Source organism: Impatiens glandulifera, chromosome 4 (assembly GCF_907164915.1).
Source record: "Impatiens glandulifera chromosome 4, dImpGla2.1, whole genome shotgun sequence".
NCBI classification, from domain to species: domain Eukaryota; kingdom Viridiplantae; phylum Streptophyta; class Magnoliopsida; order Ericales; family Balsaminaceae; genus Impatiens; species Impatiens glandulifera.
The window spans coordinates 8,476,901-8,581,957 of record NC_061865.1 but is presented as its reverse complement, the minus strand read 5'-3'; the positions used below and the strand labels follow the sequence as shown (position 1 = coordinate 8,581,957).

Here is a 105,057-nt window from a genome sequence, read left to right as displayed (position 1 = left end):
CGATGATTTTACTATTTTTGCATGTTAAGTATGAAGGTTTTAGGGTTTTAGGGTTTTAGTTTAGGGTTTAGGCTTTAGTTGGTTATATTCTTTTGGTTTGAAATGCTTTGATCTGAGAAATGTATAATCTTTCCTTAATCTGAATGGTTTGTGAACATTTTCACGTAGGCAATTGAATTGCGTGGGGTATGCAATTGCGTGGGGTACGCAATTGCGTGGGTCGTGGGGGTGGTGCGTGGGGCGTGGTGTGTGGTGTGTGGTGCGTGGAGGTGGGGCGTGGGGGTTGTGCGTGGATTCATTTGCAATTCAATTGCGTACCACGCAAATGTAAATGCGTACCACACAAATGTAAATGCATTGCGTCTGACATTGTGTATATGATTTTACTGTTTTTGCAGATGGCACCAACCGAAACCATTATTAATGATTTTACTGGCCGTGTTTCATGGAAATCCACCGACACCAGCCTGGCAAAGATAAAGGAGAGTTTTACTCACCGTGATCTATTAGATAGGCTTTGCAGACCCAATTCCAATATCTATTCAAAACTTCGACATTATTTTTTTCAGGAACCATACTCCATCAGATGTTTATCAGAAAAATCAGCTCAAATTCGAAGGAGATAAGGTTTTTGGTCAATGGTGAGGAGGTTTGCTGGGACATGAATGATTATGCCTTGGTGACAGGCCTCAACTTTGGCAAATTTCCTTTGGTGGAAAACATGGAGGTTGAAGAATTTTCACCCCTTGTCCGCAAATATTTTAAGGGTAAAATGGATGTTAGACTGAAAGAGCTTGAAGCCATTTTCGTCGAATGCTCTGATAAGGAGGATTCATGGAAGATGGGGCTCATATTCCTCATTTACCAGTATCTATTCGCATCTGATAATAGGAGGAAGGTAAGTTTCAGAATATTTCAAATTATGGAGGACATGGAGATGTTCCTCCAATTTCCATGGGGAAAGGTGTCCTTCAGAGCAATCCCGCAGGTTATTGACAAAGATATGAAACACCTCCGTGGGTTATATCTCGTCGAGAAGAAAACCTGAGATAAAAAACATTTGTGATGTCGCATATACTTTACATGGGTTCGCCCTAACCTTCCAAGTGTAAACCTATGAGTTTATCAATACATTCGTCCCCAAATTTGTTGAAATGATACATGAAGATCCTACAAGTCCAAGGATAGTGCTCTATATATTTTACAAGAGTTATTCCCTACAGGTGGTATTCACAGCCCTCTAGAAGTGCATTATTCTAAGCAAAATTGATGAGTCTGAGGAGGAGAAGCGGAAGTACTCTGGGGACGACTTTGAAGATATGAGAGGCAACATTTATGATTATTCTTTTAATTGGATGGGAGGAAGAGAAAGATTGAAGGTTGTGAAAAGATGAAAAAGATGAAACTATGAAGAGGAGACTTATTAGTCCCCAGCTTCCTGAAGTTAACGATGAAACTAGCCAAGACAACTCTCAGCAAGTCCCTTCTGCGACGACTCCTCAAACTAATGAAGACAATTCTACATCTTGTGCACCAAATCGAATGTCTCAAGCCCATACTAATGCCAAACTTGATGAGCTGACAAAAAATGTAAATGAGATTAAAACTGAAATCAAGCTCATCAAGGAGAAACAACATCTTATAATCACATTATTGGGGGAAATAAATGAACAAAATAATGGTGGAGGAGAAGAAAAAAGAAGAGACATGTATTGCACTTGATACTAAGAAGAAGACGAAGAGTAAGAATGATGAGGTTGCACTTGATACTGAGAAGAGGACGAAGAGGAAGAATGATGAGGTGATGAACAAGAGAAAGAATGATGAGAAGATGAAGAAGAGGAAGCAGGATGGGGAGATGAAGAAGAGGAAGCAAGATGAGGTGATGAAGAAGAAGAAGCAGGATGAGATAGAGAAGAGGAAGGAGGATGATGAGATTAAGAGAAAGAAAGATGAGAGGAAGGAGAGGCTGATGAAGTTAGCCAAAAAGAGGAAGGCTCGGGAGTTGGCCAAGAAGGAGTTGTCCATGAAGAAGAGGAAGGATGAAATGGCCAAGAAGGTAGATTTGCACGCCCCATGCCCAAGCCCATGCACCACCCTTGCGCCCCACGCACCACACCCATCCACACACTATTCCCATGCACTGCCCTTGCGCCCCACGAACACTCCCCACGCACAACACACCACCCTTGCTCTTGCTTAATCAATAAATTTTTTCGTAGGAGATAGATGCAATCTGTTACCTAATGAAACAAAGGGTTGCGGAGTTCCCTAAGACATATCTAAAGAATTTCTCAATTGTTGACTCTCATCTCTCTCAGAAGTTCGCGAATCGCTATCATATGTTTGCCCCGAATCCTGGAGGCTTCAAGTTTGACGATTTCATGGAATATGTAATTGGTGATGATGAAAGACATTTGTATCCTTGGAATCTTGTTGATATGATATATGTACCTATGAACCTGAAACAGAAGCATTGGGTCCTGTGCCAGATTCATCTATAAGATTGGTGCATATACGTATATGACTACGAACAGAAAATCTTCCCAAATGATGTATATGACGACTTCATGAAACCAATGTGTGAAATGATTCCATACTTGCTTGAATATGGATTCACCTTGGTGGAAAAGGCCAGGATTCCGCAGTTCAACTTGGAGAAGATGCCATATTCTATAATACCACACCCAACAATCCTAAAGACAACCAAAAGTGGGGACTGTGGTGTTTTTACTATTATGCAGTTGGAATACCTTACTGCCTCATTGGATGTATCAAATGTCGTCACCAAAGAAATGAATTTTTGGAGAAAGAAATGGGCAGTAAGGTTATTCCACCAAATTGTAGACCCCTAATTTAAATTGAATAGATACAAATTTTGTTATGAATAGATACAATCAACTTTTGTTATGAATAGATATACAACAATATTTGTTATGAATAGATATACAATCAATATTTGTTATCTTTATACTTGCACCCCACGCACCAACCTTGCGTCCCACGCCCAAGCCCACGCCTCACGCACAAGACCACGCACAACACACAAGACCACGCCCACGCCTCACGCCCCACACCCCACGCACAAGCCCATGCACAAGACCACGCCCATGCCCCACACACAAGCCCACGCCCCATCCACGCCCACGCTCAAGCCCACACCCAAGCCCAAGCTCACGTCCCATGCACAAAACCACGCCCAAGCCCACGCCCACGCCCCATGCCAACTCCTGCATATACATGAAGATAATACCTGACAGATATTAAACCAACACCTACACATACATGAAGCCAAGACCTGATAGATATTAAACCAACACTTGAAAATGCATTACAAAACATCATTGTTCATGAAAATCTCACAAAAGAGAACGACTATAGGTGCCAAAGGTTGTGCCAAAACATACAATTTAACCAAAAGATACAAATTAACCAAAAGAATTGTTGTCTAGAGAATGTGACAAAGATGAAGATGGTGAAGGTTGGGCCAATTGTGAAGGTTGTAAAGGTTGTGAAGGTTGTGACACTTGTTGTTTTGCAGTAGATGATGTAAGCATCACTACTTTGCATGTTGCCCTGTTATGGCCTCGACCACCACATGAGTTGCACTATCTCTGTTCCTTACGAGGCTCACCTTGTGATGGCTTACGCTTTGTTGTTGTCCGACCCTTCTTAACATTGACGGGGGTTTTAGGCAAACTTGTTCTTTGATATTTTCTAGAATATTCCAAGAACCTTCATTGCAAACTAGATAACATGTATCTATATATGTCATGCACCACAGTTCATTTGTGAAAAACCTGAAAAATGATATTTAAGTCATATAAATTCAATCTTAGAATTAAACATGCAATCATTCTCTAACCTTGAGCAGTACTCATAGGGAATAGTTTTCCGGGAACGGGCAACAGCAAGTGCATGTTTACAAGGAAGACCAGATATATCAAATACCTTACAAGTTTGAGTTTGGAAGTCAACTTAAAAATCATGTTCACCGTCGTTCACATGTAACTCAAATTTGTTAAGCGGATTAACGTTGTAGAATTTGGCATTTTTGGCTTGTTCACGTAAGAACTTTTCATAATATGAAGATAAATGTTCTGTGTGGTTGGAAGCTTTTTCTCTTCTATTATGAAACCAATCTTGTAGTGTTAATTGTAAATACTGAGCTAATGTTGATATGAGATATTTCCTAGCATTCCTACACTGACTATTAAAGCTCTCAACGTAATTGTTTGTCATTTGACTGTATCGCAAACTAGTGAAAAATGCACGACTCCATCTCTCCACTCATATTTGTTCCAGATAGGCAGCAATCTGAGGGTCCTTAGTCTTGATCTTGTCAAAATGGTGATGGAACTGTGGCACTGTGTATGCGCGTGAGCCATATCAAACTCAACGTGGCAGTTATCGGTTTTAAATTTGGTCATAATATTAATTTTGATGTGGTATGTGCATGCAGCGTGATGTGCTTCTGGAAAAACAATGGATAAGGCATTGACAATACTTGGGTGTCTATTAGATACGAAGACGAGATTCGAGACTACTCCAATTGCCACTCTTAGTTGTTGCATAAAATATGTCCAAGAGTTATTATTCTCCGAATCAACGACGCCAAAAGCAACGAGATATAGTTGTTCATTCGCATCCAATGCAATCGCAACCAATAGTTGACCTCCAATCTTGTGCTTAAGAAAACTGATATCGACACATAATACTGGACGACAATACCTGAAACCTCTAATTGAGCAGCCTAGGAATATGAACATATACCTGAAGTGGCCATGCTCATCCGTCTGAATGTCAGTTATGGTACTTGGGTTATTCTTCGCCAACATGAATAGGTATGATGACAATTTTCCATAGGATTCCTCCACAGTTCCTCGCACCGCCATTAAGGTTTTTTCCTTAGACCTCCAAGCTTATTATAGGTCAGCTTAAACCCATAATTTGTCTACATGTCTTCCATTATTTTTTTAGGCATGTGGTCATGGTGATGGTCCATGTACTTACGTTTGATGCACTCCACAATTACTCATGATGGTGCTTGCCTCACATTCTCTCGTCTTGTCAAAATTGAGCATTCGTTCATTTACTAATTTTCAAATCTCAAAAATCTCCTGGGATTTTCCTTTCATAGCACACAATCTTCATTTGCAGTTCTCATTCATACATTTCACAAACCAAAGATCTTTTTTTGACTTTTCGACTTTGAATTCAAAATGATTAGTCATCGCATATTTATGCCCCCTCAATTGAACTTCTTTTTTGTCCTCAAAAAACGTACTCACTTCCAATCCGTTTTCAAGGGTTAATTGAGCATGTGTTTCAACTTGGATTGGTTCAAATGAATCATGCAACTCAATATGGCTGGATGTTTTCCTCATAGGGAAAGTGATGGGTGGCCGGGTGGCAAAAAGAGAGGTACTAGCAATCAATTCACTCGGACGCAAACATGGGACTTGTTGTTCTTCATCTGCATGGTGTATGTCATTTTGACTTTGTAAGACATCCTGCTCAAATATAGGGAATTCAGGAACCTCCTATCTTTGAATTTTATCAGTTAGGTGTAATAGTGACTTCTCTACTAAAAAGACACACAGAGGAGTGCGAAGCTCGTGTGGTGAAGTCGAAATTTCTTTTACATTGAACATCACATCTCTATCATATCGGATATAAGTAGGAGGAGTAGTTTTCAAAATCAAATTATACTTAACTTTGAACACTAAATCATATCTCAATTTGTTCACACCAATAGCATCATAGACAATGTCAGTTAATTCGTCATATATAGTATTTAGGGATAGAGACACACATACTAATGAACTTGAGTCAAAAAAACTAACACCATCGTCATTTTCCTCCACTCTCCATCATATAGAAAAAAACATTTAACAAATAAAGTGGGATCTATAATTGATACAAATTGAAATGTTAGTGTAGTAAACAAAACCATATTATCATGGTGTGGTGCGTGGTAATATCGAGGGACGCAAAGGCAAATTGCGTGGGTCGTGGGATTCAATAGTGCATGGGTCGTGGCCGTGGTGCGTAGGATGCCACTTAGATTGTGTGGGACGCAATCGTGCATCGGTCGTCGTGCGTGGGTCGTGGGACGCAAATGTTCGTGCGTGGGTCGTGGGACACAAATGTTTGTGGGTGGCGTGGGTTGTGGTCGTAGTGCGTGGGATGTCACTCATATTGCGTGGAACATAATCGTGCGTGGGTCGTTGTGCGTGGGTCGTGGTGCGTGGGTCGTGGATCGTTCAGTAAACATACTCATTTTGACAGCATTTCAAACGTACATTTTGACACAGCATTTCAAACGTACCAAACATATAGAGTGTTCTTCAGCTAAATGAGAATGAAAGAAATGAACATACCCATTTTAAAGGCGATGCTGCTGGTCGGGTCTACACGGCGATGCTGCTGGGTCTCGTCGTCCTCCAGCATTGCAGGTGACCGGCGTTGCTTGGTGAGTCGAGGAGATGAGAATGGGTGCGGGGGTGGTGGCAGGTGATGCCGGTGGCAGTTGGGTCGCGGGGAAGGAATAGAGAGAAAGTGGGTTGGTGGGATTGGGAAATGTGAAATGAGGGAGGGAAAATATTAAAAAAAAATAATGAAAAGATAAAACTATCCAAATTTTAAAAAAAATGTTAAATATAAAAATTGAAAATTTTGAGATTATTTTTGGGAATGACCTTCAAAATTTAAGGGTCATTTAATCAAATTTCCCGTTCTGAAAGCATTTTTATGATACAAAAATGTTTAAAATATCATAGTTCAAAAAAATTAATAATTTATGCCCAAAAAAAAGTTAAAGTCACAGGAAAAAATAAATGAAACTATAATTATCATTTTAAAAAATAAAACTATTCCATCAAAGACAAAAATCATAACTATTTAATTTTAACAAATTATAGACTTTATCTATTAAATTTTATAAAATCGATAACTAAAATCATAATTTCGATAAAGAGCAAACAAGATGTCTGAAATCTTAACTCATATTAAATCTTGAATCGTTTTAAAAACAAAGAAGTCCGAATCTTAACTCATATTAAATCGATTCAAATTGACGTGGGAGAAAAGGTTATTTTACCAAACTAAAATAACAAAAATCACTTTCAATTTTTTGCGATAAAATAACCTTTTCCAAACAGTCTCATAACTATTAAAAGATTTTGTCAAAAGCTTCCAATTTGTTACCCATATATATATTCTTCATTCAGAATGCCTCAATTTGGTAAAATAAAGAATCCAAAAAATAAAATAAAAAATCCTGATATAACAATATTAGAAACTCAAGATCACAGGACCAAAAATCTGGAGTTCCAGAGCAATGAAAACTGCACATCACTATGGCTACTAATAGAAAACAACACAAGAATTTACTAATCCTACATATTCAGGTTACAAAGAAGACAAACCAAACAAGGCATAAAGATATACCAAATTCCCACAATGAATTACTTTGTTCCTTTCATGTCATCCTCTGTTTTCCATACCACATCTTCAAGGCTGGTTGAAAGATTCTTATAAAACTGCAAAATCGCCAAAAAAAAAAGAAACGCAGTTAGACTATTTCTTCAATTTCTTGGTTAGATTACGCTAGCAAACCAAAACAGGGATAAATCTGCGCAATCTGTGATCAAACGAGCCCAAATTCCAAAACCAACATACCATTTTTTAAAGAAAGGCTAGTTTGGAAACTATGTTGTAAAACCGGTTTATCAACAAGACATGTTGCTTATCTTATATATATTCATCATTTGTTTGATCTTGGGCTATTTGATTATTTCAAAAACTCTCTTTGATCAATCCAAATATCAAAAATATCCTTACTTATTTTTTTATAGAATTACAAAAGGACCATCTAGTAATTTAACCTAAATAATCCACTTTTTTTTATCAAACAAGATTTTTTTTTCAAATAACCCATGACAAAGAAATTGCTTCTACTTCAAACTCAACAGCAAAAACACAAACATAAATATGGCTCCATTTGAAAACACTTATAGTTTATGTTTTCAGATCCAGATGAGAAACAACTAAATTAATGAATATGTCTCTGACTAAGTTTAGTTTTCAAACGTATTTGTATCAGGATGCACTTGCAAATAAAAACTACAAATAAAATGTGTTTTTAAATGGGGCCAATCCAAAACAAGCTAAATATAAGTTTTTAGAAGGACAGACACGAATAACCAACCATATAGGAAATAATTAAATTTAACTTTTAGGACACAAAATCAATCAATCAATCAATTAAAGTATAGAACATTTGGGATTTTACCTTATGGAACTCTAATGTGTCTCCTTTCGATTTTCTCACCTCAACCATATGCAAAGAAGGTGCTACTTGAAATACCTAGTGGATAGATAGATAGATAGATACATACATTACTTATAATTCAAAATAAGAGCACTTTTGATAGCACTTTCCAACTATTCTGACATACCTCAGTGGAAATGTTGAGATTTCCTTTTCGCCCAGCTTTCACATTTTCAAGCCTCATCTGCACCAAAAGGAACATATCTTCACAAATTGTTTCTACGTATTAAGTAAATGTCAAGAAGGATCCTTACTTCCAAAGGTGCGTGATCTTGTATGTATTTTTTTATTTGAAAAAAGGTCAACTATCCAAGAGTAGAAAGTCAAACAAAAAAAACAAAGAATTGAACAGATATAATTACATAAGATTAAATCCCTCATTTCTCAAGGGAGGTGAAGGTAATAAGGAATAATCTCTTTAATCTTTATCCACTCACTCCTAAATTTCTTTCCTTAGAACGTTCTTCTGTTGCCAAAAATGTCCACCGCAGAATAAGATCTTCTATTTATGAGTTCTAAAGTGAACTTTCCGTCTAAAATTCATTTTTCAATATGCACACAAATATTAGTTTGAGTTTAATTATAATAACATTTTATACCAATTATATTTGCTTTATTTTATAGCATTGTAGTTTTCTCAAGATTGGCTAAGATATAAATTGAGCTCAACTCGAATGAACTCTTATAAAACTGCATGAACAGTCTAGCTCATTTACTGTGTTATTTCACCAACACTGTCATGCAAGTTAAGAAAGATAATCTAACCAAAAACCGTTTTATTTCAGCTTCCATACCTTGTAATTTTTCTTGTGAACGTCAAAGCCAAGAGGCTTTGCAGCTTCTTCAATCTTGTTAATTATCTCACTAGCTGGACACTTGGATGTGAACCTGGTTTCCCTCTTAAATCCCTGAAACAGTTGAAACACCAAAATTATGAATAAGGAAAGAAAATACTGAAAACCAATATTCACCAAGTAGCACAAAGATTTAAAAACCTGTTCCACGCCGAAGAAATTCCCCAAGTTTAGCCCTCTTGACATAGATATCAATTCAAATGCATTCATGGGAGCAGGTTGTTGTTCTTCCTTATTTTCTCTTACATGGAACTCCTGTTGCATATTTTAATTTATCAATAAAATCAAATGCTTTATTAACAAATAATTGTGTAACTGATGAAAACATGCATTTCCACTTTTTCCTAGAACTCCCAGAAATACATTTTTTGTTTGATTTTGCCAAGCCATATTAGGCATTGTTTGATGTGGGTCATTTGGATTAAATCCAAATATCCAACATCCTATCACCCATCACTTCTTCCATCAAATCATTATCTAAAATACCGTTACTTTATTCTTTATAACATTTTTAAATATTAAATACTAAGGATGTTTTGGTCATCTGACCCAAATAGTTCACCTTTTCATACCCAGTTTATTTCAAAATAACCCCACATCAAACAAGGCCTAAGATGGAAAATTATAAAGCCTAATATGACTGTATCCATAAGGAAACATGCAAAGATAAAGGATAAAATGCTCTAAGAGTACAACTCACTTCTGACTCCTTGAAAGCAGCTTCGACGTCATCAAGATTAGTCTCTTCCTTCTCATCAAACACTGGTGGTTTGTAATTTACCTTGAACCACTCGTCTTTTAAAATTTCGGGAACCCTGATGCGCTGCCATAGGACAAATCAAAAGGAAGGGATCTCATTTTCAAGATAATGACAATTATAACAAGTAAAAAACACATACTAACTATAGCTAGATCCAAAACTTTTGAAGACCTTATAAAGGAGTTGAAAATCGGTTCACTGCCAACGTTTCATTTATTATATACTATTTTTATAAGCAATTAAGATTGGTAAATAGGACCACCTTCCATTAAGCAGTCTTTGTAATGTCAAATTTTTATTCATATCCCTTGGGGAACTGTCATATATGTGAATTGACAAAGCAAGCCTGAGTTTCTTGTTTTCCGCTCTCTTTTTTGTACTTCTTAGATATTATGAAGTGAAATAGTGATTCCAATTTTTAGAAAGAACTCGGTAATGTCAAGAAAACATAGATTCAAAATCTTACGGTCACAGGATTTGGATCCAAAATTCGTGCTATGAATTTCATAGCAGAGAATGACAACCAAGGAGGGCAGGTATATTCAGCTGATGAGATCTGCATAAACAATGACCTAAGAATTAAGCCCAAGAACATATTCAGAACAACTAAAGCTGTGCGGATAATTTAGTATAATGCTCACTTTTTTGTAAAGGTTCATAAGATTAGAGTCATCGAAAGGCAAGTAACCTGCAAGCAGAACAAAGAGTATTACTCCGCAGGACCATATGTCGGCTGTTGCACCATCATAGCCTTGATCATCAAGGACCTAATGAAAAGAAAGCACATTACAACTTGTCTCTAAGTCAAAAACACACACACAAAAAAAACATAACAGCTTGTCCTAACACAAATTAGTCTGAGAATTTATTAGTAGTGCAGTATATTGTTTGTTTGACAGCCACACACCTCAGGAGCAACGTAGTTAGGAGTCCCACATGCAGTATGAAACAAGCCATCGTCCTGATAAATCAGAATAATAACCGAATTAATGAAAGTTATAAGAATCAAGATAAATTGTCATAATTTGGTAGATGCTCTTTCTTAAAATTTTAGTTGTCTAAATATAGGAGCTCAACACCATATAATCATCATCACAATCCCTTAATGAGTTGGTTCTTTAACTTTATTAAAAGCATGAATATATTTAGGACTTGTTTGATTTGGGTTAAATCCAACATCTCATCACCAATCACTTTATTTTATAAAATCATCAACTAAAGTATCAAAATATTCAAATACCCAAATTTTCATTAAACATGATTTATTCTTTACAGCATTATAAAATATTCAATGCTAAAGATATTTGAGAAATTTTACCCAAATAACCCACTTTTTCATTAACCAAGATTTATTTATTTTCTTATAAAAATAAAAAAAAAAACTCAGATTATATGTAAATAACCCAACATCAAACAGTCCCTTAGTATTACTGGTTAAGATACACATGCCTTGCATCAGGTAGGTGAGTTTCGGTCAATTTAGGATACCCATTCAATGTGACATGATGGTAGAGTTCTAAAATGAACAACGTTAATTAACGTGTTCAAGTGTCTTTCTCTAGTTTAGACTAAAATAGAGAAATGTGTGTACATATAAGACTTTTTTTTAGAAAGCTAGTACTACCTACCACTTCAACTTAAGGTGTGGGAATCGAACTGAGACCTTTGATCTCTTAGGCAAGATTTTTTTGCTACTGGAGCTACCCTAGTGGATTAAGACTCTTTTTGTATTGTTAAAGACACGTTTCTTCAATCATTCTTCTTTCTTACGTGTTTAAGATATAATACCTTATTTGAGTTTGTTAAAACAGAGAAGTTTATTTTTATAAGTTAAGTTTGATCCCATTAATTATTCCTTGTCTTTTCTCAAGTTTACACTAAATATTGATTATATCCCCCAATCAATGGGACTCTTGTTAATAAGGAATATGGATTTTTCCATTTAGACTCGACAGATGTTTAATCGTGGTCATTTTAGTTGTTTTATAAAAGAATGTCGTGTGCTGCCATTTCTTCACATAATCTAAACTTGGACAGCATGAAAAGAAAAACAATTGTTAAAATAAAAGTGCATATGGTCTTTAAAAAGTTACCCTGACTTGCTGGGACAGAGCGCTTAATCCAAAATCGGAAACTTTAAGGGAGCCATGAATGTCCAGTAGCAGATTTTCTGGCTGCACCAGAAGCGAAATGAATGCAATCAATCTAACCGGTTTTTTTTCATTTACTATAAAAATTGAGTAAATACCTTCAGATCTCTGTGATAAACGCCCCTACTATGGCAATAATCAACTGCATGAATCAGCTGCTGGAAATACCTTCTTGCTTCATCTTCACGCATTCGACCATCATTTACCTATTATGAAACAAGAACAAACCAAACACTATAAGGACAAAATAGACCACGTCTCAGTGTTATAAGTTTTATGATTCAAAGGGAGTGCAACCAAATATTCTATGACAACTTCCATGCAAAAGCAAAAAACTTACAATTTTATCGAAGAGCTCTCCTCCAGTGATAAACTCCAAAACAATATATATCTTACTCTTGCTCCCCATTACCTGCCCCATAGATATTGAACACGCGAAAATTCAAAAGACTAGCATGAATTGATCTTTGTTTATCAAAAAGGAACATTCAATCTTTTCTCTATGTTCTTCGTTTATACTGTTGAAATCGCGATGTCTTTACTACAATCCATTCATTTAATACAAGCATTAACTTTTCAAAAGAAAGTAAAGAAAAGATATACCTCATACAAGCGAACAACATTAGGATGTTTGATCAGCTTCATTGTTGCAATTTCTCTCTTTATCTACATCACCAACAATGAGACAAAGAAGAAGAAAATTTAAACTTATCAAATATCATCCTAGAATTCCATTCAGTATGTTCAATAAAAAGCAATAAAAAAGAACCTGTTCAGCCATCTTGTGTTTAAGAATCTTGTCTTTGTCAAGAATCTTAATTGCCACAGGTTGCCCTGTCTCAGAATCCTTGGCGAATTTCACTTTAGCAAAAGTACCTTCGCCAATCGTCCTCCCCACCTCATATTTACCGATTCTTCGTTTAATCTTAGGGTTACTCATCCTCGATTCGATCCCTAAATGCTTCTTACTTTTGAGAGATTTCTCCTGAAATTTGATCATAACACATTTAAGCCTCCAATACTTTTTGAAAAAGGTAAACTTTTTATTGAAAGTAAAACGCAAGATGCATTTAGTGAATCTAAGAGAAACAGAAACAAAAACAAAAGGAGAAGAAAAAGACTAAATGCCAATAAGATAAAAAAAAATCTCAACCCATACAAAATCCCCTTTTTCAAATAGAAGCAAATCGCGTGAAGCATAAATCCTTTGATTCATTCAGCTCCAAAACAGCAAGATTTCAAGTTGATTTTGCCAATACATTACTATAGAAAAAAAGCAAATTAGGGCAAACATTAACTCAGAAAGAGATCAATCAATCAACATATGGTTGGTTTATTTGAAATCTCTCAAACAAAACAGTAAGCATTTTAGATCTATGGTTGTAAAAGAAAGATTACTTACAATTTACAGCCATGCAGTCTTGCAGAGCAAAATTGGTACTCAAATCCAACTATAGTGAGTAAAGAAAGTGAAGAATAAAGCGAAATTTTGGATGAGAAATGGACTTAAACCTTATTTAAATACATGCAAAGAAGAAATAGAATTTATAGAAAGCAAAAAGTACATGGAAAAAACCTTTGTAAGCTGTGAAAGAGACTGGATAATGGATAAACTTCAATTGATTCAGAGATGGATAAGAGTTATGACTCTCTCCTTCTCTAAAAGCGGCTCTTCAGGATACCTTGGGGTCAAGAACTGTGTACAGAGAAATAGAAAGAGAAAAACAGTTCCTTCTTCTTCTTGTTCTTCTAGTGGCTTTGTTACTTAACTACTGTCTTTCCAAATTGAGATGAAATTGGAATGGTTTGAATGATGAAATCAGTATAAAATATGATGATGATTCAAGACAGTGATAGAGAGATTGGAATATAGATTGAATTATTGAAGTAGGCGAATCTGGTCCACGTGTTCTTCGGCTCTTTGTACGATTGCTGGATTTGTCTACCTCCTCCCACCTGCCGCAGCGCCCCCACTTTCACCTTTTCTCTCTCTAATCTCTCTTCCTCTTCTTTCTTTATATAAAATTGATACGTTCTAGAATATATCCATTTAGTTCATCCAAATTATCAGATTTGGAGTTATCATTTATCATGTTTCAAATCTTATAAATTATAAAGTTATCTATAGTTTTTGACTACCAATTTTTTACTAAAATTAATAAACTGATCGGTTATTGAAGATAAATGTTTACATATAATTTATGACACTAAGATCATCCTATCCTTGTACTCATACATATATATGCCACATCAGCAGCAATATCAGCAGCACATTACAAATAAATTATATCTCTCAATTTATACATAATTGTGGTCCCATCATTCTAATTCATACAATATTTTTTAATTCAATAATTCAAGTAATCTTGTTTTATTTTTAATTATATTAATTTGTTTAAATTAATAAAACTAATTAAAAAAACGGTTATTTTTTTAAATAAATAATTTAAAAAAAAGCACATGTTAATTTTTTAGAAAAAACGGTCATATTTATTTTTAAATGTTTATTTTTTTTACATAAAAAAGTAGGATGGGGACCATTTTTTTTTGGCTTTTTCTCATTTGTACCCGATAGCAAAACTTTGCTACTCATCTTTCTCTCTCTAGATTTGTACCCATCTCCCATTAGTGTACCCAGGTACAAATTCTGTCCACATCAGATTTGTACCTACAGATGGGGATGCTCTAATATTAGGATGTTTTTTTAAATTTAAAAAGGGAATAGAGTCTATGGAAAGAATTAATCATTTTCTCTAGTGAATTTACGAGCTCGATAATTTATTAAGTTACATTTTTTTTACGTAATATTTTATCATTATTATTAAACATTTTTTTTACTTTTTAATAGACTTTTTGTAACAAAATTAATAAAATTGATGTTTAATTTATTTGTAAATGACACATAAATAAACTTGGAATTTGATAAAAGAGTGGAGGAGATAATGATGTGTCAAATTACCAATTACCGATGAAAAATAATAACAAAAAATGTGAGAAAAAAGAGAAGAGGAAAAATTATTTTATTTTTTCAGCATTGTTTTCACACTTCAATTAGTTTTATTAAATTTAAATTTTAAATATAAAAAAATATTTTGATAAATAATCTTATATAAAAAAAAAATCATTTTTTTTTTCAAAAACAAATCCAAGATCAAACATAGTTATGTTTTTGTGACAATGAATGTTTTGGCTTCTTTCTAGCAAAAATGTTCACAAAATAATTAATGCATTTGAGATGTGATGATAAATCAATTGGTTATAAACAAATAAAAATGTTCAATTTAGAAACTCTACTTTTTTTTCTTCTTTTATTGTTTTTCTTATCATAAATGTGAATAATAGGTCAAAAGTAAATAGAAATTTTATTTTGTTGAGAAATTTCTATTTCAAAATTGTTACTTAATAAGGTTTTATCCATTTAATAACATTTCCTAAATCAAACATTAGAAAATAACTTTACTTCTTACTTTAACTATTTATTTAATTATGTTGATTTCATTAAATATTAAAAAAATATTTTTACTTTAAACTTGTATTATGTACTTACCTAATAAAGTTTATCTATTTAATATATTTTGTATATTAAATATTAAAAAAATACTGACATTTTACTTTAAACTTTAATGATGTAATTATCTAATAAATTTTATATTTTCAGTCATATTTTATATAATATAAAAAATTAATATCACTTTTACTTTAACAACTTCTAAACATATGTACAATAGTATGGCCCATATAATTCCTTAAAAAGTCAAAAAACACTCTGCTTTATTTTTATTTTTTTTGGTTCAAAAACCTTGTTCAATAAAAAGGAAAAGATAAAAAAAAAAAGTAGGTCATTTAAATTTTTAATTAGTTTAATTATGATTTTTTATTTTTTAATATTTTAATTAATAAAATAAGTAATTTGATTGTTATAATGACAATTATGTGATTTATTTATTTTTAAATAAGATAAAATTTTAACAAAAACTCACACTAAATGAGTTCTTAGAGTTAGTTTGATCTTAGGTTTTAAAAAAAATTATAATATTTTAAAATAGTATTTGAAAATTTTATTAGATTCATTTTTAAAATATAAAGTAAAAATTAAATTAATATAAATAAAAATTATTTTAATATTTTAATTAATTAAGTGATTTTATTGGTATAATGTTAATGATATTGTAATTTTTTTCTTACTTTAAATTTAAATTGAACTAGAAACACAAAATCATAATCATATTATATCTATAAGGGAATGATGTGATATTTAATAAGTGAATAAAAATTTAATAAGAGAAATAATTTTTAAATTATCATTTTCTATTAAAATTTCTTACAAAAAATTTCATTGTCTATCCTTATTCTTCTACTTAATTGAGTAAACAATGACTTCTTAAAGTATAACATCGTTTTGGTTTGAATTATAAAAAAAAATGTTATTTAAGTAAAAAAGAGGATTTGAACTATATAAATATATAACTAAAAATGAAAATAAATTATGAATATTTAACATTTCATTGATAATTAAATTATATGATTAAATACAATTTTGTGTTATATTACATTATTTTTTAAAAATAAAAAATTAAACAAAGATTAATTATGAAACTTAAAACTTTGGTGGAAAATGTCGTCATCTTTAATTATGTTTTTTTATGGTAAATAATTTTTGTTTTGATTAGAATAAGGGGTGTAATCGGTTGATTTCACAAAATAATTTATCTCAATTGTTGGTGTCAATTTTTTACATCATTTGGTTAATCATTTGGTTAACGGTTGAATGTCGGTTCGATTTGATTTGATCGATTATAAAATTGGTTTGTTATATTCATTATTTTAATATTTGAATAATTAATAACAAATAATACAATAAATTAAAGAACGAAAAATGAATGGATTAACAATTTTATAAAGAAAATTATAATAAATTATGTAAGTTTACTTTTAAATCTAGGTGTAAAACAACTATTTAATTTTTAAAAATAAGTTATAATATTAAATAAATCAAAATAATTAAAAAAATAAAATGTATCAATATTTCAAATAAAAAAAAAAGACAATATGTATCTTTAGAAGACAATGGCTTAAAAACGCCTAAAAAAAATAGGTAAATATATCGGTTAAAAACTCGTTTCGGTTAGTTTTTTATTGGTTCGGTTTTTCTTACCCCTAATTAGAATAAATGAGAGTAATATTACAACCAAATTCAATATAATATTTATGGTGACCCTATTTAAAAATAATCTATGTAAATCGTATTTAGGTCTATCTTTGCATCTATATTTAGATTATTATAAACAAAGTGAGATTAAATATGTTAAACCAGAAATAATGTAAATATAACACAAACTGCTTTCAAATAAGCTAATATTGTTACATATATAGACATTTCTTAGATTTGCTGGTTTGTTTTCCTCACTTTAAATACTCTATGTTCTTCCCAAATCTTTTTTCTTTTCGGGACAGAAAATCGTCAAATAATTTCGATTTGATCATCAAACAACTACATCTCGTCTTTTCTTAGGATTTTGCGCCGCTTCTGGGTTTCCCTTTCTCATCATAGCCGCGAATTCATCATAATTGATATTTCCATCCTAATCGAAGAATAAGATTATGTTACATTTAATTTTCAGAACCATACAAAAGAATAAATTATGTACTTACATGATCTGCGTCGACATCGGAGATGATTTCATTTATAAGCTTCGCATCACTCATACCGAACTCTCGAAGAGCTTGCTCTAACTCTTCTATTGTAATATAGCTGTCAAAAACGAAAAATAAAAATTTAATTTCTTGTGTAAAAATGAAAATTACCTGTTAATATAATAAGAATGAAATTTCAAGACAATGTTTCGATTTTGTTTACACCTATATTTGTTCTAACCTCGATCATAAAACTAAGTTCTAGTAATTTTGATGATTAAATCATGAATTATGTAAATATATAAATAATCATAATTAATCCGCTTTGTATTGAAACACCTGAGCTGAATCTAAGATTGAAAAAAAATAATAATAAAACAAGATTTCGGTTTTGTAATCTGGATTTGTTCAAAATAACTCTAATAATTTATATGATTAAACCATTAATTATGTAAATAAATAAATAATCATAATTGACCGCTTTGTTTAGAAATATTAAATCTGAGTTTGAACAAAATAAAATAAAATTATAGATTCATGAAACACGATGTTGATTTTGTAACCTAGATTTGTTTGAAATAACCCCTCAGTCAAACAAGCTTTAATAATTTAGATGATTCAACCATTAATTATGTAAATATATAAATAATTAAATATAGAGCTAAATCTGAGTTTGAAAAAAAATTATGAAAGATGATTTTGATTTGGTAACCTAAATTTGTTCAAAATAACTCTAATAATTTAGATGATTAAACTATTAATTATGTAAATAAATAAATAATCATAATTCATCCTCTTTAGTTAGAAACACCTAAATTTCAAGAGCTAAATAGTTTTTTTATTCATTAAACAAGATTTTCATTTTGTAATCTAAACCTTGTTCGATTTTAAAAAATAAATAAAATCAAACATTTTTTTATCTTTTTCTCATTAATTTCATTACTTTATTAACTAAAATATTAAAATACTCTCAATTTTTTAAAATATATATATATATATATATATATATATATATATATATATATATATATATATATATATATATATATATATATATATATATATATATATATATATATATATATATATATATATATATCAAAAACCCATCTCCTTAAAATCAAAAACACTGAATATTTTTTAAATAAACTAAAGTTAATTTAAATCCCAAACCAAACAAGTAAATTTGTTCAAAATAACCTAGTAGTCAAACAAGCTCTAATAATTTAGATGATTAAACCATAAATTATGTAAATAAATAATCATAATTCTTTGTTTGAATAGAAGCATCTCTAAAAGCTAGATTTGAGTTTGAGAAAGAAAAAAAATTATAAACTTTTTCTAAATTTTTATTCTTACAAATTATTTCATTCGAATTTTAATTTAGATGAAATAATGTTCTGAAATATATATTAACAGTCGTTTTTCATTTAAACTCAAATTTCAAATAAAATAACAAATAAATGGAGAATAAGAAATAATTACCCGCTGTTATCTTTGTCAAAGTATTGGAATGCAGTGTAAAGATGTTCTTCTCTGTCCATTCTATTGATTTGCATTGTTGCTGCAATAAACTCATCATAGTCTATGGTCCCATTTCCATCAGCATCAGCCTTTATTACAAAAAAAAAATAAAATAAAAATATTATTCAAAATAAATAAACACAAGTCAAAATTAGCCAGCAGCCAACTGTCAAATTATTTTAATATTGACTCAAATAGTATATCAATTCAAGTGTGTAACACATGCATTTTATTAATAAAAAAAACTTTAACATATCAATTTTATTCAAATATCATATATTACCTGCTGCTTGTATTTATAGTCAAATATTTTCAATCCTTATTCTAAAAAGAATTAATCCCATACTGTATATGTCTTCAAATAAATAGTCTTATTTTGAATTCCCTTTTTTGTTCTTTTTAAATGGTCCCATTTCAACCCATAGTTATTTAATGTTTTTGTTTTCTTCTGATTATTTAATATATTTTACAATTAGAAAGATATCATACATACATACAGACTATATTATCTTTATTTTGTCCAACCACTTATTTCCCTTAAAAATCTAAAATAACACAACATCATATGATTCATTATGCATTCTTTTCAAATAATTCACAATCCCATCAAACATGAATTATTCAATTAAATTATGTATATCATGTATAAATATATTTACACTATACTTCACCATTCATATATTAAAACTTTTATTTGGAAATGAGTTAACTTTTAATAATATATATTAAACAAATCAGACTATCTGAGAAATAATAGGGAACGAGAATAATATGACATGATGGATGTATCATTCTTTGAGTGAATTAAAAAATTAATAATTTTTCAGTCTACTTTCTTATCATATTATTCTCGTCCTTTCTCATTTTTCAACTTATATCTCTCATTTTTCAACTTATATATGTTTGTTTATATGGTCATTAAAATGTTTTTTAATTTTAATAAAATAATTTTATATAACCTATTAGAAGAAAAAAAAAAACATAATAAGTTGATCTAAAACTTACAGCTTCCATTAACTGTTGAACTTCATATTCAGATAACTTTGTGCCTTCTTGTTGAGAAAGTCCTTTCTTTAGCTCTTCAAGTGTTATTGTACCACTGTTATCCGTATCCATTCCTTTGAACATTTGTTTCAGTCCCATTATTTCTTCCTCTGATAAACAACCAGCAATAACCTACAAAATTATATTAAAATAATTATTTACATTTCACAAAATATCTGTTAATTATAATAATATTAATAACATACTTTAAGGGCAACTTTCTTGAACTTGTTCATGGCTCTAAACTGCTTGATCCTATCCAATACAGCATTATCAAGTGGTGTCTCTGGTGCTTCACCATCCTCCTTAATCCATGGATGATCTGTTATAATGAGAAAAAACAGGTTTTTATTATATTATGATTATAAATAGGGATGTAAATGAATAGAGCTACGAGCGAGTTATTCGAATCTCGGCTCAGTAAAAAGCTCGTTCGTTCAATCTCGTTTAAAAGTTTAAAAGTCGACTCGTGAGCTCGTGAACATGTTTGTTTAGAGTCTTGTTTACGGGTCATGTTCATTTAGAGACTCATTTAATATTTATTAATAAATTAATATTGAATAACCTAAAAATAGATGAAGCTCTTCATCTTCACCTAACGTTAAGTTTTCTTTTATTTGGTAAACGAGCTCTTAACAAGCTCTAAACGAGTCGAACACGAGCAACTCGTGAGCTCAATAAAATAAAATAAAATACATAGGTAGAAAAGAAAATTATTCTTATTTTTTTTTAACTTTTATATTATATTAAGAATATATAATATTATATAATAATTTTGTATCTATATTAACAAAAAAAAAAACTAGTAACCTCGGATGATCTGTTACAATGAGAAAAAATGGGTTTTTATTATATTATGATTATAAATAGGGATGTAAATGAACAGTGCTACTAACGAGTTATTCGAATCTTGGCTCGGTAAAAAGCTCGTTTAAAAGCTTGAAAGTCGGCTCATGAACATGTTTGTTTAGAGCCTCGTTTATGGGTCGACAACATGTTTATTTAAAGACTCGTTTAATATTGAATAACCCAAAAAATAGAGGAAGCTCTTCACCAAACGCATGAAGTTTTCTTTTATTTGGTAAACAAGCTCTAAACGAGTCGAACACGAGCAACTCATGAGCTCAATTAAATACATAGATATAGGTAGAAAAGAAAATTACTCTTATTTTTTATTTAACTTGTATATTATATTAAAAATTTATAATATTATATAATAATTTTGTATCTATATTAACAAAAATAACCTAGTTTACTTGGTTAAATACTATAGTGACATTATTAAGGTCACAGGTTCCAAACACTATATAAATGGGTTGATTATAAATGTTAACAAAAATGAAAATTTTGTTTATATTAAGAAGTTAGTGAATTGTGTGATATATAAACCTAAATAAGAAGTGTTTCTAAATATGGAAAAACTATTATTGAATGACAAAAAATGAGTTTTTTTTTTCAAAATTTATTTTTTATGTAACATTATATTACTTACTCAAAACTTGGAATGCTGTAAGTCTCTGTTTGGGATCTGTATTTAACATCTTCTTAACAATATCCTTTGCTCCGGGAGAAAGTGAAGGCCATGGATCACAAGAGAAATCGATAGTTCCACGAAGTATGGCGTTAAAGATTCCATTCTCGGATTCTGAAATTTATTGGGTGATTTTTCAAAACTGTAGGACTTATTTATAGATGTTAAAATAATTTTAATAAGAGAAGATTAATAATTAATTTACCTGCCCAAAAAGGAGGAACACCACATAGAAGGATATATAGCATAACACCAATACTCCATATATCAACTTCTGGTCCATAGTTCCTTTTCAATACTTCAGGTGCAATGTAATATGCACTGCCCACAATATCTTTGAACACATCACCTGTTAAAAAACGATAATAAATTATTTGTGATTTTTTCTTACTCGGGTTTATTGCCCCCAACAATCATGACCCCCTTAAATCTGATCATTCTTATATTTGTGAATTTATCTGAATAAAATCTAAGATCTTGGAATATTAGAATAAGTTCATAACGTAATTAAAAATCAAATAAAGCTTAAAATTAAGAAAATACATATTTTAACTAAATTCCAATGTTATAAATTTTTTACAATATATTTTTTGAAAATGGTCGTGAGAACTTGAATCAGGCCACAAAACTTGTACTCTACTATTCACTTATTGAGCCCATTTAGATACACTTTCTCAAGTTGAATATCCATCTATGTCTAGGTTTAGATGATAAACATCAACAATTTTATCAACAGAATGTAAGTTCCATAATATTATCTCACCTATCAATATCAATATAAAATATCTAGATAAGATACATGACAAAAAAATATATATTTCTAATGGCCCAATTGTGTTAATTGATGAATAAAATTGTTTAAAATGTCCCAATTGTATTAATTATGATTACGTGTTAGTTTATTCGAGTATCGTGATTACGTGTTAACTGATGATTAAATGTTAATTAGTTTATTCAAGTATCATGATTACGTGTTAATTGATGATGAATGTTAGTTTATTAGAGTATCATGATCATGTGTTAATTGATGATGAATGTTAGTTTATTAGAGTATCATGATCATGTGTTAATTGATGATGAAATGTTAGTTTAGTCAAGTATTATGAGGATGAAATGTCAAAGCTGGTTCAATAGGGTTTATTAAAAAAATCTAAATTCACACTAACATAGTTTATCCCCTCTAATCAATCATATCATTTAATACATTAACTAAAATACTAAAATATCTTTTATTTAAAAAATAAATAAATAAATAATTTTATCATTATATATTAATACCATCCTAAAAAAAAATAACTACCTCGTCAAAATTAACACCTATCAATGAATCAAAGTTTATTTTAAAAAAAAAACTAATAAATAAACTCTTAGTTTATTGTAGAGTTAATTGACGATGAAACTTTAATATATTTGAGTATGAGTTAGTTGAGGATAAAATGTTAGGCCTTGTTAGTTTGTGGCTATTTGATTAACTATAACCTAAATATATCATGTCACTTTCCATTTTTTTTCATCATATCACTCAATTAATTAATTAAAATACTGTTTATTTTAAATTATTATTATTTTATTTATCATTATATATTAATACTCTTTAAATCTTTTTATTTAAAAATAAATAAAAAATATCCATCTCAAAATCATAACCAATTATTTAAATAATCGGGTTATTTAAATAACCCAAATATTAACAGAGCCTTAGTTTATTCGATAATAATGATGTCATGTTAGTTGACGATGAAATATATTAGTTTATTCAAGTATCATGTCGAATTAATTGACATGAAATGTTGTTTATTCAATTATCATGATGTCGAATTAGATGTTTTCTTGTCACTTGTCAACCTAACCTAATATTGTTCTACCATCCCCTTCAATTCACAACCAATTACCTAACTATTGTCACTACACCACAATCTTTCCTCTTTCTCTCATACCTCATATAGCTAATAATGGAGTCTTCACTCCAACTTAGATACTAATCCCTCCTTAAATTTCTCTCCGTAAATCTAATTTCTAACATATTCGAGTACATGTCGTGTTAATTGATGATGAAATGTTAGTTTACCCGACTATCATGATATCAAATTTGGTGTTTTCTTGTCATTTGTCAACCTAACCTAACCTAACCTAGTATTATTCTACCATCCCCTTCAATTCACAACCAATATTACCTACCTATGCCTCATACACCTAATTAATAATGGAGTCTTCACTCCATCTTAGATAGTTATCAGTCCAATCCTACTATATATCTAATATTCAATAGTCAATTGTTCTACTATATATCTATAGAACTTCCATATTCAATAGTCAATTGTTCTTCTAATACAGAGAACAGTTATCTTCCACCTTCATACATACATTCATAAGCCCAAAAAGTTGCAGGGGAAATTGTTAAACTATGGCGTTTTCAGCAAATCAACACATGTCTATAGCTAGGTTTAGGATTCTAACCTTGTTTATAGAAGACGGATAGACCAAAATCGGTAGCCTTAAGTGGAGAAGTCTCATCATGATTCAAAAGAAGAAAGTTCTCCGGCTTCAAATCTCTATGAATAACTCCCATAGTATGACAAGTATGAACAATCTGAACAATCGTTCTCAACAACGAAGCAGCAGCACGTTCAGTATAATGACCTTTCGATATAATCCGATCAAACAATTCACCACCAGCACACAATTCCATAACCAAATGAACCGAATGTTTATCTTCATAAGCACCTTTCAATTCAACAACATTCGCTTGTCCAGCTAAATGATGCATAATCTGAACTTCACGACGAACATCTTCAACATCTTCCTTATTCGCAAGTTTTCTCTTCGCAATCGTCTTACAAGCAAATTTCTCACCAGATTGTTTATTCGTACATAAATGAGTCACACCAAATTGACCTCTCCCGAGTTCTTTACCAATATTATACGTGTTCCGTATATCTTCCATTGGACGACCTAATACTGGACCAATAGCTACCGGTTTATTAGGTTTTTCTGATGAAGTTGATGGAGGTGGATTTGCTTTTGGTGGAGAAGATGAAGTTGATGGACCGTTACCGTCATCGTTGGCGTGATTACTGTTTTCGCCGTGGTTTGATTTGGCGACTTCTGTTCCGTTAACGTTTGGGGATTCGCTGTCCGATGAACAGCAGTTCCCCATTGTTGATGATGATGATGAAGATGATGAGGTGCCCTAGGGAAGAAGAAGAAGGATGATGGTGATTGAGAAATGTTTTGAAATTTAGGGCGCCTAAAGAAAGGCTGATTACAGATGGAAGAATACATGTAGATAGAGAGAGAAAGAGAAAGATTTTATTGGTTTTGAGATATGGACATTAATGGAGAAGATTGATGGTTAGGTTTTTCTCTGTAATCTATTACATCCTGCTGGAGAAGAAACAAAGGTATGGAGGGTTTTTCGGATGGAAATTATTTATACTGAATTTTTTCAAAATTTTTTATGTAAGTACTTGGATTGTAAAATATTTGAAAGTATTTTAAGTTATTTGGATATATTATTAAATTTTAAAAGATATATTGAAAAGGATTTTTGTGATTAATCTCGAGACTCTCGATGAAGAGGGATTATTAACCATGAATGAAAGTTCATTATAGGGATCGAATAAAGAGATACATGATAACCTCTATACAAAATGTCTACTATGCGGGGAAGAAGAACAAATTATGGATCATTTCTTCTTTTCTTTTTTTGTTGTTGCCCTTTTACTTCCATGTTATGGAGGAATTTTGCATTCGCTATAATTGACACGAAATCAAGGAAGTAAAACTATAAAGGCAAAATGAAATTGCTTATTCTTTAGCTTGTTTAGTTGTTTTTCTACTATTGTCAATCATATTTGGGCAAATCGAAGTGTAAAAGTCTTCACTGGAGCTAGAAGTGATGTAGTTTATGAGCAAGTTTGGAGAAACATTATGTTTGATGACACTCACTAAGGCATACACCAAGGCAAATCCCCATGTGAGAGCAAAATTAGATTCTATGTCAAAATTGGAGTATACAATTTGAAAAAGTCAAGCCGCTTTAAGAAGTTATAGGTTTGAGTAATAATTGATTGTATTCATTTGTTTGTAATTCGTTGAGTTTAATGTCATGAACTTGTAGTTGTTTTATTCTGTTTCTTTTTTTAAATTCAAGTATAGGGTTTGTCTAGCTTTATACAAATAACTCATTTCAGTTTTTTTCCTTTTAAAATTTTTAATAAAATGACGTTAAATCGTTTAAAAAAAATGCATCCACTTATTATGAGGTGAATATTATGGAAAAAAATAAAATATGATAAATTTTCAAAGAAATAGTTTTAAAATAGGATAAGACTATCTCGAACTTTTCGAAATCTAATTTTTGTATTTTTTGTTTTTTCTTCTTCACTTTTTTTTTTGCAAACGGAATGTTTTGTGCTCCAATCTCGATTTCAATAAAAAAAAATGACCTTTAAAAAAAATATATATTTGGATATTTATGTGATTATTTTTAATTTGTTTTTGGTTTAGATTATTAAAATCAAGTTATTTGAGTATGAAAAAAATTATTAATGTGTTGGTTTGAAAATATTAATAAATTTGTTAATATATATAATTAAGATATATTTTAAATATTTTTTAATTTACAAGAATTTTTGGGAACAATAGTTCACATGATACTTGAGAGGGATTATTAGCAATAAATATGGATGGTAAAAGAAGTGAATCCAGACGGATAATGCTTTTATCATTCCGCCTCATTCTATTTGGGGATTTATTTTTACTATTATTTCCGTCCTATTCAGTTTTGAAGAATCCCTACGAGATACTGTTATATAATATTATCTAAAAATATATAATAAAAAATAAAAATTCATAAAATTATATAAACTGATATTTTAATATTATATATATATATTGTAATATATTGAAAATTTATATTATTATAAAAAACAAAATTTAAAACTCTTATAAAATATAAATAATAAATAAATATATTGGCAATGTTATATATTTGTTTATTAGTTTCGGGATGAAATCAGAGCAAAGTCGGAGCGAGGGACACAAATACCATCCTCATTTCATCCCGTTCAGTATCGAGAAAAATCGCCCCTAATAGGATAATTTGGGTCAAATACCATAAGACGAGGCATAATTGTCATCTTTAATGAATAGGAGTGCATCCCATTTATTAACCAGTGAATATTAAGAAAATAACAAAATTAGATAAAATAATTTTTAGTCTAATAAATTTAAAGTTTTTTTTTCAAATTTTAAGATAAAAATGTGGACAGACGAGATTATGACTAATTTTTCGGAATCTAATTTTTGTATTTTTTTCTCCTTTTTATCCACTTTCTTTTTTCTACAAATAGAATATTACTTTTCTTTTCATCTCGATTTTAATAAAAGATTAATATTTAAAATAAAAATAAAATATTACTTAATTTAAATTAATATATTTTTTAAATCATAACTTTGTTTTTCAAAATTAGTGAAATCTATGTTCATACAAAAACATGATTTAATGTAAAAGATTTAGTTTTGTGATTGAATTTAAAGTTTTAAGAATTTAAGTGATAACAAGATGTGAATCATGGTAAAAAATATATGAAATTTGATAATAAAACAAAAAATCACACTAAAATAGTGATAAAATACATATAATTTAGATTATCATAAAAAAATGAAGAAAATAATTTTATGCAAAATTAATAAAAATTAAAATAACTTTTAATATTAGTTTGACATGTTTAATATGAATATGATTTGATCTTTGACATGTTTAATTTAAAAACTTTTTATATTTTGTGAAGTACTTTTCTTTTTCATATAAATTAAGTAATTTTTTTCGATAATATTTAAATTTATTAATTTTTTATTAAATAATAGAATTAGTTTAGACTCATAATTTAATAGTAGAGTGCAAAATTACTGTTTTAAAATTCACAAGTTCAATTACTCACATTTAAATCAGTTAAAAAAATAGAAGATAAAGGAATTAATAAAATTATTTCTTATAATATAAGCCTTGATATATAATATTAGTAAAATAAATGACATTTTTAGAACAATATTAGATAAAGGAGTGATAGAGGGAGGGAATTTGGTGAGAGAATGACGTGTCATCACCTTCATTGGTTGGAAAATGTAAAAGTGGGAGGAAAGAGAGAAAACAGAGAAATTATTTGATTTTTTCAGCGAAGATTATGCCACGTGATTCCCTCACCAAATTCCCTTACCAAATTCCTTCACCTAATCATTTCTCTATTAGATATATACATATGTTTATATTAATATTTAAAAACTAAATAATCATAAAAAAATGTTTATTGTTATTTGTAATAAATTAAACAATTCATCATTACAAAAAATATGTTAATTTAAATTACTATTTAAAAATAAATAAAATGTTTTTTTAAAAATATTTAATAATAATAAAAACAAAAAATAATTTGTAAATTTTCCATAAATATTATAATATTCATTAAATTATAATATTTAATTGTGCTCGTTCAACTAATAAATTACAATAATAAATATTTATCAATATTTAAAAATATCAAAATATCATGAATTATTTTATAAATCTATTTTATAATATACTAAGTTTTTAAAAAATAATTATGTAACTAACATTTTTTATTAAACTATTATTAATTATTTTATGATAAAATATTTTATGATAAAATTCAATATAAATATAAAATGATATTTTAAATTAATTATTTAATAAATATTATAAATATTAATATATTTAACATGTTTTTTTTTTAAATTGTCAATTATTTTTATAAATTCATAAAATTAAATAAATACTTAATAAATATATATATATATATATATATATATATATATATATATATATATATATATATATATATTCAAACATCAAAACATAAATTATTAATTTATATTATGTTTTAAATAATTAATAAATATTTATTATTTTAATTTATAATATTATTATAATTATATTTTTTTATACAAATATTATATTATTAAATGACTCAAATTACTGAGATTTTTGATATATTTTTCAAACATTACAATTTGGGCAAACTAAAAAAATTACAATTATTTTTGTAAATTACTCGTTTTCCTATTTAGGAAGATTGATAAATTGCTTAAGGAGTCATTGATCATATTGTTCACCTGCAATAAAAGTCTCAATTTCCTCTCTTTGATCATTTTTTACAAGAGATAATTAAGAAATTTTATCTAAACTCAGAAAACTTGTTCTCTAAAATCTATTTTATTTTTTAAAGTTCGGTCAAAAATTTCTATTTTGAATTTTACTTTAATTGTTTTAGAGGTAATTTTCTATTTTGAACTTTACTTTAATTGTTTTAGATGCAATTTAACTTATTATTCACGTAACATTTATAAATAATTAAATAATAGATAATGTCATTAATTTAACTAGTTAATATAATAAAATAATTAAGGTTACGATTTAAAAAGATTTAAATTATATTATTGAATAAAAATATTAAAATAATTTACTTGTGGGGTATTTTTACAAGTTGTTTGCTAAGACGATTTTATATAATTTTTGTTGGGAAAATTTTTGGCAGTCAAAGATTTTATCTAATTTCTCGTTCTTTGGATAAAGTATTATTCATGGTGGAATTATAACTGATAATATGTGCATGAAAAAAGTTGTATTATAGCTAGTCGTATGTGTCAAGAAGAGGTTGAATCGACAACTCACTTACTTTTGCATTACCGATGGGTGACTAGTATTTGGAGTCTTTTGTGGTGTATTACTGAGATTCATTGCGTGATGCCCGAGTTTTTAGGTATTTGCTGTAAAACGTTGGATTGATACGACTGATATGACAGATCTACATATTTGTGTTAGCATCCCAATTATTCTTTGGTGGACTATCTGGTTGGAGAGAAATTATCGAACTTTCAATGATCATAGTCGTCCGATGCGTATTATTCATTATACTATTATTTGATGTTTTTTGAGATTCGTTTAGGAAAGCCAGTAGAGTATGTCGAGGTTCTTCTCAAAGATTTATGAGCTCGATAACTTATTAAATACTGTTTTTTTTTTTTTTATTTCTTATTTTGATGTCATCTTCTGTCGTTATACTTAAACAATTTGTTTTTTTTTTCATTTTTAATATACATCAACCTTTTTATAAAAGAAAAAATTAAAATAATTTGTTTAATAAAAAGTTAAAATTAAAATATTAAAAATTATTTAAAGTATAAAATACAACCTTTAAAATTTGTGAGTCAAACTTATGTTTTAGTAATATGAGAAAATGAGTCAATATTAAGTAAAAAAAAAATAATTATCCATAAAAGAAGGGAGCTAGCTATAAAATTAATAGAAACAAATAATTACTTAAGATTGAAAAAACAAGATGGATTGGAGCCAATAAAGAGTAGGTAAAAAGTAGAGAGCTTCCTAAACACTTCAAAGATCGGAGCTTTACCATTCAGCACAATCACAGCCACTATTGCTCTTCTATCCAATCTTAACATCATCGCAAAACTACAATGCATATACTATGAAAGAGAGAGAAACATCGAACGAGAAGAAGAAGAAGAGATAGTGATGTGTGTACGGTAGCTTTGGTTGCTCCATTTCTAAACCCTAGCCACCAAAATCAACTTTCCCAAGCTTGTTACTGTCAGATCTCCTTAGATTGATTCATTTATACTGCATTTTGTAATCAGTATCTGTTTCGTGACTTGCTTTGGCTATAATACTTCTTACTAGAGGTCAATGCACTACAATACTTCATAATGTCGGCTTCGTTGGCTGCATTCGAACGGCCTAAAATCGGTGCTTCAAATACGGTATGTGATGGAACTATTGAATATTCAAGCTTGAGTTTTGGGTAATTTCCCAGGATTGATTTTGAGTTTGTAAAGGTTGATTGGGAGATCCTGTGTGTGTAATTGAATGCAGTTGTATCTATTAGTAGATTATTGGTAGTTATTGTGGTCAATTTGGTTTAGGCTTCATGTATTGGACTTTGAATCCGATTTACAGATTTGGGTGTGGGTTAGAGCCTGCTACCACAACTCAGTGGGATTTGGCAATGTGTGCCTAGCCCCAAGAATGGTGGAATGATATAACCCACATACCCAATTGGTTAAGAAACAAGGTTTGAATCCCATGTCATTTAATGGCATTTGGGCTCTCCTGAGGATTGTTACAATATAGTGGAATGAGTTCCTTCTAATCATGAAAACATTTCCCTTTCCTTGGCTAGAACTCCCAACACTCTTTTGAACTCTGATTCAATTAGTTATTTGCTAGTTGTAGTATGTGGTAATAGTCCCCGAAGCTTAAATTGTCAATTGCTTATTGGAAGAATTATCCTCTGGTTATTGCACCTAAGATTCTAAAATTAAGGATCGTTAGTTAGGTTATCACTTGCTGAAGTTTGTGAGAATTGGGTCTTGATTGAATGTTTACTATTGCTGTAACTGGTTAGTTTACCCCGATTAATAAAAGTGGGTAACATGGAATTATAAAAACTACTCATATAAAAATAAAATTTGACATCATGAGTGAATTTGTTTTTAATATTTTTGAAGCATTCCTTTTGCCTTTATGAATGGTTTATGAAATTTCATTGGATTGCCTCAGAATTTTCCTGCTAAAAATTGCTGGTGCTTTATCACCTATTTAAATTTCTTAAATGGGTTTATTTACTACTTTGTGTTTCCATTGTTAAGACTTGTGGTTAAGATATTTCTACTGGTTCTTTTTTCGTGGAAAATATTATTTTTGAAGTAGCCTAATGTATTTAATGTCGTTCTCACTTTGAGCGCAAATTGGCAGGTGTTCAAGAGTGGGCCACTTTTTATATCTTCAAAAGGTCAAATCTAAACTCATGCATCCCTTTATTTTGTATCTGTAGCTTAGCATTGTTGATTCCTTTTCTGATTAGGAACACCCAAATACTGAAAGTTCCTTTAATTTGTTAATAATTATTTGAATTTTGTTAAAAGAGTTAACAATGAGTTCTAGATAAGTGTTTTACATATAGTGTTCCACTTGGAACATATCTCCTAATCTCCTCTTGCTTTATAAGACTCACGGACACTGCATCTAAACAGCTCTTGTTATGTTAGCAAAAAGAGCTATTATTTTTTATAAAAACCCGCTTTGACAACTGATTTCTCTTGCATTGCCAAACTATAGATTTATAATGGATCACATTGCCAGATACAATAGCCACACTTTTTATTCATTCTGATTGGATTTTGACAATAATAAGGTTTAAACCCTCGATCTCCAATGTGAGAATGAGGTCTCTATCAATCAGACACTGTTTATGTTTTAAATTTTTTTCATATATTTCCAGTAAGGAAAATGATTAAATACATAGACAAACTTTTCTAAAGGAGCAATGCTTAACTGAATTCATGTAAGAATACTTTTGCCCTAAAATTTTTCATAGATGGAGCAAAATATCCCCAAACTTGATACCTGATTACCTGTAGTGTAAATCTTAAACTTATATTAAACATGCGATGTGATGTGGTAACTTTGCATGATGAGATTTATGCTTGAGAAGCATCAGGATGGAAGGTGATCAGTTTACTTTGTTGCTTCCTTATGTTAATCTAACAGAAGTAAGTTGCTCATGTACTTTGCAGGTCTTGGTTGGAAGTCTTGGAAAAAGCGTTGGTTCATTCTCACACGAACCTCACTAGTTTTCTTCAAAAATGATCCTGTCAGTGGGAATCTTTTCTCCTTTGTTGTTTTCTTATTTCAAATCCAAAGATATCTTCATCATAGTAATTTAATGCATTCTCAACATGCAAAAATTAACTGTAAAAGGAAACAATAAATTTCAAGAAGACGCCTGGTTATACAGAATGATCTGATTTTCTGTTGGTGGGTGTAAGTAGCTATGTATTTGAATTTGACGCTGTAGAGCCATTCTTGGTATTTAAATAAAAAATTGGGCTATGATAATAGAGCAATTTATATATGTTGAGATATGATAACTGGGTGATTTTTCAAGATACCAAAACACCCAATAGTGTTATATAAACTTAACATAGGAATGAAGAACTTTTACCTGATCTATCTAGAGTTCCCTACATTATATTTTTTTTAATGGTTAAATACGGCGGTGGCTGCTTTTCAGAGTGCACTTCCTCAGAGGGCTGGTGAAGTAAACCTTACTTTGGGGGGTATTGACCTAAACAATTCAGGAAGGTAATATTTTCCTTCTATATCTACCCATTCTCGTGATTATCATTGGAAATGGCTTATTGTGATTTAATTTTTCAGTGTAGTTGTAAGGGAAGATAAAAAGCTTCTCACTGTACTCTTTCCTGATGGACGGGATGGACGGGCCTTTACACTTAAGGTGCATATGTTTCCTAGTTGCCCATTTATTCCCTTTTTTATGATGTCCATGCCTTTTGCTGTGCATGCATTCCTGGTTATGATCCATGCTTTAGTTCCATCTTCTCCCACTACTATATAACTTTAACTACATTTCCATATATTTATTTTGTTCTCATTATGTTATGCTATTCAGGCAGAGACATTGGAGGAACTGTACGAGTGGAAGACTGCCCTGGAAAATGCTCTGGCACAAGCACCAAGTGCTGCTCTTGTAATGGGACACAATGGGATATTTCGTAATGACACAAATGATACAATTGAAGGACCTTTTCATCAATGTGGGTGCATTGATATCTGTACATTTAATTTTATCTATATTCTTTCAAAATTTTCAAGGCTTTATGAGGTCTATGTTAGAATATTTTTAGAAAATCAGTCTTAATTATCAATTATTTACTGACGCTGTGCATCTTGAACAGGGAGGGATAAGCGCCCAGTTAAGTCAATGGTGGTGGGACGGCCAATTTTGCTTGCACTGGAAGATATTGACGGAGCTCCATCATTTCTTGAGAAAGCTCTTCGATTTCTTGAGAATTATGGTAATCTTTATTCAACTCTACTGGTCTAATCTTTCATGGATGTAATTGGAGATCCTGAAACTGTTTGTGTAATTGTTTTCTACTGTACTCAAATGAAAACGTTTTAGTGTTCTTTTTCTTCTTATGTGTTCAAGTAAAACTGTATTGGTGTTCTGTTCTTTTGTCCTTCTGAACGAACTGTTATAGTTTGGCATACAAAGTTGTGATTCCAAGAGAATATGATGGATTTCTGTGTGGGAGTTATTTCTTGGTATTATATACATTGAATTCTTGATATCTTATTGCAGTTTTGAACACTGAATATGTGAAGCATGCTTAGCCATTGACCTCAGCTTGTATGCTACTTTTATTAACTACCTATCCTGAAATAACTACTTGTCTACATCAGTTATATTTTAAATTATTATATTATAATAAATCCATATTGTACACACTATTGCTTACTCTTCTATTGTGAATAATATGTTTGATCTTTGGATTCTTACAGGAATTAAAGTAGAAGGAATCTTGAGACAGTCTGCAGATGTTGAGGAGGTAGATCACAGAGTTAAAGAATATGAACAAGGTTATTCTCATTAGTTGTTTCTTTCAGTTAATATAAGTATATATAATGAATGTCCTTTAGCTATCTGTTCTTCCTGTCATGTTGTAGAAATATGTGTTATTGGTCGTTGGTCTTTATATTCTATTCTTAATGTTTTTAGAGGAGTTGTTATAACATCTCCGCATGAAATTAAATCATCATCTGTTTGCAGGTAAGGTTGAATTTGTCCCTAACGAGGATGCTCATGTAGTTGGTGATTGTGTCAAGGTACTTATTATCTCATGATGATTCAAATAGTTATTTTTCTGCAGTATAAATATTAAGTGGCTTACAATATCTGCAGCATGTTCTTCGGGAGTTACCTTCCTCTCCTGTTCCTGCTTCGTGCTGCACTGCTTTGCTAGAGGCATATAGTAAGTTCAGTTATGATTTATGAGTCCTCCTACATTAGTTGGTCATTTGATTATGTATATACTCGTCTTCAAAGCGCTAATTCTAAGGTTTCGAATGTATGCTGTGTTTTCCATTCACAGATTGTAACTAATATATTTTTCGTTGATTAAGTTTTGCACATTTGATTTTAATTAATTAAGGAATTAGGTCAGTTCTTGCCTTTTCAATTAGCTATGTCTTAATCAATGATTCAATATAGATTTGTACTAACACTGATTCTTTGCTGGGGTGTACGCTTATAAAGCACACCAGGTTTTTCTTTATGTGAGCTTATTAAGGAACTTACTTGTTGTTGGTGACAATAGTATGATATTATTTGAAGCTAAAGCATGGTAATGTACCATGTGGAAATTACAAATTTCTTTTAAGATCCAAATATACATCATTTTACAAGCTACAATTGATTTAAAAGATCCCCTGCTTCTGCATGCTATTCATTTTCAAACAAATGAAATGATCTTTGTAATCATGTAGATATCTGATTTCTTTATGAACTTGATGCATTTTCCATTTCAATGACTAGGAGTTGATCCAAAAGATGCTCGCGTGAGTGCCTTGCGATCTGCAATATTGGAGACATTTCCGGAACCAAATAGGCGGTTACTACAAAGGTAAATCTGCTATCAAGGTTAGGTTTGAGTATGGATGTGGCACAAATTGACACAAAAAAGAATGAGATTACACTGTAACATAGTTGTCAATAGCGTATAGCGCTAAATAGCGTCAAAGCTGCTCATAGCTATAGCGTAAAGCGAATAGCGTAGCGAGGGCTATTTGAAAATAATGCGTTAAAAACATGTAAATATCAAAAATAAAAAACATCACAAAAATAAAAGTTCAAAACAAAAAACCATCAATTCTTAAACTAGAAAAAGTTCAAAACATAATCTAAAATTCATTGTCATCATTTTCTTCATCAAGATCGAGATCATCTTCTTCATTTGAAATTGCATAATGTTTGGCATCATTCTCTTCTTCACTTTTTTCATTGTAATCAAATTCATCTAAAATATCAGATGTGTTAGATGTTTCTATTGGTCTTTTCCCTCTTGATTTAGATGTGATTGCCTTCGAGCTTCTTAAATGTGTTGATGAAGAGAAAATAAGAGAATGAAGGATAAGAAAAGACTAGAGAAGAGAAAGAGGGATAAGAAAAGGCTAGAGAAGAAATGTAGAAATAAGATTAGAGGAAAGAAGAGAAAATAATTGGAAAAACTAGAGAGGAAAAAATAATAAGAGAATAAAAGAAGAGTGCAAAGAAGAGGAAGAGTCAAAAAAAATTTGAAATTTAAAAATTTTGGGGAAATGAAAAGTCATAATTAATATTAATTTTGTAAAAGCGTCGCTACAAGGGGCAATAGCTTTTGGCGCTATAGGCGCTATAGCTACAAAAGCGGGGCTATTTGAAAGTGCGTAGCCTATAGCCCCTTATAGCTACAAGGGGGCGCTACGCTACGCCATTCGCTATAGCTAGCGCTACGGGCGCTATTGACAACTATGCACTGTAAATGACTGGATGGGAATGAATCACTTTGTAGTTTATTAAAGTTGGTTATCTAGCAAATTTTCAGTGACAAAGTCAAAGCACACCCTTACTTGAGATGAGAATAGAAGTCACCGATGATTTCTTCATTTTTGCACAAGCTTGTACTAAACAGTAATTTTGGAAGTTTTTACTTGCAATAGAAACTTTAGACCTAGTCTGATGATTTCCATGTCTAGAAAACACTCTTCTTTTGATTCACCAACTGAACTATCCTGTCCAATAAAATTTCACATATTACACCTAGATTTGTACAGATAGCTAGGATGATATTGTGGTGAGAATGGGATCTTGTGTCTAAGGTAGTTTGGTCCATAATGATCCACTCTATCACAAAATGTAATTACTAGTGTCTGGCTTCTTATCTGTACTTCTTTGAATCATTCATTTGCAGGATCCTCAAGATGATGTTCACTATTTCTTTGCACGAGTCAGAGAATAGAATGACTGCATCTGCTGTAGCTGCGTGCATGGCACCCTTGCTCCTACGTCCTCTCTTGGCTGGTGATTGTGATCTGGAGGATGATTTGGATGTCAACGGTGATAGTTCTGCCCAGCTTCTTGCTGCTGCAAATGCTGCTAATAATGCTCAGGCAATTATTACAACGCTATTGGAGGATTACGGGAATATCTTCGATGTGAGTTATGCTATTCTATCTTCCCTCTTTTTTTGTCTTGTATTTGATTTGAATTTTTCTTCCTTTTTAGTTAAAAAATTACCCTCATGATTATGAGAACAAAATAGGAGTTTTACTAATTTATCTTCCAAGAGATTGTATACAAATAAATGCTGTTTTGGATGATACACTGGATATTTAACACATTATCCAAAGAAAACAAAATTTATGGCAGAATTGTTAATATACTAGACAAGTCAAGCACATTTTCCAATGATTAATTAAATCTGATTGAAATATCACTTGATAAATTAGCTATCCGATTGATTTTTAACTTATTTCATTTGGATATTTATGAGTTTTCCATGTGGGACCAAACCTCACTTCTCGTTGTATTGTTTTTGTTTTGTTTTGAAAAAGATCGTTTTATTGTTAGATGGTCATATAAATGAAATGAACTTTGTTAAAGAATAATGGTGATCTGTGGTGATTTTTTTTAATGTAGTCAAGCTAATCACTTTTTTTTTTTCTTTCCAGGATGACAATCTGCATAGATGCTCAATTTCAGCTGATTCTCGAATTGAAAACAGCGGGACTGAAGATTCATCAGATGAAGTTTCAGATATCAAAGACAATGGTTACCACGATGCAGAGAATGAGGTTGATCCAGAGAGTGATGATGATCATCGTGTACTTAGTGGGAAGCTGAGTGAAAGCAGTGGATATGCTGGTAGTGATCTCTATGATGACAAGGTTCTTTCCCTCTCTTTGTCTTTCACACATATATGCACAATAAGAACCTTATTGTATCATTGCACCCTTTTGTGTTCTTTTATGACAGTAGTCGAAAGGTTGGATAGTTTGATATCATGAGATTTTCCTCCCCAAATCTCACGAGTTTGTCAAATTATGCTTCACTTTTGCGTTGGTTATTTGGAATGGAGTTTTGAGTTAGGCTGCTTTTGACAATTTCAAATCCTGAAAATAACCGACTATTACATCAGAACCATGTTTTCTTGTGAAGATTTTTGGGGGTGACTGCAAGGCTTTAATATTAAGATAACAAGAATGGGATGAGAACTTAGAGAAATGGGGTGAGACCTAGATGAATCAGGGATGGGAATACAAACTTTTTTCATCATTCATTTCATAATCCTAACCCTAATCTTTACCCCTAATATATATACTTTATAATATCTTAGCGGGCCTTACAAATGGGATGAGAACTTAGAGAAATGGGGTGAGACCTAGATGAATCAGGGATGGGAATACAAACTTTTTTCATGATTCATTTCATAATCCTAACCCTAATCTTTACCCCTAATATATATACTTTATAATATCTTAGTGGGCCTTACAAAATACAACCATTATAGGTCACATCGGCTTTATAGAATATAATTAACACATGACAATGACTTAGACTAGTTCTCTGGTCTTCTTTCTGTTCTAACTTAATTTTTCTTGGTAGAATCAGCTTCAAGACATTTGTTTGATGACTAATCTTGGAGAGCAGACTAAACAGCAGGTTTTAGTTTCTAAGATCTTGAAGCCTTAGGTTCTTCATGAGGATATGTCAAGAGAGATTGAGTAACTTAGTTGTTTGTCATTTTGAATCAATCATAGTAATCTACATTAAGGTATTATTGATGGAGAACTTTAGTCATGGAGATTCTATCTGCTCTGGTTATGTTAAACGAATTATGGAAGGATAATTTAATGTGTAAAACAGCGCAAAATCATAGATTCTAAGAAATCAGGAGTTGTGTACTCTTTTTGTCTTGTATTTTATTTCTTATCTTGTTTCTTGTATTATGTATGTTCACACAAAAAATGATCTACACAGAAAGTTTTGTCTACTGTCTCTATCAGAGTTATTGACGCCGAGAACTAAGTTTGAATTTTATGAGGAGGTTTTGTAAAACGTTTGTATGGAGAATGTTTTCTTCTTGTTGTTGTTATTACTAATCCGTTCCATCTCCTCTGTTTTGGTTTCTTACTTTAGCATTTTGTTTGTGTAAATTCAAACTAGGCTTATAGATAATATTAGATCCTAATTATTGTATTGATATATATACTTTCATATCCTTAGATAGACCGATCTTCTATATATGAGTCAGTACTTTCAATAATAATATTCATCTATTTTCTCAATAAATTTCAACAGTTTGCTATAACTGACGTATTCTTCCATTCACATTTTCAGGCTTTTGTAACTGATGAATTAGATGTTGACTTTCCCAAGGACAAACTCACGTCAATAATGAAATTGAAACCATCTACAGATTCTCAGTCTAGAGATTCTAATGGTATGTCCAGAAAAGCTAATGGAGATGTGATAGCTGGCTCTAGTAACTTATCTATTAGTGAGGCACACCGATCAATGGGGGAGATACTCTCTTCCATGGATCAAGGACTTCCACAGGCTCTACTGGGACCTGAATTAAGTAAGCCGTCCAGCAAACTTTCTAGCCCCAGTCTAAACTTGAAGAAGTCCACATTTTGGGGAAGAACCAATGTATGTCAATTATCTTAATTTGATATTCCCTTAATATATCTAATTCGAGGTAACCACAGCAGTTATGTGATTTGTCTATTGTTATAATTGTATTTTGACTAAAGAGTGCCTTTACTGACCAGTATATGGACATCTAACAGTCAGTTTCTGTCATTGATTATACTGCAAGTGTTATAAGAGCATGTATACATAGGAAACTTTTCTATGCTATGTTTGTGCTGTTATTTGTATTGAATTGGTGACTGCTGAATCTAAGATTTTAGGTCAAATTTGTACTTCTTACATCTTGGATTACCTTGGAGTATCCAAGTTTTATGCATTTTATTACATATTTTGGGAAATCTGAAGCTTCTGTCTTTCTTTTATTGAACAGGCTCGAAAAACTCCTTCAATGGAATCAGTGGATTCTTCTGGAGAGGAAGAGTAAGATACTGATATTAGTACTTCGTGATTATCTTGGAAAATATATATTTGTATGGATTTTAGAACATATTTGATCATTTTTACTGCTATTTTACTAGTGAACCAGTTAACAAACTTCTTGTAAACTGCTATCTGAGACCCTAGGGTGAGGGGAAGGTGCTCTTAGTGATTACTTACAATCGTCGATCAACTTTTCTTTTAACCTTGTCAATAAGAGAACTTAAAGATATAAACTGAGTGCCATTTGATGAGTAACTGAGAACAAAGGAGAGGGATATGAAAAGAATAAAGTAATGACAGAGGAAGTCATTGCTAGTAGAAGGTTCGTTTAGCTCAGTGGTAGAGCGCAATACTCATGGCGACTAGGTCGTGAGTTCGAACCTTCGTGACAATTTTAAAAAAAGGAAGTCATTGCTAGTAGTAACGACTTATCACGATCCATTGGTTCATATAGAATCTATATTTACTTATAATTCCTTTACCATACTTCTTTTTATTTTATGTGGAATAAATGACCTCTTTTGTCAAAAACATTACACTAAATTAATTATGTAGAGAAAGGCCTAATCAACAAACAATCTGTATCCATAAGATTCGTAAACAGATTTTTATTAGATCCCATGAGAAGATTGCCTGCTCTGAAGTTAATACTGCAAGTAATTTACAGAGCATCTTTTGGTTTTGCTTTATTATCCAAGAAAATATAATAAAATATATTAATCTCTTTTCTTGCTTTTAAACCTGATGGATTTGCTTGTAGACTGGCGATTCAAAGACTTGAGATTACAAAAAGCGACTTGCAACATAGGATAGCGAAGGAGGTAAATATTTGTTGGAATTGCTATATTGTTTTTTGAGTAGTTCATCTCATAAAGCATTTTAGCTGATAAGATTTTGTTGTCATGAATTTAGGCTAGAGGAAATGCTATTCTACAAGCTAGCTTGGAAAGAAGGAAGCAAGCTTTGCATGAGCGCCGCTTGGCACTTGAGCAAGATGTATGCTATCTTATCCCATATGTTACATATTTCCTTTTTCTTCTTTCTATATGCTTTGATCATAACTCTTTACTTCCAATTTATCATCAAACGTTCCTGTGCATATGTGCATGCATTTTTTTATATAATTTTGAAGATCAATATTGCCAGTGAATTTTTGCTTATTGGAACAAATTTCTTCAGCAATATTCTGTAACAGTTAGTTTCCCAAATCTTGATGAAGCACCGGTAGAAATCTTTCTTAACTGTGGTTGTCAACATTGACAAAGGAGGCTGTTGGAGCAATTTTCTTTAATGCACAAAAGTACAAGGCATTTCTGGTCTTGCATATGACTTATTTTCTTTTGTTTGTAAGATCATTTTAAAACGAATAAGTGCCACTATTTATTATGATCACTATGATGGATCATTTATGTGATTTGCAAATTTATATTCTCTAAATTATCCTTGTATATATATATATATTCACCCGTTCCAATGATAAAAATATTCCTTTATTCAATACTTATGTAGTTATAATGCCATAAAAATGAAAGAAAGAAATGTACTTAGATCCTGGAACGCATTTGCTGACTTCTGTGTGAGTGTTTTGAAGGTGGCACGTTTGCAAGAACAACTGCAAGCTGAAAGAGACTTACGAGCTGCTTTGGAAGTTGGGTTAAGCATGTCTTCTGGACAATTCTCCAGCTCACGATGCATGGATTCCAAGGTTTGTACTCTCCCAAGCCACTTCACTCTTGCCATTTCTCTTTTCTTGTGTGCATCCAATACTTGGGCAGTATGTTCTTATGCGTTTTTGTCATTTGAAAAAAAGACGAGGGCTGAGCTTGAGGAGATTGCTCTTGCTGAAGCGGATGTTGCCAGATTGAAGCAGAAAGTTGCAGAACTCCATCATCAATTGAGTCAGCAGCGCCAGCATCAATACGGCTCTTTTCCTGATCCATGTGATCGATATCTCCCAGCCCATAATTCTCAACAGTGAGTTTGCACTCCCCACATTGCCCCATTTGGAAACACTTTTGTTTTTGATTCTGTGTTTGAAAACGTTTCTATATACAGAAACAAAAATCTCAGACTAAATTTTGTTTCCAAACTATGATTTCAAAAAATATATAATTTCATTAAATTAATTAATTTTCAAAATTTCAGACAAAATTTCTATGGAAATATGGTGTATATAGAAATTTGTAGATGTCTTGTTTGCTCATATCATAATATTTCATCTTACAAATATAATTTTTGCAGGAAGTTTTTTCAGCAGGATTTTGATACATCCCTTGCCTTTTGTAACCATGAGAGGAAACAAAGAGTTGAGGTACCTAAACCATATTTATAGTTATTTCAAGGAACTTCAGTTCAGTGTGTGATTTTCCTTCATTATGATTAGGAGTTCATATGAGAATTGACAAAACATACTTTAGGGTTTGGAAGGACCAATCACATGAAGGCATGTGGCCGGAAGATTAGCTTAATTATATTTGGATAATTTTTAGTTAGATAAATATATTATTATTTAATTTAGTTAGTCTCGATTAGGATAATTATGTTAGCATTATTGTAGTTGACCTAACCCATCTAGCATAACTCAAGTGGTAAGAATGTTGAACTAAGAAGCTGAGATTCGAATCCGACACTGAAAGCATACCTTGATTGAAGTTGGGGAATCATGGCGGCGGGATGCTCTGCTAGCCTCCTACGAAAAAGAACCTGGTGTAAAAATAAAATAAATGATAGTTGATCTATTTATTAGTATTATGATCATAGTAGGAGGATTGATGTTATTTTTTAATTTTTGCTACAATAAAAAACTAATTATTGGATTAGCTTAATTAAATTAGGATAATTATTAGTTTGATAAATATGTTTAATAGATTATTATTGTTATTTAATTTAGTTCGCCAGATAGGATAATTATGTTAGCATGATCATTTTAATTGTGCTAAGCAATTATGAAAATGATTCTAGGTTTCTCTCTCGATTTCTCATGGCTTCTCACCATTTTTTCTTAGATGGTTTAAATCCTAGAGTTTGAACTCTCTCAGATTATGCATTTCTTATCCTCTAAAATTTACCTTTTACTCAAGCCGGTCTCCCGTTTCTGATCTAAATAAGAAGATTCTTGATTGAAGTATTCATTTTCTATCTATTTATGGTTGATAAGAAAACTGTATTTCATCAATTATATTATTGTAGGAGAACATACTGGGGGCAGATCTGAGGAATAATAACAAAGGGCAAATGACACCATCTGTCAACAGCAGCAATAGACATCCGGGCAGGAAACAATTCTTGGACTCGCCCAGTTTCAATGATTCGAAAAGCACAGAGGCATCCACTAGTATGTCTATGGATGAGCTGAGTGCTGTTGATTCGGGATTACCTTCCACTTCTAGGGCAGCCGAGGTATGAATCTCTTTCTTTACCATTTCTTAATATGCGATGGAAACAAAATGCTTATTTTTTTATATCTCCAGAACCAGTTAATATGTTTTTCTTCTAATCATGTGTTCTTTCTGCTATATTATCTTATTGTTAATAAAATTAAATTTTGTGATATGGAGCCCATTTGGAAATTAGTACTGATTATTTGGGACCATGATCAAATTATGTTTGGGATCATGATTCAAATTCTAGATTAATTTCATTTGGTATACAAATTATTTCTTGATCATGATTTATAGTGCAAGCTTTTGCTTCAAATATAACTTTTTTCTCGATCATGATCAAATTAGATTTTGGATAATGATTTTGTCAAACATAAAAGATGTAAATTTTTCAGATCATACACTATCAACATGAAAAAAATAGTTGGTAAGGAAAGAAGCCAATTTTGGCTTTGAACTTGTATCAAAAACTCGTTTTGCTTCCTGAACTTACGATTATGAATTTTGGTCAAACTCTGTAATGTCTTGATATGCCCTCTAGAAAGAAAGAAATATTTTAGTGAAGAATTGATTATGTTCTTCCAAAAGAGATGCAAAATTTGTGTAAGAATTTGAGCCATTTTAAAGTAGAGTAAGCAAAACCGCATGAGATACAAGTTTGATGAAACAAAATAAGCCCCTACTACAAGCTGATTTCTTCTTTATAATGTCATATTTGATGTACTTTAATTTATTTATTTTGAAAAAAAGGTTTTGAATTTATTTATCTGAATGGGTGCAGGTGATAGATTATCATAGGCTTCCTTCTTCCACGCTAGTAGAGTTAACAACTCGTCTGGACTTCTTTAAGGAACGACGCTCTCAGCTGATGGAACAGCTTCACAACCTCGATCTGAACTACGGGGCAACACCAGCTTCTCAAGATTTTGCATACAAACCGTCTTCACCTGCTTGGGGCTGATACCCTTTTCAAAAGTGAGTGGATCCAAACTTCTTTTGCCCATTTGTATATCCTTTGTACCATTCCATATTTTAGCGAAAACCCTAGCCCCCATTTGTTCTGTTCTGGTTTTTCCATGTTTGTTATTATTATTATTATCATCATTGTTTCTTCATCAATCTATCTATTATTATAATTATTGTATGGTCTTGTTTCAACTAATACTAATACTATTGTCTTTTGTAAAATATTAGTTATCTTATCTGTGTTCTTGTAAAATAATAGGGCAACTTTGTGAGAAATTTGCATGGAGAAAAACATGCATCACTTATTTTCTTTCATGGTGTGATGGGTTTTTTCTTCTTATTTACTTTTGCTTTCTAACTCATTTTTACTTGTTATTTGACTTAATCTAAATGTAGCAATTTGTCAATAAATTATAAAATATTACATACCCTCTACCCCACGCATGTAACCAGCTTGCGCGGTTCACCGATTCCACCGACTAGACTTTAGAGTGATTCAGTCTCGGGATTTTTTCCCCATCAATAGGGAATCCAGTTCCGAGATCAATTTCCAAGCCCTTGCTTGATAAATGCTGACTATCAATTGAGTGAGTCACTTCATCGAAGAGCCTCTAGATAACTCAGTTTTTATGCCAGTCTTTTATCCTGTAAGGATAATGCTGTTCCATTTTCATTTTGGTAAGGTATGACTTATGGGTTATACTAGATTCTTAAATAAAAAATATTATTTGGAAACACGTCATTAGAAAATGTTAGATTATTTAAAAAAATATATATATTTAAATATGAACTTTAAGAAGCCCATTTTATGAACTTTATTTTAAAAATAGTAGTTGAGCCTCAAATATATTAGCTATATATGCCCGATTACTATTTGAGATTCGAACTTTAGAAGTTTCTATCGAACTTTGATTTGAGCCATATGACTTCAACTATTTTTTTTTTTTTTTTAACTGACGTTTGATCCGTATATTTGGGACAATTTTATTTTCAAATTATATGCCACTTTGACATTTTTTATTAGAAAAGAGTGAAATAAAATAAAATTAAAAACCCTTCCCTCTCTTTCTCCCTACGACTACACAAATTATGTTCTATAATAAATTTTAATGATATGGTATCGTACAAACATGCTGTCGACTTTAGGGATAGACTCTAAAAAGTGTTCAATTAAATATTTGCTCAAAATGTTCCAGAGTGTTAGGGATAAGCTCCAAAGAGTTATAGAAAAATATGTGCTCGAGATTACTAATGTTATATGAAATGAAGTTTTCTCATTTCATTACTTTCAAAGTCAAGTATTATCTTTATGCATAATTAAACTCTTTACTAATATAACTTATAATTTTGATTCAAAAATGTCTATTTGTTCAATCTTTATACTCACTATAAATAAACTAAATGGTTTTTAGGAAATATTTTTGGGAAGTAATAAGTAATTGAATTTGGAGAAACATTTTGTCGTTCTCCGTACTCGGGATGTCAGTGACATCCCCGATCCTGTATCTCGAGATCTCGAGTACGGAGAACGTTAACTTATATCCATACTAAAAATCATTTTTAAACTAATATATACATATAATTTATATAACAAAATGTTTCTCCAAATTCAATTACTTATTACTTCCCAAAAACATATATGTCATACAAAAAAATATTTCCCACAATCATTTAGTCTATTTTTCACACTCACGTCTTCTTGCATTGCGCATTGCTTCCTCTTGTTTTTCTACAGCCTCGTCTTCGTTTTTATTGTAGACTTACTTTTGGTTATCTACACATCACACAATTATAGCAAGTCTAATGACTCATTAAATAAACATTTTATATCAAAACTATAAGTTATAATAGTAAATCAAAACTATAAATTATAATAGTAAAGAGTTTAATTATGCATAAAGATAATGTTTAAGGATAATGTTTGACTTTGAAAATAATAGAATGAGTAAAATGAGTAAACTTCATTTTCATATATAATAAATAGGATCGCGTGGTAATGGTACAATAATAATCTCGAGTACATAACTCTTCGGATTTTATCCATAAAGCTGTGGTAATGATACAATAATCCATAACTCTTCGGATTTTATCCATAAAGCCCAGGAATGTTTTGAGCACATATTTGGTTGAACACTTTTGGAAGTCCATCACTAAAGTTCATAACTAGTGTCCAGTTTGGACACATAATTCATTGGTCCATAACTAGTTGGTCCATCACTAGTTTGGACACATAATTCATTGGACGGTAGTTCCGAAGCTCATCTTGGAAAATCTAATCCCATAATCTAATCAAACACATATTTTGGCCCTACGCCCTCTTCTCTTCCTCCGCCAATTCTTTTTGTAACAATTATTTATTACCAAAAATTCATATCATTATTTTAAAAAATATATAGCTTTGTGTGAGTTTAAAAATAAGATTTCAAAAATACTTGCATTAGTATACTCTTAATGGATGAGAGGTAGTTGAACTTCTTAATTTGGAGATAGAGATGTTCTTGGATGTCTGATATGAAGAATATGTAATGAAGAATTAAATGAATCAAATGTTAGTATTTATAGGGAGAGGTAGAAGGCTTGGAGATTGATTAGTGTCATGGTGTGGTGGCAATATAGAATCTTGATTAGTGTCCTAATGTGGTGGCAGTGTAATATACTTATCTCCTAGAAGAGTATAAGAATGTGTTACGACTTGTTTCGTAAGATGTGTTTTGGGTTCAAGAATCAAGTTCTTGATCTATAAGACCGGTGGAAATTCTACAATCAAAGGGCAGCGTAAGGTTTTCGATAGAGAATTTGGGGGGAAGGGATAGAAGAATCAAGGGTGCGAAGAGAATTACTGTTGGTCTATACCAAACAGTCCATAATAATAATAGACGAATAGGGGCGAAGTCACATCTTCATCATTCTATTCATGGGTCATTGGGGAAGAAAGATCAGCCTTATATAGGTGATGTCTTGCCCCATAATATTCGGTTACAACAATAACTAGAAAATAACAGAATTCGGTTTGTAAAGTAGAAAAGGAAAGCAAAACAAAATAATAAAACAACAAAACAGAAATCTGGCCCATGTGCACCATAGGACCGAGACCGGGTGTCGAGAAAGGTTGCTGGAATTTATTCTAGGACCGAAGCCTTGATTTTAGACCCTAACAGAATGTTTATCTACTTTAAATAATTTAGTGGGCTATATTTATTAAAAATAACTATTTTGTGTTAATATGTATTTAGTGCATGGTTTTGAATGTCACAAGGTTAACTAAATAAGTAAATGAAATCAAGTGAAAAAGAAGAAAAATAATAATAATGAAATCTATTAACTTATATTATGATTTAGGTTTTTCTAAGGGAATATATATATTTAAGATCTTACAATTATACCTATCTCTTTGAAAATTTCGTCCTCGAAATTTGATGTACCAAATAGTTCTGGATGATCCTTGTACATGTCTTGTTTGATTTTTTATGTCGTTTTATCAATTGATTAATTGAACCACAAAACTTTAACCATCCATCTTAATCTCCTTGCTCCTTAATTTTTGGGTTTGTTTATCAATGATTTGACCCGGTGTTTCTTCATATGATAGATTTGGTGTCCACTCGACTGGTTCATGATGAAAAATGTGAGCCTGATTTATGATATTTTCGTAACATTGATAAATGAAAGACTGGACTGCAGAGAGATTTGGTGGTAATGTCACTCTATAAGCACTATCTCCGTTTTGTTCTAAGATTTTGAACGATCAAATATATATAGGCTTAATTTGTTTTTTTTCCAAATTGCATTATGCCTCTCCGGTGACACTTTGAGGAGTTCGTCACTTCTTTCAAACACTAGCTCTCTACGTCTTTTATCGACATAGCTTTTATGTATGCTCTGAAGTCGTTAGTAATCTTTTTTTTTTTTTTTTGCGATGATATCTACTGTCTTTTTCACTAATTCTGGCACAATGATAACTCTCGCTGTACGACTCAAATCAAAATTCGAGCCCCCATAAGATAAATACATCAAAAATTCGAGCCCAAATAGTAATTTGGCCATATACTATATATATAAAGAATGCGAAATTATTAAGTTTGGGCTCTTTATTAATGTCAATTAAAATTTTGAATTTCTTCTTTTAAATCTCACAATTTTGAGTTATTTATGATCAGGGTTATACAAAAAAACGAGAATTTTGTCTTAATGGTTTCAAACTATTAAATTTTAAAGAATCGGTAGTCAAAATTCTTATTTCGTTAAAATTCGATAGTTAAATTAGTGATATTAATATTTTAGTTATTTATAAATGTCACGTAAATAATAAATTAATCCCGTTTAAAATCGTCTAGACAATTTTTTTTTTATAACTTTAAAAATAAAAAAAACCTATAATGGTAAGTAAAAAAAAAAAATCCAAAATCTCAATTAACTTCTAATAAGAACCTTTCAACTATACAAAGAAAGATTTTATTGTTAATTATTTTATTTTTAAGTAACTTCTTCTTAAGTTAATGATTGAGATCTATCCTTATTTAAATAAATTTGTATTTTATTATATTTTGAAAAAATCAAATTGATCACAAAAAATAATATATATATATATATATATAATATAGTTTTTTAAATTTAAATAATAGAAGTTTCAGGTTAATTGTTTTCTTAGTCCGATAACTATCGTCAGTTCGCTTAGCCAGCAAGTTTCTTCTTCAAAATCAGTTATTTAAATTTGGGTTTTTTATTTTTATTAATTATTTCCATCAGCTAAAACCCCATCTTCTTCCACCAAACAAACCAGAGAAAATGGACGCGAAGATTACCAGTTTCTTCGATTCCGTCGGAAATTTCTTCACCGGAGGCGACCAGATTCCGTGGTGCGATTCCGATATCGTTGCTGTAAGTTTTCTTCCTATACTCTTACCGCCGCCGACCGCTTGATTTTTCATTCGACGTGGAGTCCGATCTTACTTTCCTTCTTAATTTGCTCTTTGACTTGATTAAATTACATTATCAACTGTTTGAATTGGATGTATTGACTCAGATTGATCTCGTTTACCGTCACGTGTATGTATGAGACTTTATTTGTTCATCCTTTGTTGAATAGTTTATAGCTTCTTATTCTGATGGATCAAACATTGAAACTGCAGTACTTTTGTTTAGGTTAAGCTGTATTATCTGATATTATGGTTTATGATCATGATTAGGTCATAAAGTAGTGGTAAATTTACTAGGCACAAAGAAGACTGATTAAAGCATTTGTGTATATTCTGATGGATAATCTTTCTTTACTGGTGATTATTAAATTGAAATCTTAGGTTTCGATGAAATTCACAAAGAAGACTGATTAAAGCATGTATGTATAATCTGATGGATAATCCTTCTTTACTGGTGATTATTAAATTGAAATCTTAGGTTTCGATGAAATTCACAAAGAAGACTGATTAAAGCATGTATGTATATTCTGATGGATAATCCTTCTTTACTGGTGATTATTAAATTGAAATCTTAGGTTTTGATAAAATAGTGGTAAATTTACTAGGCACAAAGAAGACTGATTAAAGCATTTATGTATATTCTGATGGATAATCTTTCTTTACTGGAGATTATTAAAATGAAATCTTAGGTTTCGACATTGTTTCTCTAGAAATGAAGTTTTCTTATTAAAGCATGTATGTATATTCTGATGGATAATCCTTCTTTACTGGAGATTATTAAATTGAAATCTTAGGTTTCAATAAAATAGTGGCAAATTTACTAGGCACAAAGACAAAGAAGACTGATTAAAGCATTTATGTATATTCTGATGGATAATCTTTCTTTACTTACTGGAGATTATTAAAATGAAATTTTAGGTTTTGACATTGTTTCTCTAGAAATGAAGTTTTCTAATTAAAGCATGTATGTATATTCTGATGGATAATCCTTCTTTACTGGAGATTATTAAAATGAGATCTTAGATTTCGACATTGTTTCTCTGGAAATGAAGCTTTCTTATTAAAGCATGTATGTATTCTCTGATGGATAATCCTTCTTTATTGGAGATTATTAAAATGAAATCTTAGGTTTCGATATTGTTTCTATAGAAATGAAGCTTTATTTGAAATCTAGGGAGTATGACAAACCTTTTGAGAATGAAGAAATATGAAACCTATCTTATTAGGATTTAGGGTTTAGGGCGTGTTTCATAAATCTGAAAAGTTAAGTGTTGATTGCTTAATTTGAAGTGCTGAATTAGATAAGTGTAACAAATAAAAGTGAATAAACCAATCGAAAATATCTGAATTTGAAGTATTTGATAAGATGTGAAACTAATATCGGAAAATTGCAATTTAATTCATTTTCATGGGTTAATGTTGTCTTTTGAATGCTCATACTGTACTAACCGAATTAAGATTTTTTAAGTAACATTTATCAAATCGGCTTATACAAAATAAACAATTATTTTTTCAGATTAAGTTATAAGCTGAGTTACCTGTAACCTCATAAGAATATGAAAATCATCTTATTTTTAATTTTTGTAAACGACAATTTATCTTACCGACAATAGTCAAATACCATTGTCACATAATCTTGATAGATTGATATGTAACATTCTATTACATACCAAGAATCAAAATCCTTAATGTTAGCCTATATAATTGCAAAGAGGTGAAGCTTAATTTCAAGTAAAGTTTTAGTTTAATCTTGTAATGCTTGTAGGGTTGTGAAAGAGAGGTAGGAGAAGCAAACAAAGGATCATCAGATGAGCTTAAGAGTGAGTGTATCATGCGACTATCCTGGGCTCTCGTTCATTCTAGACGCCCAGAAGATGTCCAACGTGGTATTGCCATGCTTGAAGGTACACAAATTTTATTTATTATTTATGCAACCAGTACAAAAGCTTAGTTTAGTCATCTGTGTGTGTTTCTTTTACTTTTGATTTGGAAGAATTATGTATCCAAATTGATACTTGAACAGTTGAACTTGCTTGAGATATTATCCATTTTGGAAATGAATCCCAAATTTGTTTGAGTTCTCCACCGAATGAACTTTTTTTGACAATTAGATTGAACGATTATCATCAACTCCCATTATATGTTTATGATCCATCACTTGGAGAGTCTAATCTTATATAAGAGAGACATTTGAGTGAATCTTACATGTAGGGTTGTAAACGAGCCGAGTCAAGCAGAACAGTTCCAGGCTCGAGCTAGGCTCGTTTAGCATATATTTGAGCTAGGTTCATTTAGCATATATTCGAGCTTGGTTTGAGCTTTTATATTAGAACTCGAGCTTCACTCGTATGTATTTAGTTGGGTTCACGAGCTGCTCGAGTTCGGCTCGTTTAGGGCTCGTTTAATATTTATTAATAAATTAATATTTAATAACCAAAAAAAATGTGAAGCTCCCTTCTTATAGGTTACAAACGAGCTCTTAACGAGCTGATGAACCGTTAGTTTGACTCGTTTAAATTTTCAAGCTTTTAAATTAGCTCGAGCTCGACTCGTTAGAGCTTTTTACCTAGCCGAGATCCGAATAGCTCGCGAGCAGCTTAGTTTATTTACATCCCTACTTACATGATACAGAATTGAATATCAAATTTGTTTGAGTTCTCCACCAAATGAACTTTTTTGAACGATTAGAATGAACTTTCTAAATGTTTTTATTAGAGTCTAATCTTATATAAGAGAGGACATTTGAGTGAATCTTACATGATGCAAAATTCATTTTTTTTAATTTTTTTGGTTTTGCAGCTTCTCTCGATGGCGTGAACAGCAGTCCTCTGCAATTGAGAGAGAAGATTTATCTTCTAGCTGTTGGCTATTATAGGAGCCAGGATTTCTCGAGAAGTAGGCAGCTCGTTGAACGTTGTTTAGAGGTATGTTTGGATGAACCTATAAATGGATTAAATATGATTTGTATAATAGAAAACCACCAATTTAGTCTATATATTATTATTGGTTCCATCCAAATTGCAAAAGCTAAATCTAAACCTCTTTTATCTTCTGTATGTGCGTTAGATTGCGCCCGATTGGAGGCAAGCACTGAGTCTTAAGAAAGCAATTGAAGAACGAATTAAGAAAGGTAAGTAATTAACGCATTTGTAGTTATAGAGTATAAATCAACAAGGTTTTTGCTATTTCCCCATCATTTTATGAGCCTTTTTTGTATCAAATTTTGTCAAATTTTCCAATTTTAAAAAATAACACATTTTCCATACACATTTTCCGCCTTTCTTTTTTGTTTGAATTTTAGGAACCCCGACCCCTACTTCAACTTAGGGCGTTTTTTAAGTTTCATATAAATCAACCATACTTTTCTTGTCAATGTGCGAAATATGACATTTTTTCTTTTGAAATCTTAAACGGGGCAGATGGCGTGATAGGGATAGGCATTGCAACAGCTGCTGTAGGTCTGGTTGCCGGAGTGTTTGCAGCTGCATTGACTCGTAAGAAATGAAGTTATCGGAATTTTTTGTTTGTTTGTATTATTATTAGTTAACCAAATTTTATTATTAAATATATACTGTTGTTAAATCTAAATTTTATTATTAAATATATACTGTTGTTAAATCTTTGTAGACCAACCAACCAACATATATTTGCTTAATCTAATGTTCAGAATTTTTACGATATATTGGTTGCTTGTAGAAGAACTTTTATGATATATTATGTCTTTTGAATACAACGAAAGTTAATAATTAGACTATAATTTAATCATTATTCATAAATATATGAAATCTTACTGATATGGAGTTAATTTTTTTTCATATGTTAAGAGTAAAAAGGTTACTGTAAATATATAAAATCATCAGCAAATTAACTTATTTTATTTTATAAAATTTAAATGACTTTGTATTATAATTTAGTGATTCATAAAATATATCAAATCATAATAGATTTAGAGTTATTTTTTAACCATAAATAAGTTTATATTTTTCCGGCTGTGTTGGTTTTTTACGATGTTACCTAATATCTTATGAAATTTATACTTTTCTAAATCATAATATAATTTAAAATTAAAATTTGAATTATTTTTAATTTTGTAAATATTATTCCATATTATTTACAAATGAATTTCATATATATATACAACTCTGTATGAAAAAATAATAATAATATCAATCCAAAAGAAGCATTCTATAAGGCTAATACCAAGGTAAAAAAAAATCAATATTTAACTTTTGACAAATTTCTGGATGGGGGTAGATAACATTTAAGGGTAAAACCTATTTATATTCTTTGTAAACAAGGTTTTATTGACAGTAAAAATATAGAACTTTTTTTCTCTCTTTGTTGATAGTTGTTAGTAAGAGCATTGTTTTTGATTTTAATCCAAAGCTAAAGAAATATACATGTAATCAAATCACAAATTTCTCTCCAATCATGTTCATCAGTAAGGCTTCAGTAGAGAACTGCATTTCTTCTCCAAATGTTATCTCTCCCCGCCTTCTTCGTCTTCTTCTTCGGGAGAGTCTTGCTGGTGCATAAACTTGACCTTGGTCTCTCAAATCTCTGAAAATGGAGAAAAATGAATTCATTCTGACGAAGTTCCGCCCATGAGCCATAATAACAGTGAACTGAAGGATGAGGAGTTTGAGTTCATAGATGATCCTGGATTCGCAGCAACAACAGCTTCCTGAAGATCATGTGGCAATACATCTTCATTTTGATTACCTATTATATTCGTATTGTTGTTATTGTTGCTGCTTCTTTCTGGTGGTGGTGGTGGGCCTTGGATTCCTGAAAGTAGTTCTGGAAGGGTGGTGGTGGTGGTTGGAACAGGTGCAGCAGTGGCAGTGGAGGCGGCTCGTGGTGGTAAAATGGGGTGGAGGTGGTGGTCCATATTGGTTGTTGGAGGATTTAAGGTCCTTGTGTTTAATCTAGTGATGTGTAATGTTGAAGCCAGGATTGTTGATGAAGTGATGTGAAAATCTGGGTGCTGTTGGAACTGTGATCGTCGGTTCTGCATAAATCTCTGTAGAGCTGGAACCTGACACATATCGTTTTATCTTAAAAACAAAAATTAAATATGCCTTCCAGATTCGGGTACATTAACAAAAATAATAACTGTTTTCAAATAAGATCTATATTCTCATTCCTGCTCTTTCGACATGTTTTAACATCATAATGACCCAATTTGTTTCTCAATCTGGATCGGGATCTAACAGAGAAATAGCCAATGAATTTTCGATATAGTGGTATGATTCTTATTTTGTGATTTATTTTCCTCAAAAAAATAAAGGATTGGTGTGCCCTCTAGGTCACACTAAGTTTAAATACACCTAAATGTGATACCTAATGAATAGAAAATCTGACATAATTAGATAATTATGTTAGTCAATTAGATAGGATTATAATTTTGTTCCATATTTCATTATTAGATTGAAAGTGAGTACAAAGGATTTAACAGAAATAGAAAAGAAAGATGAGACATAAGGATTCAATGTGTCACCTCAAACCGGTTCCAAAAGTAGAGGATGAGGTGCTGCATAAATGCAGCGGTTGTAGAGAGGGCCAGATACGAAAAACCTGAAAACACAATATGTATATATATATATAAAGTTATGAGTTATGTAGAATGTATATTCATTCCCTTGTATAGTAATATTTTGAAATTTTTGGGAATAAGGTCATACCACTTGTATAAGAAAAGAAATATATATGGAAGGCAAGGAAATACAATAAAAAGAAACGCGGGAAGAACTTCATTGATATGGGTGTGCGAACACTGCATCAACAAAGAAAAATACAATGATGTCAATACTCGAGAAGAACATTTACACGTAAATGTATGTAACGATCAGAGTTTATTCTATGGAGGAAGCTAGCACAAATCCCCATTTTAACTTAGAACATTCTTAGTGAGAATCTTTCCACTTGAGCTATTCTAGTGGGTTTGAAAAAAAAAATGTTTTTTAAAAAACATTATTATTTGTCTGGAATAATCTGTTTATTCACAAGGTCACACATGTCCACAAGGTCATGAGTTCAAGTCTTCATTTTCCCTTAATCGAACTCCTAACGCATTCCCACAAAGTAAAAAAGGATACAACCTTATAATACAAGTCCTAGGTTGTTTTGTCATATATTTTTTTTAGTGTGGATTGTTGAGTGACCGGAGATCAGTAAGAAGATGCGGACGAGCGGTGACTGATATGGAAAAATCAACATTTGTTATCTTTGTCAAAAATAAAGAATGAAATTAATAATTTGGATTAGCTGGAGGAAAAGATCTCTATATCAAATCAAGAAAAAAACTACATTATAATCTGGATCATGATTTAGAAAACAATTGTATATAAATGAAGTAGAAAAAAATCAATTCCAATTTTAACTTTGTCAATTAGATTAGTGTGATTTTTAAATTTACACTAGTCCATGTAAATTTAAACTAGTCTATGTAAATTTGGATCATGATTAGAAAATAATCTTTAAACCAAATAAAAGCAAAAGATCATACTTTCAATTTAATTTTGACGATTTGCCATTGGGATTTTGTGATTGTAACAAAATAACAGTTTCCAAATAGGAAACTAGGCTCATTACGTTTTATTTATTTATGTTAGCCTCAACATGATGGTTCCATGCAAAAGAGAGAAAGGCCAACCTGATCAATGTAAAAAGCTCGCACAACCAGACAAGAATCAAGACCATGAAGGCCAATAACTGGTCATCATAAAACTCGAACAGAAAGAACAATATTCCGATCATGATCTGCATATGCAAAAAGACAGTCAGACAAGAGAACTTACACACAGTATGTGCATTAGCAACAATGGATTAATCACAGAGTTTTGTCAAAGAACATTTCCTATCAAGGAAGGAAAGGGAAACTTACTGGTACAAAGACAAGAGATTCAATCACATGCACAAAAATTAGCTGGAAAGTAGGAAGCCTGTGTCGAGCATGGTGCTGAAGCTGCACTGCAAGCATGTTGAAGAAGGTAAGGCATCATTAGCATTACAAATACATTTTAAAAGATCATACAATTCAAAAACTTTAGTATTAATCAGTAGACGAAATCTTAAATCAGCACAAACCAGTAAATTTCAGCATCCGAGTTTGCGTCTCCCTCAAAGTGAAAGACACGGACATTGTGGTTGTGAAGAATACAAATAATGACATCATAAGCACAGCACACTTGGTCACAAGATAATCTGCATATGAATTATGAAATGGAAAAATAAAATATCAGCGACAATTTGATCATTGTGATCTACTTATATTTTTAGCATTTAAAGGAGACGTAGCATCCTCTGTTGTCTAAACCAGAAGTGTAGTTTGCTCTCCAAGAAAGGTCTATTTTTTCTGAGCATATGCCACTAAGACATGATATTATGTGTTCTTGAAAAATATTCCAGATATTATGGGTTTTCTTAGTCCCTCTTGGATTTAACATTCAGGGTTTTCATCATTGATAAATTTATTTAGTACTTTGCAATTTGTATGCAGTTATTGCAAAATTTTCACAAAAGAATAAACAGACAATCAGAACTCAGAAGAATAGGAATAAAGCAAGAAGAGCCACATGTATCAATACCTCCAAACTGTGCAGATCCTTCGGGTTGTTCATGAGCATATGTAAGATTGTAATACTCGTTGGATTGATAATTAAAAATATACCCTGTTGGCAAATGCAGAATGTACTTAGTCGGTAAATGAAATAAATATTCGAATATGCACCAGCTTAAACATTCTTACTTATGAAAGATTATAATGGCACATGAACCAAATGCAACAATCTCAAACATCGTGAAATTCTAATTGATGATTGCTTTACAAAGATACACTTGCTAATGGTACCCATCAACATCAAGTGACACCACCTAGCAATTCGAGCTCACATACATCCACATTTCCAGACAAATACTACCTCATCAACATTTAACTGGCATATCACAAATATTAATTTGTGATGCACCAGTCAACTAACTCTATTATCCTGTGTGCTACTCATTTGAATATTTCAATATATCATAGCCATTGAGTTGAGAAATTGGAAACAAGTCAAAACAATAAAATTTTCCTTCATTAGGCAACACAAACACTTATTTAACTCACTTGTGGGTTTCAATCTCCTAATTAAAAAAATTTCCTCTCCAGTCGAAGAAGGGTATAATTGTTGAAAAAAAGTCTATTAGATATGTTGGTTGTCCTCCTGGAAGAATCTGGATGATTGGGAGGCTATGAACCTAATGAAAAAAAAAATGAAGCCTTGCATCTTGTTTGGCTCGTCTTTTATTAATGATCATCTCTAACAGCCTCTGAACAATGTTTAGATCTTTAGATCAAGAAATGAACAAGACCCAGTTGTCTTACAAAAAGTATGAAAAATAAAATATATTAGTTGGTTCCTTATAAAATGCAAGGATTTACATATTCATTGGACACAATTACTTAGCATCTAAGAAACATTTGAAATACAGCACCAGTCTATTTAATTCATGACAAGAGATCAAAATTTAGAAGAATTTGGCTAGTTACACAAGAGTGACTACTTGATAAGGTTACAAAGGTGAGAATTACTGGGAAGATGCTTGAAAAGATTCAATGTGATTTTAGAGTGGGAAAATGCAATCATAAATTATAAAAGAGGACTGATAAAGGAATTAGTTAAATAAGTTGAGAAGAAAATCATTACGCAATACAAACTTATAGAGCTATTCTCATTCTGGATATTTGTTTTCCTCATTCAAATTGGGTATGTGAGCACATTCAATATTTGGTAAAGAATAAGTTAGGTTGAGACTAGGCTTTTTGCACTTGATTGTCTCGCCTTTCCCCAGAAACACGAAGAGAATTACCTTCACCACAAACCATCTCTACTTAACTAGTTGACTGAAAAATGACATGACTGTGAAACTTATTTACATAAGACAGTGTCAGGAAGTCCAAAGATCAGATGATACCTTGACCGGGAGAACTCAACAGGCTGTTCATCAATATTGTGTCATAGCCAACAAGTCTGTTTATCAAAAGTTGCTGCCATCTAAACAAACAATGAATAAATGGGATGCAAGTATATCAGATAACATATTTATATAAGGCTGTAAAAAGACATGACTAAGATCAAATTTTATGCAACTTATTATAAAATACTAACAGACATCAACATTCACCTTATGAATTATATTTGTAATGGTTCTAAAGCAATTCAAAGTTCAGGATTTCTTAAAAACATATACATTATAGAATGAGCTACATGGTAAACACCTTTTTCACAAGGAACAAAAACCATTTTATACAACTAGCTTTATAAAGTTGAAAGCACCTGTTCCCAAAGCAGGAATGCCAAGCTGATATGCTAATGTTAACTGTTTGTATGTTGTGCGAAATCCTCACTTCTTCAGGCAACATGTGATAACCCTACATATACACAGTAAAAACTCAGGAGTGAACAAAAAGAGTTTCACATGCATTAGAAAGGGGAAACAACAGATAAGAGCACCTTTTCCATTGTAAACAAGTAGGATGGTTCAGATGTTTTGCTTCTCTTTTCAAGCCACTGTACTGCATGAGTAGATACAGCTTAAGACTTACCCCGGAAAGAAGTTTTAACATTCATTACCAAACATTATCTATGGATTGTAGGCTATACATAACTATTTTCTCGGCCCAAAATTAAGAGGATAAAGAAAAAGTGTTTTTCCATCGACGCACTAATAAAAGCAGATGGTGCTATAAAACAGTAGGACCAACATTGTCAAACGTGATTGGAACCTGGAATTCATTAGCTAATTTCATCAAATACTAAATGAATCAAAATAACAAAGATAAAACTGATCTGACAGGTGCAGTTTTCCCACAAGAGGAAAGAGTTGTTTATAATATTTGATCAGACAGGTAAAGTAGGAAACCTATCATTAACCAGAAGAATACTGTAAAAGATTTTGGAATTGGAAAAAAAGTTACCTGCATATGAATTAAAGTTTTCCAGGTGCAGTATATGTAACCATTTTGGGACGTCAATGTTCAAATGTATACCAGCAATATCCTGTGATAGATATGAAAATAGTTTTATCCTTTCAAAAAAGTTCCTGTGACAAAAAATTTGAGTGAACAGTGTGCGACTCTGAAAAACTTTCTTACTCTACGACACCAATTCTAGCTGGAGAAAATTTATGGCAATCATCATTTTCTACACAAATGACCAGGATAGAAAACAATACGGCATAAGAACAAATAAAGTTATTCGTCCTATTTTGTCTAAATTAATATAAAAAGATATTCTTTCACTTCCAGAATCTAAACTCTGAGAGTATAGATATATTAGAGGTTAGATTCTGGAAGTGAAAGAATATCTTCACTATCATACTCAGTTATCTCTCATTGAAAGTTTGAGCAAGTACTAACCAATTGGCGAAGAATGCGGCAAAAAGAAGATTATTTGGAGTACTGGTTGAAAAGCATAGAAGACACATATATTAGCCAACATAAATGCAGGATCTAGTCCAGAGGAACAATTTCAGGTTAATACATGTTCAGAAGTAGGAAAAGAAAATTTTGTAGAAGAATATATCACAGATAATTTGTATTTTGATAAGATGGAAAGGCCCTAACCACTTATAAATCTAGGTATCAAAAATACATCCTAGATATACTTCTCCTTAAATAGTTCTGATAATAAAACTGATGGTTAATCTTCTCTATAACAAAGTTATGGATGTTGAGGCAAATGTTTGTTTTGCCCAACAAAAACGATTATATCGTTTCTTTACTTTGGGACATTTTTAATGAAAGGACTATAAGTCACTTTTCTCAAAAAAAAATAAAGTTATGGATGTTGATCTATTTTTATTGTTTAGGCATTGACCTAATTTACATGAGATATTTACAGCTAGACTAAAATATATATATGCACCCTAGTTAAACTCAGAATCATGTCTGGCATTTCCAAGATACAGAAGGCTAATGCATCTGTGCCCGTAAAAGCATCATCACCAATCAGCATTGCCAAGGAGTTAGTCACAGGATGAGCCTTAAACCACCTTGATCAATCCAAGGTTATGTCATGGACAACTAAGAAATTGCTACATGGTTTGGTTATAGTTGTTATTCACAAAAGCATGGAAAATGTTAACACATCAAACCCAATAAATAATAAATGCTGAAAAAGGCGATGACTTGGGTTAAATATCCAATAATCTAGTTAAGAAAGTGAACCACAGGAATATGTTATGACAGTAAAATTGAAGAAAATGATGCAGGTCAGAGAAGATAATGAAATTCCACCAGGAAATAGTGTTTACTGTTGTAACCAATAAATACTTTTTTGAAATGTTAAAGTTTGTATTAAAAGAGTTGTCGCAAGAGCAACTTTAATAATACAAGCAGTGCCCATACAAAGTCTTGAAGATGTGACTTGAACGTTGACAACTCAACCATCAAGTCGAGTTGAATTGGTTTGTAACTAACAAATACTTAAGGAAACAAATATCTAAAAAAATCTCCAAACTATCTATAAAATGGTATAATAATAGGGAAACACATAGAACAGAATCTAAGAAAGGATTATAGGCACAAGAAAAGTCTGAACATCACTCACCCATAGACCTCCAAGAATCCTCCTAGCATGTCTCCAAAGAATAGAGAAGCGTCCATGCCATTTTCTCCATATGTGAACCATTGCTGTCTTAAGTGACACCTTCACGGAAATTGAGAACTTGATAACTGACTCCCAATTGTTGCTTTTAATAGCATCAGCATTTGTCTCGGAGTTTACATTAACAGAAGAAACTTCTTGTTGAATCTCAAGCAACGGATTATCAATTTGCCAGAATTTAAATAACAGGTTAATTCTCATCGCGACATTGTTAACCAAACTCCACCAGACGTTTGCATCTGAAATTCCAAATCCATCTCCTACAATTTCGAATTCTACAATTTTGTCGCTAGCTCCCTTTCTTGAAACATCCAGGTCATCAGACTCTGGTTCATTGTGAGACCACAAGCCAGCACTAGTAATCTACATAAAAAAAATAGAAACAGATGTCTTATATGTGACGATTGGTGAGTAGACACATGATTGGTGCTTTCAAATTGAAGTATGAACTAATTTTCCAGTTAAAGTCTACTAGATCTTTTATAGCAAAAAAAGGGTTCATTTGTTTAGAGAGTACTATCCAATACATCAACATCTAATAACTGTTTATGCAATGCCCTGGCAGAAAAATATATAAATATAAATCATTTATAGTTTCATCATTACATTTTACTTTTACACAAAAAGTGTACTGGCATGAAGTAAGGTGTTAAAGAATCAACCTATTTGAGCTCAAACTAAATAGACCTAGTCTTAATCCCATTTTTTTCAAACTCAAATAGAATTTGAATACATAATCAAGCTCAAATTCAAATATATCATTAAATGCTCAGAGATTGAAAATTCCGTTTCCTCATATTTAATTATTCATCTCTTCCTTCTAATCCACATGAACATTTTGCGTTTTGAACTGCTTTCAATGAAAGGATGAATAACCCATAAAAAGAAATATAATGACTAAAAACGATATTAATTGACGTGTGTAAGTAATAAAATTACCCATAGTGATCAAATAAATTAAGACACCATTAGTTGAAATCTTTCACATAAAACGCAAAGAATTGAGCATAGTTATAACATATTCAGCTCATTCCAATCCTTAACCATCCCTAACATGAAGTGAATGCGTATACCTTGTTTCCTAACATGATGGAATATTTAGGTATGAAAGAGAAGAATTGATTGAGATTAACAACAGCTTTATTTACCTTGATATGAAAAAGTTGTGCTTCAGCTCTCTCAATTTCTGAAAGCTCACTCGAACAACCCGGCTACATTAAGAAATTCAAGAGCAGTTAAATACACAATATGCAGCATTTTGTAACCCTAATTACAAAAGAATTATAACTGCTGAATTGTTTGAAACCAAACAAGAAATTTAGAAATTTCCACACTTTGATTCTACATATTATCATTCTCGAACAGTACAAACTCTGTAAATTTGAACCAATCATACAGAATGAGACAAGATTTAGAAAACAAACGGAAGAGTTAACGATTCACCTGTTGAACGTAATTAGCGTGCATAACAACGAGAATACAGAACAAAGTGATGGCTAAGAATAAGAAAATATATTCCAAGGAAGCTCGAATCCTTGGCGTTAACATCTGCGAGAATCTTTCTTGCACACGAATAAACGTTTGCTCCGGATCCATCTGCAGGGGTCTGAAAAGGAAACCTACGGGTTCATTTGAGCTCGAATCTTTTGGAGGAAGTGATTGATGAAGAAATACATGTAGAATTCGTCGTCTTTTCACTCAATTGAATCGTGTTTTTGGTCGTCTTTTAGGGTTTAGAAATCTAAACTTGATGAATACAGAAATGATCAGAATTCAAAGTCGACGACTACAAAGTATACTACTGTTCTAGATCATTGCCCTTTCTCTTTCTACTTTGGCTATGCTTCCGTCATCGTGACGACTGCATTTCATCTTATTACATATTGGTCCATGAACTTGACTGAGACTTCAATATTACTCTTATATTTCTAACTTATTCGATAAAGGACTAAACTTATTTTCTTCTTTATAAAAAAACATTTGGACATAATTACAAATTGGTTCGGAGTCAATTTCAATTTGGAACCTCATATTTTGAAATCTCACCGTTTGAGGCTCCGCATTGTCATTTTGTACAAAAATAAGTTTTTTTAAACGATATGAAAGTCCGTCAAAGGATATATTAGGTACTCTTTCTCATTCTTCCTATTTTATTTCTCTATTTCTAGTCGCGCCGACTCTTCCTCACTTACATTCTTCTCTTCACTTCTAGCATCTGCAAAGTAAGTAATCTTAACATATTTTCATGTCCAAGATCAAGATTTGATTCATTAATTAACATTTATGGTTTCATATATTAACAGTATCGCGCCGACGAACTCTTCTTCCTTATTGATTGGATTTGTCTTGATCAGATTCTCCTCCAGCTTGAAATCTATGGTTAGATAAAATATTTTAGATTTTTTTTAATTGATTAGATAAAGTATTTTAGAGTTTTTTTTAAGTGAGCTCTTTTTGCGGCAACCTGGATTGAAGATCAAACATTTTTGTAGAAACACTTTTTAAAATGTTTATACCTTATTTTGAAATTCAACAATGGAACTCTCATTTATGTTTACTAGTAGAATTACATTAAGAGTTTATGTCCTAAATCGAGAGATGTTAGTCAATCAATCTTTATTTTTTTTCATTAAACATTTTATAACGTATTTGTTTGATCTTCTACACGATTGGCGACTATTAATTCATTAAATTGTCTTTATCTCTCTTCATGAACATTTTTTATTATTGAAGTTAGTGTTTTATACATTCTTCTTATTCTTATTGTTAATTCTGAAATTAATATTTGATTAGGTCCTAATGAAAAATTAAGGAAAACATCCGATTGAAAAAAACAAAGTCCTTTAAACCCTTCACTAAGTCAAGAAACTTACCAAAAATCTCGTACGATAAATAATAAATTATAATTTTGTATTCTCTTTTAAAAATTTCTCTTAGTGTAATTTCTAATTTCTTTGACATTTTTTTCTTCCAAATATGTGAGATTAATACATTATGGGAACGAAAATTTGATGTCCATTACAGATGTTGATGAATTATGTATTTGATAGAGCTTACTAAATCATTGGGATATAACAATCAATCTCTTTTTAAGTTTTTTTGTAGGATGGGGTGGTGGTGACTTAAGTCCTTCAACACTGATTGACATGTGTTGGAGGTTATACAACTATTTAAGAGTTGTCTAGATGTTATAATTCATCTTGACCATGATGATAGTCTAAACCAAACCAAGCTAGATCTGCTTTGAACCCAATACTCTTACAAATCTTACACGTTTCAAATCTTCCAGGACCATTAACTAATCGTCAATTTGTTTGATGAGATAAGATGTTGAACGTCTAAGACTTGTAAAGGTATTGCGTTCAAAATAAACCTAGTTTGGTTTAGACCATCATCATGGTAAAGATGAATTCTAACATTTAGACAACTCTTAAATAATTGTATAACCTTCAATCCATGTTGATCAGTGTTGAAAGTACTTAAAACACCATCACCCAACATACAAAAATTGAAACTTATTGTTATATCTCAACGAGATTTTTGGAAAGTTTTTCTTAGTTTAGTGAAGGGTTTAAAGTGGGGTGGACAAACTCACTGATCTGATTGCGATCCGGTATCCGACCACTATTCGATCCAAAAATACTAGATCGGATCGTCCAAACGGTTACCCGTCGATTCGATTTTTTTTATATTTCTATTTTTTTTGATAATTAATTATTTAATAATATTTTTGTTTAGGTAAACATAGAATTATTTTAATTGACGAACGTTGTTTATTGAAAATTACCAAATTACTATTTCAGACAAATAATAAAAATAGACTAATTATTGTTTAGGCTCTTAATTTTTGTAATTTTTATAAATATGTCTGATTTTTTTTTCCCGATTGGTATTCGATCCGGAAATCCAGTAAAAATATCGGATCGGATCGGATCGATATCCGAATCCAATTCATCGAATTCGGATTTTTTTGGATCGGATCGGCCGGATCAACGGATCAAATCTTTTAAATCGGATTTTTTGGCCACCCCTAATTTAAAGGACTTCGTTTTTCTCGACCGCATGTTTTTCTTAATTGTTTCATTATGACATAATCAAACATAAATTTTGGATTTAATAATAATAAAACACATTTCCAATAATAATAAAAAGATAAAAAGGTTTATGAAGAGAGACAAGACAATTTAATGCATTAATAGTCGCCAATATGCATCGTGTAGAGAATCAAATGCAGAAATATCAAGATCAATAGGTATGTTATTATCAAATGTTTGATGGAAAAAAAAATACAGATGTTTATGTGGAAAGTGATAGATATGGAGGAAAATAGGTTAAGATTACTTACTCTGCTGATGCTAGAACTGAAAAATAGAATGTAGGTGCGGAAGAGTCATCCAAGGCTGGATGTTGAGAAAGAAAAGAGGAAGAATGAAGAAGAGTCATGGAGGGTTTTACTTTTGGTTGTCAAAATTTAATGTTTTTAAATGGTGGCCACACCTTATATATATATTTTGACTGATGTCTATGTCTTTTAAGAAAAACCTCATTTTGACTGATGCCTAACTCCCTACAAGACAAATCAAACCCTAACCAACTCGAATACTCGAATCCCATTCTCAATGCCTTGTTGACTTACAACAAACACTTTTTTCGACAAAAGCAACAGCAAAAGAAAAATGTAAGCCGACATTCTTTAAATAGCTAATAACTTGGCATTTAAAACAATCAACAGCATATTAATCCATGTTGCTAAAGTTACAACAGATAAATGCAGTACTCGATCTAGAAAGTTTATACAGATCCCAGTCATGGCAATCCACATGTAGGCGTATAGAAAGTCAAAGCCACAAAAACATAATTGAGTAAAACTGCATGGTTCCAAAACTGTACAGGACCTGCCGTTTCCAATTCTCCATCAGCAACTGATTTTTTCATTCTCATGATGAACTCGTCAATGCAGTTTCATCCTCGCTGAAACTAGATGGCACCTGATCAGCTGCAGATCTAGTGAAAACGCAGAGAATAGACAAAAGTCAGTAAAAGGAAAGGTATCAGATAAACAAGTAGTATCTACTAAATACTCGCAAAATATGTTTTAAAAAGCCTTTCTACATGCAAAAGCTATTGTTTACTGATTAGTCATCTTCTGTCTCATGTCTAGACTCGCACCAGCAAGTGAATGGGAAACAAATTTCAAATGGAAATCAAATTTGTAGTTGAAATTATTGGGAAGATTTGGAAAAAAATCATCTTATGTAGAACTTAATGTCAAACCACACATGTTATGATCCAATAATTTGTTGAAACTTTTACTTTTAAAAATAAAAAGGAGGGATTAGAATGGATGTTCTTAAAACCAACCTTTTTTGGATGGGAAATTCTTATGGGTCAAGCATTTTAGTTCAATCTTTTCTTTATAATTTAACATTCTAGGTTTGTTTAATGGCTAATATCTCTTAAATTGCTAGTCATCTTTATCGGTCATAAATTGGTTGTTTCATATTAATGAAATAAAACATTGCCAAATAAAACAACCTTTTTGGCATACTAATCCAAGCTGGTGTCTTTGATGATGATGATGCTTTCCTCTGATGCTGCGGATGGTCATCATGGTCTCGTTTGATTGCCTAAAATAATGATTTTCACAAGAAAAATTAAACCAAGTTAGAGATTTTGTGTCATATATAGAAATAGAAACAAGTCAATGTTAGTTCGAACCTTATTCATCTTTCTAGAAGCCTTTCTATCCTCCATGCCAAGTGGAACACCATTTGTTGGGATAAAAGGTCGTTTAGGGTTTGGACCATCCTTTTGACTGAATGAAGGTTCAGTCTTTGCATACACCATTTTCTCGTTATAAGGATGAACATAGTTGTCTGGTAAAGAATTCATTCTCCTTTCTTTATGAATTTGGATCCTCATTCTGTCTGGATTTCTATCTTCATAAGGAGATATGTCTCCAGAATAATAAGCTTCAACCCCCTGTGAAGATGAGCTCTTGCCAGAGAAGGAACTGATGTTATGAGAAAGATTTTTTGGCTTGGCTGATTTGGAGGAATTATAACAATCCTCATAATCAGACCCCTGTATGAATTTGGGTCTCGTCCTGTCTAATTCCATGTTCTGAAAGTTCATCTTGCAATTGTACGTTTCATGCCTCTGTAAGGAAGAAGGAAAGGTCAAAATCTTTTCTGAAGGAATGTCGTTATCATATAAGACACTAATTTCAATTTACAAAAATCTATTCAACAAAAAACTGTGACCCAAAGTATGTAAGCTGCATCCGTGGATCATTAACAATGACCTTAATTTTGCCTATGATTTATCCGGATGATGGAGACGAGAAACTCGAATTGGACAAAATGGATCCGTCAAATTAAAGAAATCACATTGGGAACTCGCCATAGTTAGTAAACCATAATTTGTCAAAAGAACAATAAAGGCCATTAACAATTTCATACTGATATCTCACAATGTCTCCATTTGGCAACATATTTTTTCATTTAATGTATCGGCATCTAAATACAAAACTTTTGGAACCTCAATTTTCAGAACATCCCCGATTTTCACTGGATTATGCTGTTCAAAAAGTCTCTGATTTCTGAAAACAATGGATTGGCTTGGGATCCAGACAAAGCATCATCACTGACGACTGGAAAGACCATTCCACTCATCATGTGGTGGATTATTTGGAAAGAAGGAATAGAAGAACATTCGAAGGGAAAAGTTAAGATTTTGATAGAATCAAATGTTTCATGCTACATGCATTTGTATAGATTTGGAAAAGAGGGGTTTGTGCGGGATGATAATTTTTTTTATCTTATTGGCATCTAGATTTGTAGTTGTGCGGGATGATAATCCTATTTATGAACAGAAATAAAATATTGATTGATGAAAAAGAGGATTATTTGGGTTAAATGACTAAAGTATCATTTGTATTTGATATTTTAAAAAGTTATTAAGAAAATAAACATGCAATCGTTTCTCTATAGTTGACAAAAATACTTGATTACCACACATAAAAGATTAAGAATGGATGAGAGAATACATACCATGCCAGACTCAGGTTGTTTGTTAGTTTCAAGATATTCAGTTTTGGGCGTCAACTGATCTTCGGGTTCATCATATTCTGCCAAAAACAAAAATCACAGCTAAACATCAAGACTGCTGTAGATTAAATATTCAGAAATCATAATTCATAAAAGCAAGTTTCTTCTTATACCCACCAAGCAACCCAATACTAAATAGTCGCTTTATTTTACACAAACAAGCAGGAGAAAAGAAAGGATTTACTGAACAATTAGATGAATTTGCAAATTAAGAATATTATCATTCTCTACCAGAAATACATCCAAAGTTCATTCACAATAATTAAGGCTTCCATTACAGTTCTTGACAAGTCAATACTCACAATTTCACCAATAGAATATTAGTTCACTTCATTACTCTTTTATAATAAACAAGTCTTATCAGCTGCTAGAATCACAAATCAAACAGACAAACTTACAAAAGAAACAGAAGATTTGGAGTAATAAATCAAACAGCCAAAAAGCATGTCATCATAATAAAAAGTACTCGGGAAGCAACGACATCAAAAATATCAAAATTTTGGAATTGCTTTTACAAAATCACGTTGTTTTGACATAATTTGATTCATTACGAAACCAAATGGTCTAAAAAATGTGTTATTACCAAAATATCTTGTTTATTTAAGCACAATGATGGAAGCAACATTCACTAACCATTAGCAGTATTCAAAGTTGAGGACTCAAATGCACCAGGAGGAAGTGAGTCAAAGTCAACTCCAAGCGGTGGACCATCTGCACGATATTGTCTATCCAGTTGCCTCTTAACAGCAGTAATAGCAGGATTCTCAACAGGAACCTTCATTTTAAGGTATCCAGATGGCCTGTTCACTTTCATCTTCATCGAATCTCCAGGAACAACATTCTTACTATGTCTTATATATCTCGAAGCTTCCATACTAGACAATGGTTTCGGATTGTTAGGTAAATATCTATGCTGTAGAGGCATGCTGCCTCCAGAAGATGTGTCATCATCCATGTCAGTATCGTCTTCTTCATTGTCAATCATATGTTTCGGAATGCAGTCAGCAACTGAAAATCTTTTGCTTTCAACCTCCTTCAAATCAAAATGCCTATTATTATCCCCTTCTTGTCTACTTCCGCATGAATCCTGCCTATGACCACTGCCACGATCCTGTATGACACCACTTGAACGATCTTGTCTCAAGTTATCATATGTTTCACCAACAGATAATCTCTTGTCTTTCAATCTTCTGTGGCAGAACCACCCAGAAACTTGCTTTTCAGTCAACCCGATTGTCTCCGCCATTTGAGCTTTCATTTGTTCAGTTGGGTATTTATGCTCTGTGGAAGAAAAGGAAAAAAAATAAAGTGAATAGTTTTTCAGTTATTTTGTCGTTATCACCAAAACCTAGATCATGAGTAACGAATAAGTACTTGTAGCATTCATATTTCATACCACTATAGAATTTCTCTAATGACTCGACTTGGTATGGAGTCTTCAGTTTTCTCTTGTTTTTGTCTTTGTCTGGAAGAGATTTGTTGTCTTCCGAATGAATTTCGCATGGCTCTGAAAAGAATTCATGAAAGGGGTGAGAACTGAAGTTATAGCATATACTTGCGATACGAAAAACGAAAGAAGAGAACAAACAATGGCAGAAAGTTATCAATTGCTAACTCAACTACATACATGTTCTAAGAAACTGAAAAATCAGTCAAACCCTAAATTCCAATCAGTCACACCAGAACAATTGCAAGAGGAATAATCAGCAATCTTGAAGAACGAACATGCTTCTAGCTTAAGTTAAAAGCCACACAGAAAACATGAACAAAAAACTGATGAAATCGGAACATTACCCACAAGACAATGCATAACCAATCGATGATTCATCATCAACCCACAACATAAAACCAAAGAATCGGGGCCAAACCCATCATCATTCAACAAAAGATCGACAAAAAAATCAAATTTAGACGGTGAAGAACGCAATACATGACGATCGATTAAAGAATTCGCCGAATGAAACTTTCTAGGTTACGAAGAATTGAGAGTGGTAGTACCTTCCATAGTCGAATTTCCACAAAACTGTAGCACCTTTGTGGGTTTCTGTGTTGGAAACTCAAAACCCAAATCCAGTAAATGGAGAGCGCGATGATCCTATGTAGATACTAATAAAGAAAGGAAGATGATTTCATGAATTCGCATTGAATGAAGGATTCAGAAGAGAGAGATGGAGAGAATTTTGGACGGGAAGAAAGCATGAATGGGGGACTCTTTGTCTTCTATTTGTATTTAGGTTTTGATGATTTAAAGTTGAAATCTTGATTATATTCAGTGAAATTTGATTGAATTAGGTTATTGATTTGAAGATTTAATTCAATGAAAATTGTTAGCAAATCCAGATATTCATCATTCAACTCACTCCCAGAATTTCATGGTTTTTTGAGGGGCGGTTTGTTTTGGGGGCTAAAGTAATGGGCCGGGTTCAGATTAGGGTCTTATTTATGTATTTAGGTAAGGATCCGAATTGTCCCGTTTTATCGATTTGACCGATAGTTGACGAGAAGAGTATTTGTGTCAGATTCTCCTATTTTAACACTATAAACACAATTAAATATATAAAATTACTAATATATTTATTTATTTATTATATTTTATAAGACTTTGTTCGGTTTGAATTTTTTAAATAACTCAAACAAAATCAAACATCATTTTCATACCCTTTTATCCATTAAATTATTCAAATTATTAATCAAAATACTAAAATATTCTTTATTAAATTTTATTTATTTATTTTATATATATAATACTCTTTAAGTTATTTTATCAAAAATATTTATTATCTTCTCATAATCATCAACCATCATTATATTTTTCTCTTTCTAAATTTTTAAATAATTCTGATGCTTATAAGAATTTTAAGTTTATTTCTTCGTAACTATAAATTTTTTTTATATATTATAATATATATTATACTAAAAAATTAACTTTATATAATTTTTTATTTTGTTTATTAGAGAATATGATATTAAAAAAATTCTCCAAATATAAATGACACCAACGGAAGAGGAAAGATGAAGGTAAATGCATTTGCCATTCCTACATTTAAGGGTTTGTGATTTTTTTTTAAAATAAAATTTTATTATAAAAAATAAAAGTAGGTCATCTAAGTTTTTATTGGTTAAATAACTATAAAATAAAGATATTTTTTTTATGATGAATTGAATAGTAAAAACTATAATAGATCTTATTAAAGATTAAATGACACTTATTTTATTTATTTTTAATTAATGTTAATATATGTAAATTATAAAAGTAATAAAATGTTTTAAATACCCTCTTTTAAAAAAAGTATATATATTTTTATAAATGATCCACGCGTACTTGTGAAGATTGAATTATTATTATTATTATTATTATTATTATTATTATTATTATTATTATTATTATTATTATTATTATGTATACATGAATTTTTGCAATCAATCATGGAGGAGAGATATAAGTCTATAAATAAAGTTATATATATTATGCATATAGAAGTGATAGAAGATATAAATTGGAGAGTGAACTATGAGAGAGAAAATGAATAATTGGATATAGGGTCTCTTATTATATGTAAGTAAAATAATGAGTATTTAAAAAATATTATTTTAAATTAAGTATTCTTAAAAGAGAGAATAATGGAATCAAATAATTATAAGCATTTTAATTGGATTAATAGTTTGTAATTAATTCTTAATATAAGACTAAACAAACAACATAATCATTTAAATAATTTCAATACTAACTAAACATAACTTTATAAAAAGAATTTTTTCTCTAAATGAAAGATCTTTAATCTTTTGGTATATATATTAAATCACAATCTAATTTTTTTAATGGTTAAATTAATATAATATTGTTTTTATATTTAAATTTTATAAAAATAAAATAAAGATATTCTGATTGATGAATTGAATAATAAAAAATATAATAAATGAGTTATATTTTCTGAAAAAAAATAATAGATATTAATAAAGATTAAATGACACTTATTTTATTTATTTTTAATTAATGTTAAATATATGTAAATGATAAAATGTTTTAAATAACATCCTTTTATATATATATATATATATATATATATATATATTCCATGAAGATTTGAACTATTATTATGTAGACATGAATTTTTGCTCAAAATATGAGTCTCAACTTTAAATAAAATTATATATTACATAAATATAAAATAAATAAAATAAGGAGTACTTAAAAAAATAATTTAAATTATAATTCTTAAGTAAGAATAATATAATTAAATTATTGTAAGCATTTTAATTGCATTCATATATATTTTGTAATTAATTCTTTAATATAAGATTATATATATATATATATATATATATATATATATATATATATATATATATATATATATTAATAAATAAATCTCTTACTATAGATTTCATTAGTTTAGATATAAATGTTTTTTTATCTGAGAAAAGAATGAACTTTTAATTTGAGTACTCATATATTTTTAAATGTTTTATTTAGCTTTATGTAGTTTTATTTTATTTTTTTGTTTAAATATTCAATAAAAAAATAAAACTTACATTCTTATTGGTAAACTTCCTTTCAACTGTCTTCATATTTTGAAAATAATTCATAAATTTTGAAAATAATTCATAAATTTTAAACTTTTAAGAAATTAAATTATTAAAAAGTATTTTAGTGTAATTTTAAATTTAATATAACATTTTAATACTATTATCATTAATTGCATATTTTGTAATATTTTAATACTTTATTTTAAAATATGGACTATGATTTGAGAATAAAAAAAATTGTAAAATGAATTGTGGAAATATAGGGCTAGATATTCAATAAATCAATCACCAACCTTATATGGATCATATGTATATTAAAACTGTATAAAATTACAGCAATAACCAATATTTACTCTAGTCTCATCATCAATAAAAACACCAAAATTACACTTACATTTTATCAAATTTAAATAATTTAACCCATATAATTCACTTTCATAATATTCCTCTTAGATTTGTTTTTCAAATAAGTCTCTCTATTGGAAATTTTGTCAGTTATTGCATTCTATATCTTGAACAGATTTCATAGATATTATGTATGAACTATGAATCTACGATAAAATTGTTCTACCTGCTTGAGTCGGTGTCAAAATGAGATTGATGAAGGCATGAAGGCTATGGTCTAAATTCTGTTTTTAATAGTGTGATTTCGGATGTATCTAATTCTATCTAGTTACACTTTTTACATTCGAATCATTGAATATATACTTGCTTAGTTATTCATAAGCATCAATTATTCAAGTTTATAGGATCCATCTTGTCATTTGAACTACCTGGTAAATTTAGAGGATCCATCAAATTAACATAAATATTGACAGCTTGTAGAAGAATAATGCACACTTATATGCAGAAAACTTACAAAAACTATTTACATTATACCAAAAAGAGATCGATGGCTTACAGTGTATGTATACATTGCTGAGTATATGAACAGGATATGTTTGTAATTGGTTGATCATTGAAGTTGATGAGTGGCTTCAAACAGTTCTTGCCACTTGCCAGTATCATTTCCTGGTCCTTCACCCTGATTAAATTAGGATAAGATGATATATATATTTCAATAGTGTTGTATAACTTTGTTATTAAATGAATGTGCCTATTTGCAATTGAATTGACACATTCTGAAAGACTCTACAGATTTGGTTCTAAGAAAGAGCTTCTAAATAGAGTTCATCAATCAACATAAAATAAGATAAAGGAATATTTTTATATGATTTACCGGAATGGAGTTGATTTCGTAAATTTGGCCTTGAGTACTTTCGATGTCTAATGCTTGTATGCAAGCTTCAGCAACTATAATCCTGCTAACTTCACCTACAAGCTTATCTCCTGATTTTCATATAAAATCATAATAAGTGAATTAACATAGTTACTAGAAGGTTTATTTGAAAATTTAAAATACTTTGTGAATTACAAAATCTAGTTTATATCTGGATTAAAATCAAGATGAAAGATTCAAACCTTGGCCTAAAAGGACTGCGCGTCTTTCACCAGCTGTTGCTTTAAGCAAAGTGTTAAGATCGTATGATGTGTATGGTCCATCAGTTAATCTCCCTGGCCTGCAGAATTTAAGAATGTAAAATTGATCAGAAGTTCATGGCTAATCTCCAATCCAATAACTACATTAATAGACTTTCTCAACAAAACATAAAGGTGGTCTAAAGAAAAATAAGAAATAAGATTCATGAACCTGATTATGGTGTATGGAAGGCCAGATTTTATGACAAAATCCTCCCCCATCTTCTTATACTTCAGTACACCAAAGAGGTTCATGATACTGCAATCGAGAAACCAAAGTACATCAATTAAGTAAAGAGAAAGTAATGTTGTCATAAAAAATAAAACTCTAATCATCTATTTTATGTTTCATTAAAGTTTCTTACTGTCACTATGGATTAGTATTCCTTTTCTCAAAATAAAATTTGACCCGGAATGTAGGACTAAATAGATTACTATTTTTCAAAATAAGACCAGATATTGCATCAACTCATGTCACAAATGTTCAGAAGCTGAGATTATTTCTAGATAAAGTTAGAGGGTGTTTCATAACATCAAAGTTAACAACTTAAAATTAACACTAAAACTAATAGTCATATACAAAGTGGTTTTTGAATTTACATGAATATAATTAATAGCCCGTCTAGCTCAGTTGGTAGAGCGCAAGGCTCTTAACCTTGTGGTCATGGGTTTGAGCCCCATGGTGGGCGTTAATGTTTTATATCATTACTAGTTCATCGAAAGTGGGAATTAATGTTTTATATATGTCAATTCATAGTTCATTAGATGGTGAGAGTTATTTTTTTCAAACTCATAACCTTTCACATTGGACCTTTGTGGGTCGATGACTCATGATTGCATCAATATTAACTGCCCGTCTAGCTAAGTTGGTAGAGCGCAAGGCTCTTAACCTTGTGGTCAAGGGTTTGAGCATCATGGTGGGCGTTAATGTTTTACATCATTTAAATTCCTAGTTCATCGAAACGGTGGGAGTTAATCTTTTATATCATTTAAATTCCTAGGTCATTAGATGGTGGGAGTCATTTTTTTCAAATCATAACCTTTCACATTGGACCTTTATGGGTCGATGAATCAGATTGGTTTAATAGCAACTGCCCGTCTAGCTCAGTTGGTAGAGCGCAAGGCTCTTAACCTTGTGGTCATGGGTTTGAGCCCCATAGTGGGCGTTATTGTTTTATATCATTTAAATTACTACTAGTTCATCGAAAGTGGGAATTAATGTTTTATATATGTCAATTCATAGTTCATTAGATGGTGAGAGTTATTTTTTTCAAACTCATAACCTTTCACATTGGACCTTTGTGGGTCGATGACTCATGATTGCATCAATATTAACTGCTCGTCTAGCTAAGTTGGTAGAGCGCAAGGCTCTTAACCTTGTGGTCAAGGGTTTGAGCACCATGGTGGGCGTTAATGTTTTACATCATTTAAATTCCTAGTTCATCGAAACAGTGGGAGTTAATCTTTTATATCATTTAAATTCCTAGGTCATTAGATGGTGGGAGTCATTTTTTTTCAAATCATAACCTTTCACATTGGACCTTTATGGGTCGATGACTCAGATTGGTTTAATACCAACTGCCCGTCTAACTCAGTTGGTAGAGCGCAAGGCTCTTAACTTTGTGGTCATGGGTTCGAGCCCCATGGTGGGCGTTAATTATTTATATCATTTAAATTCTAGTTTCCCAAAACGTTGGGAGTCAATCTTTTATATCATGTCAATTCGTAGTTCATAAAGATGGTGGGAGTTATTTTTTTCAAATTCATAACCTTTCACATTGGATCTTTGTGAGTTGATGACTCATGATTGCATCAATATCAACTGCCCGTCTAGCTCAGTTGGTAGAGAGCAAGACTCTTTACCCATGGTGGGCGTTAATTATTTATATCATTTAAATTCCTGTTTCATTGAAACGTTGAGAGTTAATTTTTTATATCATGTCAATTCGTATTCATAAAGATGGTGGGAGTTATTTTTTTCAAATTCATAACATTTCACATTGGATCTCTTTGAGTCGACTCATGATTGCATCAATATCAACTGCCCGTCTAGCTCAGTTGGTAGAGAGCAAGACTCTTAATCTTGTGGTCATGGGTTTGAGCCACATGGTGGGCGCTAATAATATATATCATTTAAATTCCAATTAAATCAATACAGTGGGAATTAATGTTTTATATAATGATAATTCGTAGTTCATTAGATGATGGGATTTATTTTTTTCAAATTCATATTCTTTCACATTGGACCTTTGTGGGTCAATGACTCATGATTGCATCAATATCAATTGCCTGTCTAGCTCAGTTGGTAGAGCGCAAGGCTCTTAACCTTGTGGTCATGGGTTCGAGCCCCATGGTGGGCGTTAAGTTTTTATATCATTTAAATTCCTATTTCTTTGAAACGTTTGGAGTTAATCTCTTTTATATCATGTCAATTCGTAGTTCATAAAGATGGCGGGAGTTATTTTTTTCAAATTCATAACCTTTCACACTGGATCTTTGTGAGTCGATGACTCATGATTGCATCAATATCAACTGCCCGTCTAGCTCAGTTGGTAGAGCGCAAGGCTCTTAACCTTGTGGTCATGGGTTTGAGCCAAATGGTGGACGTTAATGATATATATCATTTAAATTCCAATTTCATCCATACAGTGTGAATTAATGTTTTATATCATGTCAATTCGTAGTTCATTAGATGATGGGATTTATTTTTTTCAAATTCGTATTCTTTCACATTGGACCTTTGTTGGTTAATGACTCATGATTGCATCAATATCAACTGCCCGTCTAGCTCAGTTAGTAGAGCACAAGGGTTCGAGCCCAAGGTGGATGGAACCAACCTTGCCCAAAATCCATCATAAAAAAATGGAGACGGACTCTACCATCAAAAAAATGGAAGAAGAGACCAAGGTGGCAGCAAAATGTTTCAAGAAGATCAAACTGTTCTTAGTCTTCTTCAAAATTCCCTTGATGCGCCTATTTTGAGGCTTAATTGTATTGTAAAACAACAAATGATCTTTGGGAAACTCTAAAAAACGTCAAGAAAATCATTAACAACCTTAGTCAAGAAGACACGCCGAGTTAGATATGCTGAGACATAGCACCGTGGATCAGGATGTGATCAATGAAAGAAAGGAGTAAGACAAAGTCTTTGGATAATTTTTCACCTTAAACCCGTCATTTAGATGAAGTGTGCTCACAAATTCAAAAGAAGGAAGTTTCATTCGACTTGTTTAACAACAGAGGAGATCTTCCAATGGCTAACAAAGTAGAGAATCCAACAACCAACAAAGGTGAATAGAGGTGTTTTAATCGGTTTGGGTTCTTCGAATTTTTAATTTTTTAAACAAATTTGAAAATTGAACCGAATATTTAAATTTGAATTCGGTCGAATATTCAGTTCAGACCAAATATTGAACATCCCTACACAAGTGTACTCTTTTTTACAATAATTGCACTTTCATTTTTATTTTTATCTTCCCTATTAACAAATTTTAGGGATTAAAGTCTTAGAAATTATGAAGGTCTAGCGACTGACCTAATTTAATATGTAATAAAATATATAATTATTTAATTATATCTAATAAATTATATAATATATAATAAAAATGAATTCGGTTTTCGGTTTAGTCTTCGAGTTGAAATCTAAACTCGAAAATTAATATTTAAATTCGAATTGGTTTAAAATTCGATTCGAAAACAAAAAATGTAATTCGAATTCGGTTTATTCGAATTTAATTTATTCGAATTCGGTGAATACAAATTCAGTTAGATATTCAATTCAGACAAATATTGAACACCCTTAAAGGTGGATACTAAGGTAAGAACTTCATTAAAGACTACAAACCACCATGGTGCACCCTTTGTAAGAAGAAAGGTCACCTAGTTGAAAATGTTACATACTCCATTAACACCTAAGACCAAGTTTACCAAGGACAAACATTTCTCAAAGAGGTTGGAAGCGGTCAAGCTTAAACCGACTCATCTAAACAAATGGAAAAAAATGGCAATGACAACATCTCATGGTAATCTAGTGAGGAAATCAGACATGTAGTCTCTCCTCAAAGCAATCGTCAATATAAATCAATACGATATCACTTTATCTGCCTCTAAGCTAAGCAAAACCTTGGTAATAGATTTTGGAGCTTCCCATCATATGATTAACAATCAGGATCTATTAACTAATATTAAACCTACAAATGAAAATGTCGTAATTGCAAATGAGGATAAAATACTGGTTAGAGGCGTATGAGAACTGAAATTATTTGAAAAAACATCTAATGCTTTTTATATGTCAACTTTCACTTCTAATTTATATACTATAAAAAATGACCGTAATGATTTCAATTACTACACTATATTTGATCCTAATGATGTGAAACTGAAAAGTTGTTTGAAGAAGGAGACACTAAGGGAGACTTATATATTTTAGAGAATCTTTAATCAAGCAATCAAGCCATATCTTTTAATTCATGCTTAGATAATAATGCCTTGTGGCACTCCGGATTAGGTACTCTAGAGCTCTTGAATTATGTTGCCTAGTATCTCGTTTAAAAATACTAGTTGTGAAGCATATATCTTAAGGAAGTATTGCAAAAATGTTTCCACTAAGCCCTCTATTATATATGAAAAATGTTTCGACTTAGTACACTCTGATGTATGGACCTCACCTTGTCTATCTAGAGATAATAAAAATATTTTGTCACCTTTATAGATGAAAAATCTAAATACACTTGGTTACCTTTGCTTTCATCTAAAGATAAAGTATTTGATGTTTTTCTCAACTTTCATAACTATGTTACTAATCAGTTTAGTGACAGAATTAAGGTACTAAGATCGGACAATGGTGGAGAATACACAAGCCATAAATTCAAAGAACATCCTAGCTAAACATGAAATTATACATCAAACGAGTTGTCCATATACGCCTCAACAAAATGGAGTTATTGGAAGAAAAAAAAACTACTTTTTATGAATGGAGCAAGGTCAATGATGTTTGACTCGCATGTGCCAAAGAGATTCTGGGGAGATTCTGTAATGACTGCATGCTATCTCATCAACAAAATTCCAACTAGAGTATTGAGAGATACATCTCCATTTGAGATACTAAACAAAATGAAAACCTCTCTTGATTTACAAGTTTTTGGTGTGTGTGCTTTGTTTTGATACCAGGTGATCAAAGAACCAAGTTGGATGCTAAAAGCACACATAGTATCTTCCTAGGTTACTCAACAACACAAAAGAGATATAAGTGTTATGATTTGATCAACAATAAGCTTTCGGTGTCTAGAGAGGTGAAATTTATGAAAAATCAAGGATACTATGACAAAATGGAGTGGGGAAATATTAAGGATCTCGCCAGCTCTAGATCAGATAGAATGGAAAGTCTTCGATCTCAACCATTTAGTATCAGGACTAATTAAGAAAATACTAGTACTCAACCAAATCAAAATGAAAATCTGGAGACTAATTCAGAAAATTTAGTGGAATCATATCAAAATGATGAGTCTCCAGATCAAGTTGAGTGGGAGACTGAAAGTGAACCTATTATAGATCAACATCAAGCTCCGGATTAAGTGAAGAATCAGTTGAAGAAATCATTTCAAGTGGAAGAATCAGTTAAAGAAACACTAAACAGATTTGGCTCGAACATTGGAAGTATTACAACAATCAAGCTATTGCTCATCCAATACAAACGGTGTGTTCACTTGATCTTTTTTTATCAGATCATCAAACATTTATTGGAAAGATTGATCTACATCACATACCTCAAAACTATAAAGAAGGAAGAAGCTAGGGAGAGAAAAGAATGGGTTGCAGCAGTTGATAATGAAATTGGTGTCAAGAATATAAACTATATACTTGAGATGAAGTTGGGTTACCTCCGAGAAAAAAAGTTGTGAGCTCAAGATGGATCTTTACAATCAAGTACCTAATTATAAGAGGGTTCACGCAAAAACTATGGGAGGATTACAAGGATACTTTTGCACCTGTAGAAAAACTTCACACAATTAGAGTTATTTTGTCCATTGTTACCAACCTTTCATGAGATTTGTAGTAAATGAATGTGAATAATGTCTTTTTACAAGGAAAATTGGAAGAAGTCTACATGAGGCTTAGGAAACAATTTATGGACTCAAACAATCTCCAAGGGCGTGCTATCACAAGCTCAACTCGACACTCAAGGATAAATGTTTCAGCAGATCGGAAGCTAATCACACCGTATTCATCCTTCAAAGTCTTGAATGCATCATTATTGTCTTGGTTTGTGTGGATGACTTGATCATTTCAGGTAGTGATCAAATATGTATTCAAAAACTAAATCCTTCCTAAAATTGTTGGGTATTGTCATACGTATTATGTGTATTATGTTGGAGATACCATTGATAGAAAATCAACCATGGGCCATTGCACTTTCATAGAAAGCAATCTAGTTACTAAATGGAAGTCTAAAAACAGAAGGTGGTGTCAATATCGGACTATGTGAAAGTTAATAAATGAGTTGATATGGCTGAAGACGCTCATCAAGGATTTATGTATAGAATCATCAACTCTAATCACTATGCATTGTGATAATCAAGTGACAATCCATATAGCAACAAATCCAACCTTTCATGAGAGAACAATGCATATAGAGGCTGACTGCCACAGAGTAAAGAGAATATTGAAGGAGTAACATTGTCGTGTTTTACAAGGAGCGATAACCAATTGGTTGACATATTCACCAAGGTCGCTAGCCTCAAGATTTGCAACCACATCTACAGCAAACTTGGGCTAGTAGATCTCTCGAGACCTTGATCCGCTTTCCTGTGAAGACCATACTTTTTTTCCCTATCAAAGTTTTGTCCCAAAGGTTTTTCCTTGATAAGGCTTTTAATGAGGTGATACTCAGGATGCTCCAAACTTAACATTCACTACAATCATCTGGCTAAATTTGAGGGGAAGTATTGATCAAAAAGTTCTAAAAGGTTATAGGCCTTATTCAACCATTAGTCAAAATGAGCCTTTTTTTTCAAATATAAAATAATATATTTGTAAGATATTATAACAAATTCTATAAATTGTGATATCATTATTATATTATTATATTAGTTTCCAAGTTGATTATAATGTCTATATAATAGACATACCATATGTTTCTCAATAAACCATCAAATACAATTTCTCTTTCTCATATTCTAACATACTTTTCCCCATTCTTTCTAGTTTAAGACATAATTTATGCTGGTTGAAAAGTGAATATTATCAAATGAAGAAAACATGTTTTATATCTTGATACTAGCTTTTCATAAGAGATGAAATATGCAATTGGAATCAAGAATGGTGCCTGTATGAAAAACTAGTGAGATCTGAATCTGATTCTAGCTTTTCCTTTTGAGCAGGTACCAAGTTATTTTTCGTCACATGTTGAGAAAGATTCACAAGAGACGAGATTGGAGTAGGTATGCATGTATCTTTTTGAATAAAAGGTATGATTATTTTTTGTTCTGAGTTATGATATTCAATTTCTCCGCTTGAATATCATATTTTGAATAATTGTATGGATCTTAAAAAATAAAGGTGACATTGAAATATTTGTCTCAAAAAAGTGACAGCAGTTGATAGATCGCATTAGTTTGGGAATTAGGATGAACTAGTCTAAAAAAAGATACAAATAAAGGTTGCATTTGCCTTAGACTTAGTATCCTTTTTTGAGACTAGTGCACAATTCCAAAGCAAATGCATTTGATAAAGCTAGGGTCAAGATTTTCCCATTGGGATAAGAATTTGGTGAGGAAAAGATTGATAGGACTTTAGAAGTGGATAATGCAAACATTAAGGAAAGGGTAGCTCATTGAATTGACTATACTTGGTTAAGAATATCACCAGCCCGTCTAGCTCAGTTGGTAGAGCGCAAGGCTCTTAACCTTGTGGTCATGGGTTCGAGCCCCATGGTGGGCGTGATTTTTTGCTTCAGTCATGTACACTCACACTTGGCAACATCATATTTAACTTTTCAATTAACATACTTATTCTCAGATCTGCCTAATGAATTCATATTTCTCCTGATCTATTATGATAAAGAAGGAAAAGGAAGGTACTTGATAAAATTCATGTATAGAAAGAACATACCTCCATGGTATCTCATTGTACTTTGTAACTCCAATTGACGATACAAGGACGATCCTCTTTAGTGATGAAGGCAAGACAGAAACAAGATTTCTCACACCTTCCCAATCTTTAGAGATATATGCAGGAAAACAACATCAAACCATCAATAATTTTTTTCCATACATCATGAATAATTAAATTGCATAATAAGATAATGACATTATTGTTATGGATTAAGATCTAGACAACCATCATATACTAAAGCAGGGACGAGAAGAAGGATTTAAATTGTATTTTGAAACATCTTTATATTAATCTTTAACTTTTCAAATAAACATATAGCTTTAATGAATTTTTCCTGACCTACTCTTTCTGGGGTATTATCTCCATCCCATCTCCGAGATGGGAAAGCTGTAGTTCCCGTGCAGCAAATGACATGAGTGACACCCTGTTAAGAAATATGTCCAATTAGTACCTTGAATATCTAATGATTTTGACAAGACCTGAAAAAGATGGATACAAAATCACAAACCTCAAACATAGTTGGATTGAGTTCCTTTGGGTTTCTAGTGTCTCCTTTGCAAACCTAACAATGTTAATACCACCACAGAAAAAAATATTCATATACAATGATGTATGGAAAGTAATTCCTCATGCATAAATCAATGATGAATGGAAAACCATACTTGAAGTTTTTCCTTCTCATGTTCACCAAAAAGTGTTGATGCCTTCTCAGGATCTCGAAGCAATAAACAAGATTTTATATTTCGGCTAAGCAACGATGCAACAACCAACTGTCCTGTAAGTTTGAATATGATACTTGTGTTAAACTAAAAATGTACTGTAACTGGAAATAGACAAAATTCTTGTTAAACATGAAGGAAACCAGAGAAAGTAAGCAAATTCATTTAAACAATCAACATTAAACCCTAAATCTGTCCAAAAGATCCAACACTTCCCACACAAAATGCTCTCATTCAGATTAAACCCTAACTGAAATTATAGCTTTCCTGTAATTTTGCATCCAAATGCAAGGGAATTATATACTTACAACTCCAGTTATTCATAATCATATCATCTATATCTATGAACAATCACTAACTATATACTCTTTCATTCAAAACCTATATGAAACAGTTAGAATTTGCTTTGCTTCAATGAAGTCACAATTAATGAAGAAATAACACGCATAACAGTCTTACAGATTGCTAATATTTCCAATAAAGGTATAATTTCATTTAATACATTAAAGTAACTATTACATGCATAAATTCGTTAACTAATTTCCATATGAATAACACGATGATGATGATGATATACAGAATACTATAAGTTTTAGGACTAGATATATATACCAACTCCGCCGGTGCCTCCTACTACGAGAACGACCTTGGAAGATGCAGGATTCGTGGTTTCTGAATCATTTATCGATTCCGGCACTGAGGATGTAACTATTTGTTGTTGTTGTTCGACTGCATAACAAAGTAGTGACGAAGGTGATGATTTCTCTCTGGAGATGGAAATTCCGGAGAGAAATTTACCGAAAACGGAAGATCTAGGATCAATAGTAGAAGGAAGATGTACTTTCCGATGAACTTTTGAGAGATTTTCCGGCGGAAATTGATAGCCGGCGAGCGAAGTTAACGAAGCTGTGGAAGCCATAATTGAACCAGAGAAAGGAGAAAGAAACTCCACAAGTTAAAATGTGGATGTGAATTCATAGAAACTTGATAGCTCATATTTACTATAATGCCATCACTATATTTTTGTTTTTTTGGTTATTATTATTATTAATTTTATTTAATTCAAATTAAATTATTAATTATATTTATTAATTATTAAATTTATTTTGTTTTTAAACATTTTATTCCGTCTTTAAAATTAATCAAGAATATATATATATATATATTTATCCAAAACATAAGTAGGTGTCTTCTTCTGATAATATTTATCCTTATAAATAAAATAACATGATTAAATATGAATTTTTATAAATTAAATAAATGTCTCATTTATAAAATTATAAAATAAAATTCTAATTTAAACTAAACTATATTTTCTCATAAAAAAATATCTACTACTTTTAATTTTATTAAATAAAAAATTAATTATCAATTTTATAAAATTAATAATATATTAATTTTAATTTTTTAGTGAAAAATATCTGTTACTAGTAATAAAATTTACATATTTATAGTTGTATACTAAATTATTTAAAAATAATTTTAAATTACTCTAAAATTCTTAAATAAAATAACAAACTTTATCAAACAAAAACTAAATAACTTATAAAATAATTATTATAAATAAAAAAATATACCTTAATAAATATCCTATACTTTTTATTAATTTTAATCTCAAATTTTAAAATCAATAAAAGGTGTATTTATCATCGTAATATATTATAGTAATCATGAAAATTTTATTTTGTCTGATAAAAAATATATATTATTTGATAATTATGTTTACTTCTTTTTTTAAATAATCTAAAGATTTATTTTAAAAAATAATTGTGTCTAGTTTTCTTTTTAAAACCTTTTATTTAATTCAATCAACATTTTTTATAAATAAAAAAATACAATAATCTAAAAAATAGTTTAAAACAGAAATTATCTAAAACTATTATATGTACTAAATTATTTGAAAAATCAAATTATTGTCATAATCACATGCATACAAATAAAACATATAATAACTCAGCAACAAAAAAATTGTTTAAAAGACAAAATCAAAATAATAATAATAATAATAATTAAGTTTAATGTTAACTAAAAACGTATTAACTTATAAAAATTATTGTAATTTTATAATTAAAAAACAAATTATAAACATAAAATAATTTATACATTATTTCTTTGAAAAATATATAAAAATCAGTTTTGATTTTTCAAAATTATGATTACTAAAGAGATTATAAGTAAAATATTAGTTTTTATAAGTGTAATTTATTAGTGATTTCAAGGTCCTTATATGTATTTTTTTTATTATAAAAACAAAATTGATGAGCAATGTTGAATTTGAAAGGTAAAATCATATCAAAATAAAGTTGAGTGGAAAAACACAAATTGTTTTCAATAAAAATTACAAACTATACACAAAATTTATAGTTACTTGAATATAATTATAAGTGTTTTAATTTAAATCTACAAATTAATTTTGACATAAAAGTTTCAAATTTAATTTTATAAACTAAATAATGCAGCCTTCTATTACCAAAAGCCATCCTTATCAAATCCAATTCAATCACATAAAAAAAATCATTCAATAGAGACAAAGGAACACAAAGAAATTGATTTGTGATCGATATTAAAAAAATTATCGACGAGTTTGAAAAATCTGAGACGCTCTTTGAAAGTTGATTTTGAAAACGTAAGTGAGTGAAATTAATTTTAAGGTTATTGAAAATTTAAAGTTGAAAATTGAGACTTTATAGACGACTCCATAACTTACTTTCCCGTATAATCTGAGAGAGATTGAAAGTTTTTTAATGGGAAGTCGCCATAGGGCTTCTTTATATTTTTCAGCCTAGAAGTTGTAGGAGACTCGAACTTAGTCATTTCACAAGCTAATGGTGAATGACAAGTAAAATGAGAGAATTTCAAACCCTACCATCAACACTTACCGACTCTAATGGCTAAGTTTGAACATGTGACATTCACGCACGCTCCAATGAGTCAAAATTGATTCACAGACGCTTTGGCCATGTTAGCAGCCATGACGCAAATCTCAGAAGGAAACAAGATCAAACCTTTAAAGATTCGTCAAAAAAAGAAAGAGACTTCGAGTAGAGGATGATTGGCAACACTAAAGTGGCGGACAAACCTTGGTTCGAATCTCTACAGAATTACGTCGACCATTGAGAGTATCCTTCACACTTCCAGAAGAAAGAAATGAGAGTTTTACGCTAATATGCAACCAACTATGTGCACTGAGAATAGGAGCGATCAATCAGCACATTAAGATTATGGAGCGACGCATATAATTAGCACACTGAGTTCATGAGCGATGTATCAATCCAAGTAAACGCAATCAGCAAACTAAGTCAAGATGTGTACTCACGTACAATCCAAATATTAGGTGAGGTGTGTAGAAAATATAGTCAAAACAACACCAAACTCGATTTACACGATCGATAAACCATAAGGGATGTATATTTTAAACAAAGATGAATCGTCAACAAATGGATGATAAACCAACTTTGAAGAATTAAGAGTAATTAGACGAGCAAGTTTGTTCTCTTTTCAATCAAGAAATCCAAAATAAACTATAAATTGGGTATTTTCAAAAACACATGTGTCTATGTTCAAACTTGGACATGCATTTTCCGAAATCGAGTATTTTCTACAAATTTTGTCAAAAAAGAGGACATTCTGTGGACACTCATTTTCACTCCCCAATTTTTATAATTTATAAATAATAATTTTTAAAATAATTGAATTTTTAAAATTAATTGATTTTAGATTTGGATAAAGTTAATGTAATTAGTATAAGTTACTGAAACACAAGAGTTTTATCATTGTTAATATATTTAAAAAGTTAATGTAATTAGTATTGGTTACTGAAACACAAGAGTTTTATCATTCTTAATATATTTAAGGTGATTTATCATTTAATATAATCTTAAATAATAAAATAAATTTTTAAAGAGAAAATCTTTTTTTTACTATTAATAAAATATTGTTTAAGTAATTTGTTTAATTGAATTTTTGATTAAATAAGTTATTATGTAAAAGAATTTTAATTAATTAAATCATAAAACAAATAATAAAATTTGATGTGACTTTTTTTTTTACTTTTTTATATGGAGAAGTTACTTGTATTTATAATGTTTTTTAAATAAGTAAGAGTCTCAACGAGGAGGAGTTACTTATTTTTTAAAAGAATTTTAATTAATTAAATCATCTTAAATATAGAATAAGATAATAAAATTTGACAATGAAACGTTTTTTTAACTTTTATAAGAGAAGTTACTTGTTTTTTAATGTTTTTTCCCAACCACATAACATGGGGAAATTTGACGATGATAGGGATATTTCCAAATTTAGCATGATAAATTTTGCAAAGGTAATCTTTTACTATGAGCAAAAAGACACTTTTACCCTTAATTAAAAAAGGTTTAGTTATTTCTCTCTCTTCATTCAGTTTCTTCCCCGACCCTTTCTCTCATTTCAGTTTCTCTCCCGACGATCAAAGCGAAGCAACGAAACGAAGAAAGCCCGATCAAGGCATTCTGGCATTACCTCGGGGAGTTGATCGATCGACTTCCTTCATTTCGTTGCTTCGCTTTGATCGTCGGGGGAGAAACTGAAATGAGAGAAAGGGCCGGGGAGAAACTGAAACGAGAGAAAGGCTCGAAAGAGAAATTGGAATGAGGAAAGAGAGGGATAAATGGTTGAGGAAAATAATTAAACCTATTTTTTTTAATTAAGGGTAAAAGTGTTTTTGCTCCTGATAAAAGGTTACATTTGCAAAATTTATCATGCCTATGCTAAATTTGAATATATCCCTATTATCAGAGTTATTTGTCAAATTTCCCCAGAAAATAAGAAGAAGTTACTTCTTTTTTTTAATTTAAAAAAATAAAAATTAACCCCAACTATGAATGATTTCAAAGACTATGCAATTTTAATTAAATTAAAATAATTGAAAATGTCAAAAGCCTTTCTTCATAACGTTAAGATGGAGCCTTGGCGTTTTCCATACCTCTTCTAGAACCGAATCCCTAAGCAAACACCGAAAGCCTAAAATTATTTCCTTTAGAATTTGTGTTTTTATTGTAAATATGTAATTTAAATTAAAAAAATATATATAAAAAGAAAACAGAAACTTTCTACTTCTTTTTTTTTTAAATCAAAACCGAAAATCATGAAAATTAGCCTAAAATTTATAGTTTTTTAGTCATATTGCGTTTTAAAAATCTAGAAATAAATTCCGTTTGCACTCATCTAAATTATTTTAAAAATAAATAGATTCAATCCAAGTCAAAACTAAACTTAAGTTTTTAAAACAACACTTAACCGAGGATGAATCTTAATGTTAAAATTTATCGGTCATGTCCTTTAAAAGTGAAGTAGAGTCGAAAACGGTCTGGGCTATTCTAAATTATGACTCAAATGATTCATTTAACACATAATTTAGAATAGCTCAACCGATTTCGACTCTACTTCACTCTTAAAAGAAATAACATATACATTTTAAGATTAAGGTTATTCTCAGTCAAGTCTTGTTTTAAAAACTTAAGTTTAGTTTTGGCTTGGGCGGAATCTATTTATTTTTAAAATAATTAAAATGAGTGCAAACTAAATTTATTTCTAGGTTTAGGTTTTTAAAATACAAGAAAAATATAAATCTTATTCTAGTTTTTATGTTTTCAATTTTGAAAAAAAAATAAAAAGTTTCTGTTTTCTTTTTGTTCTTTTATTTAGATTACATATTTACAACTATAACACAAATTCTAAACATCAAACTTACGGAAATAATAAATGTAATCAAATAGAAAAAGCAAATCACAATTCAAATTCAAATAAAAGAAAAAAAAAACTTACAATAAGAACGGGCTCTTTTGTTGGTGGGATCAAAAGAGAAATCTCCTAAGCAAGACACACAACCCAGTTGTTGCTTACTTTGTTTTCTTAGAGTTTCGGTTATGGAAAAAATTTTGAAGAAGAAAAGTTGTATTTTGTAAAGTGTTAATAAGTGATATTTATAGGAAAATAATAGAAAACATAGGGTTGAAACAATATATCTATTTAATGTATTTAAAATTGCCTAGTCCAACCATTCCTAGTCTTAAGGGATTGAATTTTTTTTTAAAAATTGGAGGACTCTTCAACCACCGTTTACTTTGGATTTTGACCGTTTCCCTTCTATCCTAAAAAAAAATTAAAAAAATAAAAATAAAATTAAAACAAACCCCTAATTAAGAAAACGATTAAATCGTGATATTTTAATTAAATGAAAACATACAATTAAACTAAGTATGCAATGAAAACAAAATAATCTAATTTAATTAATAAAAATTAAATAACAAATAAAAATTAAATTTGAAAATTTCGTTAATAAAAGTTCAAAACCGTTTTCATACAAAATTTTATTATCTTATTTTATCTAGGTTTAAAATAATTTAATTAATTAAAATCATTTTATATAATAACTTATTTAATTTAAAGATTCAATTAAACAAATTCCTTAAACAAAATATTCAAAATTTAGTTAATGCTTAACAAAAAAAATGATTTCCTTTTTAAAAATTTATTTTATAATTTAAGGTTATATTAAATGGGATGAAATCCATTGTGTTTCCATAACTTAAGTTAATTATCATCCTAACTTTAATGAAATTCAAAATCAATTATTCTTAAAAATTCAATTATTTCAAAAAAATTATTTATAAATTAAAAAAATTTATGAGTAAAAAATGAGAATTTACATGAATAATATGATTTTCTTTACTAGAATCAATGCCGTTAATAAAAACATTGTTTTTTTGAGTCTGGATATTTCACATCAATTATAATATATTATTGGGAGAGGTGATATATTAACACAACATTTCCTCCCCAATTCCCTCATTATAATATATATAAAAGATTTTTTTTTAATTTAACAATTTCACTATTCGAAATTAGATCAAACAAAAAAAACATAAAAATTGATATAATTTAATCCACTTTTCATCTAATAATATAATCTAACTCAAATAATCCTACTTTAAACCAGCCCCATTCCATACAAAAACACGGTAAAACTTCAAAACCATCACCAACATAATAAGATCTTTAAGCCTATCATTAAAAAACTTGTTCAATAAATACTATTTGTAACCAGAAATAAAAAACAAAAACATTAGTGTTGAAGACGGGTCAAGAACCCTAATTTTATAACTTTAAGTCATGGCCAAGATAAATAATGCTTAAAACAACAAAATACTCTATGGTTTGGTCGAGCTCGTCAATTGCCTTATATTATACTTCGCCAATTCCTTATACTTCTCAACGATTCCAATAGAACAGACTGTCTGTAGAAATAAATAAAATAAAATAGACCTTTGAATAAGATGAAACAAAATTTCCATGTAATCAAATCCGAGAAAGGGAAAGTAAACTGACCTTAGCAATTTGGACGACAATAGTCTTATTTGGGTTGGTAAGATCGACCTTGTGGGGTGCGGGTACAGATTTTGCAACAGCATCGATAATTTTCATTCTATCTATACCTGTATTTGCTCGGGCTTCAAACAGCACAGCGTACTATAAAAACAAGTTAGAATTTCGAGTTAAAAAACTACCATGAATCTAAAAGCATTAATCTCCTTCCCTGGATTCTTGGCATAAGCAATAACAAGTATTAAATCATCACTACTCATATTCGACATTACTATCCATATAGATAGACCAATCTATTTGTCAACTTACCTTTTCCGCAGTTTCAGCTTCTGCAGGGAAGTATTTTGCAATGAGCGGTTCAATTGATTTTGTGATTTCTTCTTCTGAAGCATAGCATGTTACTTCTACTGGTAGCACTCTTAACAAGAACCTAAGAAAATAGATAACTTTTGAGGGCTATGAAACTCTTCGTAAACAATAGTTGATATCTTGAAAAAAAATACAATTAAAAACCTTGATATATGTTTTTTAGTTGAGGAAATTGATGTCATCATGTGTTCTGCTAGCTCCTTGGGGGTTGGATCCCCGCCAAACTTTTTCATTTGAACAAAGACAACCCCATTGCATCCAGAATCAAGACCATTAAAGCGTCTCTGAGAAGGAGCAAAGCATGTCATTATCACAAAGGGAAAGGGAGAATAATATGCACAACAAGTAAAATAAATAGAAATTAACTAAAGAAGCTGCAAATGTTCATATAGTTTGCTATAAATGGCATCTTCTTAATAAGCTTCTAAGGGAAAAATAAATCGATTTGTTCTCTTTTTTGGATTAAAGCTTCCACATAAGGCACCGACTCAGTGCAGCTCAAGTAGTAAGAGTGGCCTTCTCTTTCACAATTAATGGTATATTTCTTTAGTTCTAGTGAAAGTAGGTTTAATAACTATCATGGCTTCTTTGCTAGATTTGTCAACTTCAAGCTGTGTCTAACGGGATAGTAATTTATCATAGAGTTTCAGCCCCTAATAAGATAACAGACAAAAGCTTTACCTTTAAAAAGTATAACACATAAATGAAGATAAATAATTGACCCTCTCACCTTGCTCTTATCACCCAATTCTTGAATCTCCTCTTCAATAAGTTTGTCTATTGATTTTTCCTCTTTATCAATAGTAACATTTCCAGCCTTCAGTAAATCCGTGTCTAAGCATTGTCTTTTTGGCGGAGGCTCTTCCCCTTCAACTGCCGTAGACTTTTGGCACTGACCATCATCTGTACTATCATTCACATCCTTGGCCAATTTATCATCTGTGGCTGCACCATCCTGCTTATCAGGAGTTGAAATTTGAACGGTTTGATTTCCATGATTTGGATCGTCAGTTCCATCAGTGCTTGCCTCCTTCTCTTTCTCTTTCTCCTGGCCTTCATCATTCTCATCACCCTCATCATCACTACTGGAAGAATCTGAACTAAATTTTATCTTCTTATTCATAGGCTTCTCCAGAATGTGTCCAAGTTTCTTGGCATGGCCAAAACTAGGCAGATCAGTAAGCTCTTCATAAAACTGCAACCATAGATAAGGAAACCGAATAATTTCATGTAAATGCCCAATGTCGTTTAATGAAAGGCGCAACTAAGCCATTGTAATCCAGAAAAGTAAATTCATATCCCAACAAACTATGCAGTCTAATTTTTTTTCTCTTTTCTGCAAACTGCTTAAGAATGTGTTTTGCGATCCACTCTCGATTTCAATAAAAAATTGACCTTTTTAAAAAAAAAAAAAACATATATGCACGAAGAATGCAAAATTATACATGTGTCAATTCAACTCAGAGAGAAAATGCATATGATGAATGGCCTTTATTCAATTAATATCATCATCCTAATTCCTACATCTAGCAGAATGAACAATTATTATCGATAAATTAAAGTTCAATTGAAATACAGAAAGAATGAAATGACTTGAAAGAACAACTTTAGTAAGCAAAAAAGAATCGATCAATTGCGATGAAGAAAAATGAAGAGAAATTACAGAATCGAGAACGTTCACGGCTTCCTGAGAGGCTTGGCGTTCTCTACCCCCATCACAAGTTATGAAGAATCCCTGCACTCCAGGTCGCAACGGATAGGAACCTTTCCTCGCTGGTTTCTGAGATACAGTCAAAGAGAGAACAAAGGCGGTTATTATTGAATGTCAATCGATCATGCGTAATGAAGAGATGAAAAAGAGAAAACGAAAGCTCACATTACGCTGAAGGAATCGCTGTTTCCCCTTCTTGTTGCCTCTGTCACCACCGGCATTCGATTTGGCTTCAGCTCCCATTACAGTATAGAGAGAGAGAAAGAGAATTACAGTAGTAACAGTTCAATTGCAAACCCTAAATCCTGAATTGTTCTTAAGTCGTAACTGCAGAAAGTAAATGGGGAAAACCCTTAAGCCTTAGAGAAAGAAGTATTATATAGGTCTCAAATTTATTACTTATTCTCAAATGAACCCATAAATTCTTAAATGATCAAATGTAAGCTTGTTTGATGTGAGGTTATTTGGATTTAATTATCTAAGTCAATTATATTTTTAGTAATTAAATTACTCAAGTTTTCAACTAAAATATCAACTCTTATGAATAACTATTTTAATACTTTAATATAATAATTTATATTTTCGTCAAAATCGAATTTTGTTCAAATATCATCAAAATTAATAGTCTAATTAGAATATTAAAATGTTAAGGTGATTTTTCTCTAATTTAACCCATAATTGACCACTCACAATAGTGAGATACTAATAAACATTATTAAATATATAAAATTATTAATTTTCATATTTTTTTAAAAAATATATACTTTTTATAAAATTATTAATATAATTATTTATTTTCATATTTTTATGAAAAAAATATTTTTTTTAATATATTATATAAAATATCATTTTATATAATTTTATAATAGATAAACAAATTTAAAAAATAGAAAATAAATCATACCGAAAATTTTTCAAAACCTAATAGGATAGGGATGTAATGAAAATAAAATTGTAAAATATAACGGAATGGGAGTACGAGAATGATAAATTTATTTCTCGTGATCCACCTCATTGTTATCCATAATCATGAAATATCAAATTACTCTTTACAAATAAATGTTCTAATAATTTACAATTTAGTGAAACAAAAATTCTAATTTATAATTCGATTTTTTTCAAATATCACCCATTTAAATGAGTTTTTAGTCCTCTTAATAAATATATATATATAGAATGATAGGCTGATAAATGTTTTTAAGTAAGAATCTAAACTTAATATTATTTTCATCCCACAATTCTTTTTTTAATTAATTTATCTTTTACTTAAATAATTCTTTATGGTTTGGTCTTTTTAACAAAACTACAAAATCCATATACAAATATTACAAAGCCAAATTTTAATTTTTTTTATTAGAGTTTTATTTATATTGTGTTTTCAGTTAAAATTTATTTTTATATATATAACACAATTAAAACCATTATTAATATGAATTAAATCTTAACTCAAATCTATTTAAATTTAACTCTTAATTTTAAATGGATTAGCTAGACATAAACTTACAAAAATCATGTTTCTCTAATTATTATACTTTCAAACTTCAATTGCACAAACTAATAAACAAGTAAATAACAAGAAAAATACAGAAACACATTAGGGTCACCTCATATCTATGTTTCAGCATTTAACTTCTATACAAAATTTGAAATAAAAAAAAAAACTGGGGAAAGTAATTACTTAAAACAAGTATATAATCATTGAACAAAATACAATAATATCAATCTCTTAGTTTACAAATCCATCAACAAACAAATCACAGCCACAAAACTTTTAAAATAATAAAAAAGATGCAAAAAAAATAAAAATAAATAAAAATGGAATTGTCAATGAAAAATGTTAGAAAAAAAACAAAACACTAAGCAAAACTTGCCACTAATAATCTCCAGAAAATAACCTATATTTTAACTCTACCAAAATTACAGTGAAAATAAGCAGCAAATTAGATGAAAACTATCAGAACAAGCAAACTTCCACAATCATCTTTCCTCGAATCTGACCCGGGCAGACTGCGATTGATCGATCGATCTCTCTATCTGTATTTGTACGTATTTCAAATGATGATATTTGTTTTCTTATCATATGTACAAAATCTCCAATCTCAGACTTTCCTCAAAAGGTGAGGAAACAAACCGGGCAAAAAACACACTCGTGTAATGTATATCTTGTAGGTTGGAAAATTTGTCGACACAATCGAGAACCCTTTTGAAAGAAGAGTAAATAATTTGAGGAAAGTTCTCACGGGTATCTGTTTGAACGAGTTGTTTCTGGTCCTCTTCCATATGATGATCTCCATACTTCTTGCCATTGGCGCCTATTGCTTCTATCCGATTGATAACTATGAAAATCTGTCTTCATTCTTCCTGCTGCACCACCATTGCCATTCTTTAAAATGTTTCTCATTTCTTCTTCTTGATCATACCGAGCGCGCTACCACAACAAAACAGATCACAATGACAAAAGTTAAGACATAATTTCTACCCGACAAATTATTCATGTCATGAATGATTTTTTTTTTTTGTATTTTAGACAAGTGATCAAACAACCTGTCTTTTATGCACATGATGATAAGTAAAAGTAATGAACAGTTTATTTTCATGCACCTCGACTAATCCCTGGAAGAGGCTGGCATTTTGTGGAGACTGTATCTTAATAATAAATTGTTTTTTATTGTTATACAAATTATAGAAAGATAAGATGTGATTGTATCAAACTATACTACCTAATAATTACACATTGAAGGATTTATCTCATAAGAAACTGTGATTTACGTAATTTGACTGCTAGTAACCAGTCAACCTAGCAAGTTTTAGATAAGTCAAATAAGCTATAAATTTATTAGCATTGTAAACTTATTGTGAAATGGATAATTAATTAATAATTGAGCAATGCATTGAATAAATGATGTATTTTGTATACTCTAACCATAAATAAGTAGTTCTTATCATTTTAATGGCTCTATGTAAAATTATTTCAGACAATTAGTGTTAAAAAATGGCCTCAATATAGTTATATACCCATGATGAATAAATGTCTATTAACGAAAACAGTCAACTATGCCATAATTAAATGCTTGAAACACATTGCAAGTGGAGTTTATACCTTGCTTGAATCATAAAGAATGGCGTAAGACTCGCCAATCATCTTGAAGAGCCTATCTGCATCTTTATGAACCTCCTTTGCTATCTCCTTCCAAAAACCATCATCTCCACTCTCACTTTTTGCCAGAAATTGACTTGCCTGTGTCATACAAAAGTTTTCTGAAAATATTAAGAAAAATACTGGTGGTTTTAAAAATTGTAGTACAAGAAAGATAAAGAACATGAACCTTGTCAGGGTGATGTCTGAGAGCAGCTTTCCTATAGGCCTTCTTAATTTCCGATTCTGTTGCAGATGGATCAACTCCCCTAACCAATCCAAATTCAAACTGATTCAGGAATTTTCCCATACCATACAATTAGGCAAAAAGTTGTGAGCAAATTCTCAAACCAATGGAATTTTTTTCACAATGACCATGTTCTGAAGTGACAATTTTAAATCTATGACTGCTTATGATTCTACTTCTGTTTTGACATAAAACTCTTTGAATATATCAATTTCTAAACACAGTTGTGCAGCTTTCCTTGCACTTCCAAATTTCAAAATAAGCTCACAAAGGATTGTGTAACATTTCCAATTCTTGCAACAATTGCATTGATATAAAGAAAATTGAGTACACATGCTCCTAAAAGATATTATAAGCATGTCTTCTCAGCAGTAGTCTGGCTATGGAAGCCTGTGGCCAAATGATTATGAAGCTAAGATAGAGGATGATTCCAAAGTTGAAATCAAAGAAGCAATTAGGATTAGAAAAACAATTTTTTACATAGATGCTTCTCACTTGATTGTATTTAAAGATATATGAAAACTGTTAAGAGATCATGGGGGTCTATGTCATTTTTAAGGTGTACCAACATGCACATTAATATCAGAAAGTAGGACTTAGGGATATGTAGCTTTTGAATCCATTTCAGATATGGATTAAGAGATGCACTCTTTCATCCACGACTAGTGGAGCAGATATAGTAGGATGTACTTAGTTGGATGACGAATTTGATAAAAAAAGTTTTAATGTAGGATTGACCCCCACAGCCAAGATAAATTTGATAATTAACAGACTAAGTCGTCATAAATTGCATACCAATTAAATGTACAATCCAATTAAATGGCGCCATTTTTTGTTTAATTTTGTATAGAGAATTATTTTGGATCATGATCAGATTCTTTTTTGAATCATGGTCGAGAGATTATTTTCAAATCATTGTGTTTTTTAAGAAAAATAACAATTGTAGATTTTTGGACAGTGATTAAGGAAAAAATGTACAAAAAGACAACCTACTATAATCTGGAAGGAGAGGAAAAAAGAAATTTGCATGTAAAGAGACATGGGAAAGAAAGGATCAATTTATAAGTATCTAAATCTAACCCATGGAAATAAAGGATCAATTCCTCCTTATATTCACATCTAACCCATTTGTAATTTGCCTTTTACTTTATGTAATTTTGAACGCTACAAAATATCATACTCCAAATAGGCTCACAAAAGTCTCCTATTAAGAGAGCCTACGCATGTAGAATGACATATAAGTTAATGCAGATGATATGAAGTATGGCAACAAAATGGAGAAACTTACAAAATAAGATACATATTCAAGGAGGTCTCATTTCTTGCTTCTTCTTCCACTGTAGAAAGACGTAGCTGAGCTTGTTTTAACTCATTCATCAAGCTCACTTTGTAGGATGCTACAGACTGGTTAGATTTTTCTACTTTCTCTGTGAGATAAGATACCAGCCTCCGAAGGTCCATCGATGCTTGCTCATAATCTCGAATCATCTCAAACAACGTCGCCCGCCTAGAAATAGCCTGTAAATGCATGCAAAAACACAATGAAGAATAGGATTTCAAAGAGAAAGGAAATACAGACCGCATCATAATCAAACCTTCACATAATTTCCATCAAGTGCGATAGCCAAGCTACATTCTGCTATAGCATCTGCGATTTGATTCATTGCCTTGTATGCTGCAGCACGATTGCAGAAACAAACAGCGGCAAAAGGACGTGACTCAACTGTACACGATAAAGCACCAGAGTAGTGTTCAATAGCTTCTGCATACTTTCCTGCTTGAAAGGCTTCATTTCCAGCTGTCTGTAAACATCGGAATAAGGAAACAGACATTTATGCATATAAAATAGGCAGAGAAAGGTGGCAAAGGGAAATCCTTTGCAAGGAAAAATAGCACTACTAAGTGTCATTATTGAGTCTACGTGGAAACCGTTATTTTGTCTTCTTTTTACTTTTGGAAAATAGAGTTGAACCAGAATTATTTTTCAGGAGTAAGTATTTTATCATAATCTCTAGCACAATCACGGTCCATAGGAAAATCGCCACAGTAAAATTGAAAGTGATTTTTTTTTCAGTTTGGTTATATGATCAATGATTTTTTACTTCATTTGGAAATAAAGATTATTTTGGATCATAATCCAGATTACAGTGTCATTTTTTGCTTTATTTAGAATAAAGATATGTTTTGGATCATGATAAAAAATAGGCCCATCATGTGAGGAAGTATAACAATAGTTTAGACTGCCTACAAAATATGCCATGTTCCCCACAGGATGTCCATGCTAAGACAATTTAAACCAAAATACCTTAAAGCGAAGAAGCTCTCTTATTGTAGCAGTCAAGGCAACCAATGGTTCATGACTTTTGTTATCATTCCTGAAAGAGATAAACATAAGCAACTTTCAAACAACAAATAAACTAATCATAATAACCAACAAAAGCCTAGATATAATTATCATTACATTTCTGTAGCAAAGTTGGGTTCCTCCTTTTTCATAAAAGCAAGAGCTTCTTCAAGCCTTCCAAGGTAGAAGTAGGACTTTATAATAAGATACCATCGCCAAAGTCTGAAAGAGGTCTTCAAGACTCCAGGAGGTTCCATATTGGCTACAACACCGCCATTGTTGGAAGGACAATTCTTAGCAGCAGAAGCAAGGGTCTGCTCGCACCACAGAATCAAATCTTCATACTTCTGCAGCTGTTTAATGACAAATAGAATAAAAGAATTTGGCCATTAGTCCTCAGGTGAAGTAACAATTGATAACAAGTATGAAGCACAAATTTTGAGCTATGTGAACTTTGAAGATATTGGGCACGAAACACACCATAAAAAGAGCATCTGCTTTCCTTTGAACAAGTTTCTCCGAGTAAGCACTTATGGTTAATGCCTCGGCTATCAATCCCAAAGCGTTCTCTGCATCAGTGGATGTTCTCCCTTGCAATAGATTTTCAGATTCCCTAATGTATTCCAACACTTTCTGAGCAATAAAAAATATTATGTGTATTAGACATGCATACTAGTAGATTCTTCATTTTTATAACACAATAAAGAAAGAAGAATAGTAACATAAATATGGATTGAGTTGGATGGGCTTTTAAAATTAATTGGTAGAACAATACTCTTCCAAGGAAAAAAAATCCTAGTCTCAAAAATTACTCCATCCCATTTTGAAAGCGGAATTCGAAGATTAGTCTTTATCGCCTAATGTATTCCAACACTTTCTGAGCAATAAAAAATATTATGTGTATTAGACATGCATACTAGTAGATTCTTCATTTTTATAACACAATAAAGAAAGAAGAATAGTAACATAAGCATGGATTGAGTTGGATGGGCTTTTAAACTTAATTGGTAGAACAATACTCTTCCAAGGAAAAAAATCCTAGTCTCAAAAATTACTCCATCCCATTTTGAAAACAGAATTCGAAGATTAGTCTTTATCGCCTTTCTGCTACCGGTAATTCCATGTATTTAGTTGGTCCTTAGCTCAAATCAAGACCTTTCATATTACAAGGACCAGCACAATCCTTTTCTAAAAGTATCTAAATAACTTGTCACATTAGTTTTCTCAAGTCAAATTCAATAATTTTATCATTCAACCAGTTAATGTGCAACTAGTAGGAAAAACATGAAAATCAAAACAGACCATACAAAGTGTGGCAGAAGAAAAATTCCTATAATTTTGAGATCATGAAAAGTTCAAATGACCACAAGAAGGAAGAATATTCTACTTAAAACCAGCATAAATTATTTGCACCACTCTTGTATAGAAATGTAAGTGACAAAATGTTCTTCAAATGATTGTAGAACTCTCTGGAATGGCAGAGACGATAGTTCAGTTCTCCCGCATCTATAAAACAAGCCAACTAGCCTATTTGGCACCACAAAGTTGGTTCTCCAATTGTGTTAATTGATACTTCCTTTTTTGAAAAAGGAAAACTTTCATAGAAAAAAAGAGCACAAGAAGCGTTCAATGATACTTTTATTCTCACATATAATCCCGAAATAAAAGCACTCACATCAAATGCGCTAGCCATTTTCTTTGAGAAACATCTGCTTTCAATTAACCTAACAAGATGAAACACATCTTGAACAGCTAATCGCCTAATCCGACAACACGAGGAAATCATACAAGAAATAAGTACTTCATTATTTGCCTACATCATTCCTAAACATTTTTCTCTCATCCTTAACAATCTCTGGAGGTTCCCTAAAAGCAGTTAATTAATCACACAGCCAAAGTTAAGACAACTTGTTGAATCTCACCTTTCACTTAAGAAAAGTCGGTCAAGAGATCTTTTTGATACTCAAAGAGACTACATTACATTTTAATGATTTTATTGATAGAGATGCACAAAGAAAAATACTCAGAGGTTCAGAATGAAACTCTAGCAACACATACAAGAACAAGTGGGTTGTCATGCTACCCATCCACAAGGAATAAACTCTCGTTGCAAAAGAAAAATAGCAAACACATACAAGAACAAGTAGCTGAAGGAACAAAAAAAATAGGTAATAAGAAAATACCTGTGCCTTCTCCAGACCCTCAGATGCTTCTAAAACTAGTTTTCTGTCCACACAAGCATCAGTTCCTGGTTGCAAGCACTTCATAAAGTGTAAGGATGCATCTTCAACCTCTCCAAGAGCCAGGTAACAACTGAAAATCACACATTTGGAAAAACTTTATCATCTATCATTATCAACTTTGATTCATCCAGAGAAAGTTATCATGTCTGTATAAATAAAATGAGCATGACTTGAAATTAGAAAAATAATAATAATAATAATAAGCTTGATAGAAAGAAATAGAAGATTCATAGTACGGTCAACTATGAAAGGAGCAGATTGGAAGGTTAAAGAGCAAAGTCCAAGTATGCCATCCCTGATGGGGACGCTTCTGCGATGAATTTGGATCTCCAAGATGATTTGGAGTTTTGAATTCCTTTTTGGGATAGTTTTCCCTCAATTTGATTTTTTGTTTTGATGTATTTTTCTCATTCTCATGACAACTCAGTGCCATGACTTGTACTTGTTTGTTTCTGTCTCATTATTTCACCGCGGTTCATGTGACTTTCACTTTAACTAGGGATTATTGAAATTAGATTCACCCTTTCAAAAATAAAATGTGAAATAAGCAAAATATTTAATTACCTAATGGGAACACCTCATGACATCTATCTAACCTATCAATCTCGAAACCTTTCTACAGAGGTCAAATGTACTTAACTCATATCTGAAAGCATACTGTTAATTTATATGTGGGTCATCATCTGGGTGGGTGTATGTGCTTCGCTAACAGTTGATACATCTGTATGATATTGATAAAATATGCAGGTGATCACTTATAGCATCATCTAGTAACGTGTAATAAAGTTCAAGAATATAATACAACAATTCCCATTGATTAGCTACTGTGCAGCAAGAGACTTGTTGGCTTACTTGGTTCATTTTCAGTTAGTTCTATGAAATAAGAAATGCAACTAAAATCCTATTTATTGAAACAAATATTAGAAAATAATGAGAAACCATACACCCTCGCAAGTGCAACCTCATTTGCATGTAGAGAGACAAATTTGCACAAATAAAAAATAATACTCGAACAGGAAACTGGTGTAAATATTTAAACTTATACTGAAAAAGAGTGGTACATTTTCAGTTATCAATCAGATATAGTGCTAGATAAATACTCACATAAAAGCGTCAGGTCTCGAGGAGAATCTAATTGCAGAAAACACAATTATTACAAGAACAAGTTGCAGGACTCCAGCAAAGAGGCGCGGACAAAAATGCCATTTTCTACTATAATCAAATAAGTTCTTTTTTTAGACTAGTTTTTTTTCCCTGAAGGGCACATCATCCTAGAAACCAAGGTGTTTTAAGTGGAATTCAACCGCAAAACTTAGCCTCTTACTTGAAGACTTACCACTGGAACTACCGTGGGTGAGTATAATCAAACATCATAATTTATTTTATTTTATCAATAAAATAATCAAATAAATTCTTATTGATAATTGATATTACAAAAATAAAATGTAACAAGACATTTCTTATATGCCTTTGAAGTCCACGCATGTAGAAGAAATGAATGCTCCTAAAGTATGCACAGGTAGAATAAATGAAATCACAAGGGAAAGGACAATCCTTACTTTGCAGCACGAACATGCACTCTAAGGAAACTTGGATCTATAGAAGCAGCCTTCTTGCAATCTGATATTGCTTCCCTCATTTTCCCAAGTGACATTCGTGATGCAGCACGGTTGCTATAGCATAACATCACAGCCCTAAGACAGCTTCTAGAAGTTTCACGTTCAGAAATACAAGCCAATCCTTGAGAGTAATACTCTTCGGCATTTAACATATCTCCATTTGAATAAGCTTGATTTCCCCTGCATCAAACATTACATGGAGAACATTATGCACTTGGGCACACATAATTGCAGCACAAGTTACTCCCTGGATCTGAATCATACGAGGAGAATGAATTCTTGTATAAGATATAAAAAAAAGTTATACCTTAATCTCCATTTCTCGCAAGCTTCTTGAGCAGCAGCACTTGAAGATGGAACTTCTTCCATAACATCTTTTTCCTTAACTGATCCAGAACTAGAAGTACTATCCATTCTAGATAAATGCACACCTGTATCTACTGGTGCCTGTCTCGGAGACAAAATTGAGGATGATCTGGAGAGTGGGAAAAACTGCATGTTATTAGCAGCTGAACCAGAATACAAATCCTGAGCAACTCTCACGCGGTTTTTCTTTTTGAGGTGTCGTGTTGCTGCTACTGATGATTGGTCTAGAGAAGACGAAGAAGCAGAAAAGGTGAATTTAGACCTTTCAACATCTTCTGACATGGATGAAGAATTGAACATGGTACCAACATCACTATGTTGTCTCTCAATACCTTCCCCTGAACTAACTTCAGATTCAACCCTTCGACTGGAAATCTCTTCAAAATCTGCAGCAGAAGCAAATGTATCCACACTACATTCAAAGTGTTCAGCTGCAGTTATAAAGCTTTCACAGTCACCCCCTGAAACATATTCTTCTGTATGACCTTTTGTTTCTGTGTCCTTGACATTACCCTCCCCAATGTCCAGCTTTTGTGTAGCAAAAACCAAATCTTCATCAACAATATGATCTGGAACCGTGGCCTGTGATTCAAACTGGTATGCATCTTCCGATGTTACAGAAGTTTCTCTTGAATCCCTATTTTCAGCCAATGTTTCCGGATAAGGAGAAATATCCATTGGTGAATATGAGTCAGCAGACTCTACAAAATCATTTTTAATCCATGTAGGTTGAAATGGTTTTGCAACCTTTCCTCCTCGCTTTTTCTTTGATTTGGCATCTTTAACCGAATCTCTCATGGTATTAAATTCTACCTTATCTGAAGCAGCAAAGACACCACCTTTCTGATATGGTGTTGTAAATTTAACTTGAGATGCATCTTTTCCATCCCATCTGCTAGTAAACGCGAATTCATTGTGTGTTTGGGATTTCTCCATAGGAGACTCGTAAGAGATACCACCAGATGAAAACATGAATGAAGGTTGGAATTGAGAACTATAATTCTTGTTGTCACCAGAAGTATTGAACTGATATGTCGTCTCACCAGGAATGGCTTCTCTTTCTAGTCCAGACTTCTCGCTCTCATTTGTTGCCGTATATTTTGCTTTCTCGTCCAGAATATCAACTTTCTTCTTATTCTCATGTATCTCACTTGTTGCTTCATTTCCAACTGAAGAACCTTTCACTTCATTAAATTTCCTCATATTATCTGCACCAGAATCAAGTTCAGCTCCATCCATAGTTCTTGCATCATTGACATTTAGTTTCTTCAATTGGTCTGGAAGTTCAGATGCCATGCTTCTATAAGTCGATTTCGGTTCATCCTTCGAGTTAACATTCAGGTCATCAGGAGTCTTAGAAGTTTGAAATCTCATTTTTCGAAAATCATCCTCAAGTGTAGTCAGGTTGTTTTTATCAACACCACCCGCATTTTCCCCTTGATATCCAAATCCTTTTCGATCATCTCCAAGTTTCATCTTTCTTAATTCATCATGAAGTTCATCCACAGCAATGCCATTAGATTCCCCAAGTTTAGAACCAAGATTAGCACTTGGATCACTCCTACCAGCACCAAAGACCAATGGTTCATTACCACTAACCTCAAACCTTGACCTACCTAAACCAGAAAACTGTGGAGGAATCTCCGCAGATTGTTGAAATGGATTAAATCCTAAATCAACATCACCCAACTTAGGCCTGGGTAGTTGAGAAGACGATTGTTTTCTATGTTTCACCAATCGAGGCTTAGGCAACCTCGACCCAGAACTTAATCCGGTTGTTCGAGTTGAAAATCCAAAACCAGAACCCAGATCACTCGAGTTCCCAAATCCAGAAGGACCCATTTCAACAACCTCTGTTATGAATAAACCCAATAAATGATATGTGCTTTCGTGTAAGATAGAGAGAAGGAGAGATTACTGTAGAGAATCGGGCGGTGAAGTTGTGGAGACTAACAAGAAGGACGACATTCCGATAAAGGCATCATGGAATTGGACTGTTTCTGAGGTTTTTGATTAGATGAACAGTTGTCAATACATGGGTACAGAGCGTATCAGATTTCTTCTTTCCTTGGATGGTTTGAAAGGAAGATGAAAGATTTCTTACTGGGATTGGTGATCAAATGGTAATACCGATGATTAAAAGAAATACGTGCCTCTTCGTTTGTCTTCCTTTCCTTCCTTCCTTAGGGTCGAAGAGAAAATCGGCGAAATGAGAGAGAGAGAGAGAGATTAAGAGAGAGGTGGTGGTGGCTCCCGAACTTCGAAGTTTAAACGGGAAAAAATTTTACTTGACTTTTTTCTATATTTCCGTACTGTCAAAATTAATTATTTTTCATTATTAAAACATTTTAAAATATATGAAGTTTTCTTCCACACTCAAATATAGTGGGTGATATATCCTCCTTGGTTGTATATTTTGTTAAGTAATACATCTTATTTAGCTATATCTAATTTTTCATCTTGAATTCTTATAATTCGAATAATTATCTAAGATTTTTATGGATGGTTTGTTCACGAAAACACGATTCGAACCGAACACGAAAAGATAAGGTTATGGTCAAGTAGGGTTGTGCAAAAAAACCTGAAAATCGGTAACCCAACCGAATCAATAGTTAACCAGTTTCATTTTAACAGTTTATTGGTTAACCGGTTCTAGCGGTTCCAGTTCTAGTGGTTTCGGTTCTAACGGTTCCGGTTAACTGTTTTTTACCGGTTAAACGATTCGGTTTTCGGTTTACCTATTTTTTTAACAGTTTAACTGATAATAATTTAATTATATATTTATAAATTTTATAATTTATATGAGTTATTTTATAAATAATAGATATACTATAAATAATATTTAATAATTTATAAATATTTTTTATTTTTAAATTATAATTTATATAAAATTTTATAAAAATAAATTAAAAACAA

At 31.2% G+C, this 105,057-nt stretch overlaps 9 protein-coding genes and 7 non-coding genes across 18 annotated transcripts; 9 read left to right on the top strand and 7 right to left on the bottom strand.

The window, feature by feature from the left end:
• Nucleotides 1-7,267: 7,267 nt before the first annotated feature.
• Nucleotides 7,268-14,079, bottom strand: LOC124933900 (CBL-interacting protein kinase 32-like). The gene is made up of 15 exons (XM_047474340.1): nucleotides 13,676-14,079; nucleotides 12,869-13,084; nucleotides 12,703-12,765; nucleotides 12,440-12,511; nucleotides 12,198-12,305; nucleotides 12,043-12,123; nucleotides 10,857-10,910; nucleotides 10,591-10,716; nucleotides 10,416-10,505; nucleotides 9,890-10,012; nucleotides 9,331-9,444; nucleotides 9,130-9,243; nucleotides 8,463-8,519; nucleotides 8,297-8,371; nucleotides 7,268-7,544 (listed from the first exon to the last, which is right to left on the bottom strand). The coding sequence occupies exons 2-15, from the start codon at nucleotides 13,037-13,039 to the stop codon at nucleotides 7,470-7,472; spliced, it is 1,323 nt and encodes a 440-aa protein (XP_047330296.1). The 5' UTR covers nucleotides 13,040-13,084; nucleotides 13,676-14,079; the 3' UTR covers nucleotides 7,268-7,469.
• Nucleotides 14,080-17,404: 3,325 nt separating this feature from the next.
• Nucleotides 17,405-25,183, bottom strand: LOC124933898 (calcium-dependent protein kinase 17-like). The gene is made up of 8 exons (XM_047474339.1): nucleotides 24,290-25,183; nucleotides 22,038-22,181; nucleotides 21,794-21,946; nucleotides 20,508-20,623; nucleotides 20,263-20,433; nucleotides 19,219-19,346; nucleotides 17,752-17,851; nucleotides 17,405-17,681 (listed from the first exon to the last, which is right to left on the bottom strand). The coding sequence occupies exons 1-8, from the start codon at nucleotides 24,987-24,989 to the stop codon at nucleotides 17,583-17,585; spliced, it is 1,611 nt and encodes a 536-aa protein (XP_047330295.1). The 5' UTR covers nucleotides 24,990-25,183; the 3' UTR covers nucleotides 17,405-17,582.
• A 5,054-nt stretch (nucleotides 25,184-30,237) lies between these two features.
• Nucleotides 30,238-44,507, top strand: LOC124933897 (rho GTPase-activating protein 7). The gene is made up of 22 exons (XM_047474338.1): nucleotides 30,238-30,631; nucleotides 31,626-31,662; nucleotides 32,447-32,523; nucleotides 32,944-33,014; nucleotides 33,090-33,168; nucleotides 33,343-33,487; nucleotides 33,629-33,748; nucleotides 34,236-34,313; nucleotides 34,504-34,559; nucleotides 34,636-34,705; nucleotides 35,269-35,356; nucleotides 36,683-36,926; nucleotides 37,443-37,658; nucleotides 39,112-39,423; nucleotides 39,797-39,846; nucleotides 40,607-40,667; nucleotides 40,759-40,842; nucleotides 41,438-41,551; nucleotides 41,657-41,820; nucleotides 42,088-42,157; nucleotides 43,036-43,245; nucleotides 44,008-44,507. Exons 1-22 carry the CDS (start codon nucleotides 30,578-30,580, stop codon nucleotides 44,185-44,187), a joined length of 2,580 nt encoding a protein of 859 aa, XP_047330294.1. The 5' UTR covers nucleotides 30,238-30,577; the 3' UTR covers nucleotides 44,188-44,507.
• A 4,407-nt stretch (nucleotides 44,508-48,914) lies between these two features.
• Nucleotides 48,915-52,788, top strand: LOC124936405 (mitochondrial fission 1 protein A-like). Of its 2 annotated transcripts, XR_007099123.1 has the most exons (6): nucleotides 48,915-49,070; nucleotides 50,874-51,012; nucleotides 51,908-52,032; nucleotides 52,175-52,238; nucleotides 52,528-52,674; nucleotides 52,709-52,788. XR_007099123.1 is itself a non-coding variant. In XM_047476904.1 (5 exons), exons 1-5 carry the CDS (start codon nucleotides 48,978-48,980, stop codon nucleotides 52,611-52,613), a joined length of 507 nt encoding a protein of 168 aa, XP_047332860.1. In that variant the 5' UTR covers nucleotides 48,915-48,977; the 3' UTR covers nucleotides 52,614-52,788. The 2 variants fall into 2 exon arrangements, 1 of the variants encoding a protein (XP_047332860.1); XM_047476904.1 differs by having other exon boundaries at nucleotides 52,528-52,788.
• A 571-nt stretch (nucleotides 52,789-53,359) lies between these two features.
• Nucleotides 53,360-62,546, bottom strand: LOC124934017 (membralin-like protein At1g60995). Of its 2 annotated transcripts, XM_047474472.1 has the most exons (15): nucleotides 62,203-62,546; nucleotides 61,908-61,970; nucleotides 60,703-61,122; nucleotides 59,070-59,151; nucleotides 58,606-58,667; nucleotides 58,429-58,523; nucleotides 58,067-58,146; nucleotides 56,698-56,781; nucleotides 56,198-56,314; nucleotides 55,995-56,080; nucleotides 55,764-55,870; nucleotides 54,793-54,884; nucleotides 54,609-54,685; nucleotides 53,831-54,146; nucleotides 53,360-53,668 (listed from the first exon to the last, which is right to left on the bottom strand). In XM_047474472.1, exons 1-15 carry the CDS (start codon nucleotides 62,353-62,355, stop codon nucleotides 53,661-53,663), a joined length of 1,842 nt encoding a protein of 613 aa, XP_047330428.1. In that variant the 5' UTR covers nucleotides 62,356-62,546; the 3' UTR covers nucleotides 53,360-53,660. The 2 variants fall into 2 exon arrangements, with proteins under 2 accessions (XP_047330428.1, XP_047330427.1); XM_047474471.1 differs by having other exon boundaries at nucleotides 53,360-54,146.
• A 2,881-nt stretch (nucleotides 62,547-65,427) lies between these two features.
• On the bottom strand, nucleotides 65,428-70,151 carry LOC124935870. The gene is made up of 7 exons (XM_047476302.1): nucleotides 69,867-70,151; nucleotides 69,265-69,375; nucleotides 68,502-69,149; nucleotides 67,812-67,888; nucleotides 66,478-66,918; nucleotides 66,295-66,386; nucleotides 65,428-65,763 (listed from the first exon to the last, which is right to left on the bottom strand). Exons 1-7 carry the CDS (start codon nucleotides 69,871-69,873, stop codon nucleotides 65,697-65,699), a joined length of 1,443 nt encoding a protein of 480 aa, XP_047332258.1. The 5' UTR covers nucleotides 69,874-70,151; the 3' UTR covers nucleotides 65,428-65,696.
• Nucleotides 70,152-73,176: 3,025 nt separating this feature from the next.
• On the bottom strand, nucleotides 73,177-83,693 carry LOC124934253 (sanguinarine reductase). Its single transcript, XM_047474754.1, has 9 exons — nucleotides 83,357-83,693; nucleotides 82,688-82,800; nucleotides 82,534-82,587; nucleotides 82,365-82,449; nucleotides 82,023-82,128; nucleotides 74,086-74,172; nucleotides 73,857-73,954; nucleotides 73,615-73,724; nucleotides 73,177-73,419 (listed from the first exon to the last, which is right to left on the bottom strand). Exons 1-9 carry the CDS (start codon nucleotides 83,661-83,663, stop codon nucleotides 73,351-73,353), a joined length of 1,029 nt encoding a protein of 342 aa, XP_047330710.1. The 5' UTR covers nucleotides 83,664-83,693; the 3' UTR covers nucleotides 73,177-73,350.
• Nucleotides 74,530-74,602, top strand: TRNAK-CUU. The gene has a single exon. It is a non-coding gene; the product is annotated as a tRNA-Lys (tRNA).
• Nucleotides 75,007-75,079, top strand: TRNAK-CUU. The gene has a single exon. It is a non-coding gene; the product is annotated as a tRNA-Lys (tRNA).
• Nucleotides 75,494-75,566, top strand: TRNAK-CUU. The gene has a single exon. It is a non-coding gene; the product is annotated as a tRNA-Lys (tRNA).
• On the top strand, nucleotides 75,957-76,029 carry TRNAK-CUU. Its single transcript has one exon. It is a non-coding gene; the product is annotated as a tRNA-Lys (tRNA).
• Nucleotides 76,201-76,273, top strand: TRNAK-CUU. Its single transcript has one exon. It is a non-coding gene; the product is annotated as a tRNA-Lys (tRNA).
• On the top strand, nucleotides 76,448-76,520 carry TRNAK-CUU. Its single transcript has one exon. It is a non-coding gene; the product is annotated as a tRNA-Lys (tRNA).
• Nucleotides 81,779-81,851, top strand: TRNAK-CUU. The gene has a single exon. It is a non-coding gene; the product is annotated as a tRNA-Lys (tRNA).
• A 5,928-nt stretch (nucleotides 83,694-89,621) lies between the features above and the next one.
• On the bottom strand, nucleotides 89,622-92,515 carry LOC124934385 (THUMP domain-containing protein 1). The gene is made up of 7 exons (XM_047474909.1): nucleotides 92,352-92,515; nucleotides 92,139-92,255; nucleotides 91,206-91,670; nucleotides 90,620-90,759; nucleotides 90,416-90,536; nucleotides 90,110-90,250; nucleotides 89,622-90,018 (listed from the first exon to the last, which is right to left on the bottom strand). The coding sequence occupies exons 1-7, from the start codon at nucleotides 92,427-92,429 to the stop codon at nucleotides 89,932-89,934; spliced, it is 1,149 nt and encodes a 382-aa protein (XP_047330865.1). The 5' UTR covers nucleotides 92,430-92,515; the 3' UTR covers nucleotides 89,622-89,931.
• Nucleotides 92,516-93,860: 1,345 nt separating this feature from the next.
• On the bottom strand, nucleotides 93,861-104,378 carry LOC124933733. Its single transcript, XM_047474169.1, has 11 exons — nucleotides 102,083-104,378; nucleotides 101,716-101,955; nucleotides 100,097-100,226; nucleotides 98,394-98,546; nucleotides 98,031-98,266; nucleotides 97,875-97,944; nucleotides 97,165-97,371; nucleotides 96,858-97,087; nucleotides 95,513-95,591; nucleotides 95,287-95,424; nucleotides 93,861-94,614 (listed from the first exon to the last, which is right to left on the bottom strand). Exons 1-11 carry the CDS (start codon nucleotides 103,981-103,983, stop codon nucleotides 94,423-94,425), a joined length of 3,576 nt encoding a protein of 1,191 aa, XP_047330125.1. The 5' UTR covers nucleotides 103,984-104,378; the 3' UTR covers nucleotides 93,861-94,422.
• Nucleotides 104,379-105,057: the final 679 nt, after the last annotated feature.

Excerpts from the sequence above, each read along its gene's own strand:
- LOC124933900 (XM_047474340.1), bottom strand. The coding sequence starts at position 13,039 with ATGAGTAACCCTAAGATTAAACGAAGAATCGGTAAATATGAGGTGGGG. Across the intron at positions 10,506-10,590 it reads TTATGAACCTTTACAAAAAA|ATCTCATCAGCTGAATATAC; the intron begins GTGAGCATTATA and ends TTGTTTATGCAG. Across the intron at positions 8,372-8,462 it reads ATCTCAACATTTCCACTGAG|GTATTTCAAGTAGCACCTTC; the intron begins GTATGTCAGAAT and ends TCTATCCACTAG.
- LOC124933898 (XM_047474339.1), bottom strand. The coding sequence starts at position 24,989 with ATGGGGAACTGCTGTTCATCGGACAGCGAATCCCCAAACGTTAACGGA. Across the intron at positions 20,624-21,793 it reads TACAGCATTCCAAGTTTTGA|ATCATCCATGGATTAAGGAG; the intron begins GTAAGTAATATA and ends TCATTATAACAG. Across the intron at positions 19,347-20,262 it reads TTCAACAGTTAATGGAAGCT|GCTGATGCTGATGGAAATGG; the intron begins GTAAGTTTTAGA and ends TTTGTAATAAAG.
- LOC124933897 (XM_047474338.1), top strand. The coding sequence starts at position 30,578 with ATGTCGGCTTCGTTGGCTGCATTCGAACGGCCTAAAATCGGTGCTTCA. Across the intron at positions 39,424-39,796 it reads CATTTTGGGGAAGAACCAAT|GCTCGAAAAACTCCTTCAAT; the intron begins GTATGTCAATTA and ends TTTATTGAACAG. Across the intron at positions 39,847-40,606 it reads GATTCTTCTGGAGAGGAAGA|ACTGGCGATTCAAAGACTTG; the intron begins GTAAGATACTGA and ends ATTTGCTTGTAG.
- LOC124936405 (XM_047476904.1), top strand. The coding sequence starts at position 48,978 with ATGGACGCGAAGATTACCAGTTTCTTCGATTCCGTCGGAAATTTCTTC. Across the intron at positions 49,071-50,873 it reads GCGATTCCGATATCGTTGCT|GGTTGTGAAAGAGAGGTAGG; the intron begins GTAAGTTTTCTT and ends TAATGCTTGTAG. Across the intron at positions 52,033-52,174 it reads TCGTTGAACGTTGTTTAGAG|ATTGCGCCCGATTGGAGGCA; the intron begins GTATGTTTGGAT and ends TATGTGCGTTAG.
- LOC124934017 (XM_047474471.1), bottom strand. The coding sequence starts at position 62,355 with ATGGATCCGGAGCAAACGTTTATTCGTGTGCAAGAAAGATTCTCGCAG. Across the intron at positions 59,152-60,702 it reads GGATTCTTGGAGGTCTATGG|GATATTGCTGGTATACATTT; the intron begins GTGAGTGATGTT and ends TATCTATCACAG. Across the intron at positions 56,782-58,066 it reads GTTGAGTTCTCCCGGTCAAG|GGTATATTTTTAATTATCAA; the intron begins GTATCATCTGAT and ends ATTTGCCAACAG.
- LOC124935870 (XM_047476302.1), bottom strand. Across the intron at positions 67,889-68,501 it reads AACTTTGAATACTGCTAATG|AATATGATGAACCCGAAGAT; the intron begins GTTAGTGAATGT and ends TGTTTTTGGCAG. Across the intron at positions 65,764-66,294 it reads TGGATTAGTATGCCAAAAAG|ATCTGCAGCTGATCAGGTGC; the intron begins GTTGTTTTATTT and ends CGTTTTCACTAG.
- LOC124934253 (XM_047474754.1), bottom strand. The coding sequence starts at position 83,663 with ATGGCTTCCACAGCTTCGTTAACTTCGCTCGCCGGCTATCAATTTCCG. Across the intron at positions 82,588-82,687 it reads ATGAGAAGGAAAAACTTCAA|GTTTGCAAAGGAGACACTAG; the intron begins GTATGGTTTTCC and ends TAACATTGTTAG. Across the intron at positions 73,420-73,614 it reads ACGAAATCAACTCCATTCCG|GGTGAAGGACCAGGAAATGA; the intron begins GTAAATCATATA and ends TAATTTAATCAG.
- LOC124934385 (XM_047474909.1), bottom strand. The coding sequence starts at position 92,429 with ATGGGAGCTGAAGCCAAATCGAATGCCGGTGGTGACAGAGGCAACAAG. Across the intron at positions 91,671-92,138 it reads CCGTGAACGTTCTCGATTCT|TTTTATGAAGAGCTTACTGA; the intron begins GTAATTTCTCTT and ends CTATGGTTGCAG. Across the intron at positions 90,760-91,205 it reads AATTGGGTGATAAGAGCAAG|AGACGCTTTAATGGTCTTGA; the intron begins GTGAGAGGGTCA and ends GCTCCTTCTCAG.
- LOC124933733 (XM_047474169.1), bottom strand. The coding sequence starts at position 103,983 with ATGGGTCCTTCTGGATTTGGGAACTCGAGTGATCTGGGTTCTGGTTTT. Across the intron at positions 95,592-96,857 it reads TTGAATATGTATCTTATTTT|GGGAGTTGATCCATCTGCAA; the intron begins GTAAGTTTCTCC and ends TGGATTGGTTAG. Across the intron at positions 95,425-95,512 it reads TCAGACATCACCCTGACAAG|GCAAGTCAATTTCTGGCAAA; the intron begins GTTCATGTTCTT and ends TGTATGACACAG.